The 144,179-nt window shown below is 34.1% G+C and overlaps 1 pseudogene; it reads right to left on the bottom strand.

Moving 5' to 3' along the window:
• Positions 1 to 20,037: 20,037 nt before the first annotated feature.
• LOC112931594 (heat shock cognate 71 kDa protein-like) lies at positions 20,038 to 21,951 on the bottom strand (annotated as a pseudogene).
• Between the last annotated feature and the right edge of the window lie 122,228 nt (positions 21,952 to 144,179).

Raw genomic sequence — 144,179 nt, 5'->3', positions numbered from 1 at the left:
AACATGGATCCAAAAATTCTCAACAAGATACTAGCTAATTGGATCCAACAGTTCATTGAATAGATTATTCATCATGACCAAGTGGGATTTATTCCTGGGCTTCAGGGGTTGTCCAAAAACAACAATCAATGTACTACACCACATTAATAAAAGTAAGGATAAAAACCATATGATCCTCTCAATAGATGCAGAAAAAGCATTTGACAAATACAGCATCCTTTCTTTATGAAAACCCTCAACAAAGTAGGGATAGAAGGAAGATACCTCAAAATCATAAAAGCCATATATGAAACACCCACAGTTAATATCATCCTCAGTGGGGGAAAAACTGAAAGCTTTTCCCCTAAGGTCAGGAACACAACAGGGATGTCCACTCTCACTACTGTTGTTCAAAACAGTACTAGAAATCATACCCTCAGCAGTCAGACAACAAGAACAATGACAACAACCACAAATAAAAGGCATCTGAATTGGCAAAGAAGAAGTCGAACTTTTACACTTTGCAGGTGATGTGATTCTCTATGTAGAAAATCTAAAAGACTCATCAAACAATTGCTAGGACTGATCTAGGAATTCAGCAAAGTCACAGGACATAAAATCAATGCATTTATTTAGAAAGGTTGCATTTCTATATACTATCAACAAAGCAGTAGAAAGAGAAATCAATGAATCAATCCTGTTTACAATTGCACCAAAAGCCATAAGATATCTATGAATAAACCAAAGAAGTAAAAGATCTGTACTCTGAAAACTATAGGACATGTATGAAAGAAATTGAGGAAGACACAAAGAAATGGAAAAACATTCCACGCTCATGGATTGGAAGAACAAATATTGTTTAAATGTCTGTACTACCAAAAACAATCTACACATTTAATCCAATTTTTATCAAATTGACACCAGCATTTTTCACAGAGGTGGAACAAACAATTCTAAAATTTGTATGGAACAAGGAAAGATCCCAAATAACCAAAATAATGTTGAAAAGAAAACCAAACCTGGAGGCATGACAATTCTGGATTTCAAGCTGTATTACAAATCAAGACAGCAGGGTACTGGCACAAAACAGACACATTACTCAATGGAACAAAATAGAGAACTCAGAAATGGACCATCAACTCTATGGTCAACTAATCTACAACAAGGCAGAAAAGAATATCCAATGGGAAAAAGTCAGAGACTTCAACAAATGATTTTAGAAAAACTTGACAGACACATGCAGAAGAATGAAAATGAACTGCTTTCTGACAGCATACACAAAACCAAATCCAAAATGGTTGAAAGACCTAAATGTGAGACAGGAATACATCATAATCCTAGAGGACAATGCAGGCAGTAACTTCTTCAACCTCAGCTACAGCCACTTCTTGCTAGACACGTCTTCAGAGGCAAGGGAGAGAAAAGCAAAAATGAACTATTGGGATTTCATCAAGATATAAAGCTTTTGCACAGAAAAAGAAACAACCAACAAAACTAAAAGATAAACTACCAAATGGGAAAAGATATTTGCAAATGACATCAGATAAAGGGCTAATATCCAAAATGTATAAAGAAATCAAATATCCAAAAGACAAAAAAATCCAGTCAAGATACGGACAGAAGACATGAACATATCTCTAAAAAAGACATATGTGTGGCTAACAGACATATGAAAAAATGCTCAACATCACTCATCATCAGGGAAATACAAATCAAAACTACAGTGAAATAACACCTAACACCAGTCAGAATGGCTAAAATGAACAACTCAGGAAACAACAGATGTGGGTGAGGATGTGGAGAAAGGGGAACACTTTTACCCCATTGGTAGTAATGCACACTGGCACAGCCACTCTGGAAAAAAGTATGGGGGTTCCTCAAAATGTTAAAAAAAAGAACTACCTTAAGACCCAGCAATTACACTACTAGTTATTTGTTCAAAGGATACAAAAATAGTGATTCAAAGGGGCACATGCATCCCAATTTTATAGTAGCAATGTTCACAATTGCCAAAAAAATGGAAACAGCAAGATGTCCAGTGACAGATGAATGTATAAAGAGGGTGTATGTATACAATAGAATATAACTCAGCCATCAAAAAGAATGAAATCTTGCCATTTGCAAGGATGTGGTCGGAGCTAGAGGATATTATGCTGAGAAAAATAAGTCAATTAGAGAAAGGCAATTATATGATTTCACCCATATGTGAAAATTCAAAACAAAACAGATGAACAGAGGGGAAGGGAAGGAAAAATAAAATAAAAACAGAAAGAAGAGAACCATAGGAGACAACTCTATTAAAAAAAACAGGGTTGCTGTGGGGGAGATGGGCGGGGTGATGGGGTAATTGGGTGATGGAAATTAAGGAGGGAATTTGCTGTAATGAGCACTGGGTGTTTTATGCCACTGATGAATCACTAAACTCTACCCTGAACCTAATAATACACTATATGTTAACTAATTTGAATTTAAATTAAAAAAAACAACTTCACTCAGCTCAATTTATCTCTAATCTTTTATGTACCAAAACAAAACATCTGAATTCAAAGAGCACAAGTATTGCTATTTACTTTTGATAAATGGAACCAATTTCATTTTCCAAGCTCAAATTAATTATCTTGAAATAGACCAGGCTAATGTCTGATCTGCTCATCTACGCATCTACATCAACCGGACATTTGCTAGAGATGGAGAATCTTATTTGCCACCAAGGCATGTGTTAGAATCTGCACTTTGGAAAGCCCTCCAGAGTGATTTATTTTTACCTTAAAGTTTGAGAAGCCCTGTTCTAGGCTGGGTTACCACTGAAATTCACAGCCCCTCAAATTGTGAAATGCTAAAACCTAGTTGGACTCCAAATATGTTTATCCTTTGTTTTTAACTAATGTTACTTTTGTTATTGGTAGTAAGGGTTTTGGGGATTATTTTGTGATTAGATCTGGTAGTATGTTTTTATTACCTGATACTGTAGTGGGAATCTAGGGAGCAAATGATCTAAGAACTGTGGGACCTACTCCATAAAGAGGCAGGATCACGTAACTCTGTCCATGAACTTTATAGCTCGGTGGCCACCGCAGCTGCTATCCACACAGAAATACTTTTAAAGGTGAGAATAGGGTCGTTCAGTGTCTGGATTGAATGCTGGGGCAAGTGGAAACTACAACTGCCTGGCACATCAGAGCCTGTGGACACTCTAATTATGGCCAATGTGAGATAAGGAGGTACCTCTAGATAGATGTGGCCGGAAGTAGTGATGCCCAGGAAGGGGATATGAAAAGGGCAGGAGGACTTAGAAAATTCATAAGAACAATTGTCACTTCCTGGGTTTATGCCTCCTTTATAAGGGCTAATGTGGCAACAGTGAGGGTCCATAGGTTTTGTGAGATCCTTGTGCTAAGCCATTACTATTTTGAAGTACTTATTTCTACTCAAAGTTCATTAGGAAGGTCAATGGAGAGTTGCAACTAGCCAACACCTTAGTTTTATATTTATCAATGGAGAATGCTGTGGTATTTGCAACAGCTTTCCTGGGACATAAATGTCTTCATTTTCCTATTTAAAGATTAAAGATCAGTACTCCCTTCTCTGTCATTATAAGTGGACAGAAGGTTGGGATAATAATAATTAAAACATAGGTTAGGAAATTAGAATTGTTGACTGCTTCTGAATATAAAGTAGCAGCACTGGTCTAAGGCACAATACAGGAGTGATGAAATCAGAAGTAATAGCGAAGAATGTGTCTAACTTTGCAAAGTGTAGTATCTGTCTATCTAATCTATCTACGAAGCAATTAGTTGTGTCCACGTAGCTATGGACATTGCTGTCTGTTGCTTGCTACACACCCATTTTTTTCTGATTTCCTTAATATTACATAAACTCCAGCTTTATTTAGGTTGACAATGTGCGCAGCTAAAAATAAAATAAATAAATAAATAAAAATGTATTTCTCAGCCTCCTTTACAATTATGGTAAAAACAAACAAACAAGCAAGCAAATCCCATACATTTGGCCAAAGGATATGGAGGACAGTTACTAGGAGGATCTGCCATGGATTTTATAAAGGGAATCACTCATCTGTCATATGCCTTCCATCTTCCTCCCTATTCTCTTCCTTTCTAACTAGAATTCAGGCGTAGCTCTAACTGTAGAAATGTGAGCAGAAGGGGGGCACACATCCTTCTATGTCCATAGCCAAAAGTGACAGCGCCATGAGGATAGATGATCTTGTATCTCTTGGTCACCTCTTGAATGAGAACCATCTTCCAAAAACCTATATTGGATTTGTAATAAATGACACGTACACTCGTACCATGTTTCGGTCATGATATATTTTTTGATTGTTTGCTACAGCGGCCAGCAAACCTTCAGGAAATGATCTAAGAATGGAGCAACAGAAAGAGGAGCATTGATCCCTCACTCTTTTTCTGTTTTGTGAAACTCACAAGCAAATGGAATTTCTATATTAAGTCTACATAGTCACAGTAAAACAGTCAAATAAAAATTGACCCTATGACTGTTATATATATACATGAAGATAATATATATTATGAAGATAATATGAAGATAATATGAAGATATATAATATATACATCATGGTCTTCATTGACTGAAGCAACTATATCTTTATGTATGAAATGATTTATCATTACAAATTCATTAGAAATTCCAGTTGCTTGCACGTGTTTGTTTGAAAAAAGACCTAGTGCACATCTATCTGACATAAGTCTGTATTTTTTTATCCTTTTTCCTATTTATCTTCATTCATAAATATGAAGGATTGGAAATCAAGACAGTAACAAATATAAAGTGTATGAATTTTTCCATGCATCTAGCAATATTGTTTTTTAAATAAATACAGATAATTCTAAGTCAAAAGGAGAAAGAGAGTGTATCTCTGCATGCACGTGAAAGTCCTGTCTCAAAAAAAAAAAAAAAAAAAAAGTCCTGTCTCAGTGTATTCTTATATCTGTAATCTCTGTCTGCCCCAACCTGACTTACTTGAAAAACCTGATTTACTTGAACAACCAAGAAGTGCAATGTCTGGCTAGCTATTTTTTCTGTGTTTTAGATATGGAGGTGATGACTTTGAAACAACCCGAAATGCAAATATTTCTTAGCCTCTTCCCCCTCCATAACCTTTCCTTATATACAGGAGTGAGTTATTAGAGTGTTAAAAATGCTGCCGATGGATATCTCAATAAAATTAAAACTAACATAAAAGTAGACCAAGTGGTAAAAGGAATATTGACTTTCCCTTTATTGCGCATTTAACAATATGAAAGATAGTAAAATATAATTTTATGTTGGATAATAATAAAAATGTGTTCTACAGCACCCTATATTTATGGCAAGCTTTCCAGTCCTCTGCTTAATTTCTGAATATGAGAACCAATAATGCATTTTCTTCGTTAGCTGTGTATTTCCTAGTGAAAGTGACATTTATTCATCATTGAAGTATTAGCAATTTCCTTTTGCCAAATTATTACTTGTAACCAAGCATACATACATAATACATTGTGATCACTAAATGAGAAGCTGAGATGAAATCAGGTTCCAGAAATTGTCATATATGTTAATAAAGGCTGTGTTTAGATGTACAGATAAAGGACATGCTGATGAGATTATCCACAGCCCCAAAGACGGTAATCATTTATTATGATTTTATTCAACCTTTTATAGATTTAGATTTTAGTAGATAATTCATTTTATCTGTGATTTTCTTTTAGATATTACTCTGAGGTATTTTCTTTAGGGTTTAGGGGAAAAGCATATTTTCCCACAATTTCTTGATTGTTTAGTTTTGCTCCAGTTAAACTGCACTATATATACACATACACATATAAAAACATTATTATTTTGGTGAACACAATTTTGGCATATAATATGGAAAAATATTCTCAGTTAAATATCAGTTAGCTCTTCCTAGAAATTATTGATCTTTGTTTTAACCTTGTCAAAGCAATTTGAGCTGAGGATGAGGAAACAGGATTATAAAACAAAGATTTTGATGGCACCATAAACTCTGTGGAGCACATATTCTTAAATTAGAAATGTGTTTTAAGAATGATTGCCCTAGATTCGTAGTAAATACGATTAGTGATACCGTTATAAAGGGGGAAAAAACACATCTCGTTCATTTTATATGTGTGTAATTTGGTTCTATTACTCACACTGTTTGCTATTCATCTTGTGTCATACTCCAATAGCTTTAGTTTTAAGCAATTGAAAATAATAGTATTTTACATATTATTTTCCTGCTTGTCAATTTTGTTTTAATAATAGGCTATATTTCTCAGGAGTGAGGGTCGGTTTTAAGTCAAATACACACATAAATATTTGTCTTTCTATAGCTAACTCAATGACATTAGTAAGAGACGATGTTTTAGAAAAAGCTCATTACCCAGGGACTTGTCAGTAGCCTCTAAAATTGCTGTCAAGCAGAAGGTTTTACAATCCTTCCTATAAATACCTGGAATTTCTTTAAATGGTAGTTGAGGAAGCCTAGCTATATTACATTTAAATCATGTGGTGCCTGCCTTCTCTCCATTAAACAAAAATCAATTTTCAAGAAATACCTCAAAACTAATGTGCCAAGTGTAATTATTGATTTATATTTTATTAAAGCTACAAGTAATGTGGAAGAGCATTTCGCTTGACTCTGAAATCAAATTTAGAGGCCACATAAATTTTTTAAAAAGTTTCAGAGTTACAGAAGTCCCCTATTATCTGTGGAGATATGTTCTAACGACCTCCAGTGGATTCTCGAAACTGCAGATAGAACTGAATTCTATATATACTTTGTTTTTTCCTCTACATACATACCTATGATAGAAGTTATAAATAAGGCACAGTAAAAGATTCACGATAATAGTTAATAATAAAATAGAACAAATTTAACCATATACTGTAATAAAATTATATAAGCATGGTCTCACTCTCTCTTTCACTCAAAAGATCTTATTGTACTCTCTTCAACCTTCTTCTTGTGAAAGTGTGAGATGATAAAATGCCTGTATGATGAGATGAAGTGAAGTGAATGGCATAGGCTTTGTGATGTAGCATTAGGCTACTGTGGACTTTCTGATCATAATCAGTAAGAGGATCATCTCTTCCAGACCACACTTAACCATGGGTAACTAAAACTGGGGAAAGCAAAACCCTGGGCGGGGGTTGGGGGGGTGGTTTCTACTATATTAATCTGTATCTCTGTGCAAAAGAAATTTGCTAACTAGACTACAGTGTATACATATATTTCTTTTGTCTTTTATAGTAGAGTTTCAAAAAAAAAAAAAAAGTACTGTTTTCCAAAGTACTTGGGTCAGGTCTTTTACCCCACCTCTCTCAGTGAGCTTGAATTCTACGTATGCAACTATGTTTGTTTGAATGTGTGCATGCATCATCTATCATCTATCAATGTATCTATCCCTCTATCCTCTATTATCTAATCTATCTACCTACCTACCAATTTATCCATCCATCCATCAACATCTATCATTTTTTACATCATGCAAGTGGGGTCACTTACTACAGTTTTCATTTGATCCTATTGAGATTGCATTTGCAGGCTCAAGCAGGTGTGTGTGTATTCATGAAGAATATTAGTCTATAGTGTATCTGTGTTTGCTTTTGGGATTAGTTGTATTCTGGCATTAGGGAAGTATGTAGGAAGTCCTACCTCTTTATTTTCTGGAACAGATTGTGAAGTATTAGTATATTTCTTTCTTAACAGTTTATTAAAATTAAAAGTGAAACTTTCTGGCTCTGTAATTTTCTCTTTTGGAAGGATTTTAACAAAAAAAAAATCAATGTGTTTAATAAGAGTAGAGCTATTAAATTATCTAATTCATCTTGATTGGATTTTGGTAGTTTGAGGTTTTCAAGAAATTGGCCTATTTTGTATACATTGTCAAATTAATTGGCATAGGGATTTTTGTATAAATAACTTGTGATTAGTAATGATGTCACTTCTTTCACTCTTCATATTGACAATTTCTTATTCTGTATTTTTCTTTTTTCTTTCTTGGTCAGCATGACTAGAGGCTTACCAATTATATTGGTATTTTCAAAGAGCTGTCTTTTGGGGGTTTTTGTTGTTTTTCTTTTATATATTTCTACTCTAAATGTTCATTATTATTTTCTTAGTCAACTGGCTTTGTATTTAACTTGCTCTCCTTTTCCTAATTTCTTATGGAAGACTTTTAAATTTCTTGATCTTAGACCTTGCTTTTCTAATGCAAGTCTTTAATGACATAAATTTCCCTCTAAGCACTCCTTTAGTTATATCTACACATTTTGATTTATTTTGTTTGCAGTTTCACTCATTTGAAAATATTTTGAATTTTTCTTACACTTTGTCCTTAACCCATGGATTATGCTGATGCGAATTTTCTTCCCAATTACTTGGAAACTTTCCAGAAATCTTTTTTATTCTACTCATTTCTCCCACCCATTGTGTCGGATAACCACCAGTCTGTTCTCTGTATCTTCAAGCTTTCTGTTTGTTTATTTGTTTTTGTTTGTTTTGTCTTTCAGATTTTGCACATAAGTGAGATCATACAGTATTTATTTTTCCCTGTCTCTCAGCATTATGCTCTTGAGATTCATCCATGTTGTTATAAATGGCAAAATTTCATTTTTTTATGGCTGAATAACATATATACACAGCTGTTTCTTTATCCACTCATCCATTAATGGACACTTAGGTGATTCCTATATCTTACATATTGTAAATAATACTGAACTGAACATGAGGATACATTTATCTTTTTCAGTTAGTGTTTTCCAAGTATCTTTGTTTTTAATGTCCATGATAACTCATTTAGGATTCAAGAGTATACTTTGTACAATTTTTTATTCTTGCAGATTTAAGAAGAATATGTATTCTGCTGTTACATGAGGTATTTTATAAATATCAATTTGACCAAGTTGTCTGATAGTCTACCCAATTATTCTGTCAGTTTTTGAAAGGAGTATTGATGTTTCCAAATTCAGTTTCAGATCTTTCTATTTTTGTTTTTCAGATGTGCTTATTTTCTCCTAGTGTACTTTGAAATTCTGATGTTAGGCAAATAAACTTTTGGGATTGTTATAACTTCCTACAGAATTGGCCCAATATCATTATTTAATTTCCCTTTTCATTACCTCCTGGGTGTTAGTATTTGTCTTTCCCCATTCTTTTACTTTAAATCTATCTATGTTTATATTTAAATGAGGTAATTACAATCAGTATGAGGTTGAGTCTCAATTTTTTTTTTTTAAGATTTTATTTATTTGAGAGAGAGGGCACATGAGAGAGAATGTGGGAAGGGGCAGAGGGATATGGAGAAGCAGACTACCTCTTGAGGAGCGAGCTCATTCCTGGACTCCATCTCAGGGCCCTGAGATCATGACCTGAGCCTAAATCAAGAGTCAGAGGTTTAACTGACTGAGCCATCCAGGTGCCCCATGAGAATATATTTAGAGCAAACATAGTGCATACTATTTTTGCTTTTCTTTAGGGTTTAAAAAGCAATGATCTCAATGAATTAACTCTTCTTTGTTGTTATTCTTACATCATAAATAATTTGTGAAAGTAGTTTTCCTTAAGGAGACTGATAGAATCAAAGAATCAAAGAAAAGTATACGTTTAGATAACATTTGAAGTCTAGGAATAATAGATTTGAGAAAGGAATCTTTAAAGTGCAGAAATCAGTAGAACATACTTGTGATATATGTTCAAGTTTTCAATGTATTACGAATTATCCTGCATTAATTAGGTGACCACTGTCTAACAAGAACAAAATCAAGTCAGATAAATGTGTCAGGAACTTTCAACTGCTTTTTTTTTTTTTTTTCAATTAACAAAAAGATTTGTATTAGAACATTTACACTCAGGGAAGAAAGCGGCATCTGCATCATCAAATGTGGAATGTTGAAGAAATAGTTAAAATAAATAAAAGACTCCAAACGCGGTTGGGGCTGGCTCAGGCTGGGACTCACAGAGGCCTCTGCACATCAGCTCCAGGCTGCAGGGGCCAACGGCCTGGCCATACTGGCCTCCTCCCTGACGCAGCACAGGTGAGGGGGTTTGCTTTTGTGTCTGGTTTGGTTTTCCGTCCTTTCCACAAACTACCTCCCACCTTAACTTGCTGCCAGTACCTGGTGTTACATAAGATTTCTGAGGACATTGATTCCTGTGATCTGTGGTCCGCAGATACTTGAAATATCCTCTTTTAGGGAAGACATTTTAGGGGGCTCACCAAGTCAAAATTACTTTCGTAATTATGCCAAGACTTGTTTTGCCTTTTCTATTATGTTGACATTTTCACTGATGATGAAAAAGCAATGAAGAATAAAAGTACTGGCATTTTAACATGAGACAGGCCCAACCTTGTACTGATAATTATTGTATTTTTAACCTCTTCACACTGAAAAAAAAAGTTTAATGCCCATAGCAACATCATTGGATCACTTACTTTTAATACATATCTTTTCAATTCTTTTTGTGAAGCAATAAGTATGCATAAAGCACCATTTCCATTTGCTTTTTATTTCTAGCTATGAAAACCTTAAGTCCAATGTATTCTGCACGACTGGAACATATTAAGAGCTTAATTAATATTCCTATAATTAATATTAAAAATAATATTAAAGTGCTGTGCATATATAAGGCACAGAATAGTTCTAAAAGTATACTGTCAGAAAGCTGCTCTCATCTATTTTGGAAACATGCTTCCTGTTCTCACTTCTGAATTCCATCAGTAGTAGTTGTTTGCAAGCAGAGAACACCTGGTGAGTGTAAACTTGGCATTTAGTTTTCTGGGAACCCAGTAGAGAAAGAGAGAATAAAGCTTGAATCCTGGCAATTGAACAATGGGAGAGCAGAGAGACTTCCTCCTGGTACGAAAGGACGCACACTGGCTCATTGCTGGCTTGATGAAACAGAGACTACTACTTCTTAAGGCCAGAAGTTATATCTGAGCAGCAAGCATAAATTGCGTTTCAATATCCAAAAAGAAAATTGTATTAAACTTAAGATGACCTAAGAAGCACCCAGGGGAAATTAATCAAAACATTAAAAAAGTTGTCACTAGTGGAATAATCTTTGGAAGAGACAGGTAACAAACTAAAAAACAGAAGGGGGGAAAAGAAAGAAGAGAAGGAGAAGAAAGATTTTTTTAAAAAGAGGAGGGGGGATGCCTGAGTGGCTCAACAGTTGACCTTTTGTCTTTGGCTCAGGGCATGATCCTGGGGTCCTGGCAACCAGTCCCACATTGAGCTCCCTGTGAGGAGCCTGTTTCTCCCTCTGCCTATGTCTCTGCCTCTCTGTGTGTGTCTCTCATGAATAAATAAATATTCTTTTGAAAAAAGAGGAGGAAAGAATACAAAAATATTGATTTAAAAGGGCACATGTACCCTGATGTTTATAGCAGCATTATTAACAATAGCCAAATTATGAAAAGAGCCCAAATGTCCATTGATTGATGAATGGTAAATAAGATAAATTAGATAAATAAGATAAATTGTATATATATAAATTATATATCATATATTATATATAATATATGATATATAACGTATAATATATAATAATAATAAATATAATTAATAATTATATATATAATTACTCAGGTCTAAAAATGAATGAATCTTGAATCTGCCATTTGCAATGACATGGGTGGAGATGAGAGTATTATGATAAATGAAGTAAGTCAGAGAAAGACAAATGCCATTTGATTTCACTTATATGTGGAATTTAAGAAACAAAACAGATACATGGAGGAGAAAGAGAGAGGCAAACCATGAGACAGACTCTTAACTATAGAGTGCAAACAGGAGGGTGGGGGGATGGGCTAAATGAGTGATGGGCATTAAGGGGGGTACCTGTTGTGATGAACACTGGGTGTTGCAAGTGAGTAACGAATCACTAAGTTGTACTCCAGAAACTAATAATTACACTATATGCTAACTGGAATGTAAATAAAAACTTGAAAGAAAAGAAAGTGACACATAATTAAATCTGAAAAAAAGAAGGAAAAGGAATATATAGCATACTTGAGTGTAAAAAAAAAGAGAGAGAGAGAGAGAGAGAAGGAGAGAATATGGGGGAAGAATTGAGCACTTCAAATTCGACATTAGAACAAATATTTGTGGAATAGAAACATGCCTTTAAATGTAAGATATCCATATGTAATTTTCCCAGATATTACCATTATGCTCTATATTAGTATCCTGAAAGATCAAGTGGAATAAATACTACAAAATACAAAGAGATGAGAATAACAAAGGAAAGGACAGAAAAATTGAAGAACAATGAAGAAACCTAAAATTCAAATAATGAACATTCAGGAGTATAGAAAGATCTGGTGGGAAACAGGGGACTTCACAAAAATAGTACAAGCAATTTTATTGAACTTAAAGAGATTTTGAGTCAGAAGATTTGAAAGGCTAATTCAGTTTCACTTTAGCACCATTAAGCAGAAACAGTGGTATAAATGTCGAATTCTAATAGGGAAGGGAAAACCCGGAAAAGCTGCAAGACAGGTAAAACAGAAGTTAACACCAAAAACAAACAAAAAAAGAATCTGTTTGCCTTGATACCTCTCACACAACAACACACATCAGAAGATAATGGAATAAAATGGGGGAAAAAAAAGTCTGCCATCAGTAAATTTTCTACTTAGATGAGGTATTATTCACAAGTAGAAAAAATTGTATTTACTGATTTGCAAGATTTTCGAACCTATACCTACACTGTATTCCATATGAAGGATAATATTGGCCATGACGGATTCTGTAGAATATGAATTTTATAATTATTAATTTATTATCTTTTTAAGATTTTATTTATTCATTCATGAGAGACACAGAGAGAGAGGCAGAGACACAGGCAGAGGGAGAAGCAGGCTCCATGCAAGGAGCCCAACCTGGGACTCGATCCCGGGTCTCCAGGATCATGACCTCGGCCAAAGGTGGCACTAAACCGCTGAGCCACCTGGGCTGCCCTATTTATAATTGTTTAGAATATGAATTTTAAGTAATACACCTACAAATATTTCAGTCTTAACTTTCTATTTTAAACTTCTGTTTTCTAATTGTTGAGTAGAAGCTAGACCTGAGCAGAAGGAATGTTGGGAGGCACAATCCCAAGTCCTTGATAGAGACATGATAAATGAACTATACATTAAAATCCCTGGAGCATGGGGATCCCGGGGTGACTCAGTGGTTTAGCGCCTGCCTTCTGCTCAGGGCATGATACTGGAGACCCAGGATCAAGTCCCAGGTAGGGCTCCCTGCATGGAGCTTGCTTCTCCCTCTGCCTGTGTCTCTGTCTCTGTCTCTCTCTCTCTCTGTGTCTCTCATGAATAAATAAAATCTTTAAATGAATGAATGAATGAATTAATGAAATCCCTGAGGTGTGTGTAGCACTCAACATCCTGATGCCGAGGCTTCCAGGACCGTGGGGTTGACAGGCCAGGAGCCACAGGTACAGATCTCAAGCTCTCCTCTTCCACCTTTACCCCAGGGCAACCCCTAGACACATGGTGGGGTGTTCCTACTGCAGGCACAGCCTCTTCCCGCCACACTGGAGGAAGGTGGCCCTGAGGGTTCCCATGCAAACCTTGTAGGGCCAACACCTCCTCTGTCAACCTGTGGGAGGAGTAGTTCCCCAGATGATTGGAAGGAGTCTTCATTAGACATCACCTCACTGTCTGTCTATTAAAGCTTTTCACCCAAAGAAGAAACAGATACCCAATCCCCATCCAACCTTGGGGGCACGGGGGCTCTACCTCAGGGGAAGTGCCTGTTGTCTCAGCTCATGAGCATGTGGGGCCAGCTGGTGGAGGGAAGGGGCCTCGCCTCCCCTAGCCCCCACTCACCCCGATGGTTCAAACCCTCCAGAACACCTGCGAACCCCACCTGAGATGTAGACACAACAGCGGGCTGCTACAGACAGGTAGGAAGATGCTTCTAGCAAGGGACGAAGGTGGGAAAAGGTGAAATAAAATTGAGTCCAGTGGGGAAGGGACCCCATGAGGAGCCTGGCTAAGGGGGTGGGAGCCTCGGGAGAGGAGAGCCCCCACACGGAGACCTGGGGACTTTCAAAATCCGCCCCGGACAGTGAGGATGCTCCTGACACCAGGTACCCCCGAGCTGTGCAGGTTGGCGACACCCCGCCCCAGGAGCATCCAGGCCCCTGCGGACTGGGAGCTGCAGTGGTTACTGCCGGAGCTGACTCCAGGCCTGGAGAGCAGGCCGCTTCTGCCAGTGTGGTTGTTCCTCCTGGTGTCACCCTGAGCCTGGGAGGGTCAGGGCCACCAGGGAACAGGTGCCTCACAGGATAAAGAGCTCCCACTGAGCAGTGCACCTGGCGGGGGGGGGGCAGCTCCCCCAGGTGCACATACCTGAGAATCATCACAGTAGGCCCCTCCCCAAGAAGACCAGCTGGAATGACAGGGGAAGAGCAAGTTCTTGACTGAGCGGTGCTGGAAAGTTCCAGGGGAAGTCAGAGGGATTTACAGTGTATAGAACCAGAAGGTACTCCACCTTTTTTTTTTTTTTTCTTTTTCCAGGACTACTCGTTTTTATATCATACTATAAATTTTCCAATATATTTTTTCTCTTTTCCCACCTTAACTACAATATTTTACCACCTTTTCATTTTTAAGTTTCTTCCTTTTTGACTTTCATCTATTTCTAGATTCCCTTCAACAAACTTAATTTTGAGAGATATACAAAATATGTTTCTGTTGTTGTCTTTTGTTTTCTCTGCCTCATTTTGTTCTACACTGGCAGAAGTTAATACCTTTTAAAATATGACCAACATGCACCCAGAACCAAGTGGTATGCCATGCTGGTTCATTCCATGAGATTATATTCTCTCTTCATTCCCATTATCCCCCCCCCCCACTTTTTTTTATCTCATTTGTGTTTTGGTGGTCAATCCTGGGGCTCTCTGCAAGTATTTCTGGTTTATATAAATTTGGGACTGAGCATCTTCCAACATACAGAACTTAATATACTCAGAACCAAGAGGATAATACTCTAGAACCCCTCAGCTAGACTACATTCTCCCTCCACTACAATTTTGTCACCACACCATCTTCCAGTCCAGTCCTGCCCTTTTTTACTTCTCCTTTTTTGTTTTCTTTTTTCCTCTTTACTTTTGTTGTTTTTTTTTTTTTGTTTTGTTTTGTTTTTTTTTACTCTTTTTTTTTCCTCTTTTCTTTTCTTTTTTTTTTTTCTTCTTCTTTTTTGGGATTCTTGGCCTTTTATTTTTTACTACTTTGTTTTAAAATTTGTTTTTCACTTTAGTGGTCTTTTTGTTTTACTTCGTTCTGATCTTTGTTTTCAATTTCTGGTCTCTGACCTCCTCAGAGTCACCTAGGGTGAAATTTACTTAGGTCGTGGTTGATATTCTTGAGTCAGCCCACTCATACAGCCACTCTGCACTGAGCAGAGAACTCATCACAAAAGAAAGAATCAGAAACAGAACTCCCTGCCACAGACTTTCAGAATTTGGATTACAATTCGATGTTAGAAAACCAATTCAGAAAAACAATTATAAAGCTACTGGTGGCTCTGGAAAAAAGCATAAAGTGTTCAAGAGACTTCAGGACTGAAGAATTTAGATCCAATCAGGCCAAAATTAAAAATCAGTTAAATGAAATGCAATCCAAACTGATTGAGCAATCCTGATATGAGCAATCCTGATATGAGCAATCCTCATATCATGTCCTAACCATGAGGGTTAATGAGGTGGAAGGAAGGGTGAGGACATAGAAGAAAAGTTGATGGCAAGGAAGGAAGCTGAGGAAAAAAGAGAAAAACAATTAAAAGACCATGAGGAAAGGTTAAGGGAAATAAAGGATAGCCTCAGTAGGAAAAAAAATTATATATAATTGGGGTTCCAGAAGGTACCGAGAGGGCCAGAGGGCCAGAAAGCATATTTGAACAAATCATAGCTGAGAACTTCCCTAATTTGGGGAAGGAAACAGGCATTCAGATCCAGGATATAGAGAATTCCTCCCCTAAAATCAATAAAAACCGTTCAACACCTGGACATTTAATAGTGAAACTTGCAAATTCCAAAGATAAAGAGAAAATCCTTAAAGCAGCAAGAAACAAGAGATCCCTATCTTATATGGGGAGAAATATATTAACAGCAGACCTCTCCACAGAGACCTGGCAGGCCAGAAAGGGCTGGCATGATATATTCAGGATCCTAAATGAGAAGGACCTGCAGCCAAGAATACTTTATCCAGCAAGGTGCTCATTCAGAATAGAAGAAGAGATACAGAGCTTCCAAGATAGGCAGAAACTGAAAGAAGGTGTGACCACCAAACCAGCTCTGCAAGAAATATTAAGGGGAACTCTGTAAAAGAAAGAGACAGTTCAAAGAAATAATCCATAAAAATGGGCACTGAATGGGTCTTACGATGACACTAAATTAATAACATTCAATAGTTATTCTGAACATGAATGTGCTAAATAATCCCATCAAAAGATGCAGGATTTCGGACCGGATAAAATGCAAGACACATCTTGTTGCTGTCTACAAGAGACTCATTTTAGACCTAAGGACACCTCCAGCCTGAAAATGAAGGGGTGGAGAATCATTTACCTTTCAAGTGGTCCTCAAAAGAGAGCTGGGGTGGCAATCCTCATATCGGATACATTAAAGTTTATCCCAAAGACTGTAGTAAGAGATGAAGAGGGACACTATATCATACTTAAAGGGTCTACCCAAAAAAATACCTAACAATCATCAATATTTACACCCCTAATGTGGGAGCTGCCAAGTATATCAATCAATTAATAACCAAAATAAAGACTAATAATACACTAATAAAGTAAAGGAGTAGGAGACTTCAACACGACACTTTGTGCAAATGACAGATATTCTAAGGACAATATCATCAAAGAAACAAGAGCTTTAAATGATACACTGGACCAGATGGATTTCACAGATATATACAGAAATTTGCCTCTGAACACAAGTGAATACACATTCTTCTTAAGTGCACATGGAACTTTCTCCAGAATAGACTACATACTGGGTCATAAATCAGGTCTCAACTGATACCAAAAGATTAGGATTGTCTCCTGCATATTTTCAGACAATGCTTTGTAACTGGAACTCAATCACAAAAAAAAAAACAAACAGACAAACAAACAAACAAACAAAAACTCAATCACAAGAAGAAATTTGGAAAAAACTCAAACACTTCATTTTCATTAGTTTCTGTGAATCTACCAAACATTTAATGATGAAACAATACATATTCTACTAAAGCTGTTCCAAAAGATAGAAAGGGATGGAATACTTCCAAAATGGTTTTATGAGGCCAGCATCACCTTAATTCCAAAACCAAAGACCTCCCCCAAAGGGAGAATTATAGACCAATATCCCTGATGAACTCAGATGCAAAAATCCTCAACAAGTTACTCACCATTAGGATCCAACAGTACATTAAGATTATTCACCATGACCAAGTGGGCTTTATCCCCGGGATGCAAGGCTGGTTTAACACTCATAAAGCAATCAATGTGATAGATCATATCAGCAAGAGAAAAAACAAGGACCATATGAACCTCTCAATAGATTCAGAGAAAGCATTTGACAAAATACCCCATCCATTCCTGATCAAAGCTCTTTAGAATGAAGGGATAGAGGGAACATTCCTCAGAATCTACGAAAGGCCCACAGCAAATATCATTCTTAATGGGGAAACACTGAAAGCCTTTCCCCTCAGATCAGGAACACGACAGGGATGTCCACTCTCCCCACTTCTATTCAACACAGTACTAGAAGTCCTAGCCTCAGCAATCAGGCAACAAAAAGAAATAAAGCATTCAAATTGGCAACGAAGAAGTCAAACTCTCCCTCTTTGCAGGTGACATGATACTGCTCATAGAAAACCCAAAAGACTCCACCCCAAGATTGCTAGAAGTCTTACAGCAATTTGTCAATGTGGCAGGATTCAAAATCAATGCCCAGAAATCAGTGGCATTTCTATACACTAACAATGAGACTGAAGAAAGAGGAATTAAGGAGTCAATCCCATTTACAATTGCACCAAAAACATAAGATACCTAGGAATAAACATAACCAAAGAGATAAAGGATCTATACCCTAAAGACTACAGAACACCTCTGAAATCACAAAAATTGAGGAAAACACAAATAGATGGAAAAACATTCCATGTTCATGGATTGGAAGAATGGATATTGTGAGAATGTCAGTGCTACCCAGGGCCATTTACACATTCAGTGCAATCCCTATCAAAGTACCATGGACTGTCTTCAGAGAGTTGGAACAAAGAATCTTAAGATATGTGTGGAATCAGAAAAGACCCTGAATGGCCAGGGGGATGTTGAAAAGGAAAACTAATGCTGGGGGTATCACAATGCCAGATTTCAAGCTGTATTACAAAGCTGTGATCATCAAGGCAGTGTGGTAATGGCACAAAAACAGACACATAGATCAATGTAACAGAATAGAGAACCCAGAAATGGGCCCTCAACTCTATGGTCAACTAATATTCGACAAAGCAGGATATTCTATATCCAATGGAAAAATGACAATATCTTTAATAAATTTTCCTGGGAAAATTGGACAGCCACATGCAGAAGAATGAAACTGGACCGTTTTCTTATGCCATACACAAAGATAAACTCAATGTGAGCAAATGTGAGCAAGAATTTATCAAAATCCTAGAGGAGAACACAGGAAATACCCTTTTTGAACTTGGCCACAGCAACTTCTTGCAAGAAACCTCTATGAAGGCAAAGGGAACAAAAGCAAAAATGAATTTTTGGGACTTAATCAAGATAAAAAGCTTCTGCACAGCAAAAGAAACAGTCAACAAAACTAAAGACAACCTACAGAATGGGAGAAGATATTTGAAAATGACCTACCAGATAAAGAAAGGGCTAGAATCCAAGATTTATAAAGAACTTATTAAACTCAACAGCAAAGAAATAAACAATTCAATCATGAAATGGGCAAAAGACATGAACAGAAATTTCACAGAGGAAGACATAGACATGGCCAACAAGCACATGAGAAAATGCTCTGCATCACTTGCCATCAGGGAAATACAAATCAAAACCACAATGAGATACCACCTCACAACAGTGAGAATGGGGAAAATTAACAAGGCAGGAAACAACAAAATGTTGGAGAGGATGCGGAGAAAAGGGAACCTTCTTACACTGTTGGTGGGAATGTGAACTGGTGCAGCCACTTTGGAAAACTGTGTGGAGGTTCCTAAAAGAGTTAAAGATAGAGCTCTCCTATGACCCAGCAATTGCCCTGCTGGGGATTTACCACAAAGATACAGATGCAGTGAAACCAAGGGGCATATGCACCCCGATGTTTATAGCAGCAATATCCGCAATAGCCAAACTGTGGAAGGAGCCTTGATGTCCTTCAACATATGAATGGATAAAGAAGATGTGGTCTATGTATACAATGGAATATTACTCAGCCATCAGAAAGGACGAATACCCACCATTTGCTTCAACATGGAGGGAACTGTAGGGTATTAGGCTGAGTGAAGTAAGTCAATCAGAGAAGGACAAATATTATGTGGTCTCACTCATATGGGGAATATTAAAAATACTGAAAGGGATTATAGGGGAAAGGAGAGATAATGAGTGGGAAATATCAGAGAGGGAGACAAACTATGAGATACTCCTAACTCTGGGAAAGGAACAAGGGGTAATGGAAGGGGAGGTGGGTGGATGGGTTGACTGGGTGATGGGCAGTGAGGGGGGCACTTGACCGGATAAGCATTCAGTGTTACAATATAATATTGGCAAATTGAACCCCAATAAAATATTTTTTTTTACCAATTTTAAATACAGTTTTATTTAAGACATTGCATTTTCCACTTAACAATACAGTGCTTATAAAGTGCAATGTTTATTTCCTTTCCCTGCACACATATTCCATATTCAAGTATCAAGAATGTCCAGTATATTTACTATAGCAGCTTGACTTTAAAACTGCCATGGAATTTGCTACAAATTTGGGTCCTTCAAATGTATAGAACAATCCTAGACCTGTCATCCTGTTGGCTTAATCAACCTCTTCAATGGTAGGCCCAGAGGAGGCACCATCAGAGGGAGGAGCTCCACCACCAGGAAAGCCTCCAGGCATTCCTCCTGGCATGCCTCCTGCACTCTGGTATAGCTTCATAATGATGGGGTTGCAGACTTCCTCCAGCTCTTTCTGTGATGTTCAAATTCTTCCTTCTCTGCAGTCTGGTTCTTATTGAGCCAGTTGATGATTTCATTGCCCTTGTGAAGAATCTTCTGTTTGTCTTTGTCATTGATTTTGACCTGAAGTTTTTCATCTTCAACAGTTGCTTTCATATTGAATGCGTAAGACTCAAGTGAATTATTGGAAGACACCTTGTCTCTCTCTTCTCATCTTCCGCTTTGTACTTCTCAGCTTCCTGGACCATGCGCTCAATGTCCTCCTTGCTCAAGCGGCCCTTGTCATTAGTGATGGTAATCTTGTTCTCTTTTCCTGTGCTCTTATCCACAGCAGACACATTGAGGATACCATTAGGATCAATATCAAAAGGGACTTCAATCTGAGGAACGCCATGAGGAGCAGGAAGTATGCCGGTGAGTTCAAACTTGCCAAGTAGGTTGTTATCCTTGGTCATAGCACGCTCACCTTTATGGACCTGAATAAGCACACCAGGCTGGTTGTCAGAGTAGGTAGTAAAGGTTCGTGTCTGTTTGGCAGGAATGGTAGTATTGTGCTTGATAAGCACAGTCATGACTCCTCCAGCAGTTTCAATACCAAGAGAAAGTGGGGTGACATCCAATAGCAGCAAATCTTGAACATTTTCAGATTTGTCACCAGAAAGAACGGCTGCTTGGACAGCTGCACCATAAGCAGCGGCCTCATCAGGGTTGATGCTCTTATTCAGTTCCTTTCCATTGAAGAAATCTTGCAGAAGTTTCTGAATCTTGGGGATATGGGTAGAACCACCCACCAGGATAATATCATGGATCTGAGGCTTGTCCAGCTTGGCGTCCCAAAGAGCTTTCTCTACAGGGTCCAGGGTGCCATGAAACAGATCAGCATTTAATTCTTCAAACTGGGCATGAGTAATAGAGGTATACAAGTCAATTCCTTCGTACAGAGAATCAGTCTCAATACTGGCCTGGGTGCTGGAAGAAAGTGTATGCTTAGCCATTCACATGCAGTACGGAGATGGCGGACTGCCCTCTTATTTTCGCTGATATCCTTCTTGTGTTTGCGCTTGAATTCTGCAATAAAATGGTTGACCATTCGGTTGTCAAAAGCTTCTCCATCTAAGTGGGTGTCTCCAGCTGTGGACCTGACCTCAAAGATCCCATCCTCAATAGTAAGGATTGATACATCAAAAATGCCACCTCCTAAATCAAAGATCAACACGTTCCTTTCAGCTCCAACCTTCTTGTCTAAGCCATAAGCAATAGCAGCAGCAGTTGGCTCATTGATGATTCAAACTACATTAAGAGCAGCAATAGTGCCAGCATCTTTGGTAGCCTGACGCTGAGAGTCATTGAAGTATGCAGGTACTGTGACAACTGCATTGGTAACAGTCTTCCCAAGGCAGGCCTCTGCAATTCCCTTCATCTTTGTCAGGACCATAGAGGACACCTCCTCTGGATAGAAACTTTTTGTCTCCCCCTTGTATTCTACTTGGACCTTAGGTCTGCCAGCATCATTCACCACCATGAAGGCCCAGTGCTTCATATCAGATTTGATGACAGCATCATCAAATCTACGTCCAATCAGCGCTTGGCATTGGAAACCGAGTTGGTGGGTTCATCACAACTTGATTCTTTGCAGCATCACTGATCAATCATTCGGGGTTCGGTTTCCCTGATCATTGGTAATTATTTCCACTTTCTCGTGCTGGAAGACACCCACGAGGAGTAGATGGTGCCAATATCGATCCCAACTGCAGGTCCCTTAGACATAGTTGCTTCTGTGTGGGCTGGGCTTGGCTTACGGAGACAACAGCTGTCTGCAGATCTGGTGCCCCGTTCAATGAGCCCAATAAAAATATTTAAAAAATAATAATAAAGAGGATCTGAAAAACAGGCATTAGTTGGAGAGAAGTGAAGTCCTTGAGCACATGGAAAGGGATAGGATCCATTGTGAAAGATATGGGCTTAGAAAGGAACATGGACATAACAATGATTTTTTTCCCCTCCTTTAACAAAGAAAAAAAAAATAAACTGTTTTGTGCTTGCTACTTTCTTTCTGACTGTCTTTATTCTAGTGTGGATCCTACCTAATCCTAATCCAATGACCCAGATATCCATTCACACAAAGCAGTTATCTACCACTAGTAGTATAATAAGCCCCCCTCCCTTTTTAATTTCTATTCCCATTTAGGAAAGTTTCTTGATAGTGGAAACCAACGTTGTCATCCACCCAACTAAATTTCACAGAATTTTAAGAATTTACCGTTGTTAGAGAGACAATTGATATCTGGAAATGTATAGAAAGCTAACTATATAAATTTCAGTTAAATTTTTTTAGAAGATAGAGATTTCTGAATGCTCAACCGCAAGTGACGTGACTCATTTAGTTGTTTAAGTGTGGATGCATGGAGGTTGAAACACACAAGAGAAGAGAACTCAAAACATTTCCAGTGAAAGTGCAAATTACTAATGGAAAGGCAACTATTCTTTAGTTAATGATTTTATACAGTCTGGGAGGTAAGGAAACAATCTAACAAGATTTTTGCTCATTTATAGCGTCATATTATGTATGAAGATATATTGCATTATAGCCATTTAGATTCAATTAAATTCTGTCTTTTTCATATTTGAATTAATACTTATTAGTTATTTCTTTAATATTAACAATTTGCTATTTCTGAATTACTATGTGTTTACATATCTATATCAACATATATCTATTTATAGTATTTAGGTATCATAATAGCCAATGCAGATCATAAAAGTTATATTTCTAGCAAGCAGATTAACCAAACATGGTAATTGTTTCATTTTGTTTTTTGTTTTTCTTTTTTTTTTTTTGGTAATTTTGTATTTTTAATAGAAATAATAAATTTCCAGTTTGTGAATTATAAGAAGTGATTATTGACAGATACTTATACCATAAATTTTCTTGTTCAATAATTATTTTACATGCATTTTGTATTGTAAAATGAATAGGCATAGTAAGAGTCATCAAAAAATGTAATTTTTTGTATTTCTAGGAAAATATGAAAACACTGGCTATTTTAAGGAAATTTCATATTCATATAAGTTTTGGAAATATGACATGTTCAATTCAGCATACAAATGCATAGGTTCTGAGAATAAAAAATAATAATAAATTTATCATGCTAACAGGCTTCTTAGACTTGATTTTAAACTATGATGGCTGAGCAGTATGTGGCAATTTTAGCTCCTTAATAATGTATAGAATATGCTTGATTTAATAATAAGAATACCTTGGAAGAAACGTTTTAAAATATAATCCTTAATTTCTGAGCAAACTTTAATTTTACAAACATAATCCTTTTAGGCCTCACAGTACCGTAATACCAAACATACACAGTCATATGACCTGCTTCTGCTTCACCTTTTGCCATATATATTTAACTTAGGAAACATTTATATTTATATGCTATATAAAATATAAATACATATTTGTTTAGATAAAACAATATTGTCAACAAATCAGTGAGAAGCATGACTACAACATTCAATGGATTACCATGGGCACTATTGACTAAAGCCAAAACTGAAAACATCATACTAGCCTCTTTATCGATCAATTTATCTATTTTTCCACCTATTATCTATTTGTATTTTATTGAGTGGGAGGTTCTGAACAACATTTTCTTTGTTTATTTTAAGTAAAACACATTCCTTAATATATTTCAGTCTCTCAATAACTTACTTATTTTACATTCTACACACATTTTCAAGGTGGAAAACAGCCTTATTTTATTTCTTGCAATGGAATTGAGGATTTAAAATAAGACATTAAAAAGAGAATTTAATGTACTATGCACATCCCCATACGAACATGGCTGGTAATAGCATTGGAATCAGTGAGTTTACATACTGTCTCAGTCTCTCTTAGTATGATTTTCTCAAAACAAGTATAGATATCATCCCAAAATCCAGGCACGCTTGACTATGTATTTGGGGCTGACAAGTGATTTATGAATAACTTACTGTATCACTAATAATTTTTGCTAAGTCCTACAAAAAAAATGTAATGCTCACTTAAGCAGAGGAAGTTTATATTCTGACTAACAATCCTGAGCATTTTAAAGATAGACCAGTGATATATCAATTTTAATTCTTAAAATTTCCAGAACCAAACACTCAATTAAGGTATTCAAATTTCAAAACTCTAAATGTTTGTATTCTGAAGGTGATTTTCATATTTAATCCATGAAGCTAAATACGTGCATATTTATTTTAATTAGAATAAAGCATTCTGATATATATGTGTATGTGTGAGTGTGGGTGTATTTTTAAAAATCACTATCACAATTAAGCCAGTGTGATATGAAAGGAAAGAGTACAGTTCAGGTTAATCTGAGCAAAACAGAACTTTTAGAATATATATTGATTTTCTACCTTCCAAAATACTTCCATAAATCATGATCATTGTATGCCATTCCTGTGTGCCCTTGATGCTGCAAACTATAATCTAATCTTTTACTTCAAGCTTCTAGAAAAGAACATTTTTCTTAGCATTTCTTCCTACTTATGCATTTTAGTTACTTTCTCTGTCTGCTTTTTTCTTTTATTTACCTACAATATTGCTAGCTATACACATGATGCTGACATCTCAAGGTCAACAAAATGAACTAATGAATAATAATACTTTTGTTCTCAGTGGGATTCTTGCCCAAGAGTTTAGTAAACGAAGAAAAAATAAACTCTCAAGCACAGCGGTGTTTGCAAGCTTCTAAATGTGATTTCTGAAATGTTTGAGGCCAAAAATCCTTATGACTACACTTTAAATTTATGGCTTAAACTTTATACAGACCATCTTCACCTAGTATTTTCTATTTTCTGTATCCAAAAGAACATTCTATATGATCTGACATTTGCATTCAGGATAAAACAAATTGATAAATGTTTTGTAATTTTCATTTCATATGAAATCAAAAGTAATATTATCCTGATAATATTCAAGGAATGATTAGTCCTGTCTCATTTATATTTATTACTCTTTTCTATTTTGATAATTTTTCCCATATTCTGATTATTCATTACCTCCACTTGCACAATTGATTGGCTATAATGAATGCTGTGAGCTCTACTCAACTGAAACAGCTCTTCCTTGTAGCATTCACATTGGAAAATAATAAAAGTGTGACACGTAAATATATTGGATAGGAGAGTGCAAGAAAATGGATTGGAACAGGACAATTGAAATGAAGAGAAAGAAAAATTATGAAAGACTTTATTAGAAAAGATAAATGTACAAAAATAGCACAGGTTAGCAAGAAAGAGATTCAATGAATCAATTGTACCTTTATACAGTGTTTCTTAATACCGTCTGCTCTTAAAACAAGTTCTAAAGAATCTCCAAAAGCAAAGTCTTTAATGGAATGCACCTTCACTGAAGGGTAGCAACTTGACACACTTCTTTCAGGAGAGTTTGAATTTTATAATGGAAATATCATGACATTAACCAAAGGTGTTCACTAACTGATCTGAATTAAATAGATACAAACCAAAGGCAAGATACCCTTAGGAATTTGAACATAGAATAATAATGGCCTAATTTATTCAGAGTATAAAGTGCAGCTTAAGTTCAGTAAAGCAATTATAATTTCTATCTTGCAGAAATGTTTTATTTTAATCACTACACTCAGGTTATTTTTCTCTGATAATAATTGATCGCCTTTCATACACAATATCTATCATCTATCTATTATCTATCTATCATCTATCTATCTATCTATCCATCTATCTATCTATCATCTACAGTCATGAATATGAAAGGCATTGTCACTTGAGGTAAAAAGAAAATAAAAGTAAATCTAGATTGCTATTTACTGCAAAGATTCTAAATCAACAAACTAACCGGCTTAAGCTCATTTTAAAATGAAACATATGGAAATATAGAAAAAAATTTAAAAGATGATAATAAACCTAGGAGAAGGTTAAGATTTAGAGTGGAATGCAAAAGTAGCAAAAAGGAAGACTAGCTATCTCTGAACGCTTTGAAACCTTGAGATAATTTTTAGTAGGTCTAAAATTCCTCAATATTTTTATGTTCCCTACAATTTGTAAAAACAATTGTCATAATTGTATAACTACTTTATTTCCTAAAAATTATAAAACAAGTAATTTCTGTATATAATACAATTTCTAAGAATAGTAATATGACTCTAAAAAATGTGCTTTTTAACTAATATACAATGCATTGCTATTTGTGAGTATCAGGAGTCTTTTATTTATTCTTTTTTTTTCTTCTCTAGTGAAATTATGTTTGCTTTCACTGGATTCTTGCAAATAAGAAATGATTTAAAGTCAACAAATATTCTTAAATGCTTACAGTCAGAAAGAACCATATTATACAGATTAAATAAAAAATTTTGAATGTTCAATAACAATTTGTTAAAATGGATTTTCAATAAAGTGGATTTTGAAGGTTATCAGCTTTAATAAAAACTTGATTTTATTTTCTTCACTAATTCAAGTAAACTACTCATTATAAATACAATTTAAAGTTAGAAATGGAAATAATTTTGATGATGGTGTTCATGTTAGTATTGACTCCTTATTCCATTTTGAAGAATCATTTGTATGTTTAGCTTACTATGTTACATCATCAATTTAACTCTAGTTGGCCAAAGATAAACTAAGCTGCACATTACTTAAAGAATGAAAGCAGATTTATGCGATGCCTGGGTGGCTCAGTGGTTGAGCATCTGTCTTTTGCTCAGGACATATCCCGGGGTCCAGGATTGAGTCTCTTATCAGGCTCCTAGCATGGGGCCTGCTTCTCCCTCTGCCTGTGTCTCTACCTCTTTCTGTGTCTCTCATGAATGAATAAATATTTAAAAAAAAGAATGAAAGCAGATTTTATTCTACAAATACTGGTAGGAGGGGAGTTTGAGTTGTGGTCAAATCAATTTTGTGCAGAGTTGTCTGGGTGCTTTAAGGAATAATGAGGGAGTAGAGAAGGGGCAAGTGGATGCTCAATATGGTCTGGGGAGTGACAAATTATAACAGCTTGGTCAGTGTAAATGCCATTGAGACAGCTGTGTCTGCTAGCTGGCAGTATTGATGTTAGAATTTTATTCTGCAACAGATTTTGGGACACCGAGTCCATATCCTTTCTGATAGACATTTCAAAGGCATGGCTCCCAGGTCCTTGAGAAAGATACTCCTGGGTTGTAGGAGATACATACATATATTTATCAAAAGAACAGAGGGAGGATTACAATTGTAAACTTTTTAAACAATAAATGCTCTAGGGCAGGGAATTCTTAGCTGAAACAAATGGCTAATTCTTTTGACAGCCTTGAGCTTTCCCAAGCTGAATTTTAGAGGAGGGTGGGGTCCTCCTACTGACTCCATCTTAAGCTGTTAAAAGGCTTTTGCTAGAATTTGTCCGAGTATGTCCAAGTCTCATAACACAGGGGTTTGAATGGAGTCCTGTGTGCCCAGCGTGCTTTCCAGTTCTCCAGTTAGAGTGGACAAACCCAGAGACCACAGAGCTTAGGGGCTGACACAATGCTAACACACACTACTGTTTACAAAGAGAGGGTAAGAGGCAGACCGAGAAAAATTAAACAGAAATGGATCAAACTGTTCAACAGCAACAAGTGGCTGTGTGAATATTGACATAGTGACAGGATTTAAGCATTGTGATAAACTGAATATTTATACCCTCCCCCCATTTGTATGTTGAAACCAATTCCCTATGTGATTTTAGTGAATGTGGGACTTTGGGAAATGATTAAGCCCTACATGTGGGACCCTCATGAATAGGTTAGTGCCCCTATAAAAGATAGCCTGTAGAGCCTCCTAGCCTCTTCTGTCATGTGCAGGAAGAAGATGGTCATCTGTGCATAAGGACTGGGCTCTGACCAGGCACCAAATCTACTGTTGCCTTAATCTTGGACTTCTCAGTCCCAGAGCCTTGAGAAATAAATTCCTGTTGTATTAAAAAGCCACCCACTCTGGCTATGGTGTTTTGTTATAGCAGTTCAAAAGGACATTTGGACATTTATCATTCAAATTAGAATATTTTAGGGCTAATTTCACATAAGGTTATGACAATTATTTACAAATTCAACAAATTTCCTTTTAAAAAATTATATTATCATTATTATTTTTTTAATTCTATTGCCAAGGTGGGGCTCAAACTCATGACTCTAAGATCAAGAGTCACGTGCTCTACTGACTGAGCTAACCAGGCACCCCCAAAAATTTGACTTTTGATTAACAACATGGATTTTTAAATAGGAATGAGATATGTAAAAGTAATATTCATTAGCATTATGTAGGCCACCAGTTTCTATCAGTAATGCTGGGGTCAACAGATTAATTACAGTACTCCAATTTTATACTAGAAACATTTAGTTGTGTTACATGACCCCAAAATACTTCCTCATAATGTTCACTTTTTTACTATAGATTTTTACTTGAATTTATTGAAATGGAATTTACAATTTTGATGAGTTTTGATAAGTACATATTCCTATGCAAGCAGCATTGATTATAAATCATTTCTCTCACCCCAAGAAGTTTCTCTATCACTTTTTGCTGTCATCCTCAAACCAAAGTAATCATTGATGTCCTATCTGTTGCTATAAATTAGTTTTTCCTTTAAATTTTCATAGAAATGGAATATTACAGCATGATCACTTTCATGTTCATCTTCTTTTGAGCATCACACTGTTTTAGAGATAAATCTATGTTTGTATATAGAAGTAATTCACTATTTTTTGTTATAGGGTGTTATCTCAATTATGCATATACAGCAGCTTGTTCTTCCATTTACCAGTGAACGGGTTTTGAATTATTTTCAGTTTGGGATGATTGTGACTACAGTTGCTTTGAATATTCAAGTATAAATCTGATAAAGATATTTTACTTTGTGAATATTTATTCATTCTAGAGAGAGTGCACATAGGGGGCAAAGGGAGAGGGAGAATTTTTATAATTGTCTTCTCTTTACATATGTTTGCATGTTTTCTTTGGTTTGCTTCTAAGATTTCTCTATCCATGATTTCAGCAATGTGATTTAAATGGGCCTTGTGCAGGGGCTCCTGGGTGTCTCAGTTGTTGGTTAAGCATCTGAGTCTTCATTTTGACTCAGGTCATGATCTCAGAGTCATGGGATCAAGCCCTGGTGTCCAGCTTCATGCTGGTTGGGCATGGAGCCTGCTTAATATTCTCAAAATCTATAAGTGGGCTTTCGTGTGGTTATCTCTTAGACTGCTCACTATTTCACCACTGGTCATGGAATCTCTGTTGTTTTCTCTTTATCTTAATGTTTGGTATGTGCATGCTTTAGTTTGGCAGCTTCTATTGCTTTGTCATTGAGTGGATAGATTATTTCTTCTGTGGTAACTATTGATTCCATCCAGAATTGTTTTAATTTCAATATTGTACTTTTCATCTTTAGAAGTCCTGTGTGGTTCTTAATTTTGATCAGATATAGGATATGGCATATTTAATACTGTTGAATATTGTTTTACTTTCTTTAAAGGGTTTGAAGCTTGAACTTTAACAATGCAGAGTGTTTTTAAGTTTTGTTAGAAGACGTCTAGAGTAGCTTTTGATCTAAGTACACATTAGCCCTACTAAATTACAACCCTACCCAGGTCTATTCTGAATATTCCAGATATTCCAAGAAGACCACAACTGTAAGTGGCTAAAACCGAAATCACTGCCTAATTCTGTGTGAGCTTTTTGCATTTTTCGGCTTCTAACACCCTTATTATTCTTTGTCCTGTGCATGTATTCTTCATCATTCAGCAAACATATCAAGAGGACTGCTTTGCAGATTTCTGCAGCTGTTTCTTTGTATGCAGTTGACTCTTGAATGGGTTTCAACTACCTGAATCCACTTACACACAGGTTGTTTTCAATAAATACAGTACAGGATTGTGCATGTGTTTTTCTCATGGTTTTCTTAATAACATTTCTTCTTCTCCATTTTACTTTATTTTAAGAATATAGTACATGGTACATATATGTTAGTTGACTGTATTATTGGCAAAGCTTTACCAATCAGTAGTACACTATTAGTAGTTAAGTTTTGGGGGAGTCAAAAGCTGTATGTGGATTTTCAACTATGCAGAAGTTGGCTTCCCTAACCCCCATGTTGTTCAAGGGTCAACCTTTGATTTCTGTCTTTGCTACTTTGCCTGCAACTTTCAGCCATTTGTTCCTCCTTAATCATCAATCTGTATCTTCTTAACTCAGCAAGCTCTAGTGCTTTGACTGGGTTTCCCTTTCCTGAGCTTTAGTCCAAAAAGTATATATAGGCAAAAGCTATGAGAATCTTCTGGGTTTCTCTTACCACTTTGCTGAGAGATTATAGTTCTGTGCTTTCCTAGTCAATGTCTGAAAACTACTGTTTTTCATTCAGTTTATAGCTAAGACTAGAAGACAAGTTTGATCCCAGTGACTCCTTCATCTTAGCTGGAGCTGGGTGTACCTATTGTATGTGTGTGTATCACTTTTAGTTTTGAGCTAAATTGATTATCATTCAGAAAAATTTTATAATTATGGAATTGTCTCACTTTTATTTAACTCTTTAAAACTTTTTAAAACTTTTATTGTATACTTAAATATACAATATCCTATCTATAATACACACATATTTTATTTAAAATACTAAACTTAAAGCCTTTGGTGATTTTGTTTTTGAGCTGCATTTTTTTTTAAACTAAGAATGTTATGGATCACGAGTAAGAATGAGATCTGTAACGTGTGGCAATATATCCTTAAAATATACATGTAGTCTCCATTTTAGTAAAAGTCTGATATTTAAAAAGGCTGTTACAGTTTGAAACATTTTGAGCAACAGATCACCAACCCCATTCCTCAGAAGTAAAAGTTTTGTCTCAGGGAGTGCCTATCAGTTTGAGAAATGCATTACTGTTGGTTCAGGAGTCTCATTTGTTCTTCTCATCTGTATGGAGATGCGCTTATGATAGTTTTCTGAATACCGTTTTTGTAATGACTCCATTTTATCGCATTATGGAACACCTGTTTTTGTATTTGTTATCATATATCCTCCATACATCTCTAGAAAAGGGAAGTTGAACAGAAGCAACCATAGATTAATCGCTGGTTGGTGTAATAAACTTCATAACCTAAAATCTTGTTGCTTTTAACCCCATCCTGTCATTGTAATTCACTATAATATTTCTAAAACTCTGCTTTTTGCTGCTCTTTTTTTTTTTCCTTTCTACAGCTGCATAAGCAGGTGCAGGTTTGAAGCAGTATAAGGGATGAAAGAGAGTTTATCATGCAAATAATAGTATCATTTACCCCACCTCAACCCTGTAATTGACCTGATTGATCATAATGTTAAGATTCTCCTCTCTGAATTCACTAAAAACCAGTGGGTAAATATATAGCAAGGGGTATTTTATTGACACAGTAGAACCTAATAGCAGTCTATCTTTTAAAAATACATATGATTTTCCTAACAGAACCAACTGAGGTTTTCGTTCTGTAAGTGTATCTTTCCCCTTGTTTTGGAATGAGAAATACCATATCATTTTGTTTTCTGCTGCACATTTGCCACAGTCCTTAAAGGTTTCACGCAAAGCAAAATAAATCATCCAGACACGTAATATTTATAAGCATGGCAGTTTAAGTAAAACGAGGACTGTTCCTTTTAATTCAAATTCCTGATAGATTTTTTTTTTTCACGCTAGGTGCACAAAGGGCATGACGATGTAACATCCATATGCTGATTTGAATAAATTGGGCTGATCGGCTTCTGGAAACTTTTTTGAAGGCCCAAGCATATCCAGCAGAATAAAGCCTTAATGTCCAGCTGTCTTTTATACCTACTAAGATAAATATACCCCAGGTGATCTTTTATTTGGCTATATATCTCATACAGAAAGAAGTGGAAACCAATAAAAAGGAAGTGACTCTGCCTAACATGAAGCAGAAGGGAAGGAAGCTTTGTGGCAATGTTCTGTGAAAGGTTGTAGAGATACATAATATAATCTGCATAACTGACAAAGTTCCCTGGGTGATAACACAGTGCATAAGTTTTCAGGAACAAGCCATATATTTTGTAAAGAAAGAATTTAAAGGGACAATGTGAATATAATCAGTCTATGTGGATGGCATTTTGAGCTTATTAAAACTATCTCATGTCAAAACAAATTCAAAAGAACTTACTGTTGCTTTACGTAATTCAAAGTATAGCCATCTCCAATGTCTCTTTTCAAAGCCCATAATATACAAATAGTCAAGCACATATGCTTGACATCTAATTTATTTTTGATATTCTGTGAGCCTAATGCATCAGTTTGCTCATATTTGAAGCACAGAGTTATAAAACAAAATTCAAATGTTGTGAACATTTCATTGAGGCCATTATTCTCTAGTCAGCAAGGCTGAACGTTTGAAATATTCTCAAAATCAGTTTATCTCTCATACTAACCACAACTTGCCACTTTTAAATCTGATAATGACCCCAACATTTCTTTTGGAGATGAAGTAGAGTAAATGCTGCATCTGTTTGATAAGGTGTCTAGAATTTCATAAATTTCTTTATGCCAAAGTAAATAAACATAAACTAGACTGATACAAAATACTAGTACAATAGTGAAAAAATATTACACTTGGCACATTTGGCTTGAAATCAAGTACTATTCCATTTTGATAAGCCACCATAACTAAAATAATTTCAGCAGACAGTATCTTTCATAAATAAGATTTGTTACATGCTTTAAAATTACTTGAAGTAGAGGGACAGAGGAAGAGAATCCTCAAGCAGACTTCCTGTTGAGACAGAGTTTCATGTGGGACTAGATACCAGAACCCTGAATTTGTGACCTGAGCCAAAATTTGTGCTCAGTGAGGAGTCTGCTTTAGAGTCTCTCTCTTTATCTCCCTTTGCCCTTCCCTGTGCATACTCCTTCTTGCTCTTTCTCTCAAATAAATAAATACATTATAAATAAATAAACAAACAAAATCTTTATTTTTTTTTCCAAAGGGATTTTATTATACATCAACTTACCAGGAAAAAAATTTCCATCACGCATTTTATGGTTCTTAAAAATCAGTGGTCTTTCACTTTTCATTCACCATGTTAGTGATCTACCCAGAAAAGAGTAAAATCTAAAGTAAAGTTTACATATGGCAATCACACTCCTCTGATTTAATGCAAATGATAATTTCTCAATGTGTAAAACAGAGTTCTTTGAATCAGAATGTGAAAGCATTAAATTGGAAACTGAAAAAGCAAAGCAAACCAAAAGTTTATTTGGAGTCTTTTAAGAATTCAAGTCCAGGAGACACAGATTCAAGAGGAACCTGAAAGGTTCTGGGTGTTTGGCTGAGCCATTCAGGAGCTTGTACTTCAATTATCTGCGGTATGTTTCAGATCACTGATTATTGGGAAGCCATTGATTTTGCAGCTATCCCCATTGTTTGAGTTCCTCCCATAAGCCCAAAGTCACTTCTGGGGAATTTAAAGGGCCATTGTATTTTATTTCATCTTCATTTTTTTCTTTTCTTTTCTTTTCTTTTCTTTTTTTTTTTTTGAGAGTGGGAAGCAGCCATATATACAGAAGGCATTTTAAAAAGTCACAGTATACTCTCTCTCTCTCTCTCTCTCTCTGTCTCTCTGTCAAATAAATGAATAATCTTTAAAAAAAAAAGTCACAGTGAGGGTCCAGAGAAAGTTACAGAATTAGAAAAAACCTAAAAAGACCTCAAGTTTACATTTCAAATTTACTCATCTTCTGCACAAAGACAGCTTATAACAATACAAAAACACAGGGAGGAGGAAGAGTCTGATATTCAGAGTCACCGCATTGTTAGATTCCTATATCTAGTTTCCATCAAAAAAATCACAAGTCATACAAAGAAATGAAACCTTGTCCCATTCAAAGGAGAACATAAAACAACAGAAACTTTCTTTATGAAAACCTTGGTGGCAAATCTACCAGATAAATACTTTAAACAATTGTCCTAAAGATGCTCAAAGAACCAGAGGAAGAGATGGAGAAAGAAAACTAGAAATAAAAACTACCTATTGATAATAAAATAGGATATGATGCAGTATTTAAAGGGAATGAGCTAGTAATACCTGCACGAACATGCATGAACCTCAGAAGCATCACATTGAGAAAATGATTGAGTGAATGAAACCAGACATAAAAGTATATAGACTATGTAATTCCATTTATATGAACTTCTAGAAGAGGCAAAACTAATTTATAGTAATAGAAATCAGAGCAGTGATTGCTTAGGTGTTGAGAGAAGAATGTTTTACTGAAAAGAAGCATAACGGGCTTTCTGGTGCAATATAAAATTTCTTGATAGAGATCTGTGTTAATGAGTGTTAGGAATTTCTCAAAATACAAAATATATCTAATAAATAATAGAAAGTGGCATCAATCTATTTATTCATCCATTTATTCATATCTTTCCATCCCTATTTATCAAACACTGATTTTAAAAAGACCTAAGCCTAATGAAATGTCAGAGACCATATTCATTATATTACACCTCAATTAAATTTAATCATCCCCTAATGTACATGGAATTAGAAATCACTTTTTCAAATTTTATTTGGAAATGATGAACCAAGGTAGAAATTACATATTTGAGAGAAAATTTGCTTTACTAAAATAGATGGAGCTCCCATTTTTTTAAAAAAACAAGTACAAAAAGAACTGAAGAAAAAAAAACATGTGGCTTATTCATAAACCATAAACTTGAGAGAATTATCCACGAGCTAGTTCTCAACCTAAAAGAAATAACATTTGTAAAAGAGATTTGGGGTTGAAATAATTTGACTCTTGCGTCAAATCCTCTTCTGTTTTAAAGAGAAGAGGTTTAAGCAGTAGGCATCCCTGAAGCATTAATGATAGTTATGAGATCCTTTGATCTATAAGTGGGTGTTGATGATGAAGAACAATTTTTATTTTTGTAGGTCCATCTTGAACATTTTCACCCCAGTCACTGTGTCAGAAAGCATCCAGTACATTTCTAAATGTTTCTCTGGGAACACATATTTCTTCCTTACACTTTTCCTCCCCCCCACCCACCACCACCTTGGAAGCTACTAACCTAAAAATCTTGAGTGACCACATTTCTGTTGGAGGGACCCTGTACTGGGCCTCTGACTAGTGTGGTAAAGAAAGACTCTGAGAGGACTATCTAAGAAGAGACTAAGGATGGTCTTAGAAAACACTGAAAAATACAATGTGGTTAGAGAAAGCATTCATATATTGACCAGCTTAACTTGGAGTGCAAAGGATAGGCTGAGTGCAATCTACTATATCCAAAGACTCTAGAGAAGGGTAGGCAGCCAAAGAGCTTGTGAAATGGATTTCAGCAATGGAGGCACATAGTGAGTGGGAAGATACTGGGTGATTTGCTAGCTCTTGCAGCTGTCAGGATGGACAAAGAATGTTTATGAATAAAGTAGCCCACAAGCTCCAAACAAGGATGATCCATAACTCCCAACCTAATCACTAATCCTGAAACTTAGATTGCCTCCTGAGCTCTCAGGAGAAGAAAAGATATTCACAAAATTATTCTAGAGTTATTAAATGGTTAAAAAATAAATCATATTTTAAATGAAGAGGTTTTTTTAGCCTTACTTGGCAATATTGAGTTCATTCCAATATGAAGAAATAAGGGTTTCACCCAAATTGGACTCAGTTGTAAATAAGTACATTTGCAGCCTTGAAATTCTCCTTCATCTGGGGTAAGAGTATATAGTAAGAATTTTTAAGAATATTTGTATAGTATATATCTTTATCTGTGGTTGAAGACAACTCCTCAGATATGATCAGAAAGAAAATATATCTCATAAAAGCATTAGAGTAATGCTGCATAGAGAGGATGCATACTCTCGGAGTTATCAGTTTTAGAGTATTCCATAAGATTAAGCTTCAGAACACATTAAAAAAAGTTTGTCAAATTCTTAGAGAAGAGTGAACAGGAGTAAATTAAGGAGCATAGAAATATATATTTAAAGGTCAAATATTGGACTCTATATTTTTGAAATAACTATCTTCTTAGAGGTTTTGGTGCTAAAATTGAAGCCTTGAGCAGGCTTCGGAAGACGTTGCTCTAAAACTAGAGAGGGAGACCATTGCTAAACTAGAAAGTTCAGGGTAGAAGTGGCCATTTTTTGAGAGATTTTATATATACATTCTTTAGAGGGCATACTTTTTCTTTTGATTGTATAAAATCTTGAGTTTTTGGATTACACTAAACCCTAAAGAAAGTCAATGGCAAGTAATCTGAAAGTTATAGTTACAGGTTTCAGAAAATAGAGACACAAAATACAGGGATCTGGCCTCTTATTTTCCTCTGGAGCTTGTTATCTCAGTCCAAGAGATTCCTGAAGAGCTGGAAGCTTAGTTGTAGATTTTGTTGGACACCCAGCCAAATATCTGTTCCCTTTAAGCAGCAGAATCTTGTTGTTGATAAGCTTACCGATGTGATTCCCTGATTTCATCAGAAATTCTAATCAGAACCTTCATCAGAAATTCTAATTATATTCATACTAAGTTCACTGGGAAGAAGGAAGCCAATGATGGGGTAAAGGGATGGCCTGCGGTATTCAGTAGAGTAGGCCGGGGTACAAAGAGATCATATTATCTTCTAGTCATAAAGGATAGACCTCTGTAGAAATAGAACAGCAAATATAGTAATCTTAATATTTAACACTTAATGAGTACTACCTGTAAGGTTATTTTCTAAGAACTTTATATGAGTTAAATAATTTTCTCCTCAGCAGACTCCTCAATAGTAGGTAATGAAATTAAATTATTTTATAGGTTATTAACTGAAATACAGAGAAGTTGAGAAATTTGCCCAAGTTATAGAGCTAGAAAATGGTACAGAGAATCTGCTTCTAGAAACTTCAATATCAAGCCCCACAATGCTCTTGTAATTAATTAATTAATATTACTCTGTGTAAGAAGGAGGCATAAACTTTATTTGGCTTACAGACTAAAGTGTAACATAGAGGAATATTTAAGAAAAAGATTCATGTACCAATATCTAGAAAATTAAGTAGGTGAAAACAATCAAATATTATTTACTGGAGTTATATTGATTTACTAGACTCAAACACATACCACATAAGGGTGAGATATAATATTCCTCTTATGTTTAAATGTAAATATTTTATGTATATATAATATTAAATTTAAAAATGCTTATTTTTTTAAGTCTTCGAAACAATTTTATAATATATTTATACAGGCCACAAAAGATGTCAATACTTTCTGTATAATTTAAACTATACAGATTACATTCTATGATATGCCCAGATTTATTTGAAAGAAAAGTAAAATATATTAATACACCTGAATCAAATTCAAGAAAAAAATTAACAAATTCAGATAACATCAGAAATAAAGTAGGGTATAACTTTAAAAATATAAAGAATACTATGTAAAATTTGTTTCTAACTGACAATTTTTCTGTGTTGTCAGTTAGAAAATTAATATTCAAATTTAAAAAATGGAACAAAAATAAAATGTTTCAAAAGTGGAATAGATATGGACAGAGCATACTTAGTTTCCCTGATGAACTCAAGAGTCCAAAACTGCAATACATACAAAATCTCAAGGTCAAAATTATTCTTAAGGGTTAAAATATCTTTCCAAATTTTAATTCATTTTTTTTAAATTAAACCTTTGATGACAGATGCAATCTCTTATCTGTTTTGTTGTTGCTGATGAGTTACATATTTGTCTTTATATTAAGCCAGGGTAAGTTCTCCTATTGAAGAAGTCTTTCTTCAATGTTATAATAATTCAAATATTGGAATATAGTTAGCATTCAAATTGTTCTCTACTCTAAACAACCAAACAAAAAAACTAAATCCTTCAGGTCTTTCTAATTTAATGTTACTAGATTTCATCTGTTCTCCAGCATTCATAAATTCCAAAATAAACTTAGTACCTTCTAAAAGTTTAAATCTATTCAAAGAATTCCAATTGTAGCTGCTTGTTTACACAAAGACTTTTTTCTTGTCAGGAGTTTCCTTGCTCACATTCTTTCTCCCTTCTATGAGCCATGTTTCAATCTACCTTCATTGTCTGGCATGATAAATCTTCTTTAAAGTCTATACCTATCCAGTATTTAATCATTTTCAAGGTTATGAATTTTCTTCCAAACTTTATCCTGAATTGATTTTCCTTTTTCTGAAGACATGATTTATCATATATTTTGGAATATTCTATTATGCTTTACATGATTCACTCTCATAACTATATAGAGTAAGAAGTATTTATCTTTTTTCTGTCTGTTCTTATAAATATGTCTAAGACAAAGTGGAAAGTATCTAGCAAAATTAACATAACAAAAGTGGAAAGTATCTAACAAAATTAACATTGATATTTTAATTGTAAGCCTATGGAAGATATGCTTATTATCAATTAACCAATACAGTACTCAATGTAATTAATGTTGCTTCACTATTGATGCTTAGTTATGATAAATTATTTACCATTTTTTCAACAAGTCAAGGTTGATTTCTAGAAGATATAAAAAACTGATGTAAAGATCAAACTAATTTTATAAGCCTTTTCATATTTAGTAGAGCCCTTAAAAGCATGTGAATGTATTTGGAAATGGTATCTATAGAAAGGGAAACTTCCTGTTTTTTAAAGATTTTATTTATTTTTTCATGAGAGACACAGAGAGAAGCAGAGACATAGGTAGTGGGGGAAACAGGCTCCCTGTGGTAAGCCTGATATGGGACTAGATTCCAGGATCTTGGGATCACACTCTGAGCTGAAGGCAGATGCTCAACCACTGAGCCACCCAGGAGTCTCTATTTATGCACATTTTATACCCACAACTCCCCTCTCAATAGGAGACTGGCTTCAACTGTTAGCAAATTGCATGTGCTTGACATCAATTCCATACTAGCAATAAGATTCAAAGATTTCAGAAGAGAGAAAAAGGTCCTTTCTTATTAAACAAATATTATATTGTGTGATCCTTAAACGTACAAATTGCTATTTAAAATAATATCTTCACATGGTTGCTAATAAAGCAACTATTACTCTCCTACTACTTTCTTAAGAATAGAGCCATTATTTATTCATGCTTTGTATAATTGGTAGATGTTGATTAGTATAAGGCAACAATGACATTTCTGTTTCCTTCCCACTAATCGGAAATCAACATGAGTATGTCCCATATTTAGCCAATAACACCTATGGATCGGTCCACTGAGGTTTCTGAGAAAGTTAAAATTAAATAGCACAGAAGCTAATGTTTTACTGCCTTAGATATTGCCATGTGAGGATGATGTTTGAAGCTTCATAAGTGATTGTAAAAAGTATCAGAGTAAAGCCAAAAGGATTGCTTAGAAGCCAAAAAAGAAATGAATAAAGTGCTAAGTTAATAAATATTTCTTCTATGGTGTGGTGACACATTATTATGTTCATTTTATTTTCACCCTTCGTGACTTGAAGCCAAAGACATCTTAACTAATGTATTATTAAATGCTTGTGATACTGTTTTATTATTAAAAACCAATAGACAGGAAAAGGTGAAGGGAATTAAGAGGTACAAATTCCCCATTATAAAATAAATAACTCATGAGGATCTAATGCACGACATTGGAAATAAAGTCACTAATATTGTAATAATTTCATGTGGTGAGAGATGGTAACTAAACTTATTGTGACAATTATCTTGCAGTGTAGAAGAATATTGAATCACTACACTCTCCTACATCTGAAGCAAATAGTATATTGTATGTCAAGTATACTTAAATGAAAACAATAGTAAACAGAGAAGTAACTGAATATTTCAACCATGTAGTTTAAATAAAAATAAGTAATTGTTGCACAATCAAAATCACTTTGCTTCATAACTCTTTTTCATTGTTCAAGATAACAATATAAACTGTCTATCCAATATATGTACTAATTTATTTGCTGGGAAACAGTGTTTTCAGCTTTATACTGATACTAAATCAGATGTTCTTCAGGAGCAATGCTGAGGTTCTCTTGTGCTTAATGTAGTTGAACAGTTTCGGTCTAAAAATTCACACTATATAGGACATTGATTAAATCTGAAACAACATTTTGCTTGTAATGAGCAGGTTAGAAGCTGGTTAGGGAGAGCATTTCTGGATTATTCTCAGAAATACCTTTACCACAATTTTTATGTGGGGATTTTACAAAGAGATTTCATTTTACGAGGTGATCTTCAAGAAAGAGATGTTTATATAAAAAGGACAAATACATGTCTTTTTTTTTTTTCAGATTTTATTTATTCATGAGAGACACAGAGGAAGAAGCAGGCTCCATGCAGGGAGCCCGATGTGGGACTCGATCCCAGGTCTTCAAGATCAGGCCCTGGGCCGAAGGCAGGTGCCAAACCGCGGAGCCACCCAGGGATCCCAACAAATACATGTCTTATGGAAGACTCTTCACTCTCCTTCCCTGGGGCTTAAGACTGTTGTTCCTTGGGAGAGAGAGGGGAGAAGAGGGACACTTTGTCTTTCCATCCGAAATGACTACACCTTTTTTCCAGTTTGCACAATTGTCTGAAGTTTTTCTCAGTCTCATATCTGCCCCCAGTCTTTCTAAGGAGCACACAGCTCCTTGTAGAAGAGTCTGCAAGCCTGAGCAAATCCAGGTTTGTCTGTGGCCCCTAGGTATTTTATAAACTTTAGCCTGTAATTGGCTTTTAACAATTCAATAAACTTTTTAGCTAAATCTTCTTCACTGGTTTAATGATACTTTCATATTTTCTTGTGCTCTGCTCCAACTAAGCCATGCTCATGCTCATGCTCATATTCCCCTCAGAAGTATGTGGTTTTTTTTTCTTAGAGTTGAAGCTAGTTGATTGCCTTCTAGTCTCAGCTTTCTGATGTGTTCAAAATTTCCTATTTTTAATGTGGGAATGTAATCTCTGGCTATTACATTCTAAGTTGAAGCCAGAAATACCATCTCCTTTTAATTAGGCCAGCATAAACTTGATAATGAAAGAACACTAGACAGAAGAGAAATCACACTTCCAATTCTGTTATAACCACAGATGCAAAATCACTACACAGAATTCTTATAAATAGAATCCAGCAACAAACAAGAAAAAAATCATTTTGATGACCAAAAACAGGGGGGAAAAAAACTAAAAAAAAAAATACCTCTCATGTGAAAGATCTTTGAATATAAATTCCAACTAAATGTTGAGATATGTAAATAAATTCTAAGTAAATGAAGGTATACCATGGTCTCTAATTATGAGATTCTCAATTAGAAATATATGAATTCTCCCCAGTCTGATGTACAGGCATGAGTATATATTAATAAACATGTTTTAAAATTATTATGAAAATATGAAGAATCAAGAATAAATAAGATAATCCTGAGGAAGAGGGAAATATTAGATACTTTAAAATAAGAGGGACAAAGAGGACAGTATCACAATCCCAGATTTCAATATATACTACAAAAAAAAGCAGAATGGTACTGGACAAAAATGGACACATAGATCAATGGAACAGAACAGAGATCCCAAAGATATACTCATGCTTATGTAGCTAATTGATATAAGACCAAGGAGGCAAGAATATACCACAGGGAAAGTGAGTCTTCAAAAAATGGTATTGGAAAAACTAGATGGCTACATGCAAAAGAATAAAAATGGACAAAAGAAAAACTTAAAATGGATCAAATACCTAAAATTGAGACCCAAAACTATAAACATAGGCAGTAATCTCTTTGATACTGGCTTGGCAACATTTTTCTAGATATGTCTTCGTAGGCAAGGGAAGCAAAGGCAAAAGAAACTATTGGGATTATACAAATTAAAAGTTTCTGCATAGCAAAGGAAACCTACTGAATGGGAGAAGATATTTTCAAGTAATATATCCAAAAAAAGGTTAATATCCAAAATATATGAAGAATTTGTACTACTCAACACCAAGAAGACAAATAATTTGATTAAAAAATGAGCAGAGGACCTAAATAGACATTTTTCCAAAGACACACAGATGGCCAAGAAACACATGAAAAGTTGCTCACATCACTAATCATCAGGGTAATGCAAATCAAAACAATAATGGAATATTGCTTCACACGTGTCAGAATGTCTGGTATCAAAAAGACAAGAAAAAACAAGTATTGGCAAAGATATGGATAAAAGGGAACCCTGGTGCACTGTTGGTAGGAATGTAGATTGATATAACCATTGTGGCAAACAATATGGAGTTTTCCAAAAAAATTAAAAATAGAACTACCATATAATCTGGTATTTCCACTCTTTATCTAAAGAAAACAAAACATTAGTTTAAAAAGATATACGTAGCCCTACATTTATTGCAGAATTCTTTACAATAGACAAAACATGGAGGCAACGTAAATGCCCACCAATAGATAAATGAATGAAGAAGACGCATATAAACACACTCACACTGGAATAGTACTCAGCCATAAAAAAGAATGAGATTGTGTCATTTGTAACAACATGATTGGACCTAGAGGTATTATGCTAAGTGAAATAAGTCAGACAAAGACAAATATCATCCAATTTCACTTAGTGTAATCCATAAAAACAAAACAAAACAAAACAAATTTATTTTTAAAGAAAAGGCAGATAAAATAAACTGATGGTTGCCAGAGACAAAGTGAGTGGGGTGATGGGCAATATAGGTGAAGGGGATTAAGAGGTACAAACTTTCAGTTATAAAACAGGGAGATGAAAAGCACAGCATAGGGAAGATAGTCAATAATATTGTAATAATGTATGGTGACTACACTTAATGGTGAGCACTGAGTAATACATGGAATTGTTGAATCACTACATTGTACACACGAAATTAATATAACACTGTGCCAACTATACTTTAAAAACAAGTATTTTAAAAATTCAGTCTTGTCTATGTGTTTGGTCCTAAGGAATATATAAAGTATAGGTGCTCTCTAATATATTATTGTGTTACTAATAACTAAAGAAGCACATTACATCTCCCACTCATATCATTGGTGAAAGTACTTGTCGCTGTGTAATAAGTATACTTATTTATTTTTTAAAGATTGTATATACTTACTCATGAGAGACATACAAAGAGAGGCAAAAACACAGGCAGAGGGAGGAGCAGGCTCCATGCAGGGGACCCGATGTGGGACTTGATACCAGGATTCCAGGATCATGACCTGAACGGAAGGCAGATGCTTAACGACTGAGCCACTCACGTGCTCCTAAATATACTTATTCTAAATGCAAAACAAAACAAAACAGAAAACCAAAAAGACAATCCTGAAAAACAGAGAAAAGCTAAATGTTTTAAAAAATGGATTATGAAGGCCTAATATAAAGCTATGAATTAATACAGTGTGATGTTTCTTCTCCCTTCCCTTATCAGGAAGGGAGACAGAACATGAAGACTCCTAACTCTGGGAAACGAACTAGGGGTGGTGGAAGGGGAGGAGGGAGGGGGGTGGGGGGGAATGGGTGATGGGCACTGAGGGGGACACTTGACGGGATGAGCACTGGGTGGTTTTCTGTATGTTGGTAAATTGAACACCAATAAAAATTAATTTATTAAAAAAAAAAACTATTTTACTTTCCAAAAAAAAAAAAAAAAAAGACAGTGTGATGTGATATTGGTGTGGAATTAGGAATTGTCTAATTTCTAATGGAGAACTAGATAAACAGAGTCCTTTAAGAGGTCACATATATATGGTCATCTGATTTGCAATAGATGTGACAATGCAGTGCCAAAAGGGTAGGATGGCCCCTCCCCCCCAAAAAAAAAGCTTGTCAATTAACTCTTCATTTGAAAAGCATCTATTAACCTGTATCTAACACAGTAAACAAAAGACAATTTCAGATTGACTGCTCATTCTATCTGAAGGGTAAAACTATAAAGTTCTGATAAGAAATTATTTGAAAAAAAAAAGAAAATATATGAGGCCATCATCACAGCCTTAGAATAGACAATAATTTGTTAGACATAGTAACTACTAAAGAATTTTTTAAAAGATTAATTTGACTATATGAAAAGAAAAATTTACTTATTGTCAAAAGACAACCTGGGAATAAAATAGATTCCATAGAATGGAAAAAGATAATGGTAGCACATTACTTTTGAAAATGGACTAAAACCCAAAATAAATACGAACTTTTATATGCCAATTAAAAATAAGTAAAAAGAAGAAAGTCAATTGTAAATGATACTCAGGGGCAGCTGGGTGGCTCAGTGGTTGAGCATCTGCCTTTGTCTCAGGTTGTGATCCCAGGGTCCTGGGATCAAATCCCATATAAGGCTCCCTGCAGGGAGCCTGCTTCTCCCTCTGCCTATGTCTCTGCTTCTCTCTGTGTGTCTCCCATGATTAAATAATATTATTAATAATAATATTTAATATTGTTATTTCTTAAAAAAAGACATTATAATCAAAGACATAAAAAGGCCATATTAAGAAATTTCCAGATGAGTAATAGGAATAAGAGAAGGTGCTCAATGTTATTATTAAAGAGATGTACATAAAGACCACAATACAATATCACCTACACGTAGAATAGAATTACTAAACTGAAAAAATGGACACTATGAAGTAGAGACAAGGATGTAAAATAATCAGTAATTTTATTTCCTTGTCGTAGGGGTGACACTGGTGTACACACTTTGGAAAATAAATTGACAACACTTACTAAACGTGGGCATATGTGATGTAGAAATTCTACTTTTAGGTTTTACATCCTTTAATTTTAGTCCTCTGAGGCCAACCGTAGATGGGGTTAGAGTGGAAATGAATTGTGGGTGTGAGAAGTTTATGACAATACTTATAGGAGAAAGTGGAAGGGAACAGACTTGGGAAGATGCAAAAGTTGAGCTGTAAAGCAAGTTCAGTAAAACCTGGATCAATCCTATGGAAAGTTCTAGAAGGAGAAGGTCCTGACAAAATGTGCTAATGACACCCTGACATGGCACAGGCCTCCAAGGGCCATCACACCCTCACCTCACTAAGTACCCGGATGGCAGGCTTTCCATGAAAAATGTAAGAATGTGGTGGTAGGCAAGGCAACTCTCTGTACCTCGGGCAATGATGAAGGAGGTGACAGCTGCTAGTTATTCGCTGACAAAAGACCTTGCAGCTGGTAGCATATTCTTCCTGGATCTGGGCAGGTGCATCTCAGTGTCGATCACATTATTCAACAGAAATGCACGCTCACATTCACACACACACACACACACACACACACACACACACCAATAAAACAGTGCTTTACATAATGGATAAAGAATGGACACAAGCAAAATGTTCCAAAAGGGAATGAAACAGGTATGGCTTTCACAAACATAATATTGAGATAGACTCTAGACACAAAGTGAATTTTGTGTGAACTCATTAATAGAAAATTCAAAACCGGAAAAATTAATTTTGTCATTAGGAAGTTGACATTGAGGAAATTGGTTACTGGAAATGGGTAGACTTTTTTCATTCTGGTAACGTTTTACACTTTGATTTGGGAGCTGATTATCTTAATGCATTTAAATTATGGAAACGCATTGAGCTACATATGCATTTATTTTTATTGTACTTCTTTTCCCTTAATTTATTTTCTTGAGAAAGAGAAAAAGAGAGCATGAGGAGTGGGGAGGAGCAGAGATAGAGGGAGCTGCAGACTCACTACTGAGCAGAGAGCCTGATACCCTGAGATCATGACCTGAGCTGAAAGCAGGTGTTTAACGAACTGAACCACCCATGCACCCCTATTTTTATTGTACTTCTGTTTCAACATTTTATTTCAAACTCCTAAAGTAGCCGAAATAATTTTGCAATGAACACCACTTCTATTATACTATTAACAGTTTATATATTTACTGTTTATATTTGTGTATTTGAATTTTTCATAATAAGATACTTTCAAATCACAATGTCATTGTCTTTTATAAATTAAGCATATGGTATATTCTTCTTTAAAATTTATTATCCTCGGGGATCCCTGGGTGGCGCAGCGGTTTGGCGCCTGCCTTTGGCCCAGGGCGCGATCCTGGAGACCCGGGATCGAATCCCACATCAGGCTCCCGGTGCATGGAGCCTGCTACTCCCTCTGCCTGTGTCTCTGCCTCTCTCTCTCTCTCTCTGTGACTATCATAAATAAATAAAAAATTAAAAAAAAATAAAATTTATTATCCTGAATATTCTCAGAACTCTTTGATACCTGGGTTTTTTTTTTTTTTTTTGAGGAATATACTGTGCCTATATATTCATGTATATGTTCATATTGAGAATATATATATTAAAATTATATAATGTACTCCTTCTCCCTTTGCCCCTTCTCCAGTTCATGCTCTCTCTCTCTTCCTTATATAAATATAAATATGTATATATTTATATATATAAATATATAATGTGTGCATGTATACATACCTATATATATGAATATATATTAGAAATTGTGTGCATACTCAAACACACACATATGAACACAACATATGCATATAGCTTAAAGGCATATAAATGTATTTTGCAGGCTACCTAACTCACTCACCTGAATATATACAGATTTTTAAATTCCAGAATTGTTCTTCATATAACATCCTACATTGGAAGTGAAATAAAATTATTTCCTGATGGTCTAATTTATCAGAATGATACAAAGCTTTGGATAAATAATTCAATTTTTACAGGTGCATTAAAAATGCATTTATGATATGATTTTTGTGAGGTGAAAGAAAAAGAATGTCTGAAGTAATGGAATATGACTAATCACAAGCATTCTCCCTCAATGATGCCTTATTAAGTCTATTGCAGGATGAGAATTATTATTATATGACTGAAGGACAAATGGTTTAAATTTGTTTCTATTACCAGGTTCTATGGAGGAAAGAAGATGTACAAAAAAATTAAAGAATATCTGAAAGCTTAACACTTAATAATAGTCAGAGGTTTTAAAAATGATGCGTATGACAGTGTTATTCCCTCTCTAGGCCTATCATGAATTTTTCTAAGTTGTTTGTAATAGAATCAAAAGGCAGTAGCCAGTAATCCCCATAAATAATATAAATAATAAATTCCAGCTTAGTGAATCATGTATCATAGACAAGCACTGACTATAATATATGTATTATCGTATTCTATCCTCTCCATTACCCTGTCAGCTTATGTGAACAACATGCTTTAGTTCAAAGCTTCACAGTGTGATTTCCTTTGCTTCAATTGCTACAGACACCCAGCTGTCCAAAACTCTTCAATTATTTATTTATCCTCTATTTATCTATATCCCAAAAGAACAATGGTTTGCTATCGCACATCTTTCCTAAGTTTGAGTGATCATGAAAGTCATAATGTAACTTCTTGAGAGATTTGGCTCGTCTAGTTAAAAGGATGCTACTGCTTTTTCAGCAAGTTTTTCAAAGCATTTTTAAATTTAAGCTATCATAAACAATTCGGATGACTTACTTGGAGATCAAAAAATCACAAATTAGACCCAGTATTTTGTTTATTTGTTCTTTCATAGTTTTTTTTTTCACATTTCTAATGACAATAATCATCGAAAATGCCCCTTCAAAACATGTACTAATACAACTGTTGGCCCAAGAGGTATCCCATCTGTGTAGAAACACTTAAAGTAATACATTACAGGCAAAAATAAAATTGTCACATGACAAAAAGAAATCTGTTCTTTATGATTTTAATATTATACGTATGTTTTCTGTCTCTAATGTTTTTTATTATATAAATATCGAAAAAAACTTGTTTTTGATTATAGTATCTAAAGAATGAAAACCTGTGAATTTATAGGAAGTGCCTGGGACTGCATAGAATCAATTATATTTCAAAATAAAAAAAATGTTTGAGGGATATATCCTATCCAAAATACTGCTATAGTGTTCTTTTAATATTAATCACAGTTTCAAAATTCTTTCTTTTTTTTAAATGTTTTATTTATTCATGAGAGACACAGAGAGAAAGGCAGAGACATAGGCAGAGGGAGAAGCAGGCTCCCCATGGGGAGCCAGATATGAGACTCGATTTCAGGACCCCAGGATCATGACCTGAGCCAAAAGCAGATGCTCAACCACTGAGCCACCCCGGTGTCCCAAAACTCTAACATTCTTGAAGCCAACTGAATAAGTCATTTCCAGCTATCATGCTTAGGTAAATGATTATAAATAAGTATGAATAGATGGTTGTTAAAATAGGCTTTAAAAAGTCAACATGAATAGAGGACTTTCACTCAACTAATTATCACAATACATATATTGTCTTAACCTTATTTTTACCATTCCACTAATTTGATTATAACCCTGTAGATATTGGAGATATATAACCCAATATCATTATATTGAAAATTAAAAGCTTGCATAGTTTATTGCTAAAATCCTTCTGAGTTCTTATATTGAGAAAGTTATTTCAAGAACCCAATCATCTACTTGTTGCTTAATAACATATTAGGTACTTGCTCATGTAATTATATTTATCAAGTTTGAATAAATATTAAATCTTTTAAATAACTTAGCATAGACTTCAATTCAGCTGCAATTCTGCCCCTAGATACACAGCACTAGCAGAGGAGCAAACAATATGGAGGCTTGTACAACGTTCCTTTGAAAAACCAAAATTAAATTCTAAATTGATCTAGTTATACAACAAAAGTAAGCTAATTGAGACATCATGAGAATTGGTTATCGGCTAAAATACACAACCTCAGCACAATTATATTTGAAAATAAATTAAAATATATTCATATAAAACTTATTTATTTAATTTATAGTTTTATTATTTACATAACATTTTCTAGTTAGTAATACGCTTCTGATACTTAACCCAATGGCTCTTATACCCAAGCTCTGAATTAACCTTCTTTAGTTTGAGCAACCATCTCAGACAAACTGACACCATTCAGCATATACTATGTTCCAACTTCTAGGAGAAAACACTTTTTTTTTTTAAGTTATGGAAGCCATTAGAACACCATAGAAAATCATAAAACTTAGAGTGTTTTGGTTAACCAATATTAGTTTATATATATATATATATATATATATATATACACATATATATAACCAATATATAAATATATATTTATATGCTTTTGAAGAAATGTGACAGAGGAGTATTTTAAATAATTGCCATTTAGTTTTTAAACAAACTTAGAGGCAATCCAGAACTTTAAAATTCTGCCTTTATGCCTTCACCTGAGCATTCTTGAATATTCATGACTTGAAATCACATAAATCTAATTATGTTGTTGTTTCTCAAGACAATATAAATCTAATAGATAATTTTTAACTTGGGAATACCTAGGTAATTTCATGAAGGTAACTTCAAAAACATTCAAATCTTAAAATATTCTTAACTTTAAATAGAAGTATGATTTTTGATCACTGACCAAATCCACACTTAGCATTGATTTTTTGCATTTACTGAGCTTAATATGAAAAGTGAAGTGTCTTAGCATTTCAGTGTAATATAAGATATTGATAGAACCACTACTTCCTCTTTTATTTTTTTTTGTAATGATTTCCTGATATATTTTTTTCCCATTCTTTTCTCAACCTACCTATGTCATTGGATTTGAAATGAGTTTCTTGTAAGCCATATATAATTGGGCTGCTTTTATCCATGTGGTCAATTTCTTGTTTGATTGGTCTATTTACATCATCTACATTTTTTTCATCATCTACATTTTAAGGCAGTTATTAATATACTAGAATTTAAGTCAGCCATTTTGCTGTTTGTACTTGTTTCCTCAGCCGGCCTCTCATTCTTGTTTCTCTTCTTACTTTCCAATTGCAATTTCATCTTGATTTTCTTAAACAGTTCTTGAGTATATCTATTTTATACACTCTTTGCCCTGGGAATTTTGATATACTTAAGTGATTACTCTAAGTATTGTAATATATGCATATGATTTTTTTTTGGTGGAGGATGCGGGTATATATGTATATGATTTTTAAAAATTTATTTAAGTAATTTCTACACAGAAAAAAAAAGTAATTTCTACACAGAGTGTGGGGCTCAAACTTGTCCTTGAGATCAAGAGCTGCTGGCTCTGCCCTACTGAGACAGTGAGGCACTCTTATTTGTATGTGACTTACACAAGTCTGTAAGTATCAACTTTTTACCATTTTGATTAAAGTATGGAAACCTTATATCCCTTTATATTCTTCACTTTTAAATATCATTACATTGAATACTAGATGAGGTTATAATTTTTGTTTGAATCATTAAATATGGTTGACTTTAACAGTCATTAAGAAAAGACTATCTACCATATGTACCTATTCTTCTGTCAATGTTATTTCTTCCTTCCTTCCTGAGATTCCAAATTCCCTTCATTTATCAGTTCCTTTTTCCTTGAAGAAAATCTTTCAACCAACGTTTAAGGGTAGGTCTGCTACCGACAAATTATTTCAAATTTTCTTTGCCTGAAAAAAATACATATATTAAGATTTTATTTATTCATGAGAGATAAGGCAAGAGAGGCAGAGACACAGGCAGAGGGAGAAGTAGGCTCCCCGCAAGGAGCCCAAAGTAGGAATAGGTCCTGGAATTCCAGGATCACACCTTGAGCTGAAGACAGAGGTTCAACCACTGAGACACCCAGGCGTCCCTGCCTGAAAATATTATTAACCTTTCATTCCTAAAGTGTAGTTTCACCATATATAAAACTCACAGTTGACAGTTCGTTTCCTTCTATCACTTGAAAAATGGGTTTGGATAACTGGGTGACAGGCACTAAGGAGGGCACTTGATGGGATGAGCACTGGGTGTTACACTATATGCTGGCAAATCAAACTTCAATAAAAACAAATTAAAAAAGAAAAATATTGTGTCACATCCTTCTGATCTCTGTTGATTCACATAAAAAATCTACAATAACTCAATTGACTGATTTTTAGTCTCTCAAGTCATTAGTTTTGATTCTTTTGCCAAATTTGGAATTTTTTTTCAGACATTAATTCTTCAAATCCTCTTTTGGCCTCATTTTGTTTTCTCTCCTTTTGTACTGATGTAATAAGGATGTGGAATCTTTTTTGTTGCCTCATACATCCCCAAATCCGTATTCCTTTTATTGATCATTCTATTTTCTCTCTGATCTTAACTTGATTAAATTATATTATTTGATCTCATGTTCCTTGATCTATCATCTGTCATCTCCATGCTACTATTGACTCCATTCAGCAAGTTTTTAATTTTTGTTTCCGTGGTATTCACTTCTATAATATTAATTTGGTTCTTTTACATAAACTTTTTTTCTGATAGTTTCTGGTTTTGTTAACTTTCCAATTTCATCAATTGCTTATAACTGAGGTTGAGACATTTTTTTCTGATGGCCACTTTACGATTCTTTTCAAATGATTCTAATATCTAATTTATCTTCGTGCTACTGTCAATTGATTATCTTTTCTCATTTAAGTTGTGATTTTCTTGGTTCTCTGTTGATATATGATTTTTATTGTATCCTAGACATTTTGTTTATGATGTTAGATGACCTTGAGTATTATTTAAATCATTTATTTTAGCAGGCAGTCACACTTATTTTTAAATAGCATGTTGATCCTCATCTACTTTTCTGGGTTATGGTTCTAATGTTGCTTAATTTTAGAGCTTTTGTGTTGTTATTTTGCTCTGTTTGGTTTATATAGTGCTGCTCAGGATCTTCCTGGTGCCTGGGGTAGTCTTACCTAGGAGGGTGGAAGGGGTTTTCCCAAAGCAGGTTTCTGGATACCTTTCAGTGGGTAACGAGTATCAGGTATTCCCCACCAATGTCTCCTGGTAACACTGGTATCATTGGGCAGAAGAAGAGAATCTCAGGCTTGCACAAATATTCTTTCTAGACCAGGCCTCTCGTGAACTGGGTCCCTTTTGTTGGTTCTGCTCTCTTGCCTTGGTGTTTCTGAATTGAGAAAGCAGTCTCAGGCTTAGTAGGGAAAAATAACGCTTTCCTTAACTGCTTATTGTTGAAGGGCATCTGGAGGAGTGACTCCTGATTAACCCAAAGGAAGAATGTCCTTACTTGGTCTGCCTTCTGCTGCTAGGTTGAAGGTTAGGAAACAGCTTCCTCCAAAGACTAGAGAGCAATGTATTGGCTGTACATCAAGTCTGGTGCAGAGATAGTAGCTTTTCTTATAAAGCCTGCCAGGTAAACTCTTTGCAATTCCTTATGATTAGGCCTGAATGATCACACAAGTCAGCCATCTTTTTGCATGTTTTTGCCATTCCTACCCAGGCATGTTCATTTGAGACCTCTTTATTGGAGTTACCTAACAGGGGTCTTCTCCAAGTGCCTGAGCTGAGACTCCTTATTGAGGGTGGAAGGAAAGGGAAAACCTTGAGGACATTTTTCTTCACTCTGACTCAGTACATTTCCTAGCCCCTTCTTTTCTTTCTCCTCCAAAGCCCAAATCTATAAAATGGGAGAAACCTTTTGTTCATGGCTCCTTGGTATTGAGAAGATCCCCACATTTATGCTCATCCACCCTACCCTTACCCAGAGCTGTTTCATGGGGAGAAAATGGAACATAGGTGAACCAGTGATTTTTCCTGCTTAGCCCCTTATGCTATCTCAGTAAGTAATTAAATGCTTGGCTATTACTTTCATTTTAGCACCTCATCACTTGACAGTCATCAAGAGAGCAAGTACATTGGACCTTAGATAAATTCACGGGTTTTGTTATATAGCATGAACTTAATTTGATAATAAGGATTTAACATATAAGCCATTGTATTAACATGTTTAATTTTCCATTGAGTGGCATGTAAAAATAATATATATATGAACTGTAGTTGGGGGTCACCTTAAGTTTTCTCTTAAATTATTGAATGCACTATTTAGGTAATAAACTTTCTTCCTGCTGTCTTGTCTCTCTATAATGTGTTCCCTAACTATGCATCTGAAGTGATACTTACAAAAATACAAGTCTGATTCTTTTATTTCCTATTTAAACCTCATTATTGTCTTGTAACTTCCATTAGAATAAATTATAAGTACTTTGGATGGTCTAAAGGCATTTGTAATGTATCCCAAACCAATTTTTCTATTGTCTCTTGACATATGCCCCCACCATACACACACATATGTTGAAGTCCACAAAATTACTTGCCATTCTCCCAAATTCCATTCTCTTTCTCACATGAGTACCCGATCTATCTTGCTTGAAGGACTTTTCACCTAACTCTCTTAACATAATTGATACTTGCATTTCAAATTCTGTTTCCTGTGGGAAAACTCTCATGTCACCATAATTTTGTTTCTTCAGTATAGATGTTAGCAGTTCATGGACCATGGTTTTTGTATAACCTGCCAGGTAATTATAGTTTGTAGAGTTTTAAGTGTACGGTTTTGAAAAAAAATGTTGTGATGTGTAAAAATTATGTAACATTTCAAATGTCAAATTCTGTTAATAAAATTTTACTGGGGTACAGCCATGCTCATTCACTGACCTATTATCTATGAATGTTTTGTGCTACAATGCAGAATTAACTATTGCCATACAAACCATATAACTGTCAAAACCTAAAATATTTATTGTCAAGCCCCCTTTCCAGAAAAAGTTTGCTGACACTCACTCTAAGGTATCCCGAAAGATATGTCTTTATTGTGTTATATTATAATTTCTATGTTTATTTATCCACTTCCTAGTTATAGTTTTTAGAAAACTGTAGTCTTCTATAAAACTGAGACAATGACTTATTCAAAATTAGATCCTGGGATCCCTGGGTGGCGCAGCGGTTTGGCGCCTGCCTTTGGCCCAGGGCGCGATCCTGGAGACCCGGGATCGAATCCCATGTCGGGCTCCTGGTGCATGGAGCCTGCTTCTCCCTCTGCCTGTGTCTCTGCCTCTCTCTCTCTCTCTGTGTGACTATCATAAATAAAAACAAAACAAAACAAAACAAAACAAAACAAAACAAAAAAACAAAATTAGATCCTGACCAGTGGCATGCAATAAACCAAAAATATTATGAAAAATTTGGTCTCAATTTTAAGCAAGTGGGTAAGAACACCTTCCTCTATTGTTAAATCTCTCTGCTTTCAAGAAGTAACTGTCATTCATTTTTATTTCATTCTCTTGTCATATTAACTTGATGAACATAAGTGAAATAATCTTCAAAGTTCTTAGTTATATTATAAACATGAGCATTTTTTCTCTAGCCACTCAAAAAAATGGAAAGGCTCTCTACATAATAATGGGTCACCTAATTAATGAGATTGAATTATCCAATAAATGGACTCTTTGACTTAATTAAATATTCTCATTAACTTTTTTTGCTGCTTTTCAAAATAACATTTGCATGTTTGTGCATTCATGCAAGTAGATCCATGATGTGTTTTTAATCAGTTATTTAACTTAGGTGCAGAGTTAATAATGCCAATATTTGTCAAACTGGAGAAAATCTAGGACTCAAAGAAAAGGAAGAATATTTTGAATTCATGTTTTGACAAAATGGTATGTAAAACACTGGTTCCATTTAACGATAATTTTATTTGACATACATTGCCATATTTAAGATTTTGATAATCCTCCCAAAATGGGAAGTATGTGAGGCATGGATTTGTTATCTAACATTATTGGGGGAATCGTTTCACAACTTCTATGCTTATCAAATAAGCACACTGTACACCTTAAATTTAAAAAATTATATGTTAATTAAATCTTAATAAAGCTTGGAAAAATAAAAGAGTTAACAGTAAGCTCGAAATTTTTAGAGTTCTATCAAATCCCAGAGTCAATATTTACAGGATGAATATGTTCCAAGTTCATACTCACACTAGATGAGAAATTTGCATTCAGAGAATGTTGCTCAATGAGGGTACATATACCTTCAAATCAGAAAAAAAGTAGTAAAAATATTAGGTGTGCTGTGTTTAGTTTTTTGGTTATAATTTTTAATTATGTTGTTTTTTTACTGTACCTTTATTCTTATGTTTATAAATTAGTCATAAAATATTTTAAATATGAAGAAATTAAAAGGATTCATTGATGATTTCCTTTTCTTTCTCTGAATGGCAAATATGATGATCTTGTCTTTGTGTCAACCTGGCTTGGCTGTAGTTTCCAGTTATTCAAACACTAATCTAGATATTCTTTGAAGCTGTATCTTAAATTTGGTTAAAGCCAATAATTAGTTGATTTTAAGTAAAGGACATTATTTTATATAAATCTAGGTGAGTCTGACTCAATCATACGAAAGATCTTAAAAAAAGAATCCATGGTTGTCTGGATCTCTACTTCAGGCCTAACAGACTTAAAGAGTTTGACATAACATTTCCAAAATTAAATAACTAAGCCAGATCATGTTATAGTGAAGCTGCTTACAGCCAATTATTGTGCATTTGTAGATTGAGCTTTGATCCAGGCCTTTTGGAGGGAATAGATATGATGAAGAAGAAATAATGCTTAAAATATTCATCTTCAGTTAGTAGAAACTTGCATCCAAAAAACAAGAATGCTATTCTTTATTTTTATTTTCATTTCTTTTTGTTTTCAAAGACATATTTATTTATTTCAGAGAGAGAGAAAATGCAAGTGGGGGTTGGGGCAGAGGGAGAGGGGAAGCAGACTCCCCGTTGAGTGGGGAGCCCAACACAGGGACCAAGAGATCATGACCTGAGCTGAAACCAAGTGGGAATAACCAGCATAACACCTGAGCTATACAGGTGCCTCTCCGAAATTTTTTTTTAATATTTTATTTATTTATTTGAAAGACAGAGAGAGCATGAGAAGGCAGAGGGGCAGAGGGAGAGAGAGAAGCATACTCCCCACTGAGCAGGGAGCCTGATATGAGCTAGATCCCAGAACCCTGAGATCATGACCTGAGCTGAAGTCAGTCATTTAACCAACTGAACTACCCAGGCATGCTGCCACTCTTTTTTTCCTTTTTTTGAGAGAGCGTGAGAAAATCTTAAGCAGACTTAACGCCCAGCAGAGAGCCTGATCTATGGCTTGATCTCAGGACTCTGAGATCATGATCTGAGCTGAAACCAAGAGTGGGTTGCATAACTGACTGGAACACCCAAGTGCGCCTGGACAATAATGCTCTGTATCAATTATATTTTAATTAAAAATTAACAGGGTCTTGGAGAAAACTATAAAAATATTGGGTGTTAAAATATGGCAAATGGTATGGCAAATTAAAATGACCTGTAATAGATTTTAGAGTTTATATTGAAGAAATTTTCCAGAAAATAAAGAAAAAGTAATATTTCTATGGATATGAGTTTTCATTTCTCTTGGGTAAGACCCTAGGAGTAATTATGGAGCTAAGGTGATAGGGAAGATCAATAATTAATTTTAAAGAAAATTAACCAATTGGTTTCCAAATGGTTGTAAATTTGTTTCATTTAAAGTGTCATTTGGTAAGAGTTTTACATATATATATATATAATTTTATATAATATTTATCTATATATGTAAATATACAGATTGTGCAAGGGCTCACCAGCCAAACTAACAAACACCTAATGGATAGGTGTAGGATATATGCTATGGTCAAGTATAAATCCTTGAACACTTGTTAATATCTTTATTTTATTGAAATAAATTATGCCTCATTAAAGATAGGAAACATAACCCAAGAAAGTTTCCTTTTGCTTCTTTCTAGGCAATGACTTTCACTAGAGATGCAATCGTTTTTCTGATCACTACACATTAGTTTTACCTCCTTTTAAACTTCAGACAGTTTATATTGATTTGTGCCTGGCTTGTTTGACTCAACATGTGTTGGAGGTTCATTGAGTCATTGTGTTTATTAGAAGTTCATAATCCTTAACTGCTGAAAGGCTATTTCTTCCCTGAGTATACCACACTTCGGTTATCCATTCTCCCTTTGATGGACACTTAGAATGTTTCAAAATTTTGAATATTTTAAATAAGGTCTCTATGTACATAACTATACGGATTATTTTGTGAATATATGTCTTTATTTTACTTAGGAAGGGGGAGTTTACAAATACCTAGCAGTGGACTTGTTGGTCACCTATATAGGTATGACTATATACGTGAGTTTAACATTATGAGAAATTGTGAAAGGATTTCGAGAACTTGTTAACGCATTTTACATTCCTACTATCAAGGTATGAGAGTTCCTCTTGTTCCAATTCCTTACAAAACTTAATGTTGCCAATCTCTCTCTAAATCTGTTATAGAAATTTCAATTTGTCTGCAGTTTTGTATGTTCATTTTTGTTCATTTTATCTTTATAAATACTGTTTTGGGTTTTTGTTTTGTTTTGTTTTGTTTTGTTTTGTTGGTTTCTATGTGGGTATCCCTGAACCTTTTTTTTTTTCTTTCTGGAACACAGATAATTTATTGGACACAGATGCTTTCAGATTTTACATTTATGATTTTTTGATAGATTGAGATCAATGTCCAGAATGGAAATGTAATTAATGTAATTAATTCCTACTCCTGAAGTAAGCTTCCCTGATTACTTTAGCAAATGTCCTCTGAACTATAAGATTTTTTTTTACTTTCTTTTCTTTTCTTTCTTCTTTTCTTTTCTTTTCTTTCTTTTCTTTTTTCTTTTCTTTCTCTTTTCTTTTCTTTTCTTTTCTTTTGTTATTGTTATTTGTTTGTTAGTTTGGCTGGTGAGGCCCTGCACAATCTAAGCTTTCTGTGAATGTCTGGCACTGTTTCTTTTAATTCTTGCAAGTTTCTCTGGTCTTGAGTAGATGATTGAGATCCATGCATTAATCAGTATTCTGTTAAATGCTCAAAAAAAAAAAAAGGATATTTGCAGATTCTTTTTGAATATCTATCCTCTCAGAACTGCTAATTTTAGCCACCATGGTCTCTCCAGAACCCTTGACTTTGTATGTTCAACTCCAGGAATCACTTTCCCTGCCCAACTTCCTGGCACCTCTCTGTGCAGTGAGTAAGATGGGTCATTCTTAGGGTTCCCTCTTCTGTTTTCTCTCTGTCTCTCAGTGATCACTGTCCATCTTTACTCATATCCAGTGTCAGTCATTTATTTCTCCCTTCTCTCTCTCTGTCTGCATCTGTTTGTGTGTGTGTGTGTGTGTGTGTGTGTGTGTGTGTGTGTTGTTATTAGGTTATTTTAGCAAGAGGATAAATCTGGTCTTGGAGTAATTTATTCCTAATCATTAGTGTAAGTATTGTGATACCTCATTATATAATTTGCTTTTCTTTACTATTTCTTTTAAGGATGAATCCTGGCATCATAAAATGAAGTGTTCGAAAGTATCTTGAATTAAAAAAAATGTTGCAAAGTGGAGCAGTGGGAGTGTTGACAATATTTAAACCTAAAATCTCCTATTCTCTATTGTCAAAGCAAAAATTCCTCTGAAGGGAGAATCTCTTGAGAACAAAGTAAAGATAGCAGAAAGGTGGGCAATAAATATTACATGTTCAAACTTGCTTTTTCCACATATTTAATCATAAGCAGTGCTTTCAGCTACATTTAATTCTCTTCCTAGAATGAATTATTAGCTGTAAATAAAAACACCTTGGAGGTAGTGAGGCAGTATAACTTAGTGAATCTATTAAGACTATGTCATGTTTTTAGTCACAAATATTCAGTATATTCCAAATAATATATGCATAGAAAATGTTATATAGTATCTTTCAGATTCTGAATATTCTTTCAATAAAGTAAACATTTTAATCCAACATATCATGAATTATTTATTATAATTAGAATAGATTTACCTAGTTTCATTTAATAAAAGAATAATTCCACATCTTGTAAAATAAACAAAGAAAATTATATGTAGCTGAGAGAACAACTAATTTATAGCCCTACATAGATTTTTCTTTCATCAATTACAAGGATCTAGTTTGATAATAATGAGGCCTAATAGAGCTAATGATTTCTTTGGAAAAAAAATGTTTACTAAAATCCTTTACCCATTTTTTGAAACCTTTTTTTCCCTGTTGATTGTATGGGTTCCTGATATATTTAAAGGATATTAACTTCTTGAACAAAGATGGTTTGCAAATACTTTCTCCCATTATGTAGGTTGCATTTCGTTCTGTTTATTTCCTTTGCAGTTACAGATACTTTTTTTTATTTCATATATCCCCACTGCTGTATTTTTGTCTTTGTTGGTTAAGCTTTTGATATCACATCCAAAATATTACTGTCAAGACCAATGTCAAGGAACTTTTTCTCTATGTTTTTTCCTAGAAGTTCTATGGTTTCACAAATATTATACTTAAATATTTAATTCATTTTGAGTTGATTTTTGTATATGGCATAGCATACAGGTCCAATTTCATTCTTTTGCATGTGACTATCCAGTTTTCCAAACACTTTTCATGATTAACAGGATATGAAAATGTGCTCAACATTACCAATTACCAGGAAAATGCAAATCAAAACCATAACAAGGTATCACTTCATATACTTTAAGATGGTTATTATTGAAAAATAAGAGATAATAAGGGTTGACAAGGACGTGGAGTAAAGCGAACCCTATGCTCTTATTGGAGGAATGTGAATTAGTGAAAGTAGTATGGAGGTTTCTCAAAAAAATTAAAAATAGAGTTATCATATGATCAAGAAGTCCTACTTCTGAATTCCTTAAGTCCTCTCTCCATTCCCAGGAAGATTTGTGGAGTGCTACTTAAAAACGAATTAAAGCAGATTACAATATAAAAAGAGGAATAGTTCTGATTGTGAGGGGAAATCCATAGACTGTTACAGCAATTTTTAGGATTTATTTGCTTTACCTTCAAGGTCCAGGTATCTATTAACTAATTTTTATTTTTTCTGGATAGTAATCGGCAGAGCTTCCTGGTAGAAATAAAGAACATTATTCTATGAGAATTCTTCATTCCAGGAATTGAAGAATTTGTTAAATTATTTTGATAGAGAAAATGAGCATCACACGTTCAAAGCTAATAAAGCACATCAGGAAACGAGACACAATGAGAAATAAGCAGAGAAAAAGCAAAAAAAACAATCACAAAAGCTATAAATACTAGTAAGACTTGTGAAAAAAACAAGCATTTGTATTATTTTCAAGAAACTTTTTAAAGCCTGAAAATATGAATAAAAAATGCATAGTTACCTACTAACCAAATTAACATGAAATAAGTAAGAAATTTAAAGCTATAAACAATGTAATAAGTGAAATAAAACATTAGAGGCATGAGCTGGCAGCATTTTGGACATAGCTAAAGGAAGAATTAGATGATTAGAAGCTAAACTGAAAAAGAGAATGAATACAATCCATCACAATAAGATAAGAAGAAGAAAATATAGAAAAGAGGTTACCAGAATTGGAAAGCTCTGGGGGATGATGTATTTAAATAGATTTTTCAAAGAAGATAGATGGGGCAAAGAGATATTTAAATATTTAATAATTTAGACATTTCTAGAAATCGTGGAAGACACCCAATATTCAAGAAGCTCAGTGAAACTGAAGCAAAATGAAACAACAACAAAAGACCCTAAACTAGGACTTAATAAAAAATATCTGATGTAGAAGAAAGAGAAATAATGACAAAGTCAGAGACAGAAAGAGACAGAAACAGAGACAGAGAAGTTCTCAGAATAGCCAAAGAAAAAAGTACACTTTAAAATATGCCTGAAAGGGATTTCTGGGTGGCTTAGCGGTTTAGCGCCTACCTTCAGCCCAGGGAGTAATCCTGGAGTCCTAGGATCAAGTCCCACGTCTGGCTCCCTGCATGGAGCCTGCTTCTCCCTCTGTCTGTGTCTCTGCCTCTCTCTGTGTCTCTCATTAATAAATAAATAAAATTCTTAAAAAAAATAATATAAAGTAAAATAAAATGTGCCTGACAAACATGTGATCCCTTTAAAGCAATATAGAAGTCAAGGAAATCATAAAAAAAATATTCATTGTGATGAAAAAAAAATCAGCCTAATTTATAAATCCAGCCAAAATACTCCGAGATTATGAACAAATGGCATTCAGTAAAGAAAATCTTAAAGGATATACATACGTACACAAATTTTCAGGTAGAAAAAAAGAATGAATCATATGTAATATTTCTAAAATGAAAAAGATGATGAGCAAATGACACATTAATTTGACTTTGGAACAGGAAAATAATGATATCTAATGAGCGTAAAGCAAAACTAAACAAAATGTCAGATAATACTAACATAAAATTTATGGTTATGTTAATAGAGTTAACATTACTGAAGGTCCCTTGGTTATCTAGGAAAATAATAACAAAATGATAATTTCAAATTTGATAAGTTCATTTTGCATATTGAAATGTATTGGTATATAGTAAATAAGGAAATATTAAAGATGGTAACAATTAGATGCTAAAAATGTAAAATTAAAACTAAGAGGAAACTTTAAAGAGAAAAAAAGTCTAGTGTGAAAAAATGACACAAAATAAGAGTTTTAAACAGAGATATTAACAATTAAATGAAACAAATATGAGTATATACTCCAGTGAAAAGTAAAATAGGTGTTAAACTAAAACAAGCATACAAAATCCATCTATATAGGGCAGCCCCAGTGCTCAGTGGTTTAGTGCTGCCTTCAGCCTAGGGCCTGATCCTAGAGACCAGGGATCTAGTTCCACGTCGGACTCCTTGCATGGGGCCTGCTTCTCCCTCTGTCTGTGTTTCTGCCTCTCTCTCTCTCTCACTCTGTGTATGTCTCTCATGAATAAATAAATAAAACCTTAAAAAAAATCCATCTATATGCTATTTACAGGAGAACACTTGTGAGCATATGGAGGGATTGAAAGTAAAATAACCCATTTTTACAACAAGGGTATAATATCAATACCACCATTAACCTCTTCCAAACATGAATTGTAATTTTACTGTTAAATATTATTAAAATATAAAAACTTTATTTCTATTTTATTATGATATATATCTTATTAATGATCCATCTTAGCACATCACAGGTATGCCAGTCCTTAATAATGTTATTTTGTTGGTTCACTCCATTTGCAGATTTAAAATTTATATTCACCTAAGATAAAGATGACCAAAATGTAACAAGACATAAATATATGAACTTAACAATGGTCCATGGCAAAACAAACAAACAAATAAACAAACAAAAAAACAAAACAAAACAAAGAAATGGTCCGTGACTATTTTAATGATAACAGGATGAATGTCTAACTTTTTATTTCTTTTAGATGTTTGCATTATTTATGAAGATTTTATATATTTTATTTTGCTAAAAATAAATTACTGTCTACCCCACTTATATATTAAAAATTACCAAATAATTAAATTTTTCTATATTGTGAATCATCTGACTATATTAATTAGCTTATTCTTTCCCCCCTACTTAGATTACCTTGAGTCTTTATTTAAATTAAAATTCTTATAGCTCTCAATACTATTTCAAACTATTGGGACAAATGTGAAGACGGGTTAACTATATTTAAGTAGCATCTGAAAAATACTAATTTTGAGTAGTTGCTAACTATGTAGAATCACAAATCCATGGACCAACAATATATATTAAATTGGTGAGATTCAGGCAAACAGGTAGTCAACAAAAATGAAGACCTTTTATATGATTTTTCTTCTTTTTTAGATTTTATTTTTTATTTATTCATGAGAGATACACAGAGAGAGGCAGAGATATAGGCAGAGGGAGAAGCAGGCACCCTGCAGGGACCCTGATGCAGGACTTGATCCCAGGACCCTGGGATTACGACCTGAGCTAAAGGCAGATCCTCAACCACCGAGCCACCCAGGTGTCCCCTATGATCAATCTTAATTAGAGTTACTGATAGTAAGGGCAACAATGTTCACTAAATGTGAATAAATCTTTGTTAGATTATCTAACTCAGAGGCTATAGTTTACTACTCTCGCTGCTTTGTTTAAATGTATTTTGTTTTTGTGAAGTTAAGACATTATTTTGAGAATTTAAATTACAATTAGGTATTTACAAATGTAGTAGCTTCTCCAGTGTGTTTCTGACAGGAATAGACAGATTGAAGTGTAGATGATCTCAACCAAAGGAATAAAAATCTTATTTTAGATATACTGTGGTTTATTTGAATGTTTGCATAAAATAAGGTAAGTGCTTTCATCATGAAAATAAATTGTCTTTAAATATACCTTAATTAATTTGTCCTTCAACAGACTTATGCTATTTACTTTTGTTTTGTTCAGTTATTCTGGATGCAATAGAAATAATTTACTATTATTTATAAATATCTCAGTTGTCTTCCCAGTTCTTTCCTAGACAGTCTCAGTATATTTAAGAATAAGAACATAAAAAGTTGAGTGATGTATTTAAAAACTTAAGTTTCCTTGGAGATTCAGAGTTGAGGGGAGTGTCCTTGGAGATGGTTTGATAAAACATTTTTAAAAGTACCAGGTGACTAACCTTTTACATAATTTGCTTTGTAAGATCCACACTATTAGGGCACCTATAGATAGGGTATTCTCAGATTGCAGATGAAGCTAAATTAGACATGGATTGAGCATTTAACTTGATCTGAAAAATTAAGTGCCATTTAACTTGATCATGGAAAAATTAAGTGTGGGGCTGCCCAGGTGGCTCAGCGGTTTATCACTGCCTTCAGCCCAGGGTGTGATCCTGGAGACCCAGGATCGAGTCCCAGGTTGGGCTCCCTGCATGGAGCCTGCTTCTCCCTCTGCCTGTGTCTCTGCCTCTCTCTCTGTGTGTGTGTCTCTCATGAATAAATAAATAAAATCTTAAAAAAATAAAAAGAAAAATTAAGTGCCAAATCTATAACTTGATTTTATCATTCTATCATATTTTTTATCATTCTAAAATATCCCGTAATGATATATGATCTCTAGCTGGTGAATTCTAACAATTACAGTTGAAAGCAAAGCACATTTAGTTTCTACATATATTTAAGGCATTATATTTTGAAAACAGAACCCCAAGATAGTTTTTTATTAAACAACTCAAAACATAAGAACTAAGGACAAATGAAGATTTGGGGGGAAAAAAAGCTTTAGAAAGCTTTCTGCATCTGCAATATAACATATTATACTTTAAATTATGCAAACGTGCCTAAAACGGGGTATTAATTTAATTTCATATTTATAGTATATTTGGATTAAGAAACGCATTCTCAGGGATCCCTGGGTGGCTCAGTGATTTAGTGTCGCCTTCTGCCCAGGGCATGATCCTGGGGCCTGGGATCGAGTCCCACGTTGGGCTCCCTGCATGGAGCCTGCTTGTCCCTCTGCCTATGTCTCTGCCTCTGTGTGTGTGTGTGTGTGTGTGTGTTTCTTATGAATAAGTAATAAAATAAAATCTTAAAAAGAGAAACATATTCTCTTATTCCTGCAATAGAAATGAGACTACTGAAAAAGGTTCTGCAGAGCAGAGAGTACTTGACCATAATATTTGAAAGTAAAATAAAACATAAGCTTATCTAGAAATATTTTCATAATGTTTTGATTCTTTTAATTGTAAAAATAAAATAAATATACTCAAATTGCTAAGATATTTTGTATAACAGTATAAAATGTATTACGCAGGTACTCAAATTAAAATTTTAAATTTTAAATTTAAATGGGAAAATGCTCTTTATATTGTACACGATCAATGTGTTGAAACTTTATACATAATGCCCAGTAAAACCAAGAAAGCACTTAATAATCAATACATATTTCTTAAAATATTGGTTATTTCTGAGGTGGTATATTTTGTGAAATATTTTAAGCATTTAAACAAACACTATATGTATTACATCTATGTGACCAATAGGAAGTTTAAAGTAGACATTACTGAAAGAGTAAAATTAGTGAATACTCTTCACTGGGATTATTAAATAATTCTCACATGATCAACAGATAATATCCCAGATATGTATGTGCATATGTGTATGTGTGCGTATGTGTTTGTGTCTGTGTAACGTATATCTCAGAGAAGATATTTTGCTTAAACACTGAGAAAAGGGCAACTGGGTGGCTCAGTGTTTGAGCATCTGCCTTTGGCTCAGGTCATAATCCCGGGGTCCTGGGACCGAGTTCTGCATCAAGCTCCCCACAGGGACCTTGTTTCTCCCTCTGCCTATGTCTCTGCCTCTCTCTCTGTGTCTCTCATGAATAAATACATAAAACCTTTTAAAAAAATACTGACAAAATTATGGGGTGATAAATGGGAAAGAATACTTTTAAAAAAGGCATAGGAATTAAACAGAGTTTGAAAGAAGGGGTTGCTAGGAGCTCATAGGTATATACAGATAAACTGAGGCCACACATGTAGGCAGGGGTGGTTTAGAAAAGGGTTTACATGAATTCAAAGGAATTTTGGCTTCATTTTGAATGTCACAGAAATAAGAGGGGGACTTTAAACATTGAAGATGGACAGAAAATAAGATGAGTTGCAATTTAAAAAGAGGACTCTTGCTCAAGGTGTGGTTAATTCTGATTAAAGGGTGGTAGGAATTTGATATCTAAGAGTCTTGTGGCTAAAATTTTCTGAAAAGCCTGCCAACTCAGTGTTGGAGAAAATGTGGCACATTTGGAACTTTCATACACTGCTGGTGGGAATGCACAACTTTGGGAGGCAGTTTGTCAGTGCCTTAGATGTAAACGTACACTCAGCATAGGACCCTGCAATCCTGTTTCTAGGTATTTCCCTGAGAAAATGTACACATATATTCCCACAAAGACTTGTTCTAGAGTGTTAGAAGAGGCTTTACTCAGAATAGCTTGAAACTGGAAATTACCCAAATGTCTATCAAATGATAAAGGGAAAATGAGTACTTTTTAGCCCTTTATCCAATAAAATTACTCAGCAATAAACACAAGTGGTCACATGATACATGTAAATGCACAGATAAATCTCAGAGGCATTCTTCCCAAGTGAAAGAAGACACAAAGAGTTCAAATTTATATCAAATTCCAGGAAAGCCAAAACTACACAGACACAAAGCACATCAATAGATGACGGATGTTGAGGTGAGACGAGACCATTGACCAGACTTCGAGGTCTGGTCCCCATGATTCTTGGAGTTTACACAAAGCCTGAAGTTCTGCTCCTGGTACACTGTAAGAGTCACCTGTATTGAAAATGTTAATTTTCATTTTATATTAGTCTGAACACTAGAGATAGCAAAAAAAAAATACACTTCAGGATATAATTAGATTGAAATATTCTTCTAGTTTTGTAGCAGATTAAATCAGTTTATTTAAGCAGATCCTAGAAACAGCAAACACTCTGATACACGTTCCTAACTGCATCACTAGCTGGGTGCAAAGCCCTGGCCAGGGCACTGTGCTGAGGAGACCTATGGTACAATCCTATATGTCTATGCATTAAGGTCGGGAAACCCACACCCGGGGATTGCACATGTGCCCTGATGCTTTCTCATCAGACTGGTCCAGTCTGAGAACTGGATATGATCTAAAAACAAATGAGTGAGGGTTCTACTGAGAACTAATGAGTTATTTTATTTTTAAAAGCACATGTTAAAACTACACATATTGCTTTCAAAGACATGATCCAAATGATATACTAAAAATAATTAAAAACAGAAATCTGAGAATTTCTTGAGTAAGTCAATGTAAATGAAAATAACTTGTCTCAACGTTATTTCTGAAAGCCATAATTCAAGGACTATGTTTCTTCTCTATATATGATATAATACATGTAAGGCACATAAAACACAAATAAGCATAGTTAAGTGCACGTAACAAGGTAGAAAAAATACGAGGGCATGTTAACGCTATTGCTGAGGCTATGGTTGAAAAAGTAGTTTTACACTAGAGGTGAGACTTCAAATTGGTACAGTTAGAGGATGGTAATTTGGAATTCACTATCCAAATTATACATATCAAATTAGAATCAATAATTACCCTGATAGACATGTATCCCATTGAATATTCAAAAATCACCAAGATGAATTTACCCATATGATCACTCTAAAATTGTGGATAAGAAACATAGACGTCCGTCCACTTATTGTGAGATTGCTAGTTAATTATATAGATAATATGAGATATAAGGAGGTTCATTAAACAAGAATTGATTATTATTTATGACAGAAAATGAATGTGTACATTAAGACCAGAGTAAATTTAAAGAATTATATTAAAAAATTCCATGGGTGTGTATGTTTGTATCTTTTTTTTCTGTGAGAGTGCACCATGTACGGTTATTAGTAGGTTTATTTATGAAAAGTCATTTAGATAATTATGAAGGCAGGAACTGAGGAAGGGCAGACTGGAATCTTTTATTTGCTCTTTTATTTATACCCTTTACATGGGAATTTTACTATTTTATGTAACATGCTATTGCTTTATTTTTTATTTTTATTTTTTTTGCTATTACTTTATTTTTAATGTGAATAAACAAGATCTCTAATTAGAGAATAACAGGTAGAAAATACTTTATTTGAAAGAGCAAGGAAATATGAAACTGATGATTTTGATAGCAAAGGCTTTAGGAGTTATGAAAGAAAATTACAAACTAGGCTGGAGCCATGGCCTCTCTCCTCACTTTAATTTCTCCAGGTGTAAAAAGCCTAACAATTTTAGTTTTCTTATGCCCTTACTGTAATTAATAATTCAAATAACAGCTGTAAATGTTTTAGTCCCATACCCGATGTATATGGGTATACTCAGTAACTGTTAATTACTATCATATCTTAAAAAAAAAAAGGCAAACTAAAGGACAGAAGATGACATTTGATTAAATTGTGAAACTATTTTCTTAGATGAATATTTTGAATAAATAATTTAATTCCTAATTAGTTTATTCTATTTTAGGGTTCCAAGAAATATTAGTGCATTGCAGTTTTCCTCACTTAATGGGGTTAACATTAACTTTAATCAGAAAATTTTAGTCTTATTTTCCTATATCTTCTGATTACTTAATAAATATATTCCTAGCTTCATAATATTTTAAATATTAATGTTGTCCCCAGTGTACTTTCTGATTTGTTACAACATATTATAATAAATATAATTTAGATTATCATGCATATATTTTACAACTTTATTTCTAACACTTAAATATATTTCCCAAAGTTCTGTAGAAATTCAATCATATCATTTAAGAGATAGATCATTTTGTCTCCATTTCTTTACGTATATAATTTTTAGGACATTATCTAGAACTTTTACAAAATATCAAATAAGAGTTAAGACTACCAAACATCACTTATTTTATAACCTGATATTTATTTTAAGTTTAATTATAACTAAATATTAAACTGTGACTATACTTTTAATATGTCAATGGATAGAACCACAATTTTTCTATATAATGGACTCATTTCAGTCTTCCAAAGAGCTTAAACTATAGATTTCATGTCTTTAACAAGATGATTGTTAGATTTGTTATAGATTGATGAGGAATTGAGATGTTTTCCGTTTGATTAGGATATTCCTTTGACCAATATGGCCTTAATATTTCTACTTTTGTTGCAAATAATGTGAATAATATCTGAAGATCTCCTGTGGCCATGTGAAAAAAAGCTAAATCAGGTTATTCGATGCACAATTCTGAATACATAACACCTATATTTACCTATAGTCAGCATGGTTCATCAAAAGTAAGTGTGATGTACTTAATTCCTTGAAATATTATTTTATGGTTTTTATATTTCCTCAGCTTTTTTTTCTTAGCTATTTTGATGCTTTGTCAGTTGCTTCAATTCTCCAGTGTATGCATGTGTGTGCTTGTGTGTTTTATTATATTATGAGATTATATATTTTTTCTTCTGCATCACTTATATACCCTACAGTATTTCAAATAATCAAACTGTACTGGTAATTTAATAATCTATAGTCAGAAAATTTTCTTGTTTGGAAAACCAGACAATAATAATAAATTCTCATACTCTTACTATGCAAATTCTCATACTCTTACTGTGCAAATTCAAAAAATTGTGGTTCTATCTATTGACATATTAAAAGTATAGTCACAGATTAAACTTAAAATAAATATCAAGTTATAAAATAAGTGATGTTTGGTAGTCTTAACTCTTATTTGACATTTTTGTAAAAGTTCTAGATAATGTCCTAAATGTGTGTGCATGTGTGTTTTATTATATTATGAGATTATATATTTTTTCTTCTGCATCTTATATACCCTACAGTATTTCAAATAATCAAACTGTACTGGTAATTTAATAATCTATAGTCAGAAAATTTTCTCATTTGGAAAACCAGACAATAATAATAAATTATCATACTCTTACTGTGCAAATTGCTAGACCTAACCCACATAAATTATCCAAAGCAGTGCCCTGTAAATACAAGCTGTAAGAAAAGGTAAAAATCTTAGGGGTTACATTTTCATTTTTCCAGATTTTTTTTCTTAGATCAAATATTAGCCTAAAAATCTTCCTAGATTCTACTAATCTTAACTCCTAAAGCAAGTAGAACACAAAAAGACACTGCTTCTTCCATGATCAACATGAAAATGTAACAGGCTGGCATATATACATTAATAGCTGTCTATGTGATGATGTGAGAAGCTGTAGAAGATTCCAGTATAATTAGCAGTGTAATATGCCCATTCTTTATCATCCTCAAAATAACCAATTCAGTGCAAAAATTCCTACTATCCATTTTCTTGCTTTGTAAAAAAGCATTATTTTCAGAAATAACAAACTTCAGAAAATAATGACTAATACCTATGTGCCACAACAAAACAATAATTCCTTCTATTTACTGAGAATATTGAAATAATGATAATAGAACTGTATTTTTGCATCATAATATCTGCCAATGTACTTGAATCTTCATACATATAATCTAACTCTTCTGCTGTTACTGTGCACACATTTTTACCCCACCGGTGTCATTTCAGATTTTCAAGGAGACACTTTCTCAGTTATTCTCTCATCCTCCTACAAAACCAATTTCCCCTCTGTCCTAAACTACCAAAATCAGTATAAAAGCTTGCCATGGTAGCTTCCATTTTTTTTTTTCAAAAAAAGAAAAACATCATTAATTTTTTTTTCTCAATATCTCATCCCTCTCCAACTACCTCATTTCTCTACCATCCTTTTAAAGGCCACTATCTCTCATTCCATTGTTTCGAGCACATTTGTGATAAACACTAATCTTCGTAAGCTCAGTGAAATATCTCTAGCAAAAACATTACTGAATTTTATGTCCTGTCTAGATCAACCAATCATGCCACACTTGATACTGATGATCTTTGTTTATTTCTTAAACACTTTCTTCAGGTGTCTTCTGAAGCATCACTGTTTGTTGCCACTTCATCATCAGTCTCTTCACTTTAAATATCAGGGTATGCTTTATCAAATATTTAGATATTCTCTCCTCCCTGTGTGCATTCACTCTATAGGTGGTCTCATCCACTTATATGTCTTTAAGCTGATTCCTTGGTAATCACATTTTTTTAAATCTACCCTGGACCCCTATACTGAACAGCAAACAGACATTTACATTCGACCACCAAAAATTGCTACTCCTCTCTATGCAGGTGTCAAAATATATCTCTAACATCAGAAATCCAAAACCAAACTTGCATTCTCCACATAAATCCCACACCCTAAAATTATCCCAACATAATCTAGAATTGTTGTCCCCTCAATGAGTGGAAACCTTATCTTTCTTATTGCTCTATCAAAAAGTTGCTGAGTCCATCTTGTTTTTCTTAGTTTATCACACTGCAGGGAAATCCATTGGATTTTGCTTGCTTAGTTTAGTCTCTAAATATATCACGATAACTGGCCAGTTCTCACCTGTGACAATATGTCAACTTTACTACCAGTCCAGAGACAGCATTATTCTTGACTGGGTAATTTCAATAGCCTCCTTATCTGTTTCCATATTTATGGTCTATGCTAACTGAAGCTCTCAAAGTGATATTTTTTAACACACGAGTCAAATTGTTCCTTTGGTCCAAATGCTCCGTTTTTTCCACATCTCACTCAAAGTAAAATTGAATCCTTGAATAACAGTTACAAGTTTTTAAATGATCAGGTCCTCTGTCGTCTGGCTGTCTTTGTCTCTTAATCCTTGCTGTCTTCCTCTTCCCACTCTGGCCACTCATATCTCCTCTTTTTTTTTTTTTTCTTTAATAAAGAATGTTTCTCTGCCATTGCATATGCATTTGCTGCTGCTTCTAACTGCTCATTCTTTTCAGGTATGACTTTGTATCTCTCATTTATATTCTTCAGATCTTTGTTAAAATGTCACCTTATCCTAAAAGCCTTCTCTGCCTTCCTTATATAAAATATCAACCTTTCTTTTTAGCTCCTCCCTGCCTTCAATGCATCTGCTGTCTACTTTTCTCGGTTGTTTTTGTTATGTTTTGTTTTATTCTTTTCTCACAGTGTATTTTATCACTTGACATAAGAAGTATCTGTTCTCTATACCATGAAGGCAGGGACTTGTCTGTTTTGTATGCTGCCCCATTCTCAGGGACTAGAATAATAACCAGTATAGGATATGTATCCCATAAATGTGTGCTAAATTAATATTAGAGTGACTTCATATGCAGTTGTGAATACATACCATCAATATTTGTCTTATAAAAAGACAGTGCAGAAATAATTTGAAGGTGAAGAAGAGACAATCCCACAACAGGAAATTAACTATTCCAGATCCTAGCAGAGATTTGGTGAACACTAGAGATCAACCAAGTCTTACAGGATAAGGATATAAGCTCCTAGAAGTGTAGCAAGTGACCAAATGCCTAACATACACCTGGCTTCACAATTTTGCATTGGGCATATTAGGGAGAGATAAGTGCAAAATGTTGCCACAGCACAGACTCTCCTAAAATTCCTTATTCAGGATTTCAGCTTAGAACAAAGCCAGGATGGCTCTTGACGTGAAATTGGCCTTTTATACATGGTGATGGTCTTTACAAATTCAAAATAAGAACATTATTAAGGAGATTTCCGGGATGTCTGGGTGGCTCTGGTGGTTTAGCATCTGCCTTCAGCTCAGGGAGTGATCCCAGGATCCAGGATGAATCCCACATCAAGCTCTCTGCGAGGAGCCTGCTTCTCCCTCTATGTCTCTGCCTGTCTCTCTCTGTTTCTCATGAATACATAAATCAATCTTAAAAAAAAAAAAGATTTCTTATCCTGTTTTATCTGTTATTTGATCAGTAAATGATCTTTCTACTGTGATTTCACGTTATCACTTTTCTTCCCAGAATCCCCATCTATACCTATTTTAAATAAGCAGAAAACATACTACCATTTTGAGATAAATGTCCCTTAATTTTCTAATTCTATTTTCGGGGCAGGACTTTAGGTATCCATCTAATTATGAGAGTCTTAAAATTTTTACATATTTTATAATGCTTCTTTCTGTGTGAGCTTTGTTTTAATTTTTACTAGAAATATCATGAGAGAAGTGATGCATAATATATTATGCAAAACCTGAAAAAAAAAAAACTTCAGTGATTTCCAGCATCAAAGGTCATTTATTCTTCTGAGAGCCTAGTGACCTTTAAGTTAATTTTGTATTTTATGGATTTTTATAAATTACTTAGTAGTGTGGATTATGTGTATAGAAAGCAGGCCATGTAACTTTAAAGTTTTCTCAAATCATTTTCGTGAATCATCAGTTAAATGTAAACCAATCCATATATTTTTAATAAATATTTGTGTAGAAATAATAGAATGAGGAAAGTCCTTATAATATTGAATGAAATGCTCTTTCCACAGTTGACCTGCAGAGCAAATAAACCTTTCAAAAATATAACAGAAGGGTTCAGCAAGAGCACAAAGTCTGTATTAAGTAAATGTTACAAAGGATAAATGGAAGTGAAATAGCTGGGTTATTCACACTTAAAATTCAATTCTATACATGCATTATAGGAGCAATCACAACTATCACAAACCTTGTTCATTCTCAAGTGAACAAACAGGCTTTGGGATTGTAATATCCTCGAAGGCATAATAGCCATCAAAAAAGCATTTGTCGAGTGTCTACTGTTTGCCTGGCAGTATGCTATGGGTTGCTGTGGTGTGTCTTCATGGGTGGTTAGAATTACTTTACTGCTTGAAAATGGCTTTTGTAGATATTATCAATCATCACTGGAAAAAACATCCCTTCTTTCTTTCTTGAAGAAATTAAGCTAACTTCAAATAATTAATTGATTTTAAAGATTTTATCCATTTATTTGACAGAGAGAGAAAGAGAGAGAGAGAGAGACAGAGAGAGAAAGCAGGGGGAGCAGCAGGCAGAGGGAGAGGGAGAAGCAGGTTTTCACCTGGTTGGGGAGTCCTATGGGGGGCTTCATCCCAGAACCCGGGGATCATGACCTGAGCCAAAGGCACATGCTTAACTGAATGAGTCACCCAGGTGCCTCACAAACATGCATTTTTTTAGCAATACCAAAATACCATATCTATGCAGAGGAAATCGGAGCATTTTTTTCTTAAGATGTCATCAATGGCAACAACTGAGGGATGTGGAGTCTGCCTGTTTTTATTTCCATTTCTTGTCCAGTCTTTAAAAAGCTGTAGGCTGGAAGAAATAAAAGCTGTAGGGTCTCACAAAATATTTCATCTCTCTGGACTTAAATTTTTTAATCTCTAAAATGATGTGATACTATTCATATGATAATCACATTCAGTTTGCTCTCAGATCCATCCTTTAACTGTTCCATTTTTTTTTTTTTTCTTATTCATTGTCACCATAACTGAAAAATAGCCTTAGTCTTCTTTGACATCTGGTTTTGGGTGGGTTCAGACAAAGGAAGGCAAAAGCTGAAGATATGAGGTCAGGAAGAGATGAGGAGGTAGGCTAATTCTCCTGCTTCTTTCTTGCTTACTTTCCTTTTTCCTTCCTTCCCTTCCTTTCTTTCCTTTTTTTCTTTCTTTTCTCTGCTTCTAATAGCTTCTCTGTCAGATCAAGTTTTCTTCCAGGCCCCACCTCTCACTAGATAGCTTTTCTGAAGTGTTCTGAAGATTCACAGCAGCTGTACTCTCACTTTCAAAGGGGAAAACTACCTTATTGGTATTATAAAAATCTAGTGGAAACAGAAAGAAGAAAAGGGAAATCTGCATATAAATGAAGGCAATAGTAAGCAATAAAGTAAAATAAGACATAATTACATCAAATGGGGGTACTTAAAACATCCAACCTCATTAGCTGGGGAAGCCCAGTGGAGGCAGCCAGGCTGGAGTCCTGACTGAGAGGCCTGGGCAGAGCTGTGTCCCCTCAGGCGAGACTTCCAGCTGAGCACCCCATGAGAGCCTATTTAAGGGGCAGATGATGGGGTCTGACGTTGAAAGCCTATTTCCCTATGTGCAGTTTGGAGAGGGCTGGTTTTCTATCATGTCTTTACATCTTCAGGGAGCCCAGGCAATATGTGCTTGTCTCCACTCCGGGATTCCATTCCTGGGATCCAGTCCAGCCTGGAGCCAGAGGAGATACAAGGCAAACTTCACAGATCTTGGAGGCCAGACCAGAAGGGCCAATTCTGACCTGGAGGCCGGCTAATGTCAACAAATCTGGCTCTCAAAGTCTCTCATGCAACACAAATCCCACTAACAACATTTTTTACTCTGCCTGCCTAGTGCTGGTGGCAGAGGGTCGATTATGCAGGACAAATCACAGAAATCTCCATCCATACATTGTCCCTCCAATCCCTGGAAAAAGGTTTGCTCCTTGCTGGTGCTAATCATAGGGTTTTATCACTATCTCTTGATTTTCTTTCTTAGCTTTTTAACCACCCGAGTAGCTTTTTTTTTTTTCTATATGAAAATAAGATTGTTTGAAAGACCTCGACTAATTTCTGTTTTACCAAGTATATCTGAAAGATATAGTCTATATCTTCCTCACAAGATAAATAAAGCTAATAAATTGCAAAGCTAGCAATTTGCATGGCATAGATAAAATTTTCCATGAATATTTGTTCTAAGCAAAAAGTATAGTACAACTATTTTATTTTGTCATTGGTCAGAGCAAGATGAATCATCAGTTAACAAATTAAGGATGCATTTATGCAAGATGATTCAATAAATATATGTATATATATATTTAAAGATTTTATTTATCTATTCATGAGACACACACACACACACACACACACAGAGGCAGAGACACAGGCAGAGGGAGAAGCAGGCTCCATGCAGGGAGCCTGATGTGGGACTCGATCCCGGGTCTCCAGGATCAGACCCTGGGCTAAAGGTAGCACTAAACCTCTGAGCCACCCAGTGTGCCCCTGATTCAACAAATATTTATTAATTATTTATAGGCATTCCTAGGAGATATTGTAGATTTTATTCCAAACCACCCCAGTAAAGCAATATTACAATAAAGCAAGTCAAATGATTTTTTTTTTTTTTTGCTTACCAGTTCATATAAGTTAGGTTTATACTATACTGTAGTTCCTTAACTATACAATAACATTATGTCTAAAAATTAATGTGTATTTCTTAATGTTAAAATAATATGTTGCTGGGACACCTGTTGGCTCAGCAGCTGAGCATCTGCCTTTGGCCCAGGGTGTGATCCTGGAGTCCTTGGATCGAGTCCCACATCGGGCTCCCTGCATGGAGGCTTCTTCTCCCTCTCCCCACGTCTCTGCCTCTGTGTGTGTGTGTGTGTGTATCATGAATAGATAAATAAAATCTTTTTGAAAATGCTCCTCAAAAACTTATAATAATAATAATAATAATAATAATGTTGCTAAAAACTATTCACCATCACCTGAACTTTTAGTGAGTTATAATCACTGATCATAGATCACCATAACAAATATAATAATGAAAAGTTTGAAATATTATGATAATTACCAAAATGGGACACATGAACATGAAGTGAGCACATGCTCTTAGAAAAATAGTACTGATAGTGGTGCCAGGGTGGCACAGTCAGCTACGCGGCCAACTCTTGGTTTCGGCTCAGGTCGTGATATCAGATTCATGAGATTGATCCCTGCATCAGGCTCTGCTCAGCATGGAGTCTGCTTGTTTCTCTCTTTTCTCTCTCTCCTTCTGCTTCTGTCCCTACCCCCCACCCCAGAACACATGCCCTCTCTCTAAAATAAATATATCCTTAAAAAAAAAAGAAAAAAAAATGGTGGTTCTCAACTTGCTCCATGTAGGGTTGCCACAAACTTCCAATTTGTCAAAATCACAATATCTGTGAATTGCTCTAAGGTGAAGCATGATAAAATGATGCATGCCTGTATTTTATGTCATAACGTATCTTTGTGCTGAAGTCAGACTGAGCAAAGAGAAAAACAAAATTTCCTAAAGAACTTCCTATTTTTTTTTCTTGAGGAAAAAAGGTCTTTTTAAAAGAGAGAGAGAATGTAGTATTTAAGATGGTGATTGTAAATACTGATGCTGATAAGTTCTAGAGAGAAAATTGAAGGCAGGTTAAGAATGCTGACCAGCAGGTGACCAGGAACGTTCACTCTGTGAGGGAGTCAGCGAAGTAGACCCAGAGGCAAGTGAGGGCACATGTGCAGATACGTACAGCGCATGGCTCTTCTGCAGACAGAGAAGCCAAGTGAAGTGTCTCAGGTGGGAGAAGCTTGGTGTTTTCAAGGTATAACAGGAAGATATTGAGGAGGGAATGACCAGAGCAACAAGGACTGTGGTTAAAGCCTGATAGGGGGCTGAGAGGCTGAGAAACCTGTCAATGTGGAGGTTCACAAGCAGTGGCAGGGTTTTAGGTTTTACCCTGAGAAGCTGTTAGAAACTGATGAAAACAATACCATGCTATTTGATCTATATTTTAAGATCACTCTGACTCCTAGGTGGAAAATAGCCTCGAGGAAAAAGGGTGACAAATGGGGTGATCAGTTAGGAAGCTCTGGCAATGATCCAAGTGCCCTGATGGTTGCCTGGATGTGGATGGTAGCAATAGTAACCTAATGTATTTTAGAGATATGTGTGCATGGATTACATGAGTTGTAGAAAAGAAAAAGGTCGTTAAATTTTATACTTTTAGAGTCAAAATTAAGCAAAGTAAACAAACATGCCTATATAAATGGTTAATTATGTTCTTAATTGAAGGACGGAGTAGTTGCAGTGATGTAAGCTATTAAAACACTGTTTCTCAATGAATGAATGGATAAGAAGATGGTGCCATAATGTTCGTTACTTAGAATTAAAAATCCCGTGGAAATGAGGTTCTTCCCAACACTGAAGCCAATAGTTACATGAGCATGATTGAAAGTCAGTTTATAGTGGTACTTAGAGAAAAAAACTACATCATCTGCTTTCATAGCTTAACAATATAATCAGTACATTACACTCTCATCCTTTCCTAAGGTGCTCTGTGAGCTACCAGATTTAATTTGGAAATCCTGGGCTTTTAGATACCAATGCTTATGTATTTTTATATAAAAATATTTTTACTTTTATTATTTTTATTATCACTGCTATTGTTTTGTTAGTCAATAATAATGTGCATCCTTTTTCACTTATTCATTTACATTTATCACTAGTTTACACAACACACAATTATGATACACATTTCACTATTTCTTAATTTTTAAAATAGGAGCAGAAAACTTTGTTGCCAAGTCTTTGAATATATAGGGTTTTTTGTCTTTTATTTAGATTTAAAAAAAATGATTACATTTCCCACCTCTCCCCACTGTCAGCCACTGAAAATTTAATTCAAATATGCCAAGAAGTATATACATTACAGACGTAATGTAAACACTTTAAAGCGTAATAATAAATCATAGGATACATTTATGAAATAGTCAATTTGTCATGATTAATAATATATCTTTATTTATCTATATAAACCTACACAGACATGTATTTTGTCTGCAATAAATTTCCTCCAAGTCCATACATATAAAAGAGTTGGCCAATGAACCTACAACTAGAATTTGGCTAATAAGCCTACTCCCAGAATGGTTTCCTCTCATGTACTCATGACAATTTCTTTCCTTGATTTTTCAGCCTTCATCCTATTCAGGCTTAGCAATTTAAACCATTTCCTATAATTGAGGAAGGAGTGTACACTTCTGTAGAGGTTTCTATAAAAAAAAAAAAACACAAATGTACTGGCCAGTATTTCTCCTTCCATTTATTTGCCCTAAAGATAGATGCGATAAATGAAGTACATGTTATCTTGTGACATGAAATGGAAAGCACAGGAGAAAGATCAGAAGAAAGGGGAAACTTTGTACCTGACAACACTGAGGATCAAAACCAAATCGAAAATTCATTATTTGCTAAATTTTGCCAAATGAAAAAATGGATTTTAATATCAGCTTATTTTACATAGACAGATGTTACTTGCATTGATAATCTGTTCCAAATAATTCAGAATATTATCTATCCATGGTAGAAGTATTGATATCACTGGCCTACAACTACATTTTTTTTGCTAAGGTAGAAACTCAAATTCAGTCAAAAGATATTTCTACAAACTTCTAGGAATATTATAAAATAGATAAATACAAGAAAACAATATTTTTCTATATTAGTTCCAGTAAATCAGTTTATTTTATTTTTTAAAAGATTTATTTATTCATGAGAGACACAGAGAAAGAGACAGAGACATAGACGGAAGGAGAAGTGGGCTCCTCGCAGGGAGCCCCATGCGGGACTCAATCCCAGGACCCCAGGATCAGGCCCTGAGCTGAAAGTAGGTGCTTAACCGCTGAGCCACACAGCATCCCTCCAGTAAGTCAATTTAATAATTATTTGAGTATATCTCTGTATTTCATTTTTCCCTTTTGGAAGATGGCCATTATATATATATAATATACATATATATAATGTACATAATGGAAAAATCTAAGTGTTATTTTACAAATCATTCATAACCAGAAGAGTTCTGTGTGATTTTTATCATAGGGCCAGATTCATGTTGCTTTTAAAGCTCTCTTAAGTAATTTTTCCTAAGCTTTTCTCTTTCATTATATACGTGCTGCTAAGTCCATTCCTCCACGAAAAACAATAATAAAGATGCTCATGCCTGAAACCTTATTTTGGGAAATAGATTTTTGAAGTGAGAAAGACTATTTCCATGACCAAACTTAGCCAGGCTCCTCTAGCTCTCTTTTTGACTGGTCTCATCCTTGAGCCCTACCTTCAACCTGCGATGTCCAATGATAGCAAGAATCATGCTCAGTCAGTTTAGAGAATTCCCCATCCTTAATATCTAATCCCCCCACTAAGGTATTTGACCAAACCCCTCATGTTCTACCATTTGGATCTGGTCAACCTGTCCTGCCTTCAGCAAGAAGTTGCTCCATCATTTTAATAAGATGCTTCTACCCTTTGATGTCTCCTTAGTAATAGCTATCCATTGATCTACTCACTGTGTTGCTGGCTATATATCCCCAGCTATTTTTGGTATATTTAGAATTGAGCATTGTGTCTCACTCCTATTGGGTTAGTCTTGATATTTATCAAAATAGTACTGAATGAAATCTTTCTTGCTGTTTTAACAAGTGTCAGAATAATTTTTCTTTAACAGAACTAACCGAGTATTGATTAACTATTGAAGCAGAACTACTTTAAAATGACCTGCAAAAAAAAAAAAAAGACCTGCATATTTTCCCAATTGTAATTCATTCTCACATTGTAAAAGCATGATTCCTTTGCATGCCTTTTTCATGCAACAACTTTCCAATTATTTGCATAGCAATCTATTTTTAATTGGGCTGAAAGTTTTACTTTTTAATTGTACACACAATTAAGTAAGAGTGGAATGCTCGAAATAGACTCTATGAAATATAAAACTGTCAAGATCAGTTAACTTAATTCTATTTCCATGAACCACATTGTTAATGAAGTGATTTGTGGAACAAAGACTCATCATGCTTGGTAAAAAGTCATAACCTAAAGTAGTCATGATTTATAGGAAAACTAAAGTATTAGTTAGGCAAAAAGAGGCATATCTCTGCTAACTTTAAGTGAGATTAAGATAGTTTATTTTTTTAAAGATTTTATTTATTTATTCATGAAAGACACAGAGAGATAGAGGCGAGGACAAAGAAAGAGGGAGAAGCAGGCTCCTCACATGGAGCATGATGTGGGACTGGATCCCCAAACTGGGATCACGCCCTGAGCCAAAGGCAGACACTCAACCGCTGAGCCACCCAGGTGTCCATAAAATAATTTAAACAGAATATTCAATTTATTATTGTAGATATTCCATATATTAGCAAAAGAGCTTTAAATAGCTACCCACTATCCAGCCCAACAGTCATAGTGGTAGCCTACAGCTAATACTTATAATTAAATATTTCATTTTGTAAAATAATATTTTAAAACTTGATTGTTGAGTTTTAAGTTTTTAAATGTTTGAGTATTTAAAATTTAAGAGCATATAAAAATCTTAGAAAAGGACTTTCATTAATAAAATATTCAAAATATGGTAAATTATGCATGATGATTTAATATATGCAAATTGACAAGTGATATGAATAGTAAATTTGAATAGAGAAAATATGTACATAAATGAATGGTATTTCAGAATCTAAGCAAATTGATGACTGCATTATGTACTTGTCCCCAAGGTAAATGAAATATTAATTAGAAAACTTTTTTTTATTAAAGGGCCAATAACAGGGTATAATCAAAAATTGGTTTATTCCCATTTTTCTTTAAGAATTTTATTCAATATATTGTCCAGTTACAGTTTTAATATTATTTTTTAGTAGACTGCTACATTTATAACTGGACCATGCTTATACATGCTTATAAAAGAAAGAATGATGGAATCATGCTTAGTTTTTGAGATTTTGATGGTACAAGTTTATGTTTATTCTTGTTTGTGTGTCCATAAAAGCTACTGTTGCTAATATTACTAGTCTTTCTTTCTTTTCTTTCTTTCTTTCTTCTTTCTTTCTTTCTTTCTTTCTTTCTTTCTTTCTTACTTTCTTTCAAATTTCTTTCTTTCTTTCTTTTTCTTTCTTTTTTTTTCTTTCTTTTTTCTTTCTTTCTTTCTTTCTTTCTTTCTTTCTTTCTTTCTTTCTTCTTTCTTTTCTTTCTTTCAAGATTTTATTTATTTATTCATGAGACACAGAGAGAGAGAGAGGCAGAGACACAGGCAGAGGGAGAAGCAGGCTCCATTCAGGGAACCCAACGTGGGACTCCATCCTGGGACTCCAGGATCACGCCCGGGGCTGAAGGCGGCGTTAAACCACTAAGTCACCTGGGCTGCCTTAGTAATTCTTTCATATGGTGGACTTGCTTTCTATATGAACTTTTTTGAGAAAAAAGTCTATATCTCTTATCTGGTAAAAAACAGAAATAAAGGTATCTATTTCCATTTTTAAATGCTTAGTAAGTACAATGCATTGCTTTATACATTGCTTGATTTGACCAAAAGAAAAGGATCATAAATCTAAACCTAAAATGCAAAGATATAAAACTAGAAGATAACAAAGAAAACCTCTAAATGACCTTGAGTATGGTAATGACTTTTTTGATACAATACCAAAGGCACAACACATGAAAGAATAGAAAGAATAGACAAACTGGATTTCATTAAAGTTAAAAACTTCTGTTCTACTAAAACCACTATCAAAATAATGAAAAGACAAGCCACAGACTTGAAGTAAACATTTGCATAAGATATATCTGAGAAAAGACTGTTACTCAAAATACACAAAGAACTCTTAAAATTCAAAAATAGGAACAAAAACGACCCAATTTTAAAATGCACCAAACATCAGGTACATGAAAGATGCTCAACATTGTTAATCATCAAGGAAATGCAAATCAAAACTGCTATGAGATATCACCTCATAGAGTAGAAAAATGAGAAGTAGTCCTTGTAAACTAGTTGAAATGATTCACTGCATTGCGAAGGAGAACGGGACAATTTAATTGATTTATTATTTACTTAACTATGGATATTTTTAAAAATATTTTATTTACTTATTTGACAGAGAGAGAACAAGCAGGGGGGAGAAGCAGGAGGAGAGGGAGAAGCAGGCTTCCTAACTGAGAAGGGAGCCTGATATGGGGCTTGATCCCAAGGCCCCTGGATCATGACCTGAGCCAAAGCAAGACACTTAACCCACTGAGCCACCCAGGTGCCCCAATTATGAATATTTTTATATTTTTAAATTACAAAAATTTTAATTGCAGATTTTAAAAATTCTTTCATTTAGTATCATCTGCAAAAAATTTCTTCCAGGCTACCTCTTTGAGTCTCTAATTCAAATTATCACTAACAGATGATCCAGATTCACCCCACTAAGCACTTGCTTAGAATAACAAAGATAAATTTTGCAATTAGCAACATGTCAAAACTTATAATTTTTCATCTAATTGAGTCAAATACCAAAAATTTCTCTTTTGGTTGATGAACTCTACTTATCCTTCTATCATTGAGATTGTCTCATAGGAATCAGGTGTGGAAAGTCTAATAAGGGAATTTGGACAATTTAAAATGAAATTTTGCTTTCTACATTATGTTTACATCTTACTCATATATATTTTATAAAATTATATGAATTTATAAGCATATCTATATTAAAGTTAGATTTTAGTTTTCCTTCTTAGGATTTTGATTTCTCTTTCTGTTTGCTACTGCAGTTGCATTTAAGAAAAGTATACCCTATGTAATGTTTTATTTTTGTATTTTGTTTTCCTTTACTTTTTGTATTTGTGAAATATTCACTTGGAACTTGGGGAAGTGACATTTGGGGCAGCCCAGGTGGCTCAGCAGTTTAGGGCCCCCTTCAGCCAGGGCGTGATTCTGGAGACCCAGGATCGAGTCCCAAGAGTCCCATGTCAGGCTCCATGCATGGAGCCTGCTTCTCCCTCTGCCTGTCTCTCTCTCTCTCTCTCTCTCTCGAATTAAAAAAAAAAAAAAAGGAATTGGGGAAGTGACATTTAATCAAATGACCATATTTGTCTCATTTTTTCAAAAATTTATAATCAATTTTTCAAATTTCCAGGGTTTGACTACTTTTTGTAACTTGACTTTTAAGGCATGTAAAATGTTTTGGACCAGAGAAATCATAGTTTCAGGTCACTAATAGAGAACTACATGGCACTTGCTAAATCATGCTAATACAAAGGCCCTGCAAAAAATAAGAATATATTTCAGATATTTAAAACACCCCATGTAAAAATTTACTTTTAGCATTCACTGCAACCATCATGAAAGCCTTAAGTTTGGGGATACCTGGGTGGCTCAGCGGTTTAGGGCCTGCCTTTGGCCCATGGCGTGATCCTGGAGTCCCAGGATCGAGTCCCCTTTCAGGCTTCCAGCCTAGAGCCTGCTTCCCCCTCCTCATGTCTCTCTCTCTCTCTCTTTCTCTATGTCTATCATAAATAAATAAAACTTTAAAAAAATAGCCCTAAGGTAGGGGAAATATTAGTGAAAGAGTTTGAAGCTAATAAAAAGAATAGTAATCACTTCACTTGTCTAAATTATCATATTTATCATAATTATTTAGAATATATAATATAGGACACTCAAGTCAAACCATATACCTAAAGATATGGACAGCCTTTTATTTTAGGCAAAAACTAAAATGCTAATTAACTGATACAGATGAACTTTTTGACTGATAAAGCATATATACCTGTCCTTACTGGATTTGAAAATGTTGTTCTAAATTTAAGAAAAAGATAAATTTTCTATAGGGACTCCCGGGTGTCTCAGTGGTTGAACATCTGCCTTCAGTTCAGGGTGTGATCCTGGGGTCCAGGGATTGAGTCCTGCATCAGGCTCCTCACAGAGAGCCTGCCTATGTCTCTGCCTCTCTGTCCCTCATGAATAAATAAATAAAATCTTTACAAAAAGTTTTCTACAATAAAAGGTAGAAAAACTTTCAACTCTTAAGCAATAGTTGTATCAAAATCTTGGAATGTGTTGACCAAGAAAAAAGTAATATAGTTCAGTTAGAAAATGCAATCAAGGAAAGAATGCAGATTTTAAAAGCACTTTTTATTCAAAACATCTGTTGTAAGGTAAAATATGTTGGACCAGAATCTGAATACTTATCTAAGTCTGAATCTGAATGTATGTGTGTGTGTAAAGTCATTAGCAATCTATATCATGAAAACTGGAGAAAAAAGTTTGCTAAAAATCTAGGAAAAAAATCTAGAAAAAATTAGTAAAGGAAATCAGTATCTTACCAAGAGAAAGATAAAAAAAAAATTGCAAAGAGAGAGATGAACGTACGGAGAATTATAAGGAAATATTTACCTCAGACATAAATATCGAGAGGAGCAAAATGGGTGAAATCTGAAGGAACAGTGTTTTCAGCAGGAAAAAAACCAAGAATGTTGAAGGAACAGAGAAGGTCAAGGGTTAAAATGAAGAAGAGAATCAAATTAAAGCAAAGTATTGGGAGGGATGTTTAGGGGAAAGGTGGAAAACAGAGGGGAATCAAATCAAGATTTGGGAGCTATAGAAAACAGATTTGTTTGGGAAAGAGTGGAAAAAAAGGGCAATTCTAAGTTCAGATTTGAAGCTGTACGCGGCATTTATAGAAAATAACAAAGAAAATAATAAAGGAAAATTCTTCATGTGAAAAAGAATCTGGCTACCAACTCAACCTCCCATATCCATTCATGGGACAGTTGGAAGACAAATGATCTCTAAATTATTTGGAAATTAGATGACAAAGTAATTGTAACTTTTTTTTTTTTTGTAAATAACACAGCTGTGCTACTAAGTACTCTTCATTTTCCAAAAGTTTGAAAGAGTAAGCTGTACTTCCACCCTTCATTTATTCTGATTTTCAACCCATTTATTTGTTAATCTATTTGTACTTATTTTTTAAAAAGTGACAGATGTTCATATTGCAACAATTTCCCAGAGTAATGTTTCTAGCTGCAATGATATGTTTATGTGGAGCTATATAAATACTTCCCAGTGGCACACCTGGAGATTAGTGACATGTCTTGTGTGATTGGGAAAAATGCGCTTGCACGAGACATTGCATCTATGCACCCAACTGGACAGCACTTACATGGAAAAATAAATTAAATTTAAATCCTTTGGGGAGAACAACAAACATTTGAGCAAGAAAATGAGAAAGATGCAGTGGCACTTCCTTCCCATCACAGGAAATAGGAGGTCTAATGAACAAACATTTTCTTTTTCACGTATTTCCTACAATTGAATAAAATAATAGGGGTAGGCAACTTGACTGGTGTGCATCACCAGCTGGGTCAGGTTTTCCATTTCAGTTGTCAAAACACACTAGTAATTACTTTCACCGAATATTCAAAGAAATGGATGATCTGCCACAGTATTTTCTGCAGTTCTATCACTTGTTTTCAGGATCATTCCAATTCTGCATCTATCTAATTTTTATTTCTGCTCTACTTATTTCCTTTATTCATAACTCTTCTCCGTACTGAGCTCCTAATTTTCTCTTGTCATTCTCAAAATGTTAACCCCATGTTATCAAAGGTGTCCAAAGCAATGGCTTTATTAATGGGACAATATAAATAATTTCATATCATTTAGATATGAAATAAGATTTTTTTTCATTTTTATTCAGTACTATATAACCATGTTTTTATTCTTATAACTGAAAAACTCCAGAAAATATAATATTTTTGTGGCAAATATTATTCATTTTCACAACCTCCCAATGACCTTAAATTTTGTCGTTGAAAGTGTGTTTTGTTTTACTAAAGTATAAAAAATAATATTCTTTGGAGCACCTGGGTGTTTCAGTGGTCAAGTATCTGCCTTTGGCTCAGGTCATGATCCCGGGGTCTTGGGATCAAGTCCTACATAGGCCTCCCCACGGGGAGCTTGCTCCTTCCTGTCTCTACCTTTCTATGTCTCTCATGAATAAATAACATCTTAAAAAATAATATTCTCAAATATCACTATATTGATTGCTAGTTTTATTCTACATACTTCTGCACCTTTGATTTTTAAATATTAGCACCACTTAATAAGTTCCAGTGTGCTAAACAATAGAAAAGTACTATAACCAGATCCTATTTGTATTTTTAATAAATTGCAAAATAGAAAAACACACACACAAGTTGCAAAACTTAGAATAAAAAAAGGTAGGTAAAAGGGCTCCTGGGTGGCTCAGCTGGTTAAGCACCTGCCTTTGGCTCAGATCATGATCTAGGGTGCTAAGACCCAGCCCTACATCAGACTCCCTGCTTGGCCAGGAACCTGCTTTTTCCTCTCCAACTCCCCCTGCTTGTGCTCTTTCTCTATGTCAAATAAATAAGTAAAATCTTAAAAAAAAAAAAAAAAAAAAAAGAAGGAAAGAAAAGTAAGTAGGTATTTCAGCAAACCCTAAACATATACTTCTATTTAAGAATTTGAAACAATAATTTATTATTGAGACAAAGAAAACCTATGAGATCATAGAAAACTATTCATTTTAATAAAATATTAAGATAGTATGTAAGTATCTCAATATGTATGATAGTTTGGATAATAATGGCTTTCAAAATTTCATTAATTTATGTTTTAGTTAACATATAAGAACACTATGAAACTATATTATTTTAATTATATATCAGTAAATTTATTATGTTGAATATCATCTTACCTGGGTAATATTATTTTACTATGCACTCTTTCCATAATTTTTTTCTTTCTTATATGGTCTAGTATAGGATGTTATTGTCATCTAAAATAAACAATACTAATCCCCCAAACTAAACATATGATATAATTCAACAATATAGGGTAAGATTTTTTATCTTAAGACATAACTTTAAACTATCTTGATGTTGAACTACTGTGGATATATTTCATCAGTTATTAACATTCCCCTTTCAGGTTAATATCAAGTCATCAAAAATTTGAAGTACTCTTGACCCTTTTCCCAATGTGCAAATTAGTAATATAATGACAATATTCAGACAGGCAAATATAGACTATGCTCCCTTTGATGAAAACAACGTGAGGTATGGCTTCCCTACTGAGAATCATCTTAGTTTGTGAAATAGTAATTTAGAATGGCTATATCTGCAAAGTATATTGAAAGAAGAAAAATGTAGAAAACATAATCTGCAGCACCTTTATGTATGTCTAGCCATTTTATATTTCTTTTTTATTATATAATTTGGGACATAATGTAGAGTAAGGAGATTTTCAACAAATTGTCAAAAAATTATCCATAGTATTCTGACTTCATTTTCATTTGCTTGCCAAATTTAATTTAAAAGAAAAGATGTAGTATTTTGTATGAAAATAAAATGATGATTTTAAAAAATACATATTTTTTCTTCATTTGGATAACTAAATGCCTTAATTGATGGCACAATATAGTACATAAATTATTCACTAACATTAATATCAATCTAACATTTTCAAGTTTTATTTTCTGTTATTTAATCTCTCCTTATCCTTGTCTCAGGTTCCTTTCTCTTTTCCACTTTTAGCATAAATTGAGCTGCTCCTCGAACACCTATGGATATATTGAATGTAGAATTTTCCAACACTGGCAAACACATTTTGGCTTATAAACCAGTATCAAATTTTAATTTCATTTTCTTTCAGGAAAGTCAATAATTTTTGTATGTTAGAGCTATTGGATCCAATAGATGTCAAAACTCATTGAAATTTATAGTATTTAAAATCACTCCACAAAACTTTTATTTAAAAAAAATCAGTGCACATTTATTTAAGGAGCTTTGCATCTGTTATACACTGGTGTGTCATCCACAGTATATTAAGTAAATATTTTTAAAATATTAAACTCCCTAATGTTATATCTATTGAAAGAGCATTTAGCGCTATTAAAAATCTGAGAATAAGACATGGGTATTTTTTGAACTATAGGGATCATAGGTCAGCATCCCTACATTGGCTTTTATTACAGAATTAGTTAATCTTCATTAACCTTCATCAATCCATTATAAAAAAGCAGCTTGAAGACTAATCACTTTCAGAAAATAGAGATAATTTCCATGGTTTAGCTGGCAGGTTATTAACAATAGGTTTATGGATTGAAGTAAACAATTTTATTGAATAACACTATGGATAGAATTTAGAATAGATGAATATTAAATAACAAATTCATTCAACAGTTTATTGGTTATTATGCTAATCAGATCATCTGTCTAAAATGTGTCCATATGGACATTTTTCTGAAAATGTTTTCTTTATTTCCATATTATGTGTCTATATTTTTAAGTCTAGGTTTGGCTAACTAAAGATAAAAATAAATTGTTTTATACTTTGAGTTCAAAAGGCAAGAAGACATTTCTGAAGTTATATATATATATATTATATATATAGTATATAGTTATATATATAGTATACATATTATATATTACATATATAATGTTTTATTTAGAATTTAACTTATATAAAGGACATTTATGAAATTCACATGAATTTGAAGTGTTTCCAGGGACACCTGGGTGGCTCAGTGGTTTAGTGCCACCTTTGGCCCAGGGCGTGATCCTGGAGGCCTGGGATCGAGTCCCACATCGGGCTCCCTGCATGGAGCCTGCTTCTTCCTCTGCCTGTGACTCTGCCTCTCTCTCTCTCTCTCTCTCTCTCTCTCTGTCTCTCATGAATAAATAAATAAAATCTTTAAAAAAAAAATGAAGTGTTAACAGATTGTTTTTTTTCCTACTTTGTTTTGTTTTGCCACAATAAAATGAGGTTCATCATCTTATTAATATAAAGGAAAAATAATGTGAATAGAAGAACATTATAATAGTTATGCTAGTATATATTCATATATATTGTTAGGGTTCAAACTTACAGGTAAATGTGAATGTTTTATATATATATATAAATATATATATATATTTATAAATATATATATATATATTATACATACACAACTAAATAAAGACTAAATTGCATTGGATCGACCAAAAACTTTCCAAAATAATTTTTAACTTTTTTATTACTAAGTGTTTATAACTCAAAATGAAATATTCATATATGTATCATATATAATATAATATGTATATAATATATATATACATATATATTACAAGTATACTTACAGCATGATAGTGACCCCAAGGTAGAAAAAAATTTTGGAGAAAATTTGAAGAGGTGAAAATATACAGTGGATCTTCATTATTTGTGATATCACATGCCCATTTAATTCATTTATAATCCTAGAATAAATACTTTTGGCACTTTGTGGTCATTCACAGATGTTGTCAAAGCAGCTACAAATTTGAGTCATCTAGTGTGCACACTCCCAGATGGATTGAACAAAGTAATACTTTGCCTTCTTTTTTTTAACTTTCAAGATGTAAGCAAAAGTCTTATTACAGGCTATTTAGTGCAACTTCTTTCCACAAATTTTACAATTTTTTGTGGTAATTTTGTTTTAAAATGGCTCAAAGATAGTGCTAAAATGCTGTCTAGTGTTCCTACAGAGAAAAAGGATGTGATGTGCCTTAGAGAGAAAATACCTGTTATATAAGCTTTGTTCAACCGTGAGTTATAGTACTACTGGCCATGGGTTCAATGTTAATGAATTAATAATATGGACATACAGAGAAAGTAAAAGTAAATTTGCTGAACTGTATATAAGGTTACTTTAAAAAGTGCTAAATTAACATCTATAGTGCTTAATGAATCTGTAGAAAAGATGACAAAATTTATGGATTTTTGAGATGATGACCATTTTTTTTTAAAGGCAGAGTGGACAGCATTCTTGCAAGGCTGAAAACCATAGAAATTTACAATCACCTTACTCAGCATCAGGAAAATGTTAAACCTTTCTTGGCTAGTACTGGTTGTTTCAAAAGGCAATATAGTGTGAAAAATGTTCAACTTGCAGGTGAAGCAGGTTCTGCAGGTCAGGAGGCTATTGAAGAATTTTATAAATATCTGCTAAGAAACAGGTTATGTAGAAAAGCAAGTTTCCAATGTTGATGGGAACAGCTTTTTACAAGAACAAAATGAACCTATGTGATGCAAAGAATTTCAGTTGATAAAGTTGTGACCAGAGGCTCACTAAAACTTAATCTTGTATTTCCCTTAGAGACGATAGTTCAGAATTTGCTAATTCAGTGTCTGCAGTGGCCTTATGGAATTTAACTACTGCAAATAAATAGTACTGACTGCAGTAGAAAACACTAAAGACAAACTCTGGTAGAATAGAAATGGAATGGCTATTTTTTAAGTTCTTATTTAAATTCCAGTTAGTTAATATGACAGTATGATATTAGTTTCAGGTGTACAATATAGTGATTCAATACTTCCATACTAGAATGGATATTTTCAAAACCAGTAAGAATGAGGAAAATGATTTAACCTAAAGTATATTGGGAAAAATGTATATTATAAAATAAAAGAGTTAAGATAAATTACATGATTACACGATTATCAACTAAGATAATTCAGGAAAACACTCCATTTATTTTTAAAATATTTTACAATGTTTATTTATCAGAGAAAGTTGAGTGTGCATAAGCAGGGGAGGAAGAGCAGAAGAAGAGGGAGAAGCAGACTCCCGACTGAGAGGAGAGCCCAATGTGAGGCTCCATCCCAGGACCTCAGGATAATTACTTGAGCCAAAGGCAGATGTTTAACTGACTGAGCTACCCAGGTGTCCCTAAACATTCCATTTAAAAAAACATATTTTTACAGCAAAGGGCAAACCATTAAAATAGAGAAAAATCAAATTATGTTAGATGATAGATACACAAATAGGAAAATACAAACTAAATAAAAGTTGTTTAAGTCAAAACTCACTGGCTCTATAGAAAAGAATGGCAATACGTTATAATCAGACATGTCACTTACTAGAAATCATACATTAGTTCCAAGTTTGTAAACACTGAATAACATGAATTCAATTCCTATAAAGCAAACCCAGAAGACATTAAATAAAAATTTAACATTTAAAAAACATACACACAGCTTTCTGCTTATGCCTTAGAAATTTGGAAAGAGTTCCTCTCCTACACTAGTAACAATAAAAAGACAAATAATCTACAAAATAATAACTTTTCTTGAGCTCATAAGAAATCTGATATTGCAGATAACCAAGTAGCCTGGAATTTAAAAATACACAGGTGTCTCCAAGAAGGCATCTCCAAAGAGAGAAGAGACGTGAGCACTAGCTGGGGAAGTATGACCAGGTTTCCCTTCAAGTGTATATGAATTCTGCAGAGATAGCTGACAAATTTCTAAAGGCTAAGTGAAAGCTACTATGGAGCAGACAGGCTCCCTGGGAGCCACAGAGATAGGAAAATTCATTCTCACTGACAGGCTTTCCTTATAGACCTTACATATTATCATAAAATAAAACAAACAAACAAGCAAGCAAACAAAACTGAGGACAGAGTGGGATATCAGGGGGGAAAAAAAATCACTCTTAATGGTGCAGGCCTGGAGCAAGGGGGCAGTTGTGGGAACATAGCCAAGGAAATCAGTACATGTCATTGAGATTCTAGAGAAAAAAGAAAGAGGCAGAGGAACTAAAGGTCAAGTGATTTCCTCAAATTATAATAGAACATAAAACCACCAGTTAAAGAATTTCTGAAAACATAAAGACAAATATCAATAACAAACATATACACTCAACAGAAACAAAATGTTAAAGGCAGCTAGAGAAAAAGAAAAACAAAGTACATATAGAAAAAAAATAAAATAAAATGCATCTGTGAACAAACCAAACAAAAACATATTTTGAGATTATTCTAATATGCAGAGACCAAAAATATATAAGATGTTTAATATGTGATTGAGGGTGATAAATTCTGCGTAAAAAAAAACAGATCAAGTCAAGAAGAATGGAGATGCTTGAAGATGCAGGTTATGGTAAAAATTGAGATGTATCTCAGCATGAATTCATTTTTATGTATCCTGTTTGATATTTCTCCTGATCTGAGAATCGATCTTCATTAGGTCTGTACTTTCTCAATAATTCTCGCTAATAAATATAGGAGAGTCTAATACATGATAGTCATTTTTGCTCTGTCTTCCATGTCATTTAATATTTCCTCTTTATTATTCATCTTTATACCTCTCTTTTAACCATTAGTTAATTCCATCAAGTTTCAAATCCAGTACATTTGTTCTAATTTTAGATCTCTCTGATATATTATGAGTGGCTCAGTTATGTGTTAACTTTTGTTAAAATTAACATTTCAACCACTAAATTTAGTTTATACTTAGATTAAATCTGCTTGTTTTACAGTCTGACAATTCCAATATCTGGATTCTTTCTATATCTGATTCTGTTGTCTATTTTTCCCCCAATTAATTCCTTTTTGTACATCTTTCTATGTGTGATTTGTTACATTTTATTTTACTGTCAACTAATGTCTCATGAAAGTTTTCCTGTGTAAATTTTTTTTTTTTAAAGTGGAAAATAGGTTCCCAAAGGTAATATAAATTAGCTTTTGCCAAATATCTGGGGTTATAATCAGCCTGGGACCTATTTAAACTACATTAACTCTTGAGGTTTTCCAGGTCACACAGGTTATGTTTGTGCAAATCAAACAAAAGGGGAAGGAATATTTATATGGAGGAATACATTCCCTGGAAAGACATAAAAGAGAAACTTCTAGAGAATTAATGTTCAACATTGGCAACTTTGCTATATTTTAGGAAAAGGAAATGCTCAATCCTAGTTCATTCTCTTGCAAAGGCTATAGCTCTTTTTTTTTATTTTTTTTATTATTACTTATTTATGATAGTTACAGAGAGAGAGAGAGAGGCAGAGACACAGGCAGAGGGAGAAGCAGGCTCCATGCACCGGGAGCCCGACGTGGGGTTCCATCCCGGGTCTCCAGGATCGCGCCCTGGGCCAAAGGCAGGCGCCGAACCGCTGCACCACCCAGGGATCCCGGTTATAGCTCTTTGTAGTCCTTGCTTGCCTAGGTTTTCCTTCTACAGTTCCAAGCTGGTTATCACTTGAACTTTGTCTCTGGTCCTTGATCCTTAATGATCGGTCCCAAAGAATCTCACCTCAACTTTTTTTCAGGACCAATGCATTCTTTCAAGCTAAAAATCTTGAATTCTGAGTACTTTTTGTATTCATGTCTGCTCATTATAGTATTAAAGCAACATATTTTTGTGTTTTACCCAACTTTAAAAATTATTTTAGGGATCCCTGGGTGGCGCAGCAGTTTGGCGCTTGCCTTTGGCCCAGGGAGCGATCCTGGAGACCCGGGATCGAATCCCACGTCGGGCTCCCGGTGCATGGAGCCTGCTTGTGTCTCTGCCTCTCTCTCTCTCTCTCTCTCTCTCTCTCTGTGACTATCATAAATAAATAAAAAAAATTTAAAAAAATTATTTTAGTTGTAGAACTTGTTAGGGTTTCTAGTATGCACTATTGCAGAAAAAAGGCAAAGATCACTTTCAAAAATAGGAGTCCATCTTATTGCATTATGGATTTGTAACACATTCTAAATAAAATGGAGATTAAAAGTTAGCATTTGAACTTTGAGGTTATTAGCATAAGGAGCCATGAAACTTAAATTTCTCCTAAGAGTTGAGTTAATTTCTCTCTGGGTTTTAAACAAATGTGGCAATTTTCTTCAATGTTTAAAATGAACATTATTGAGTCTAATAATCCAATATCAATCTCAATTAATGAGGATATTTTGTCTTACACAACATACGGACCTAGTATAAGTTGATATCCATCCAAAATTAAGCACATTTTCTTCAAACTCATTGCAAAAATTCTGCATGCTACATTTTTCAGTATTGCAAATCTATATATTATGTTATCCCACTAAGAGCCAAAATAATAGTTAAGGAATTCCCATTAATCTTATGAATATAGTAGATCAAAATATTACTCCAACATTAATATTGATTTCATAATAAGGAATGTGAGGTTTTTATGAAACTGTTAAGGAAAATTTACAGTTTTCTTCAGCTTTAATGTTGTAATATATTCAGAATATATTCCAAAATAAAGTTGTAGTGAATTCTCTCATTTTTATATAAAATGGGACTTTATTATAAATCCAGACACTTAAAATAGCTTCCTAAAAGTGTGATTAAGAGTAAACCACAACAAATTATTTCTTCCTCTCACCTGGATATCACAAATGAATTATTGTTTACAGTAAACATAATCACAATGTACACATCCATTTGTGAGTTGGCACAGAGTGTTTTATTATTATTGAAAACCTGTCAAATTCAATGTGATTCATCACTAAAATATGTAAAAAGAAAGGTTGGTCAGTGATATTATATATTATCAAATGCAAAATATTCTTACTGAACAAGTGTGATTCCCTATGATAATTTCAGAATCTCTTCTTTTTGCCCCTTATTATCAACAGGGGGAATTTTCTTTCTTTATTTCTCACTGATCATTCCTGACAAATAGTTGGCAAGCTTAACAGTGAAGAGCTGTCTATAGGGTTCTAGGTCAATCTCACCCCTTGGGAAGAAAGCACACATGATGTCTATGAATAAATGCCCTCCAACAGAGGAAAAGGACAATGCTTTACTTAGTGTGTGTAGGACTTTTTCCCCCAAGTATAATTAGCTAATCTCTTTGTGGTACAATTTAACTATTGTTTCAGGTGTTTGACAGGGATTATGGTTTTTTTCTCCTAACAAGGAATAAAACAGTTTTCTATTATATCATTTCCTTAGGTCATCATTCTTGGTTTGAATTTAAGAAAAAAAAAAAACGAGGGAAGGAAGGAAGAAAACCTGTTTTAAAAAAAAACTTTCTAAATTCTACTCAAATTACTAATGAAAATATCTTACTGAAGATAGTCTGTGACTTGACTCTTTGTGTAATTTTCTCCAACCAGATTAAAAGATGTAGGAATTTTAAATATTTGGAAGAAAAAATAATCGGAATTATTCTAGCAAAAATGATATCCATATTAAATTTCCAGATGGTTGAAACAGAATTACCTATTTAAATCTGATGACCTATGTGTATATTTAATTTAAAACCCACTTCTTGTTCTGAATTTTTTCCACAAATAATGATAATGACACTAAATGACTAGGATGACAGTCTGCAAATACATATATTTTCAGATCCAAATGCAGGGTTTTTTGGTTTATTTATTCAAAAAAAGGAAGTACTTAGGTTCTAGGTATGCTGCCAAACTTGAAATAAATAAAAATAAATGCATATTGTAATACAGTCTAGAATCTGATATGATGATGGAATAAATAGTCCTGCCTTTTGCTTTCTTGTTACCCACTTTTGCTCTTATCACTACAGGAAAACATAAGAATTGACCATCAGTCTTTCCACTTATGTAATTAAGAAGTATAAACATCATTTTTTAAATTATTTTATTATGTTTTCAAGTAAAAGGCTAACATTCACTTTATGCAAAATGATACTGTTTTTTTTCCAAACATACAATATGCCTAGTACAAATGTAGGCAAACACAACATATTAAGGCCACTTTCACATGAAACACATTAGGTATAAAATACTCTTCATTTGAACCGTCAACAGAGAGTTTACACTAAGGGTAATTTTTAATCGTTCACTTAAATGGGACAAAAACAAAATAAGTATTAATTGATTGAAACAGAGAAAATTAAATGGAAAGATGAAGTGCTAAAGAGCCTAGAGAAAATTGCCCAGTTTGCATATAAATTAGGTAATTAGCCTCTCACCTGCCCAGGTAGAAGTTTATAACCCTAATTAAAATAATTATATAAACTTCCAAGACTCATTAGGAAAATGTGAGAAAGAAAATAAAATGCATTATTGCTCTTTACATAATTTTACTTGAACTTGGTTAATAACACTTCCATAGATTAAGTTGATTTAAACATTTCATGCACATATTCCTTTTATATCCGTATTGTGGTTGAAGATTCTAAGAGCTTTACTTAAAAATAAAATTCAAGATTAAAATTTAATCTAAAGAAAATTAGAGTAAATAGGATGATAGTATTTGCAAGAATTTTAACAATTAATTTTATTCTTTATTTTAAAATGTATGCACTAATCCTACAATGTTTCTATGATCCATAATCCTATAAGTATTGATTTTTAATTAATTCCTAAAGATGCATTATTTTAAAATCTTATCAAAAAAATTAAAATGCTATGCTTTAACAAAGAAGCTTCAACCTCAAAACAGATCAATTCTTTGAAAGTTTAATGACTAAAGTATATATCCATTTAACATTAATTTATTTAATAAACATTTAGGGAATATTTATGTATAAGAAACTGCACTCATGAGTAGATGAGTGGGACATTAAAATGAGCAAGACAAGTTTCCTGATTCCAAGGACTTTATGCACTTGTGAGGTATATAAAACAAAACCATTGAACAAGAAAGAATACATGGTGGTTAGTTATAGATGCCATAAAGCTATCAATGCATAAGGACTTAGATAAATCATAGAACGAGGGGAAAGAAACCAGTATATATTACATATGTCAAGTACTCTTTAAGGCATCTTAAGCATTTTTAATATTTAATTATAATGCTAAGCTGTTCTGTATTATTATAGATGATAAATTTGAGGTTAAGAAAAATCTGTAAAAATTTCTAACTTTGGATTTTTTAAAACAGATACTTCACCAAGGAAAAAGACAGATAGCAAATAAGCATTCCAAAATATACTCCATTTCATTTATCATCAGTGAAATTCAAATTAAAGCAATGAAATAACCACTACACACCTGTTAGGATGTTCAAAATCCCGAACACTGACACCACCAACTGCTGACAGGGGTTGAAAGCAAAAGAACTTAATTCATTGCTGGTGGGAGTGCCAAACTATACAGACACTTTGCAAAAATAGTTTGGTGGTATGTTGGTAAAGCTAAGATACTTTTGCCATGCAACCCAATAAGTATGCTTTCTTTTTTAAAGAAATATTGCTACAAAATGTATTTCAAAACATTGCTTTAGTTGCATCTATGAATTTTTAAATCATGGTATGTTCATTTTCATTCATTTCCAAATAATTTCTTATTTTACTTGTGATTCTTTCTTAAAACTTATTTGAAGCATAAGGTGCATTCTGAAAGTTTGAGTATTTCACAGCTAACATTCTACTATTAACATGTATTTTAACTTTTTGTGGAAAGACAATATCCTTTGCATGACATAAATCCTTACCAATATATTGTGACTTATTCTTTAAGCCAGAATGTGTGGCCTATCATGGTCATATTTTCTGTAAACTTGGAAAAAAATGCACATTCTACTGTTATTTCTTCAATTGTTCTCTAAACATCAAATTGCTCAATTTGTTTGGGATTGTTTTTCAAGGCATTTTTTTTTCAAGACAGATTTTCTCTGTATTGTTTACTGGTTACTAGGAAAGGGATGTTGAAATCTCACATTGTATTTTTAGATATAACTATTTCTGAGTTTAAATAAATATTTTCTCTTAAGTACTTTGAATGCTTATTTGACGATATTTAGACATTTAGCTTGTCATATATATATATATATCAATTATATAATTCTATATTATATAAATAGCCCTTTCTTCCAGTAAATGAATAGTTATTTAATTAATCATAAATTATTTAAATAAATAGATAGATAAATAAACGAGCTATTTCCCCATAGAATTTCAATTGATAAGTGGTGAAGGGGTTATGGTATACCTTAAAAAAATCATTATTTGGCAACCTTAGCAGTAGCATTTAATTGAATCAAGAAACCAATGGATGTTAAACTTAATGAGTAAATGTTGGGTAAGGAACAAGATATTTTCATTGTCTTATTATCTCCCGATTAAATGAACACGTATTATTTATATAATAATATTTGTGTCATGTTCCATAATATTTAAATATATAATACTTCATTACAAAGGAAATGAAGAGTAACTTTATGGTGGAGAAACCTGGAAAATGTCACATTTCAAAGGACACTTTAAAACACCACTGGTGAAACAAATGAGTTTTGTATGCCAGCTGATGGGATGTGGTAAGAATCGAACAGCACCGTGTTGATGATTTAATGCCAAAAGTGAAGATCCTAAAAACTAATAATAAGAAAACACCAAACAAAGAAATTGAGGAAAATTCTGAAAGAAATGATAACCCAGCCTGTAATCTTCAAACATATTTGGGATGTTCTGAAGGTCAAGGAGGACTATAGGACTCATATGATTGAAAGAACTACAGAGACATGGAACCAGGAGCAACACATTGTTCTGGAGGGGATTGTTTTCCTATAAATGGTATTGTGGCAGTTTGTAAACTCAAAACGATTCCCTGATGAAAATTACATGGCCGTTCATTGTGTTGCTTTTAGCAACTTTTCTTTAAGTTGACATGGTTTCATACAAACATGAAAAGAAATAATGCAATATACAACAGACACAGGGTGCCAAACCTAATTTCTATTCCAGGGATTGCCAGAAAAGCTGTTTTAATAAAGGTAGTATTAAATACATTTTAATATTTAATCAATTAGTTCCATCCATGGCATAATTAGTGGAAATTAATTCTTGATTCTATAAACTAGTAGTAACTTTCCAGTACTGTTTTTTTTTTGGTTTATTTTATTTTTTATTTTATAACTTTTTTCTTGTAAACTGGAGTAAGTTATGGATGGTTATCTCATGACCAACTGAAAAAGTAGTTTTATATCTTATCAAACGTTTCTTTTTGGCTTTGTCTTAGATTTCAGAGTAAATGCCTTCTTAAAAAGAGAATTCCAAATAGTTTCTTTTTCCAAATAGTTTACTTAAAATAAAATCCACTTGATTCAACAAAACTTACTTGATTTTTTTTTCTTCCAAAAATGGCCACTCCTTAAGTTCTCAAGAATAAGCAATGCCTCATAGTAAAACTGCATATCAGCGAATCTGTACATTGAGTGTCACAGCTAAAGCAAGTTTCTGAAAACAGTTTCAATTTGTGGCTTGTGATGCCTTCGTAAGCAATTTTCAATTAACCCTCTAGAAAGTATTGCTAAATATGTAAATTTACATCATTTCTTAAAGTAGCAATTTAATTTGAAAGATGATGAACATGATATAAATTAAACAAATATATAGCAGTTTCCATAAAATTGAATTTCTTTCCTTATTTTCTTAATAAGAATAAAGAAATGACCACTAGTTATTTTGTTTTTCATAGTTGAAGAAAGTCAGTTGAGCTTCATCAGGCATTATTATGTTTCGGTTATGTTTGCTTTAACCAAGCTAAAGTGAAATGCTTGATATGTTCTAAATATCCATTTTTGATCAGTTTTATATATGTACACAATTAAAACATTTTTCCCAAATAGATGTCAAGTTCTATCAGTTTTTTTATTATTTATTTATTTTATAGTTCTTTATTGTTTATTATCTGAGTATACTCATGAAGTTTATGTCTATAGGAAACATACTAGTAGTGAGAGTTCAAGTAGTTATGACTTTTTCTTCTTTCCTTGATAAAATATGGAAATTGCTCCTATATTCTTAGAGGTCTCAAAATATCTTTTTAATACAAATTAATCCTTTAATTTGATTGATAATTCAGTTATCAAGAACTACAGGTAGGTGGCATTGTCTTCTATATTTATATTTCTTTACTTTAAAATATTTACTGCATATTTCCCATTTGATATTCTATAAGCAATTCCAACAAAAACATCTCATATGTACAATATTTTTTTGATTTTCTCTATTATTAAATAAGAAATCACTCACACTTTAGTCTAATTTTGAAATATAACATTACCAATTCTAATCCATACCTACCATTTCCTTCATTATTGGAATGAATTTGTACACTTTTCTGAAATACTTTTTCTATACAGAATTTTCCCTTCAGTTTTTTCTCTTCTAACTAATTGTAAGACTTACAAATGTGGGGGTTAGACTTTTCTAAGAAAAGTCTCAACTCTTACAAATAAATGATTCTTTATCAAAGTAATTTATTAAGTATTACCTATTTAACACTGCCTTAGATTTGAGGGGATGCAGTGATAAAACAACACATGAGGCTCTTGCTGTCATGAAACATACATAGTTGTCATCCACAAATTGTATACTCTTTAGCGTTTAATATGAAAGAACATTGATATTTGTAGCATATTTACCTCTTTGTCTTCAAGTATTACCACTTCCACCATCCATATGTAACATACTGGAATCCTTGCAGATCTTTATGCAGATCTTTAGTCTCTCAGCCCTGAGTTTTTATACAGAGCTAACTCTGTGTCATTCAGCCCAATAATAATAGAAATAGCATCTTCAAGAACAACAAAAGATGTATGGGAAATTTTTATTAGACACTTAATTGTTTGGCCATTATGATAAAAGCTTTGGGTATATCATTTTAATTATTAAAATGAACCAATAGTACTTTTCCCATATTCTTATTATAGCACATAAGAGACTGCATTACTATAGGTTCTTTGGCATCATTGTTTCTCCAGTTCGTAGTGCATTGCTTCATGTGTAATATATATTTTTGAAGTAATAAATGATGCTTCAATTAGGAAGCTTTTTTTGCTAAAATGATCAGTGTAAGTCTTCCAAGGAATAGATGCCAAGATATAATTCCACATATGAGAGGTTAACTGGAGGAAATATTTTTGAAACAAAAAGAGAAGATGAAGCAAGAAAGAGGCAACTAGAAGAATCTCTGCAGGATGATATAAGTCTTGTGCCTATAAAAGGACAGAGACCGGTAAAGATGGTTGGGAAGGAAAACCTCAGGCAGCAATGGAGTCTGACAGATTTCAGCTGGACTGAAAAAGGCCCCAGACAAATATTGTCATTTAGAAAATCTCAAGTTGGACAAGATCTAGGAAAAAAAAAAAAAGCCTTGCTCAGCCACTGGCAGGGTGCAGCCTAGGAAGAGGGTGGCATCCACATTAACAATGTGGTGGTTCTGATTTGTATTGCCCGGATGGCAAGTGATGCGGAGCATTTTCTCATGTGCTTGTTGGCCACGTCTATGTCTTCCTCTGTGAGATTTCTGTTCATGTCTTTTGCCCAATTTCATGATTGGATTGTTTGTTTCTTTGCTGTTGAGTTTAATAAGTTCTTTATAGATCTTGGAAACTAGCCCTTTATCTGATACGTCATTTGCAATATCTTCTCCCATTCTGTAGGTTGTCTTTTAGTTTTGTTGACTGTATCCTTTGCTGTGCAAAAGCTTCTTATCTTGATGAAGTCCCAATAGTTCATTTTTACTTTTGTTTCTCTTGCCTTCATGGAGTATCTTGCAAGAAGTTACTGTGGCTGAGTTCAAAAAGGCTGTTGCCTGTGTTCTCCTCTAGGATTTTGATGGAATCTTGTCTCACATTTAGATCTTTCATCCATTTTGAGTTTATCTTTGTGTATGGTGCAAGAGAGTGGTCTAGCTTCATTCTTCTGCATATGGATGTCCAATTTTCCCAGCACCATTTATTGAAGAGACTGTCTTTTTGGCAGTGGATAGTCTTTCCTCCTTTGTCAAATATTAGTTGACCATAAAGTTGAGGGTCCACTTCTGGATTCTCTATTCTGTTCCATTAATCTATGTGTCTGTTTTTGACCACAATGAGATACCACCTCACACCAGTGAGAATAGGGAAAATTAACAAGGCAGGAAACAACAAATGTTGGAGAGGATGTAGAGCAAGGGGAACCCTCCTCCACTGTTGGTGGGAATGTGAACTGGTGCAGCCACTCTGGAAAATTGTGTGGAGGTTCCTCAAAGAGTTAAAAATAGACCTGTCCTACGACACAGCAATTGTACTGCTGAGGATTTACCCCAAAGATACAGATGAAATGAAATGCTGAGACACCTGCACCCTGATGTTTCTAGCAGCAATGTCCACAATAGCCACACTATGGAAGGAGCCTCGGTGTCCATCAAAAGATGAATGGATAAAGAAGATGTGGTTTATGTATACACTGGAATATTATTCAGCCATTAGAAATGACAAATACCCACCATTTGCTTCGACGTGGATGGAACTGGAGGGTATTATGCTGAGTGAAATGTGTCATTCGGAGAAGGACAAACGTTATATGATCTCATTCATTCGGGGAATATAAAAAATAGTGAAAGGGAATAAAGGGGAAAGGAGAAAAAATGAGTGGGAAATATCAGAAAGGGAGACAGAACATGAGAGACTCCTAACTCTGGGAAACGAATTAGGGGTGGTGGAAAGGGAGGTGGGCGGGGGGTGGGGGTGACTGGGTGACAGGCACTGAGCGGGGCACTTGATGGGATGAGCACTGGGTGTTATTCTATATGTTGGCAAATTGAACACCAATAAAAATAAATTCATGAAAAATAAAAATAAATTGAAAAAAACAATGTGCTCATTCTGAGGTGAGCAGTTGGGGGCAGCCCACCAATTACACTACTCACTAAGGTTTATCTTGAATGAAAATCTGAGAAGAGCACCTTCTTGACTGCCAGTTACTATTTTTAATTCTTAAGACTATAGCATATTCATTGTCTAACATAACCTAAAGTCAAGATACAAAAGAGGCCTCAGACTGTGTGTTCATCTAATAAAGGATATCCTCAATTTTCTGGTTCTTTCTAAATCTCTACTATTGTCTGTTTCACCTTCATCCGCAGTATTGCAGCAGAGATAACTACAGGAGTTGAGGGGTATCGTTTAGATACAATAATATCCAGAAGACTAAAATAGAGCATATTTTCTTGCATCTTTCTTAAGAAACTAAGATTTCTCTCCACTTGCTTTATACTGAATCGAGTCATATTACTATTTTTGTTTTAATCACTGGCAAAGAGAAAGAATGAGGCTGTAATTAGGCTTATCACATCAAACCTGAGTGTGGGGATGTGACAGTTCACCTTGAGGAGTGATAATGAATCAGAAGGCTTGGATGTAGAGGCTCCTGAGTGGCACAGCTGATTAAGTGCCCAACTCTTGGTTTTGGCTCATGTGGTGATCTCAGAGTCTCGTGAGCCCAGTGTCAGGCTCTGTCTGCACTCAGCAGGGAATCTGCTTGAGATTCTCTTTCCTTCACTCTCTGCCCCTCCTGATTGTGTTCTTCTCTGTCTGTGTGTCTGTCTGTCTCTCTCTTTAAAATAAATAAATAATTCTTTTAAAAAAAGAAGACTTGGATATACTGAATATGTATCGGACAGGAAATTGATAATGACAGTCAACCAATAGCATATGCTACTAATGAACAGCTTAATGTCAATATTAGAAGTTTTATAAAGACAATATTTTTATTACTTTTTGTAGAAATTTAGGTTATCGACTATGGAATATGGGGTAGAAATAATGTGGCCTACTTCTAGACCTGACCATAAATTTCATAATTTTTCATCTCTTTTCACACTCTCTAGTTAGTTGGAATTAAAAAAATATATCCTAGAGTAACCACCAGTGCTATAAGGGTAGCAAAGCCATATGTGGAAGGAAAATGGGTCTTTAAATCCTCTGCAGGAGACCACAACTAGCAATCAAATTATGTACTCAAGAAATAACTTTTTTATTTTCATTTTTTTCCTTTAAGATTTGGACAATTTGCTATTTAGCACTATTGTTACTTTAATTATTATAGGAAATGAAAATGTTGTAAAACGTTTAGAAGGAGCAAATTTGTTGACAATTTTCTTTTCCCCATATCACATCCCCCAAAACTTTATTTCTTTATAAAAATGATTACTTCCACATTTATCATAAAGAACTACATATTGTCCTTATTTATACCTTCCAAAAATCTAAACTATGCTTTGAATATTGTGTGTCTAATAATTTTTGTTCCAGATATTAAAGGAAATATTTTATCATTGATTATGATGTTAGACGTAGGTTTTACCTAAAAGATCTTTGTTGTAAGGAAATTTTCCATTATGCTTATTTTGTTGAGGGTTTTATAAGTGAGTGTGAATTTTGTCAAATGTTGTTTCTTTATTAAAATGACAATGAGGTTTTTATCTTTCATTCTACAAAACAAAGGTATTGATTCTCATCACTTTTATCCAACATAGTACTAGACATTCTAGCCAGAAAGACATCCAAAGGAAAAAGTAAGATTATTTCAATTTGCAGACAACATGGTATTATATGTAGAAAACTTTGAAGATTCCATAAAAACTATTAGAGCTAAGAAACAAATTCGGTAAAGTTTCAGGATGTAAAATAAACATACAAAAATATGTTGGATTTCTTTCACTAACAATCAAGAAAATAATTATATTTACAATTGCATAAACAAAATAAAATAGGATTATATTTAACAAAGGAGACAAAATGAGGAAAGTTCTATATGCTGAAAAGTACAAAACATTGATAAAAGAAATTGAAGACACAAGAAAATAAAACTATATCCTATGTTTATGGATTGAAAGAAGTATTGCTGTTAAAATGTCTATACCTCCTGAGCAATATACAGATTCAGTTCAGTTGCTCTTAACATTTCAGTGACATTTTTCAAATAAATTAACATAAAAATTCCTAAAATTGATATGGAATCACAAAACAGCCTAAATGGCCAAAGGAAGCTTGAGAAAGAACAAAACTGTAAGCACCACACTTCCTAATTTCAAGCTATCTTACAAAGCTATAGTAATCAACAGTATGAAACTGGCATAAAAACAGAAACATTCACCAGCGGAACTGAATTGAGAGCATAGAAATAGATCCGAGCATATATAGTCAACTATTTTTTGACAAGGACAGTAAGAGTACACAATGTAGTCATTTCAACAAATGGCGCTGGGAAAACTGGATATCTATATGCAAAAGAATAAAATTAATCATTGTCTTCTTATTCCATGTGCAAAAATCAACTTAAAATGGATTAAACACTTAAAACCTGAAACCATAAAACTTCTAGAAGAAAACACAGCAATGCCTTGACATTGGCCTTACCAATGATCTTTTGGATATGACATCAAAAGCACAGACAACAAAAGCAAAAGTAAACAAATGGGACCTTAACAAACTAAAAATTCTTCACATCAAGGAAAACAATCAACAAATTGAGAAGACAAGCACACAGAATGGGAGAAAATATTTGAAATGTATGCATATGATGGTTATCTTCAAAGTATATAAAGAACTTGTACAACTCTACAGCTATAAAACAAATAGCCCAAATTAAGAAATGGGAAAATGAATCAAAACAGAGTTTTACCAATACCAATGGCCAGCAGGTGTATGAAAAAGTGATCAATTATCATAATTATGGGGGAAATGCAAATCCAAACCATAATATGATATCACATCAACTTGTTAGGATGGCTATGATGAAAACACAAGAGATAACAAGTATTGGCAAGCATGTGGAGAAAAGTAAATCCTATTTGATGGGAATGTAAAATGCTATAGCCATTATGGAAAATAGTATGGAGGTTTCTTTAAAAATTAAAAATAGAACTACCCTGTGATCCAGGAATCTCTCTTCTGAGTATAGGTCCAAAGGAAATAAAATGAATGCCTCAAAAATATATTGGTACTCCAAAGCTCATTGTTTACTCACAATGGCCAAGGTATGGATGCAAACTAAATGTCTGTTAAAGGATAAATGGATTAAGAAATTATGGTATATAGATGATGGAATATTAGTCAACCTTATAAAAGGAATCATCACTATTGTTACAACATAAATGAGCACAGAGGATATTATCCTAAGTAAAATAAACCAAACACAGAAAGAAAAATATTGCACAATCTCACCTACAGTGGAATATATAAAAGTCAAATATTAGAGTAGGATAGTTGTTGCCAGGAGTAGGAAAGTGGAACAAATTAGGAGATGTTGGTCAAATGGCACAAAGCTTCAGTTATGTAGGATAAATAAGTCTAGACATCTAATGTAAAGAATGATGACTATAGTTAGTAATATTGTATTGAATATTGGAAATTTGCTGAAATTTCAGGTGCTCTTACCACACACACACACACACACACACACACATAAAATAGCTTGACTGTGGTAATCTCTTCACTATGTGTGAGACATCATGTTGTATAACTTATATATGCTTTAATATTAAAAAAAATAAATCCTTGTTGAATTTATGCAACTTCAGATTGGCATTTGCATTTGTAAACTTGTTTTTATTAAGTGTACCATCAAAATATTCTAATGTGGTCTTCAAAATAGTTCTCCATCTTTTTTTTTTGTCTCTAATTTTTCTATTTGCTTAGCATTATCCTAGTGGAGGCCCTTTTTAACTGTCTTATAAGTGATTTCATATAGATTTTATCTGTATCAAATAGATTTACAAAAAAAAAATAAAAAAAATAGATTTACAAATTTAAACTCAACTGTTTCATATCCTCACTGTTCCTTACAGGTTAGGTTTCCTTCCTTAATGATTAATACTCTCTTGAGCAGTGGACATACATAATGCTTAAGCATTTCCACAGTTCTTTGAATAACGTTATCAGGCACAATTTTAGGCACATAGCAGGAAATCAACAAAGCATATTTAATTGAGTTACAAATTGAAAGACAGTACATTATACTATAAATATTGATAATTATATTTTTATGAACCCAACTCTAAAGTGATAATCCATAATCAGTTGATAAGTCCTTTCCATCAGATACTATTAATAGTCATTGTTCAAAATAAAGTGTAATATATTTGAGACTGATAAATATTTTAGAAGTGAAGTCAAGGAAGCCATTAAGGAAATCCCACAATTTTTATTGCTCCTAAAACCTAACAATTTAAAGTTACAAGCAGCTTTCTTTTTTGGCAATAAAATACATCAAAAATCCAACAACAACAAAAAATCTTTATTATCACAATCTATCTTGTTAATATAATATAAAGTCATGAGTTTTTCAGGATTTTAAAAAGCAAACACTAACTATAATGGATCAATTAAAATCAGATTTATATTCTTAGAAGCTTTAAAATGCAATGTCTAAAAATAGAATAGGTTAAGAAGATAGATACCCATGGATAATCTGTCAAAGAAAATTGGTGGAAAGGTCTTATCATTGACTATATTTCTTTTAAATCATTTTTTAAAGATTTTATTTATTTATTTACTTATTTATTTATGAAATAGAGAGAGAGACAGACACAGAGGCAGAGGGAGAAGTAGACTCCCTGCAAAGAGCCCCATGCAGTACTCCATCCCAGGACCCCAGGATTACACCCTGAGCTGAAGGCAGACATTTAACTACTGAGCCACCCAGGCATCTGTGGCTAATTTTAATATAACACAATATTTACTCATCTGACCAGTAAGCAATTTCTGTCTACAGCTCCAAACTATTACTCTCCTTCACCTCACGCATATCATTTATATTTCAATGTAATACTTAGGTTCAAGACTATGTTAAAGACATATAAAATAGAATTGTGTTATTGTTCAAGTTACTGATAAACTCTTCCTTTTTGAAATTCATCTATAGCAATTAATAACTATGGATTATGCACATTTTAATGGAGGTGAAAGAATATAGACAAAATAATATTTCCATTTTAGAATGTACTACATCAGTGAGCCAAAGGAAAAATATTCCAGCAACGTTATTAGGTATTTCTAAAATTTGAAAAATCCAGTGATGTTATAATAGTTCCATTTTGTTGGTTTATCTTATTGTTTGTATATCTCTACACTTATGTTTCTTCTTCATGTATGAGATAACTCAAAACAGTCTAAAAATTATTTACAGTAAGTAATTCGGATAGAGTAATTTGGATATTGATTTTTTGAAAAATATTTTATTTATTAATTTGAGAGAGAGATAATGAGAGAGAGCAGGGATGGGGGGGAGGAGAAGCAGGTCTCCCCTGTGTAGGATTTTTCTAATTTTATGTAAAAGAGAAATAAATTATCTCAAGCACTCTTCCTGTTTTTCCTATAATCTGTCATTAACTGTTGCTTTATGTACTACTAAGAAACATTTTAAAGTGTTTTCAATGAAACTATGGTACACTGGTAAACGTGGTTTAGATGAATCAAACAAGAGTTCACAATTCAGCAATAATGTTTTGCGTACACATGCACATTTATTAATTTCATATTTCCTGTAACCTTATAGAAAATTTCTTATTACAATTCCTGCCTTAATTTAATGTTCTCTATATAGATTTTCCATATTATTATTATTTTTAAAGATTTTATTTATTTACTCACGAGAGACACACACACACACACACACACACAGAGGCAGAGACACAGGTAGAGAGAGAAGCGGGCTCCCTTCAGGGAGCCCTATACGGGACTCAATCCCAGGACTCCAGGATCACTCTCTGTGTCAAAGGCAGACGCTCAACATCTGAGCCACCCAGGTGTCCCGATTTGCCATATTATTTAAACAAAACACTCTATATTTATTCTAATAGTTCAAAGCCTTTAGGAGTAGAATACATTAACTGTTGTTTTTGCTTTGCAACCCTGGGATTTCCCAGGTATAATCTAAACCAGCCCCCCATATGCAGAGGACAGAAAGAGACTAAAGAAATAAGCTACTGCAGCTAGGCAGGTGGTATGTTTAAGAAGCAAAGGGACTTAAAATGTTTGTCTTGGGCAGCTGCAAGCTGACTAGATCTCAGTACTGGCCTGTCAGAACTTTAAAGTCTATATAGATGCTTTGACTGAGTTCAGTTACATATACTGTCCCTATACCGTCCAGATGGTCTCAACACCATCTAGTATTCTCAAAGCTGTATCCTGGGAGCAGCTTCTATCATAAGTAAAGAAAGTGGAGAGCACATTCTAAGAAATGAGAAAGGGATGAGGAGCCTCTGACTGCCTGTGTCCAGCTTATGGGTCAACCAATAGTCATGTCCTCCAAATGACCTCTTCCAAAAAAAATATCCAATATTGCATAATGAATTGGAACTACTGTTATTAATTTTTTAAATTAAAATATGGTATATATAATACACATATAAGGGATAGAGGTCTTAAGCATCAAGCATACTACATTTCACAACATCAAAAAACAGTATCATTACAATTCAGATAAATATATATTGAGTATTATTAAAATGCTGGTCTCTATTGTTAACCCTCCTAGCCAGTGCTATAAGCAGCCACTACTTTAACTTTTACCTTCATGAATCAAGTTTGCTTGATACTGAATTTCATAGAATTGAAATCATAAAAATAAATAATAGATGACCTACAGTGTGGGTGGTCCTGTGGACCCCTGATTTACTCTCAGTGACAACATTGGTGACAGCAGCAGTAGCAATGCCAGCGTCTTCAGAAGCATCCTTGAGAGTCCAGGGTTACTACTTAACAACAGTTGCCCTCAATTTGACCTCAATGGTTGATTTGGAATTATGGGAACTAGATAGCACCCCTTCTGCTGCTTGTTCTTTCAGGTTAAGGGTGATTAAGTAGCTTCAGGTTAAGTAGCTTCTTCCAGTTACTCATCTGAACTTATTCCACAGGCTGCTTTTACTCTTTCAGCCTTCCCAGCAGTTTTGTAAGCGCCCTTCGTATTATACTGTCTATCCCTTGAAAACCTCCAGTGGTCTCTGTATTTATATTTTCTCCATTTTTGTATTATATATGTGTGTATAAATATATAACATATATTACAGTATGTATATTCCAATATGCATAGTACGTGAAAAGTGTATTTTATATGTCAATATGTATTATGCACACACATACATAAACAGTTCTTCCGTATAGAAGACATTTTAACATCTCTATTCTCTGTATCCACATTATTTTATTTTTAAGGGTTTTATTTATTTATTCATGAGAGACATAGAGAGAGAGAGAGAGGCAGAGGGAGAAGCAGGCTCCATGCAGGGAGCCTGATGCAGGACTCGATCCTGGGACTCCAGGATCATGCCCTGGGCCGAAGGCCAGCACTAAACCGCTGAACCACCCAGGGTTCCTGTCTGCATCTGCATTATTAATCCCATGTTTTCTGAATCTGTCAATGTGTCACTGCTCAGAGTTAAAGCTTTGATCAGTTAGCTTCCACCTCGTCTCATCCCAACAAGCAGCACCAGTGTTGAGGATAATTACCTACTCCCATCTCCCACTCTCATTACTACTTCTATCCTTGTAATCTGTCCAAGAGCCCTGTTCCTCTAGAACAAGTTGCTTACCTCCTATGGCAGTTTTTTTCCTCTCTCTTTTTTTGTCTTCTTTTCAATTTTTAATAATACCTGTCAAATAGTAATCCTTGTCAATATGTACACCAAATAGTCACTTCCTCCTATGATCTGACTCAATTTATATAATAGGCTTAGATACATGCCCTGTCCCTACAATGCTGTTCCATCTTTTTACAGCTAATTGGGACATGCCCAGTCATGTTCAGAATCCTTAGATTTAATCAGGCATATCCTACTGATTTGTTCTTATTTTTTTTAACATCCACTCTCTACAATGTTCCTATTTTTTAAACTGATCTTCTCTTATCTATGACATGCTCAGAAATCAAAGTCTCCTCAGGAAAGCAAAATACCCTAATTTAATTATTTTTAGTTAGCATAGAAATATTTTTAATTGCTATACAAAATTTATGTATTATTGGAATACATGGAGCAAGTTGCAAATAACATATTAAAACTCATTTTCTTTAAATAGAATTTAGCTGTCATTTTGTTTTTTATTAAAACATTTCATACATATAATTAACCAGTGTTAATCATAGAAAAATGTTCGATTTGAAGTTGTATAAATGAGTCAATACAAAGGCAAAAATAAGAATTTAATGTGCTCATATAATTTCTAGAACACTTTTTGAATTTTTTGAATTATTTTAAAATTTTATTTAAATTTAATTAATTAACATATAATGTATTATTGGTTTCAGAGGTCGAGGTCAGTGATTCATCAGTCTTATATAACACCCAGGGCTCATTATATTACATGCCTTCCTTAACGTCCATCACCCAGTTACCCCATCAACTCACCTCCTCCCCTCCATTGACCAGTTTGTTTCCTATGATTAAGAGTCTTTTGTGGTTTCTCTTTTTTTAAATAAAGATAAAAATAAAATGTTATATTCCAATAGAGAATCATTTATATGTCCTGATTTGCCTGAAATGGTCACAACACAGCAATAGTTTGGAAAGTACATCAAATGATCATCTTATGTGTCATTTCATCACAGGGAAAGTGATTACCACTTATGTTAAATAAAAAGTGGAAAAGCAGCAGTAACTAGTATTCTAAATGGCAACAAGTAGTTGATAAGATACCAAAATACAACCAAGAAAGACTGAGTGTGAATGGACAATATATGGATAAAAAAATGTCTAAAGTAAATATAGTGAAAAAAAGCAGTCAATTTAGGGAGATTTAGTAGAAGAAGATAAGGAGTGTGCCTGGACAGTGATATTTATTTGCTTTAAAGTTTTTGCTTATGTGGGGATCCATGGGGGGCTTAGCGGTTTAGCACCTGCCTTTGGCCCAGGGCATGATCCTGGAGTCCGGGGATCAAGTCCCACATCAGGCTCCCTGCATGAAGCCTGCTTGTCCCTCTGCCTATTTCTCTGTGTGTCTCTCATGAATAAATAAATAAAATCTTTAAAAAAATTTTGCTTATGTATCTCTAACATTTCTTGGTAGGATTGGCATCCTGGCTAAGAGCATTTATTTTTATATTTACAGATACTTTAAAAATTTTGCTTTTTTCCAAATATCACAGTTCAAGTAATAAGCCATTAAAGAAAGCTAAATTAATAAAATAAGATATTGATCATTTCAAAAGAGAAAGTTTTGTAAAGTTAATGTAAAAACCTTTTTCAGCCTTATGTTTGCAAGTTATTTGACAATAGATTTATCATGCACAGTTGTGTCGAATGGGAATTGAGGCTGTTGAAATAGACAAAAAGTAAGTTAGTTTTTAATTTTGCTGTGAGTAATGCCCTAAAGCGTATTTACTTGATATTTTATCTATTGTTTAATATTGTGTCCTATGAATTTCTTATAAAGAAGAGAGATCAATATCTTCAAAAGTATTGCAAATAATTATGTAATTCATCTGGGAATCGCCTGGTTCATTTCCCAACATTATTATATTCTATGAAAAGTAAATAGTAAAAATAATTTCTAACCTCTATGCATATGGAATTTTTACTCTTCAGCCATCTCAAAATGCCTAGATTTTCTTGCTTTCCTATTGATTTCAACACTGGAGTTAGAAGTGACTATCTAGTATAGATAAAAATAAATAGTGTCTTCCCCCTCCAACCTCCAGTCCCCTTAAATATTTACTAAAAGTCTCATTAATCCATGAATAATAGGCATTTGGTGTCTAAAGCCAAAAATCTATTCCTTCCTTCAAGACTTATATATAAACAGACTAGTAGAAACCCCATGGGCATCATTATGCAAGCTTATCCACAAGACTTGGTTCCATAGACAGAACATGTCATACATAAGGTTGAATCAAAAAGTACTTCTTGTTTTGTTAATTTCTATGGACTCAACAAAATGTCAGTGGCTCAGACGCATTTAAGGTGGTTAATGTAAGTCTAGATTAAACACAAGATTTATATATTTTTAGCGAAAAAATTCAAATAGATGTTATAAAATTATTTGAAAAAAAATTAGTCAGAATTTTTAAAAAGCACTTTGGTCAGAGTTATAAAACAAATTTTGAAAAAAAAAGAAACCTTGAAACAATTTTAAACCATTGTACAAATATTAAGGAGACTGGTAGAGCAAATATTTTCAAGTTGAGGTTAAGAAAGGACAAGGACAATCAAGTAACCACCAATGGAGTCTCAGTGAATTCATTTTAAACAAGGATTTCAATGCCATTCTAGCCAAAAAGTAATACATTACAAGTCAACTAATGTTAATTAAAATTGTTAAAAAATTATAATCGGGCAAAAAAAAAAAAAAAAGGAACCTAAAATAAAGACAGAATTGAGCCTAGTGAAAAAGACCCATTATGTAGTTCCCTATGCACTTTGATCCGGAGGATTAACAATTTGAAATGTGACTATGTAATGTGACTGTGTAGTAAATGATTGATCATGACCATGTTCAATCATTTGTCAAAAATAAGTTCAGAGAGAATTATTAATAAATAATTTGCTTTGAGAATGCACGTTTATTTCAAATATTTTCACCTGAAATTATATTTTTCAGGATCCTTCAGGAAAATATATGAAGAGAACTTTCTTATATCATATTAGTGTCAATAGAACCACTGGTTCTGTAAGTCTGTTTCAAGCATCATCTCCTCAGTATAGGCCTGCAGCATGATACACACTTCTTTAGGGATACCTTTTAGATGAGAGTAGTGTTGCCCTTCTCCACCGATTAGACTTTCACATCTGAAAGGCCCTTAACAAGGCTATTATGCTCCTCTGTAAGTCAATTCTATTAGTGTTTATCAAAACATTACTTTTCTTGGCAATATTAGAGATTGAGGTAGAATGGGAGTTGTCTTCCCAAAATAGCAGTGATTTTAATGAACAATTTATTTCCTCATGAAGAGGCAGTCCCAGAAGTTTAATTTTACTTCAGTTCTACGGTCTTCAGGACTTAAGAATTTATGCCATCAAGCAATATTTCAGTGCTTTCAGTGTCCAATATGTCTTAGACTTTCTTCTAAAAAATGAGGTCCTCATTTTAAGCATCTCCAGATGGATAGCAATCTTCCTCTCTCTGGCAATAGCTTGAGTTTAAATTGCTTTGACTTGTTTTTCCCTGAAGTAAGAACACCAGTTCTCTTTTTATGGTTATAATCACACAACATTATACAAATTTAATTATTCAGACTTTGATTCTCTGATTTTTTTTTCAATGAAGTGAACATCTTCACAATTTCTTAACTCCTATTTCATAGTCCTTCATCTACTCACCTATTCAACAAAATTTGTTGGACTTTTGTATTCATATTTATTCTTTTTATTGTGAATGTACATGCAAGTGTTCTCTGTCTGACAGGTTTCTTAATAATGTGTGTTGGCTGCCCCTTTCCCCAGGCTTTATTCCTGGGAACACACGTAGAGAGTCAGGTTGACTGGCCTATTGAGCAGCCAGGTTTTCCACAGACAAAAATAAAGAAAAATGTTTTGTTTGGTTGGTTGGTTTGCTTGTAGGAAAGAGGACACCACAGCTATCCCTCATGTCCTCCTGAAAAGGGTCTCTTCTTTATACCAACCTTTTGGAATATAAATAAAATCTCTCCAGGATCTTCATGGCCTCACTTTTGAAGGGTTTGGTGACCATTACTTGTCTCCAAATCCTGGAGTTTCATTTCTTCGATGTGTAAATATACAGAGAGATAAAGCTCTAGTTTTTCTTGTACCTTGTGACTCAAACTTGGGACCTAGTAACCAGATATTTAGTAATCTAAAAATTGAGACAATTTGACTGTCTTGGGAAGGGCCTAAGGATTTTACTACCTTCAGATCAGAACAATTAACTAAACAAATAGCTAAAGATCTAATTCTCTAGGTAAGTGAAGAGTCCCAAGAGGCACTGAGAAACCCAGGAAAGTTTAATTTCTCCACACTGCTGTTTGCATACCATAGTACCAGACAGAATGGGAACTCAAAATGATAATGTACCTTAAATATTTTTAAGTTCTATTAAATTTATGGCTTCACAAGACCTTTGAAAGTAGCAAAATATTTATCCTGGGTGTCTTTAGTAATATATATACATTTTTTTTTCAAAATATATGTTGAAATTTCATTATGACCTACACTGCAGCACTAACATCTATTTTCCACAAACACTTATCTTGGTAGCTTTATTTAATTTGTACATTTGAAAATTTCTATAAACTTGTGAAATAATTCTATTTTTATGTATGTTTCATTATTTGATATTCTAAATTCTTGTGAGTGGTTTAATTAATAATTATTTAGTAATGTTTTTATAATCTGTCAAAGCACTCTACATGTACATTGGGTAAAGAACAGAAAATATTTTTAACTAAAGACATCGCTGATGTCAACCAACTCTTGTTTTGAAAAATAAAACCTGACAAATCATATAAAGGTAGATAAATTATTACTCAGACATCCACTTATGGTTTGGGTATAGATTTTGACAGGCCATGTGAAAAAATGCCTCCAAGGGTCTTCACTTCAGGACATAAAATCACTTTGTTATTTTTCTACAAGCTATTTTCAAAAACATCGACATTCTTTTAAAGTCTCTCATTTATATACTCACAAGAATGTTGATATTTATAAGCAAATTGTAAATAATGAATTTACTATTTAAGGATAGTTTGGTTTAGTTACTCTTAAACCTCTAATACTTGGCATTAATCTGTGACAATGAATATTTAGAATTTATAAAGTTTTTCATCTCAAAATTATTTTTACTTGCTGATTTACTTTTTGTTCTGCAAATAAGTTAATATTTCTGAAATGTATTCTTTGCAAAAATTCATATTGAACTCAAAAAACCTCTTTTTGTTATTTGGAAAGGTATACAAAATGTCTACCATGATAATTACTTGAAACTCTGAAAGCTAATGATTGAATTTTATGAATGTTATCCTTACTAAACTCCACTACTAGAAACCACCTAGAGCTTGCCTATGTTAAAAACATGAAATCAGATGAAAAGATATTTGTTATTCTATTAATCAGATGCCTGTGAATTAGCATCCATTCAGATGCTGAGAAGATTCTGTTAGGTGGAAGAGAAAAATGTGAGCAAGTGCTAGCACAGTGGTTGATACCTTGTTAATTGATTTCACTTTCTTTGTGACTGACAGGCTAATAGCTAAATAGCTAAAATAAAATACAATAAGCACTTTCACAGAGTTCAGGAATAGGTTTAAAAGGCAGTTTTCATTGGAAGTTTCTGTACTTATTGCCATAGAGAAAAAGAAAAAAAAAAAAACTCAATTAAAGACCACTGTACTCTTATATAAAAGAATTGGAGAAAAAATGGTAAAAAACCAAGACCCCTAAAACATATGATTTACTAAGTTATCCTATAGGAATGAAACATTAGGCAATATTATTGACACTTCTTCTTCAAATGTTGTTTTTTTTTTTTTTTTTACAATATTAAGCTGGTGAATTCATGCTTTGTCGTTCATGAATTATTTTTATTTGATTTCCTTTTTAAAGTTTTATGAAGTGTCTTGCCCAGAAATTTTCTTATAGTTGCTTTCCTTTTATTACAATACCAATTTTTTTCTGAAGTATTGGCGGTATACTGATAAGTGAAAGCATACATAATAATGTGAGACTGTCCAAGGTTTTACATATGAAGAGTTTGTGGCAAGGGGATTATTTAGTATTTCTAAGGAAGAAACAACAAGAAGATAGCAGAAAATAACAATATGTAGCCATTCATGATTAATTTCACAAGACAAATATTTAGCAATCCTTTATTCAAAGTCTAAATAATATTGCTTAGATGCAAGGGAATCTATGTAGACTCAGTGTCACCAATACACTTATGATCTTTTTTTAAAAGATTTCATTTATTTATGCATGAGAGACATAGAGAGAGAGAGAGAGGCAGAGACACAGGCAGAGGGAGAAGCAGGCTCCATGCAGGGAGCCCGACGTGGGACTCGATCCCGGGTCTCCAGAATCACGCACTGGGCTGAAGGCAGCGCTAAACCACTGAGCCACCGGGGCTGCCCTTTATGATCTAGTTGAACAGTTAGAACAAATATAATAACACTTCTTTATACAGCAATTATACAAATTAAACTCCTTAAGCTTACCAAGAAAAAAAAAAAAAAAAAAAACAGGGAAGGGAGGAAGGGAAAAAAAGGAGGGAGGGACAAAGGGAAAAAGAAAGGAAGTCAGGAAAGACGGAAAGAAGAGATGAAAAAATAACAGAACAATATTTAAAAGTGGTGGGTTATTTCAACCTCCCAATTCATTTAGTAATATGTGCTCCTTTCAGAAATAAAATAGAAAAACTAATTGAATGTCATGGGCAGGGAGGGGGGTGAAGGAAAAGTAAAATAAAACCATGACTAAATGATAATTATAGGAAGTGGTAAAATTATATAAAAATACAGTTTATTTGGAAAACAGTTTTGGGGTTCTTTAGGAATATATTGACTATACTCAAGACTTAGTTTCTACCTTAGAAGATGTGATTCTGTGTGTGTGTGTATGTGTCCAAAAGGATAAAATTAGATAAAAAGGTATATAAAAGAGAGACAGACAACAACCATTATTACTTAGATTCAAAAAAGGGAAAAGATAATTTTTTAAAGATTTATTTATTTGTTTGAGAGAGAGTGTGTGTGTGTGTGTGTGTGTGAGGGGGAATGGGCAATGGGAGAGAGAAAGAAAAAGAATTTTAAGCAGACACCTCATTGAGCACAGAGCCTAATTTGGGGTTCCATCGCCTGACCCTGAGATCATGACCTTAGCCAAAATCAAGAGTTGGATGCTTAACTGACTCACCACCCAGGCACCCAAGAAAAGATAATTTATTGTGTTTAATAAAGTTTACAAGACATTGCAGTTTGAGAAGGGCCATAATAAGGCACTATAGTTCAAGCAGACAAATAAGAAAGATAGCTTGAGGTCCTTTGCAGTATAAATGCCCAAGAATACTGTGTAAAATAAAATAATCATTATTTAAAATGAGTAGTTGAGTTAAATAACATAGGATAGAAGCAGAAATACCCAAAGGGAAATAAGATATTAATCCTCCGAGCCGGCATGGAATAGAGGAAAGCCAAAAGAAGGGATAGGATTTTGAGATATACATCCTCTTGGTAGGTTGGTGGTGGATGATGGGAAAACATGTCAGGTAAATTATCTCAAATATGGAAATAAGAGAAAGAAGAAAGAAAAAGAAGAAAGAAAGAAAGAAAGAAAGAAAGAAAGAAAGAAAGAAAGAAAGAAAGAAAGAAGAAAGAAAGAAAGAAAGAAAGAAAGAAAGAAAGAAAGAAAAGAAAGAAGGAAAGAAAGAAAGAAAAGAAAGAAGGAAAGAAAGAAAGAAAGAAAGAAAGAAAGAAAGAAAGAAAGAAAGAAAAGAAGAAAGAAAGAAAGAAAGAAAGAAAGAAAGAAAGAAAGATAGAAAGAAAGAAAGAAAGAAAATTGAGCAGCATATACCTCAATGTTATTTGGGGATTAAGGCTAGCTATGTTTTTCTTTTTTTTTTTTTTTTTTTTTAATTTTTATTTATTTATGATAGTCACAGAGAGAGAGAGAGAGGCAGAGACACAGGCAGAGGGAGAAGCAGGCTCCATGCACCGGGAGCCCGACGTGGGATTCGATCCCGGGTCTCCAGGATCGCGCCCTGGGTCAAAGGCAGGCGCCAAACCGCTGCGCCACCCAGGGATCCCTAGCTATGTTTTTCTAGTGTAATGTGCTTAGTTCATTTCGCTGCTTCCTAGTGGTTAAAAATCACAAACTTGGTAGAGACTTGTTTTTTTTTTTTTTTTTTTTTTTTTTTTTTTTTAAGATTTTATTTATTTACCCATGAGAGACAGAGAGGGACAGAGACATGGGCAGAGGGAGAGGCAGGCTTCCTGCGGGGACGATGTGGGACTCCATCCCTGGACCGAAGAATCATGCCTTGAGTTGAAGGCAGACACTCAACCACTGACCTCCCCTCTCCCAGAATCCCAGTAGAGACTTGTTCTTTTAGTTTTTGTTCTATTGAGACACAAATATTTATACCTAGTTGAAACAAATAACGTCACAGATTCATGACCCTGCTGTAATCCATCAGTTTTATATCTAAGTCAGCCATCGTATCCTAACATTCTTTTTTTAATAACTTCTAAATATGCCAGCTTCTCAGATGTATTTTGTGTCATTTAAATACATTGTACTGGTTGCTTCCTTAATTAATTAGCTAAATAACCTATTTAAAGTATATTCATTTTCTATTTGTTTGCAAGCCTTGATTTTAACTTTCTAAAAAAATTACATTATTAAAAATCAGGGATCAGGTATATTTGACCTCCTGGAGATCCACATACTTAGGGCACTGAAATCAACAGTCCAGACAAATATTTCTGCCCAACATCAAGTGACATGAAACATCTCTACCGTTTTTGATTGTTAAGAAAGGAGTTGAGAATTTACCATTAGTATCCTATGCTTTATTCAATATCAAATAGGAATTTGTAATTTTCATGTGGTCTAGGAAACTTAAACATGAGAAACTGAAATAAAAATTAGTCTAAAGTCAGTATTTCCCATGAGTTACGTAGCATTGGATAAGATGCAATTAAAATATAAATATATAGATGTATTCTATTTTTTTTCTGGAGAAATAATCTATTAACCCAAAATACAAGGAATTGTCACAAGGGAAAAAAATTACATTTAAAACTCTAGTCAGAATAAATTTACAAAGATTGCAAAACATAAAATTAAAAATAATTTATTGGGCAGCCTGGGTGGCTCAGCGGTTTAGCAGGATCAAGTCCCACGTCAGGCTTCCTGCATGGAGCCTGCTTCTCCCTCTCCCTGTGTCTCTGCCTCTCTCTCTGTGTGTGTCATTCATGAATAAATAAATAAAATCTTCAAAAAAAATTTATCATTAGTGAAAATTAGAAAAAAACAGTAGGATTATAAGGATTCATGATAATTAAATTATCTAAGAGAAATTCGGAAATAGATCTAATATATAATATATAAACATAATATTTATATGCTTATATATGATATTATGTTTACACATATATTATATAATGGGTAAATATATAATTACACATATAACTATATAATGTCTAAATACGTTAAAAAGAATAACAAAATTTGGTAAATAAGACATCTAAAAACACAAGTTAGTGAATTAAAAAACTGTTAAATACAGATGAAGAAAGAATAAGAAGAGCAAAGATATATTACAGAGAAGTGAATAAAATTACAAAAGATATATTGAGATGTTCTAAAGAACATTTTTAGACATTTCAGGTGCAATTCAGGAGTTTTCAATAAATCATTAAATAAAAGAAGTCCCATTTCAAAAATTTGACAAGTTTTGAACAGTGAATGAAAATAAATTCAGGGATCCCTGGAGATCTCAGTGGTTTGGTGCCTGCCTTCCACCCAGGGCATGGTCCTGGAGATCCGGGATCGAGTCCTGCCTCAGGCTCCCTGCATGGAACCTGTTTCTCTCTCTCTGTTTCTCTCTCTGTGTGTCTCTCATGAATGAATAGATAAAATTTTAGAAAAAAAAAGAAAGAAAATAAATCCAAAACAAGCATCACATCTGTTTAGAGAATCTTAAAGAAAAAGAAAAGGTAGTTCACCATAAAAATAAAATAAAGAAATTCAATGCAATGGAATAAAACTTTAGAGTGCAAAATAATATAATTAAATAGAAAATACTAAATACAGTAGTGCAAGTGAAAAAAAGAAGCAAAAGATACATTTTCGATTATCAAAAGTTTTAAGAAATTACAACTCTTAGGCTTGCTCATGAACTATTATAAAAAATAATATTGGAACAATGAAAAAAGAGCTAAAAAGAAAAAATGCAGGAAAAAAGCAGTAATGGTATATATAAGAACTAGTAAATATCAGGGCAAATCTAAATGATCATTGACTACTAGAAAACTATAATACTAATAATAATAGCAATAACTTGTAAGGATAAAATATGTTATAGTGGAAATAACTTAAAAATATGGTTAATAATAATTATAGGTATTGCATATTTAAAATAAGTTAATAACACATATTGTATATTTAAAATTCGCTGAGATACTAGATCTCGTGTTCTTACCACAGGGGGAAAAAAAAGGTAAACATGAAGTGAAAGGCAGGTTAATTAGATTTGATTGTGGTATGGCAATCAGGTCACAGTGTATACATATATCAAAGTATCGTACAGATACACAGAGAAGGGAAGGCCATGTGAGGGCATAAGCAGAGTTTGGGGTTAAGCAGTCCCAATCCAAACAATGCCTTGTGGCCATTTGAAATTAGAAGAAGCTTCTGGAAAGCTTCTGGAAAGATAGTTACCTAACTACACCTTAATTTTGACTTCAGACCTCCAGAATTGTGAGAGAATATGTTTTCTGTTGCTTTAAGCTACCAAGTCTGTGGTGAGTTGTTGGCAGCCCTCGTGAACTTATATGCTGGGACTGAGTAGATAGTCAATAAACACTGATTATAAATCCATAGTAATTATACAGGGTGACATTGACTCAGAGATGAAGAATTTGGCCATCGAAGCATAACGGGGAAATCATAAATAGATACAAGACTTTGATATCTCTTTTTAAAAGATTTTATTTATTTATTTATTTATTTATTTATTTATTTATTTATTTGAGACACAGAAAGAGAGAGAGACAGAGACAGACAAAGAAAGAGACAGAGAGAGGGGCAGAGACCTAGACATAGGGAGAAGCAGGCCCCATGCAAGGAGACTGATGTGAGACTCGATCCTGGATCCTGGGATCACACCCTGAACCAAAGGCCGAAGGTCAACTGCTGAGCCACCCAGGCGTCCCAAGACTTATTTATATATTTCTTATCAACTAGGAAAATTACTATTAAAAAATAGTTAATGTAAATCCCAAAATCATACTAACTCCAAATGTGGAAAACATATTGTTCCAGTTTTAATGAAAATACAAAATATATTTTATCTAATGAAATTGAGTTTTTAAAGTAATCACATTTGTCATTCTTACTTTACCATTCAGTGCTTGAGAAAGACTCCCCTCATTGGTGAGCCATGAGAGAACAAGAACTGAAACGTTTATATGGTGGGAAAATAAATGTATACAACTATTTTGATAAGCAACTTGGCAATACCTAGAAGAATTGAAGATTTGCACATACCCAAAGTTTCAAAACCCCCTGCCTGCTCTTCATGTATTCTACAGAAACTCTAACAGGTATGAGCAAGGAGACCATGAATATCCATTACAGCACTGTTTTTATTTATTTTTTTATTTTTTTAATTTTTTTTTATTTTTTTTAAACTTTTATTTATTTATGATAGTCACAGAGAGAGAGAGAGAGAGAGAGAGAGAGAGAGAGGCAGAGACACAGGCAGAGGGAGAAGCAGGCTCCATGCACCGGGAGCCCGACGTGGGATTCGATCCCGGGTCTCCAGGATCGCGCCCTGGGCCAAAGGCAGGCGCCAAACCGCTGGCCACCCAGGGATCCCCAGCACTGTTTTTAATATTTAAAATTGTTCTTAAACATTTCTTAATATGAAAATGCTTTCTATAATTTATTTGATGAAATCCCATAGAGAAATTTAACAAAAGTAAATATCCAAGTGTGATCAGGACTGGGTCTCAAAAATATAATAGTGAGATTAGAAAGTCCATTTCAAGTGATACATAGAAAACCATATTTATTTTAATTTTGAAGATATAAACAACACTGTGTGTTATATATAAACATTCTCTATATCTGTATCTTTATAAATGTTGTGCTGTTAAAAGTACAAAAATATGCAAGTAAACTTCAAATTGAAGCTATTAGTTATCTCTGGTAATGTTTCTTATAGTAAAATCTCGCTTATGGTTATATAGCTGTACAAAAAGGTGTTTTTTTTTTTTCTTTTCTGTCACATTTGAAATATTTCATATTTGGAAGTGGAAATTTTTAATAATATATTGGTTTGCAAAAGGAAGAATAGATGACTGGCATATTTTGTTATGCATTAATGCACTACTGAAGTAATCATCTATTCTATTCTGTTAAAATTCAGTGGAAAGTCGTTGAAGATTTGTGAACAGAATCATAATTTGTAATGTAATTGAGAGAATCGTGTAAGATCAAGTGGAAAAGGTATGTTTAGAAGGAAGGAGGGCAAAATTACTGCAATTTTGATATTTGAGGTGACACATGATGGTACTGGAAAACAAGGAAACCTCATGAAAAATAATATGTAAAAGAGACATAAATAATTCATCAGTTGACTCAATGTATCTGATAGATGGAAACCATGGTAATAACAATGGTTGACATGGGGAAGACAGGGACGCAGAACTTTTTGAGTATAGACTTAATAAGTTCTGCTTTGATATCTTTAAAGGGAATTTCCATTTTCAAATAAAGTATATTTGAGAAAAATACATAAAGTTACTATGGAATTGTCAAAAATGAGAATTGAAGTATGAAAATGGATGTGGGTAGAAAGAAAGAACTTTTAGACATACAAAATGCCTTCTTCCTAATAGTATTCTCTCTTCTTAAACTCCAAGATTACTTCTGAAACATAGAAGGAACAAATGCTATCAGTGTATCAAGCTATAATTTTTCAGTAATTAAATTACTATGTGTCCGTGAGGTAACTGGGTGACGGGCAATGAGGAGGGCACTTGATGGGATGAGCACAGGGTGTTATAGTACATGTTGTCAAATTGAATTTAAATTTTAAAAATGATAAATAAATAAATAAATAAATAAATAAATAACTACTATACTTCCTTTCTGTATCTTTCAATACTGGTTCCAATGGTTCTCATTGATACCCTGACACTCAACTTCTTTTTGTATGGCACAAAATTGTGGGGGTGTAGGGATGGGCAAGGGGTGAGGTTTAAAAACCATCCATATAACAATAATCAAGGAGTTTAATTGAAATAAGAATTATTCAGTTTTAGCTTCCATTATTCCTTAGAAGCTCTAATATCTTCAATTAACATGAAAAAAAGATTTTCTAACATTGTAAAATGAATTACAAATAGAAAAAAAACACTTTGAAATACTGCAAATATAAAATAATTATTTGATTTAGTGGGTATAACTCACTAAATTTAGTTCTTTTTTTATTTTTTTTTTTTTTTACTAAATTTAGTTCTATAGTCAGGTAAAAGATTTAATGTTGTAAAGTTAACTCATTTTAAAATAAAGATGTATTTAGAAAAATCCTTTTTTTTTATCTTATTGAAAGACTTTGAAGAAAAAAATTCTATGGTGATGTAAAATCATTATACGAAGCAACTATATTTTCACAGATTGTGGCAGTGATTATCACCTTCAAAACAATAATTCTTGGGGCCCCTGGGTGGCTCAGTTGGTTAAGCCTCTGACTCTTGATTTTAACTCACTCATGACCTCAGGATCCTGAGACTGAGCTCCACGTTGGGCTCTGTGCTGGGTGTCAAGTCTGCTTAAGATCCTCTTTCTTCCTCTCCTTCTGCCCCCTACCTAAAACAAGCAAGCAAACAAAAACAATAACTATTTCCACTGCCACGTCAATTTTATGATTGGTATCCTATTTTAATATTTAAGGAAAGTTTATGAGCTAGAAGTCCCTGGATAAATAAAGGCATACAGATGATGAGAATTATTCTAAATCTGTAAATAAAAAGTTATAATTAAAGAATTTAGATTTTTAAAAATCCCAATATTGGCTTATTGGGAAAAATAAAAACTGGCTATATATGTCCTCAGCCTCATAGGGCAGGACAAAATATTAAATATAGGTATTCTTTGTAGATAGGACAAATGCACTTTAATGAATCACAATTTCTAGACTAATAAAATATATGCGTATTCATTATACCCTATCCAGACTCTTTATCTTTCTATTCTGGCTCCCCTGGGAAATGGAGTTTAATAAATTAAACTGGACCAATAACTTTGTGAATTAAACATACCTCCCAATGCAAGTGACAATACTTCAAGATCATCTTTATTCTTTCTTTCTTTCTTTCTTTCTTTCTTTCTTTCTTTCTTTCTTTCTTTCTTTCTTTTTTCTTTCTTTCTTATTTTTAAGTGAGTGCCATGCCTGGTATAGGGCTTGAACTCACAACCCTGAGATCAAAACCTGAGCTAAGATCAAGAATCAGATGCTTAACTGACTGAGCCACCCAGGTGCCCCCAAATGCAATGTATTGTAAAATAACTGATTAGGATTATTTCTGAGAGACAAGACTTAATGGAAAAAAATGAGAAAGAGTATGAGTATCAGAATATGGAGGAGAGTAAAAAGCCAAGACTCCAGGGAAGAATACAAACAATAAGAAACATACATATATTGTATTTTCCCTCATTTGATATAATGTTATGGTCATAAAATACAGCTTCAGAGTTCTTCAACTTTAATTTCACAGAAAGATGGGGTCCAAGATCCCTGACTTTGCATCTGGGAGGACCCATGACTCCTTAAAGTACTACAGCATCAAAGGAGCAATGCTATAGCACCTTTGAGGTCTGATCAGAATGTGTTTTGTGACTTCTTCTTGGCCCTTTCAGAGCTCTCACTTGTGAGGTGACGCTGAGAAAAACCCAAGCTATCTGGAAAGACCTTGTATATGTCTGACCGACAGACCTAGATCATGTCTGGTTTCAAATGTTCCAAGCCACGTGCCAGATATATGAGTAAAGAAGCAATCTTGGAGTGGACTTTTCAGTTCCAGCTGTCCCACCCCCAGCTATCTGAGCCACCTCCAGGTGCATATGTCTCCCCTCGTGAGACCCTTTTATTGAGACAGACAAGAGCCATCCCCATTGTGCCTTTTTCTGAATTCCTCACCTATAGAATCTGTGGCTATGATAAAAGCCTCCTGGTTTATTCCAATCAGCTTAAGACGGATTTATTACTCAGCAATATTACTGGAATAGAAAACCTTTTCATTATTCCCTACAAGTCTCTACATAATCTGGCATCTGCTTATCTCTTCAATATTTCTTCAAATTTCCTTCTCAATCCTTATAGTGGAATTAATCGAGTTTTGTTTTCTGATCCACCAACAGACCAGTGCTTTTTACACATTAGATTAACTGCACTATTAATTTTTTTAAAAAGAATGTTATTCTCATGAGATTTTTACAAAGCTGGTAAATTATTTTCCCCCAAATACCCTTATCTGCAAATATCACCCACTAGATTACATTTCATGATCCCCTTTTCGTAATCACTTCGTCTTCCTCTCCTCCTCCACTTAGTCGTTTCTGGCATATTTATCGTATTTAAAGAAGAGGTCAAAATCTACAGTTATTTATTTACTAGATCTGATCTGCTTCCACTTACTTTCATGCAATCAAAGAGTTCCAGGTTATTCAGTTTACCACATTATTCTAGTGGCTTAAATATCATCTTGCTCATACCAGTCACTTAATAAATATTTAATTTTATTAAATTATTCATGTAATAAATAAATAAATTCAATATTTATTGAATGAACAGAACTCTGTACTCAATCTAATATCATCTTCAGACTGAATCTGTATTAGTATTAGTTTCAGTTAGAATAAAGTTCAGCTATAAGTAACACAAGAATGCATATATAAGTACCTTAACATACAAAGGGTTTATTTTCTCCTATGAAAAAAAGCAGGAGAGCGTAGTTTAGAACTGGGAGAAAAACAGTGGTCCTGTGACATTGAAGGATCGAGTTATAGTCACACAATGACACACACAATGACATTATTAGCGTGTCCTTAGAGTGAGGTGTCATATACAGTTGCATTTCTGCAGCACCTTGAGGCATGATGTCCACATTCAATGCAAGAAATGTGGAAATACTGAAGCAGCAAAGGACAAAGGACCAAAGACATACAAGTCAAGTTGGTGCTGTTTTAAGGCTTTCCTGGAGACTTCACTTTGTGACATCCACTAACATGCCACCTGTTCTAAATGGCCACATCCACCAACATGTGAATATTTTAGCTTACTGGATGAAAAACTGGACAAGAGAAAAGTTTATGAATAGCTTTTGTTTAGCCCATCATATATCAATAGTGCCTGACAAGAGATTGCCATTGTTTTATGTATCAAATAATGAACATACAAGGTGGCTAATTAATTCACTTTTCACACTTACAGTAAAAAAAAAAAAAGAATATATATGTGTGTGTTTGTGTGTGAAAAATTGATTGACCATTTCTTCTGACTGATTGTAAAAGCCAAGTCAGCCTTCACATCTAGGAAATGTTAGTAGTGATAGTAATAGCCATGGTTTACTGACTTTTTCCTAGGTAGCGATTACTATATAAACTTATTTCTGTTCAAGATGTCATTTAATCTACCCCTCTAGAGTCTGTATTAATATCCCTACTTTACTAATGAGGAAACCAAATGAGGTTCAAAAATTTGCTCTTAATTTTACACAGCTAATCAGCAACACAGTTGGAATTTGATTCCAGACTCATGGAATGACAAAGTCCTTTATGTTAAATGTAAACCTTAACCAACAGGAAGGGGTGCACAACTATGGCTGGTTGCCATGGCAAAAGAATACCAGAGAAAACAGGCAAGATACTGAGCTATCCTCCAAAGTGAACAGCACAGACCCTATAAGGAATGGATATTTACCAAGAAAGTGCTTTTCACAACTCCCCTAAAAAATCACATATATGTATGACCCATTTCATGAAATTTATCCTCACCATATTTGCCATTCATAAAAAAAATCATATGGACAAGCTGCTAATATTCTGCAAGTGCAATCCTGGGTGGGGGAAAAGATTTCCACTGTTAAATATACTTGTTTTTAATACTAGCTTAAATACAAAGATATTGCTTTGCCTTCTAACTTAATATGCTCTTTGTGAATCTTCAAGAGGAAGCCAGATTATATAATTCCCCCAAATTTATTAAATGTGAATATCATTTTTGCCTTTCATACTATGCCAAGAAGCTAATGTACCCAAGAAACACTGTATAGAACAGTCGTGTTTTGAGATCATTAACAACATGTTCTTGATATTTCAGAAGCTATTCCTGGTTCATAATCCTTTATGGACTTTATGGGCTTTTATGGACTTTTACAACATTGGTGCTTCTAACCATAAATGAGCAGAATGCCTTTTAGGACCAAAAAGTAAACTCTTGGAGAATTTGACCTAGAGACCATGATCACAAATTTGAGCTACTTCTCTATATTTGCCAGGGAGCACCATAGAAGTTAAAGCATTCAAGTGCTCATATCCTTGAATTTCCTCCTACGTATTCTTGGGTTCTAATACATAAGGTGCTAACTCATACCATTACTTCTAGGGCTTCCAAAGAATGTTCATGACCCTTTGTCACCCGCAGAATTCAAAAGTCCAAAGTAAACTGTACTTACTAGTTCAAGGTCACTTGGGGAAATGTTTAAAACCTGAAGAAGACTGAAGAGTCCACCAAAGCACAGAATCTGCTGTTATTTGGTGGAAATTTTCAAACGAGCCTCATTTATAACTTGAATGCTATTTAAAACCCTGCACAGCTTTTATATCTTTGTTATTGCCTTTTTTAAAGATTTTATTTATTTATTTAAAGAAAAAGAGAGAGAGCATAAGCAGGGAGAGCAGCAGAGGCAGATCCTGGGACCCTGGGGTCTTGTCTTGAGCTGAAAGCAGATGCTTAACCAACTGGGGCACCCAGGACCCCTTTTATTATGTGATCTTAAATCACATATATCATAATATCATGCAGGGAAAAAAGCCTTAAATGAATAAGCTAAATAATAATTATCTGAACTTCATAATTATCTTTTAAAGATTTTATTAAAAAATAAAAAATAAATATTTTATTTGCTTATTTGAAAGAAAGAGAAAGCAAGCAAGAGAATACAGGCAGGAAGGGCAGCAGAGGGAGAGGGAGCAGCAGACTCCCCACTGAGCAAGGAACCAGCCACGAGGCTGAATCCCAAGACCCTGTGATCATGACCTGAGCCAAAGGCAGACACGTAACTGACTGAGCCACCCAGGTGCCCTGAGAATTTCATAATTATTTTTAATAATGGAAGAAATTTTAAAATATTTTCTATCAGTTTTTCAAGATTTTTTAAATTAATTATTCTTTATAATATAATGAAAGGAAATTTTTAAAATATTTTTATTTATTTGAGGGAGAGAGAGTGTGTGAAAAAGCAGGAGCAGAGGAAGGGACAGAGGAAGAGGGAGGAGCAGACTCCCCACTGAGTGCAGAACCCACTACGGGCTCTATTCCAGGACCCTGAGAACATAACCTCAGCTGGGATCAAGAGTGGGGTGCTCAGCTAACTCAGACACCAAAGTGCCCTAAAAGACATGGCTTTTTAAAGGTTCTCTTGAATGTCAAAAATCAATGAAATTTCTAGACATATGACAAATATATGTGGATAGAGTAAATCTCATTCATTTCATTATTTACAACAGATCACTTTTCTGAATCTGAATGATCATAAAAGGATATTTTTTCCAGTTTGTTTTTACTGTTTCAAAACAAGTTATGCTTGAAATTATGTCTGTCAGTAGGTACTATAATAGCAATTTAAAAAAAAACTAAAAACTAAATTATTAATTATTTTATTTTTTGTTAATTTTAATATGAATCATAAAGATTAATCAAGGCAGACTATTACCTAAAGGAGATTAAAGGGGAGATCAGATAATATAGAAATAACATTCATGGGGAAAAAAGTAGAATGTGAATCCAGAGGACAATTTGTATATAAAATTCCTGAAAAGTAAAGGAAGAACAGAGTATTTCAAGTTGGGGGAATTAGGAAAGTTTCTTTGAAAGAACTGACTCTTAAACTAGTTCTTGTATAGAGTAAACATAATGAAAAACCAAGCAAAAGATTTGAACAGCCTTTCTAAATTAGAGGAAATACAGATAATGATGAACATATCAAATAAATCTAATATCACTAATCAGTTAAATGAATTAAAACTAAATACCATTTTTCCCTCTATCAGACTGGCGACATGAAGAATTTTAACAAGGTTTTTGAAGATGTAGAGAAATGAGAAACTATGCGGTATAAATATATAACTGGGAATTGCTTTAGAGTACAATTCTTATGTATTCTACAGTCGATAAATAATAAATATAGGGCTTAGCCTTTCCACTTTGGAAATACGTTGTAGATAATTATGCAAAAATGTCAATTGCAGTATAGCACTGCAATTGGAAGAACTTTAAATATCCATCAGGATAAGAATGGCTAAACAAAAATGGTTTATTCATTATGCAGACTACAATGCTGCCATTTTGTATAATGGTTAATGACTTGGTCTCTGAAAACAGAGCTATCTCGATTTAAATCATTTGTTCCCTGTATCGACCTTGAGAAAAGAACATACTCTTTTCTACCTCTTCTGTAAAATGGAGTAAAAGCATTATTGGTTTCATTGGTTTGTCATGATGATTGAGATAATCCGTGTACCACACTTAAGGCCCAGTGCACGGTAAGCCCTCAGATACATATGTCTAATATTTTTAATTTTATTAACCTTAATCTTAGTGTTAACCTCATGGTAATATTTCTAAGGTATATTATGGAACAGAAGAAAAAGAACATTTTAAACGGACCCATATCGAGCACATCATTGAGAGCATACTCACAAAAGCTAACTGTGCATATTTTCAATAGGCAAATGTACATGCATTTATAAATACATTGAATATATTAGGAAAAAAAATACACACCAGACTGGAAACAATGATCATCCCTGAAAAAGAAATTGGTTTCAGTACTATTCAATGAGGCTTCAACCGTTCTCGAAATGTTTTAATTGACTATAAGGAGAATGTATTATTTATGCAATTAGAAGAATTTACACATTAAATAGTAAGTGGCTGATTGAAACCTGTTAAAACTAATGGGGATGGGCTGCACATGGGTGGTAATGTATTCAGATAATGAGAAATCATGGTCTCCTTCAGATGTGTAGGCCGTTTGAAGCGGTACAGCTCCTTTGGATGAGATAATAATTATTACGTTAAATAACGAGAGGTTATTTCTCAGCACAGAAAAGATACCAGTGCTTCAAAGCTTTCATTGTTAAGTTATCTGCAAAAGCATGTCACCTCTCTCTACTCCATTTCATTATTCCAGCTACAGGAGAGCATTCCTCTCTTTACTTACTCTTCAGTGATCTAACGCCAATAACACCAGTCTACTGAAACGACAGTCAAATATAACAAAAAGCACATTAAAGAGTCAAACATCACCATGTAATAGATATAAAAACACCTTATTAACATTTTTATAACACTCTCAACTGAAATAAACAGACCACTCTCAATTTTAACATCTGGTTCCCAACAATTCTTGTTTGGGTGATAACTTTTTTAAAAACAAATGCTGGGCATCTTTCATCAACTTTTCATCAAGTAACAGCTGTTCCCTTAGAACAAAATGTATGCATGTTGGAAGTGTTACTGATGTTCACTTCTGTTTAGTTCTGTGTGAAAAAGCTTTACGTTGGGTGCAATTCAGCAAGACAAATGGCTTCAGATGCTTTGAATGGATGCCATAGCACTACTTCGAAATGCAGTTCCTTGTGATTTTTAGAATATTTTCAGCCACAATTCTTACATTCAAATTTTATATTCAAATTACAGACGTAAGAATACACGTTTCCTCAGGACAAAGGTATTTCTGTTTTCGTGTGCTCTTGGGCATCTTTAGGTCATCTATTATATCAATCATTTGTCTTCATAAAGTTGGTTGGGAACAATTACTTACTATACCAAGGCATAGCCAATATTCATGAAAGAAATAAGATATGGTACTTATATTCTTGAATGCATTTCCACTAGATTCCCTTAGGATAATCCTGTTTCAACTTAAGCTATTAAAATTTTTACTGAATTCAAATCACCTCATCGTGCTGGAACATGTGGAGACAAATACCACAGATGTTTGCCGGAAGGTGCAAGCATATTTAAAGGCAACTTAATTATAGGACGCTATGAAGTTCTCCCAATTAATTTGGAGCTAAATATTCTACATCTGCTTAGTCTTAAAAAACTTAAAAAAAAATATTTGCTTCTCACATGATTATGTATTTGGTCATGGGTTAAAATTAATGTATGTCACATTATTAAACTGAATTAAAACATATTCTTTGTTTTGATAGTGTTTATTATAACTTTAAAAAATATAAGTCTCAGCTAATATATTCTGTTTTGTCATCTACTTATTTTATGTTGTATTTGCATACACTCCTAAAATTTCTTAGAAAAAAGTACTTAGAAACTTCATAGAACTTCTTAAAAATAACATGGCATCTGAGCAATGACGTTTGAATGGTGACTTTTTTTCTCTCATGAGACACAGTTTACTCTCTTGAGTTAGATACTTCAACAAATGACACAAACTGTGTCTGGATTACTTTTTCATCTTATCACTTTAAACCATTTTACTTTTTGATCTGTCGTTTTTCTCATTTTTTTTTTTTTTTGCACAACAGATATTCCAACATTCACCCACTTTTCAAATTATCTAGCCCACATCTGATTCTTAGCAGATGGACTTTGTCTTCTATATCCCACAGTAATATTACTTGCCACATTTTAAAGTTGACAATTTTAATTTATATAGTCTTTAGCTTTCTCCTTTCATCTCATCAGAAGAGGTGACACAGGAAAATCTTTTCTCCTATGTTCATAAGTACATCTCCTTACACTGCCGTTAGGATTTCATTGAATTACTTATATTTTCCTCTCTTAGATCTTTTAGTTTTACTTCTCTTTCTAGAGCATGTGGGCAAGATTAAAACTAAAGTAAAATCCCTCTTATGACCAAAAGCAGGTTTAGTAATCCAGGGGGAGGCAAAGTACAGCCAATGGGCCAGATCATGGTTGCCACCTGTTTTGTAAATTAATTTTTGTTGGAACACAGCTATGCTGACCTGTTTACATATGGCCTCTGGCACCTAATCACTACAAAGGCAGAGTTGAGTATTACAGCACAGACAGGATGACCCACAAACCTAAAATATCTCCTATCTTGTCCTTTGCAGAGAATGTTTACTAGCCCTTTTTCCAAGCCAAAGAACTTTAAGTTTCAAGAAACCTCATTTGCATTATTCCTTTCTCACTTAGAGTTTGTGGTTTTACTTTCCTAAAGACCCTCCTCCCACCTTCCAAAATGAATATGCTCTAGACCCCACCAAATATGGATCCACCCCAGGTCCTGCCATATGATTTTCTCTACCTATTATTCTTTACTATCATAGTCTTTCCCTGGACAGCTAGGCTTCTCAAAAGAAATCTTACGTATTTACATTCTCATGCGAAGTAGTATTTATCCTTCTAGCCAGTTGGAACTCTCTTCTATCCTATATACTGTACCTTGGTTACTGAGAGATCTTGTCAATTTATTTTTTTTTACCTGACTTGCTATAGCTCATTTCATGAAATTCTGTCCTTTTAATTTTGCCATTTTATGTCCTAGTTCTCCTCATACATTCAAAAGTCATATAGGTTCTCTTTCTTGTCTACTCTGAGCCATTCCTTTGCAATGACATGATTCCTTGAGATAATACAAAATGATTCAATTGTGAAGTTAGACCTGCATGAATCTGATATCTTACAGATTATCAAGGTTTACTAGCAATTTCAAGAATTCAAGTAATCATTAGACACTGACCAAACAAGGGTTGGTTTAGATATTGTATTCTGATTCCCCAAGCTTTTGGTGTTTCCAGCAGAAATTCCCTTTGGCCAGGCAGAGTAAAGAGATTTTTAGGGAGATATGTGGATATTTCACTTACATGGAGAGACCTTCTCAGACATAAAATATTTTTTTATTATTTCACCAGAGAGTGGCATAGTATATGTAGCATATTCCAAGGAATCATGTCCCATAAATACATGGATCCCAGCTTTGTTAACCATAAGCAATCCTAAACAACAGGTCACATTCTGCTAAAAGCATTTCATAGATGATCACTCTTCTGTTGTCAGAAAAACATTCAGATTGATGGCCAGGAACTCTGTCAGTAGAATGTTTACACAATCACACTGGGTCACATGTCTTCTCTGTGTCCTGGGAGGGCTTCTCCTCAGTAGGCAAGAATCACAGATTAGCTGTTGCTTTACTTCTTAATCCACCTTCAGCCTTTGGTCAACAGCTCAGGGCCAAATATTTCTGATACATTTCCATTATTTATCTTGTAAGACATTTTGCAATATTTTGCTTATGCTGATTAACACTCAGATTTTGATTTGAACCGTTCAATGGAGAGTAAGAATTCCTTCTGCAAAGGATTTTATTTGCTAACATGTCTTTGGAACCATTTAAAACTCAATTACTTTTCTCCTCCATTAACCTCAATTATTTGAATTGATTTCTATGTATCTGTGGGGGTATTTAATTAAATATATATATATATATATATTTAAAATCAGTGTTCTTTTTTTATTATTTTGGAAAAACTAATTTCTGTTGATTTCACTTTAATTGAGGATCTTCCTACTAGCTCCTACAACATTTTCTCATTTGGGAATCATCCTCTAAATAAATATTAGTTAAATTCTGTCTATGGAATTATGAGCCATTATTTAGTTGTGACAAAAATATTGTGGTAATACTTGACACACCTTGCATAAGTGAAAATGATATTCCTTCCCAGCAAAAGTAATTTTTCCTACATATCATATATTTCCACTAACTGAAGTGGTGAGTTAAAGTCCACATTCATTGAACTCTGTATTTTATATGATTCATGGACATAATCATATCCTGGATATATCTCAGGTTTTTACAGACACTGATTTACTGTTTTTCATGTGTCACTATATAATAGTAGAATCCATTGATTCCTCATTCAATTCCCATGACTATCAAAGCATTATTCTTTGTCCATCCAATTTCACCAATTCCACAAGATGGAAGACAGACTCTTTTTTTTTTTTTTATTCAAATGACCTGGGCTGTTAGCAATGCTAAAGTTCACAATGTTCAGTGATAACTAGCCAAAACATATGCTAAAGCTTTCCCATGACTTTACTTCTTAGTTTGGCTTCTTACTTCTTTAAGTCTTCTTAGCTCTTTTTGAATTCCTGCCCTATAAGTTAAAGACATTATATTTCATAGTGATTAGAATATCCAATAGTCCTTCCTGAATGAAGGTGCAAACTTAATCCCAGCCTTGTTAATGAGCATGGAAGAGACATTATTCATTTGGCACATTCAATTAGAGATTTGTCTTCTACCCAGGCTGATTTCCTCCTTCAGATAGTCCTCTATAAACAAACTGTCTCTAGTGTCCTTATTTGAACTACCAAGTTGTTCGCATCATGATTATCAGGCTCCAGAATAATATTTCAAGGAGATTCAATACCTATGATCAGCTCTTGTAATTCTTGCAAAATGCCTGTCACAGGGAGACTAGTCAGTGCTGATTAATCTGCCACATGTATTGTTGAGATTACACATTAATTAAATATGTATAGTTTTGTCTGCTCCCAAAAATACTGTGAGTCATGAGACTCCCAATCAAGTACATTCTCCCAATCAAGTATACTCTCCCAAATACGATATAGTTGTGTCATAAGGCACCCCATACATGTCTCTGTGTACCTCTGGAGGGGAGTTATTTGTAATCTCAGTACGACAAATCACATCCAAATGCACATTCCCTGAGGCTTTCCGGGTTCCATTTTTGCATTCTTTAAATTAATTCCATCTGCATTCACACCGATATGTTTAAAGGAACAGATGAGATCAAGCTGTGATATACCAAGTAGGCTGCCACTATCTGCTTTCCATCATACCCAGGGAGCTGTCTTAGCAATGTATTATCTTGATTTATGGCCACATGGGGTACAGAAATTCTGCTGTATGGCTTTTTCTGCTCTACACAATTAATTGGATTGGTAGCATTTTCTAAAAATAAATAAATAAATAAATATATAAAAATCCTAGAAGGTAAACAAAGCCTGGGAATTGAATGATAAGTGTGCTCACTTACCCATAAGAGGGCACTATGTCATTTATTTTTTACCAAATTTTACAAGTAGAACATTCAAATCCGTAGGAGTCTAATTTTCTTCTTCTGCTGAAAACAGGCCATGAGATATCTACCAATGTTGGCTATTTGGAGGAGAATAGCAAAAGATAGTCAAATATACCCTCTCAGTGAGCTGCCTGTCTGGAAATACTGTGGTGGCTTCCCTCCATACTAATGTAATCTGCTTATGAACATTTTTCCCATCTGCTATAATTTCACCCTATTTTCAAACACTTCCTCCCCATATCAGGTTTTGTGATGACAACACAGAATGTTTATACACATAGTCAACAACAAGAGGCTCGCTAGCACATACAAACAAATGTTTTAGGGTTTGACAGACCTCAGTGGATGTCTCCTCTGCTTGGTCATAAAGCTGCATTCACCAGGAGCCGTATTTTGACTACATGGGGGGAAATAAAGACACCCCCCTCCCAAATTACCTTGTGCAACATGGATTGCCAAATTCAGTGCCATGGATATCACGCCTTGGTGCCTGATATAACTTTCCTCTGGCATACATAATTTTTAATTTGGGTTTGGGACCACCATTAGAAGTGAAACAACAAAGTTTTAGAGGTAGGAAAGATATGTTAATTAATTCTCCCTCATTACTAGCTCGTGATCCAGTGGATTCTGTGACCTAATTCTCATTAATTTCAGGATACATTGATTTAACTAAATGAACTCCTAACAATTTTTGAGCAAGAAGCCTTTCATTTACATTTTTCACTAGGTCACATAAATCATGTAGTTTGTCTTACCTGTTGACATTGGCTGATTCATCCTGAGCAGTGACATGTGTCTTTCAAATGGATCATAGTAAATGGGTGCCAGAGGCAAATTATGGGCCAAAATCCTGAGGATTTTGACTTAGAGTCTCAACTTATTTTTTCCAAAAAGGCTCCAGTTTGAGTAATTTCTAGTATCTGATTGATTGCCTTGGATCATAAGGAGCTAATGTTACTGTCTGTGCTATCACCTACTATAATACTTACAATGCTTGTCCCTATAGTGGCTTAAGTGTTCCACTCGAATTTATGCCTCCTCAGAACCTTGGAGTGTGGCCTTATGTGGAAATAGGATTTTTTGTAGACGTATTTAGTTAGTATGAGGTTACATTAGATTAGGGAGGGCGCTACCTCCAATGACTCCTGTTGTCCTCATGAAAAGAGGAGAGGACACACAAAGGCGTGTGATGTGAAAATGGACACAGGGATTGGAGTGATGTGTCTGTAAACTAAGGAACACCAAGGATTGCTGGGAGTACCAGCCTCTAGGAAGACACAGGAAGTATTCTTTACTAAAGCTTTCAGAGGGATATGACCCCGTCAACACCTTCATTTCAGATTTCTAGCCTCCAGAATTTTAAGAGAGTAAATTTCTATTGTTTGAAGTGACCTGATTTGTGGTAATTTGTTACAGCAGCCCCAGGAAACTATTACAGTGTCATATTCTCATTCAGAATTGTTTCCAGTGACTGTAAATAGGGGTAAACAAGATTCCAAGATGAGGAATAATCTTGCCAATATCTGAGTTTATTATTTAATAGTAGGTTCTATAAGAGACAAATTACTTCTTATAGTTTAGAGAATGCTCCTGGTTCCTCCATTATAATTACCAGGAATTTTACACATCGGGCTGTGCCTTGAATTATACCTGGATTTATGAGCCAGCTTCTGTTTGCAATATAGCTATCACCCTTCACCACTCTCCCACTTCTTCATCTGAGAAGAAATGATTGTGATAGCATCAGTGTAGTATATGAACTTTTTTGTTATCATTTATTAATCCTCCTTTACTAGATTATAGCATTTTGCTACTGAATTAAAGCAAATCTATGATAAGTCAGTAAAAATGCATTGTTTTTATTCCATATGATTTAAATGGTGAATAACTGGAGTACAAAAATCAGGATTGGGGAGCCCTGGGTGGCTCAGTGGTTTGGCGCCTGCCTTCTGACCAGGATATGATCCTGGAGTCCTGGGATGGAGTCCCATGTCGGGCTCCCTGCATGGAGCCTGCTTCTCCCTCTGCCTGTGTCTCTGCCTCTCTCTCTCTCTCTCTCTCTCTCTTTGTGTGTCTCTCATGAATAAATTAATAAATTCTTTAAAAAAATCAGGATTAAAGGAAAGATGGTAGCCAGGTATGTAAAGGTGTATGGGGCCAGGCCCATGGTTATATCACTTTCAGAGTCATACAGGGAGAGGGCTATGTTTAGGAAGGTGGTAAGGTCAGTTTAACACATGATTGCAGCTGTCCTGAAATTCTGAATGACTTCTGAGTAAGGGGCCCTGTATTTTCATTTTACTCTGCTTGTGAATTATGTAGCCAGTTCTCATGACATAAGATGCCTCTCAGCCTCCTTTATTTCTGGCACGGCTGTCATCATATCAAGTGTAGCTGAAGCCTTCAGATGAACCACCTTAACACCCTCCTGTTAACGCCCAGGAATTGTCTATCTTACATACTGACCAGCCAGAACTATTAATAGGGAGTAAATAGAAGAAAAGTTTATTTTCTCAACAACATACTTAATTAGAATAGAAGTCCCTTATTGCCCCCTGGAATGTTGCAATGCTTAATGTTTACCACTGAGGAGAGTTTGGGCAATTCCATAGAATCCCATTTATCATGGCTAATTAGAAGTTGATGAAGACTAGCCTTAGTCACTCTGCTCTGTGAAAAGGGCAAAGATGACAATGCGCAGTTTGTACATATCAATTCTAATTGTGTGTTCATGTAAAGGCAGTGCACCCACGTAATAGTCTCTCTAATCACGCATTTCAGTGTGTAACTCATCTACTTTTCCTCCCTCATGCTCTTTTCATACAGTCCAGGGTCCACCTTAGAACAGGTGTGGGTACCATCCACATCTCCCACAGGGTTAGTGTGCTTTCCACTCTCTATTCTAACAACCCACAAATAGTTCCCATACCGTCCCAGGGTAATTCACGTAAATTATTACATGTGGTCTTAGATCCTCGACTGGGGTTGAATGAACAGATTCTAGATCCTCACTCAGTCTTTTTCAAATTCCTTCTGGTTTTAACTGAGGGAGTTAAATCCAGCCTCCTGTTCAAGAATATGCTTGTGGAGAGCTGTGGGTCTCTAGTACTCCTACACTTCATTCAAAAGTTGATAGTGCACTATTAATTCCTTATTGGGAAATCTTTTAAAGTCCACTTTTTTGGAAAACCTTATTTACTGTTTTTTTTTTTTCAAAAGCAAATAATTTTAGAGGAGCTTTTACTTCTTATTTCTAATTCTTCCCACTGTGCTTATAAATTTTTGTTCCACATAGTCCCATGTGTAGTAGTTAAACCTGAATGTCTATCACTGCCTCTATCACTGGCTTGTTGTTATTTATTTATTTATTTATTTATTTATTTATATAAGGTGGGAGTGCTTCCAAGGACACATAATGATCCTAAGATCTGAGAGTGTCACCTGGCCCCGTTCACTGTATTTATTTATTTATTTATTTATTTATTTATTTACTTATTTATTTATATAAGGTGGGAGTGCTTCCAAGGACACATAATGATCCTAAGATCTGAGAGTGTCACCTGGCCCCATTCACTGTATTTATTTATTTATTTATTTATTTATTTATTTATTTATTCATTTATATAAGGTGGGAGTGCTTCCAAGGACACATAATGATCCTAAGATCTGAGAGTGTCACCTGGCCCTGTTCACTGTATTTATTTATTTATTTATTTATTTATTTATTTATTTATTTATATAAGGTGGGAGTGGTTCCAAGGACACATAATGATCCTAAGATCTGAGAGTGTCACCTGGCCCCGTTCACTGTAGCATAGTTCACCAACTATGTCAATAGCATTAGCTAAGGGGTTATCTCTGGATAATGGAAAAGCTGTCTAAGGTCACTTGTAACATTCCTCTCATAGAAAAAGGAGTATCCAGTGGGGGGCTTGTGGGAGGGCTTTATAATCGTTTTTCAGTATAAACCTGCCAAATCCTGCCTCTATCATGGCAGTAGATGGGCTGTCATAGTATCTGGGAACGTCTTTTCAAAATTTTTTTGGTCTCTTAATAATTATTGATGAACCAGAACAATCTCTCTCATGCGATAATGATTGAATTATGATTTGAAGAGTCCATGCCCTTCCGAGGAGACATGAGAATAGTCCAGGAAGCTACAGAAAGATAAAACCTTCCAGTAAAGAAAATCTAGTCTTACAAATTTCCACCCCACTACCATTTCCTCCACTAGTAAAAGTCTTTTACAGAGTAGCTAGTCACGTCAGTTAAAGAATTTTCTAACTTCCTGTTGTCCTTGTGCTCTGTTCCTTGCTACCAGATCCCAGTATGTTTGCTCCACTTCTTAATGCTATGACTTACCCACCTTAGTAGGCCTTGAAGTTTTCATCACTGCACACTAACATTGGGCAACCTTTCTGGAAATCAAAGCCTTCTTGCATTTTTCCATTGCCTCTTATAACAGAAAAAGAACTCTTTAGGAAGTATGATTTGGAGGTCTGAGAGACAAACTTGTGCACGGTGCCAATCTGATCTCATACAAAATATAGGATCGTTGAAGAAGACTCATGAATCAGAAATCTTGTTCAATATAAAGCTTTAATAATAATTTTGAGGATACAATAATGAGACCTTAGTTAAGTAGGGAAAGTTCAGTCTGCTGGTATAAACCCAGGCCCTTTCTTGGTCATTTAATGAGCCCTGTCCCATTTTTCTAGACTTAATATCTAAGTAAAAAGTTCAGTTGCCTTCTTTACACAGAAGTGTTTTGTTAATCACAAAATACCCCTTTATACACTTAGATAGCAGCCCACCTTATTTGATACTTTCCTGAAAAACATGTGTCTTTGATTCCTGGTTTGGTTATCACAAGGAATTCTAGATGACCCTGCATAGTCTGCTAAACACACTTTATAAAAAATCTCCTGCTGCTAAAAACTATTTAGTTTATTTTCAAGGAGCCCTGCGTTAGTATATTTACAAATTAGACCAATCGCCTGCCTTTGTTTCCCTCCAGGAACTTTACCCCCACAACTGTCCCCATCAGGGAAGAGAATTGATGAAGAGGTGCGACATTTCTCTTGCCATTCTTGATTCTCCATCTTCTGTAAATAACTCTCATACCTGGTCTAGAAACATGTTTAAGGTTGACCATTTTATTTCTACTCATATTTTGGTATATGTCAAAATTTCATCATTATATATTGACTGGAGATCACACACTCTTTATTAAACGTGAGATGCAATGAAGCTCAAAACCCAACTGATTCCACCCAGTGTTTCTCTTCAATCCCTGTCCTCATCTATATTCCTATTGTCACTGTTGCAAGGAGCGCTTTCATAAATTCACATATGGACTAAGGCATTAATTTAAAAAATAGCTTACTTTAATATTTTTTTAGATTTAACTCCCTCAATCTTTTCTTTACTTTAGTGTAATTCTGAGTATTGTAAACTGATCATCTGATCATTGATCCCAGGTTCAACATCATTTACTATCGGTCCATTTCATAAATAAAAAATTTAAGTCACAGTTCTTATTTCTTCTCTAATATGCATTAAATGATCATCTCTACAGAAGATTATTTGCTGTTTCTGAATATGCTTTATTTCATACATTAAGCCCTTCGAATTTTCTGTTCCATCCTTGGTCATCGAATAAACTTTTATCTACTAACCATGACTCACTAAGACCAAACTACAGCCTTGGTTTCATGCATGTCTCCACCAATCCTAGAATTGCTTTCATGTACCTGAATGCAGTTGGAAGAAAGCATACAACTAAATCATGCTGTTATTTCTTTAAAACTATGACCTTGAAATAATGTTGCCAAAGAAGCCCATTATTTTTCCATAATCCATCACTTTATTTCTCTCATATAATATTAATTTGTAAATTGTTTTCTCATTTCAGACCTCTCACATCTTCCCCAATCTCATTGGCAGCCAATGATCTTGTTTCTTATGCCACTGGGGAAAAAAAAAAAAAAAAGCAATCAGGAGGAAAAGCACTAAGGTCCCATCATCACATACATTTAATATCAGTGTTGTAACTCACATAGTATTTATTTATTATATTGTAATAGGACAGTGTTTCTTAACATAACTTCCATTGACATAATGAGCTAAATAATGCTTTGTTGATCATGGGAGGTGGGAGCTGTCCTATGCATTGTAGGAAATATAGCCGCATTCCCGGCCTCTCTGTTTTTGGGACAATTGAACACAAGTTGTCACAAGCTGGGACAATTAAAACCCTCTTCAAACATCACAAAATGCCCCACTGGAAGACAAAATTACCCCCTGTTGAGAACTATTGCCAGCAGAGAAATATCCATGCTCTTACCTGAGCCCAACCAACCCCTTACAGAGAGCTTGCTCATCAGCTCTCTGTGACTACACACAGGCCTCTTTCAAGGAATGCTTCCTTGTGTTTCACATAATCATTTTTTTTTTCCCCTCTTTACTGGGTCATTTCACAATCATACAAATATGCCATTAGTTCTTCCATCTAAGAAAACAAAAACCAGTGAACAACTAAAGACCTTTGGCTGTCACATTTTCCTTGCCAGCTACCACTAGGAAACTTAATCCCTTCTTTATCAAAATTTCTCAAAAGAATCTGTAAACACACTCCCTGTATTTGCTCATTGCACCTTGTCTTAAATCTCCTCCCACATTCTAAGTAAGCTTCTGTCCATTCTTAATGGCTCTTTCTCTTTCTCCCTTACTGATCTATCAGAAGCATTTGATACAGCTTATCACTACCTTATCCTTCACCAGCTTCCTGGATTTCTTATTATTTCTCTAGTCTTTCTGTCTTTCTCTCTCGGTCTCTTTCACTGGTTTCTTCTTTTTTCCCCCACAACTCTTAATGTTGGAATGCCCTAGTTCTCAGTACTTGATTTTCACCCCCTCATCTTTCTTTGCACTTGCTTCCTCGGTGATCTCACTCAATCTCACGGCTTTATATGCAATCTAAATGCTAATGACTCCCAAATTTATATTTCCATGCCTTATCTCTATCCTGAATTCCACACTCATAAATTCAGTTGCATCTTTTACATTTCTACTTGAATGTTATGATTATAATGAGTCTATTTTTCCTCAAATTCATTTCTTACTCTTCCTTGCTCAGTTCATAACACAGAGGCCCTGACTAGTGGAGGTTGTGTATCTCAGGATTTTATGAAGTCTGGCCTACAGGTAGGATCTGACAATGGAGATGTTAGATGAAAAGCAGGAAAAGGAAAAATCTAAGCATCCTCTCAATCACTCTCTGTCATAGTGAAATCTCTAATAACAGCTGCATTTTTTCCATGACTCTGGCTCTTTTCACACAGGTCAATTTTTGGCCAGCAATCTCTATCCTCAGCTCCAGTAATGTAGTCTCCTATCTTGGCCTCTCCATCTAAAGATGGTAGCAACTTCTTCTGGCTGCTGCCAAATTCTGGGTTGCCTTATAATAGTTGCCTCATTGCCTTTTATAAAAAGCCATTTTTACTCCCAATTTCTACATTAATTCTCTGTTTTAAATTCATAATGATTTCTTTTTTAAAAAAAGATTTTATTTATTTATTCATGAGACACACACACACACACAGGGAGAGAGAGAGGAAGAGAGAGATAGGCAGAGGGAGAAGTAGGCTTCATGCAGAGAGCCTGATGTGGGACTGATCTTAGGTCTCCAGGATCAAGCCCTGGGCTGAAGGCGACGCTAAACCGCTGAGCCACCTGGGCTGCCCTTTTCTTTTCTTTCTTTCTCTCTCTTTTTTCTTTTCTAAAGGAAAAGGATATAGAAGATTTTACAGGATATATTAGAGGGTTACAACTCTTCTGTCCAATTTAACTGGATGGAATTTAGACACTTCATTCTTTACTTCTCACGTGGAACACAATCATCTCCCCAAGGAGCATAACCCAGATTTTCATCCATTATATATCCAGCACAAAATCTTGAATTTCTAGGTGATGTAAAATAGTCTCTATCAGGTCCTTAAGTGTCCCCATTTGTTCCAGGATATTACCTTCCATATCCTATATGAGAACAAGGGCAGGAAAATCACAAAAATCTCATTTAGAAAGGCAAGAATAGGAAGTACATGGGAGCCACTGGGCTTTTGATAATTATGAAAGGCTCCTGGGCAGATAGTTTGAATGATCTATGTATTGCAGATGAATAAGTTCTTTGGCTAAACTGTGTTTCTGTTTTCTGGGAAAAACACTCATACAACAGTTTTTTGATACCTACCACTTCCCTCTGTGAGGGAAGAATGGACAGCTGCTTCCCATCATCTTTGATGATGGTTGATTTAAGTTACCACACCACCTACTTCCTGATTGTAAGACAATGCCACAGATTTTAGCTTTTCATTACAATAGAACTCATTCCTTCCAACAAACTGGTATTAATTGAGGTGGGCTATGATAACAACTAAGTACTGAAATATCCATGTATGCCCTAGGAAATGTAAGAGGAAAGCTTGAAAATGGCTTGCATGACCTCTGTCCATATTTCACTGGCCAGAACCTGCTCACTGAAACTGGACATAACTGCATATTTATCATACCACATTACCCCAGCCAGACACACCCCAGTCTTGGACTTTTCACTCTGCTTAACATACCACTTTCTTAGTCATCAATTTCGACTCAGCTTACTTGGGTAAATAGTTTTGACTTCCATCCAATTTTCACTTAGATTATTGCTAAAGACTTTTATCTTATTTCCTTACCTCAGGGTCAAACTTCTTTGATCCTTTGCTTTAATGTTGCCCAAATTATTTCTTGAAAATTACCAATCTCATCCAATCAATCCTCTGCTTAAAACTATTAATAGCTTCTATTGCCTGAGCCATAAATTCAGATTCCTTTAACTGGAGCATTTTATATGAACTAGCC

Source organism: Vulpes vulpes, chromosome 4 (genome assembly GCF_048418805.1).
Source record: "Vulpes vulpes isolate BD-2025 chromosome 4, VulVul3, whole genome shotgun sequence".
In the NCBI taxonomy this organism is placed as follows: Eukaryota; Metazoa; Chordata; class Mammalia; order Carnivora; family Canidae; genus Vulpes; species Vulpes vulpes.
This window is presented reverse-complemented; position numbering and strand designations above follow the sequence as displayed.